Below are 144,179 nucleotides of genomic sequence, written 5' to 3' on the forward strand. Positions count from 1 at the left end.
GGACCCATCACCAGGGTCCAGGGGAGGGATGGAGGGCGAACCAGTTTGGTGATAAAGCTCATCTTTATCACCAAACTGGTTCGCCTTCAGATCCCCTCTGCCATGCCTTCAAACGTTTGAAATGTTGCTACTCTTATGAGTTAGACATCAATGTCTTCATCCAGGATGTGTTGGTCCTCACTTGTTTGTTAGCAATGCCCAGGTGTCTGGTCTGAATAGAATAGAATTCAACTTTATTGTCATTGCACACGTCACAAGTACAAGGCAACGAAGTTCAATGAAATCTGCAGTCACATCTGCTTTAGTTGCAGTTGTTGCAGTTGTTGGGTTCCCTCGCTCAAAACAAGCATAAAAGTTGTAGTGGTGTTTTGCGTTTTTTAAGCTCCTCTTTAGCTTAGCCCTGGCTGTATGGTAGGCCTGTGCATCCCTGACCTGAAGGCGTTATTGCGGGTCCAGTTCATCCAAAGCTTCTGGTTGGGGTACATGGTGATCTGTTTCTGGGTGGTGACACTGTCTGTAGTCGTGGAGATGTAGTCCAGTACAGATGAGGTGTACTGGTCCAAGTCTGTGTGGATGAACGTATTCCAGTCTGTGGTTTTGAATTGGAGCACGGCATCTGTCCCCTCTGGCCACACTTTAATTGTCTTCACAGCAGGTTTCACGCATCGGATGAGTGGTGAGTACTGAGGTGTGAGGAACAGGGAGAGATGGTCTGTTGTTTGGACCTGAGCCATCCACCAGAGCTCAAACACATGTTTGAAGTCTTGCAGAGGATATTTTGGAATCTTGATGTCATCCAAGATACATCCTCTCAAAGGCTCTTTCTCACCTGTTTATTAAACAGAATTTTACCCCCTCATTTTCATGTTTTTCTCCACAAATGTCTCTTGTAACCAAAACTACAATCTCAATTCAGGTTAATGTGTTAAACCCACTTGATTAACTTGTTTATTTTTATGTATACAAATACAAAATATTTACCTTACACATGGCAGCTTTACCAAGTCTGAAAGCCAAAAGGAAAACTTTGTACCTAATTGTCGGTAGCAGTAGTGAAGTTGTGGAGGTGTTCTGAAAGTCTCAATTCAGTTCAGTTCAGTTTTATTTACACAGCGCCAAATCACAACAACAGTCGCCTCAAGGAGCTTTTTATTGTAAGGCAGACCCTACGGTAATACATACAGAGAAAACCTTACAGTCGTATGACACCAAGCATTGCTAACACCAAAATCATGTATGTATTATTTAAGAATGTCGTAGTGTCTGCCAGGTCCTTTGACTCATTGCTCTACTGTGCCTGTCAATTTCTGGATTAAGTAACAGGTTGAAATCTCTTCCAGTTCAAATAAGTGTGGTGTCAGACTGATCCAAAAATAAAGTGAAAAGGGCATTAACAAAAGGAGGGATCACCAAAATTTATATTAAGTATATGAACTACACATTTTGTAGTGTTGAGTGTGTGTGTAAAGGTGTGTGTGTGTGTGCCTGTGCTTTAATTGTGCAATAACTCACACAGTCCAGCCACCCAAGAATACGTCTGAAATGATCTCAAATCAACAGCAATAACAACAGGAAAAGGCAGATATGTCTATAATAGACACGAAGAGAGAATTAGAAAAAGGCGTTCGACACAGGATCAGCACAGCCATGGAGCGGTGTTCTGGTCACGATAAAGTTGACTTTAACATATAGCGTATCAACTGCAATGACATCATGAGAGCCTCCTTGGACAACTTATTTCAAATCAGGACCGTGCGTTGCTCCAGGATCCCCTTAGGAAACTGGTCGTTGAAGTCCCTTCCTCTCAGTTCCTGGCTGTGGTCTGGGTTTGTGTCAAAGCTGAACAGGTTTTTATCTATAGATTCCAAAATATTGACCATGTCACTGTCTGTGGAGAGAGACCAGTTCCAGGGAGTCTTCCTGGCGGCTTTTCTTTGTGGATGGAGTACCTGTTCTTTTGGAGGGAGTCTCTGTCTTGTTTGGTTTCCCCATGATGACGCACTCAAAACACTCATCAGTATAAAGCTGTAGACTGTCCAGATCATATGTTGTTATGTTTAAAGCTGCCTGGCAGAAGACTGTTGGGGAAAATTAGTGACAGAAATGTTTTTTGGTGAGTATGTTCAGTATGGCCAAGATTCCCAGTGGGTCTCACATTACTACAGTACAGCATCCTGTGCAATTCAACTTTGACAGTTCTGCCTCAGCACAATTTAAAAGACGAGTAAAGGCTGTGTAATTGTGTTGGTGGAAGCACGCCATTTTGACAGGAGGGATAATTTGCTTTTGAGAAGAATTTCCTCTTTAGTGGCGAAGTGTTCTCGGGTATGAATGCAGTGTAGGAATAAGAAAAACACAGATCCATTAACAGTCAGAAGAATTTGTTTTTATTACAATAATTTTTCAATTAACACTTCAAGCTGGTTCAAATCTCAACAATATTTACAGACTTTCACAGTTTACTGCAGCTCCGAGTTCAAAGCAATAGATAGTAAAAGGAGAGAGAAACACGACACAGTGGGTGCCTGCTTAGAGCTGGGTTTCCAGCAGATTGATATGGTTTGCATTGAGGATCTAAAACACAACCATTTATTTAGAAGTATTTAAGAATGGGGAAACTGATGTCCTGATCACTGACAAAAGTAAAGCCAGTTAGCCAGAGGGGTCTGTTGAGTAAACACCTATACAGAACATGAATACTGGATATGTTCATTTTGTGTCTCTAAGTAAAAATAAATAGTTTTTTCTTTTCATATTTTACTGAAAGTGTCAATGAAACTGTAAAAGTTGCTATCATGGCGCGCAGTATGGACATGCTTTCAGCACATATTGTGCAGTAATATATTATCTGTCTGCCCGTATGGCTACTTTTACAGGGCGTGGAAAAAGCCATTCAACGGGTGGATAACATTCAAATTAAGTTTATAGTTTCAAACAAATGTGAGGGTATTGCATTGGAATGCATTCATTATTAATCCATTTGTGTAATAAATGACTAATATTTTACATATTTACAATAAATTAAATGAACAGAATGTACAGAATTAAAAAAAGTGTAAAGTCAAAAGTAGACTGATAATTTCATCTGTAGTAACATGTATCTGGCAGAATAGCTTGGGTCTAAGACACTGAGTGGAGATCAGTTGGATAGGAAGTTGGAACAGATTAGCGAATGTATGTGAATTGTTTCAGTTGAAAATCTAGCAGTTCAATAAGTTGAAAAGTTGAAACTCTGGAATGCAATGTTGTAGTCCAATGAGCACCTACACATAAAATGTGTAGGTGCTCATTGGACTACAACATTACAGCTGTTCTGTTCTGTTTACACATTTGGCTTCACTAAAGAAGCTGGTCCAGTTAATTGTCCAGCCCATTTAATCCTCTTAGGTGAGTTCGCTAGCTAGGACACTGATGTAGAAATATTCACTGAACAAATGCCTGCAAAGAAATGAACAAAGCCACAGTTTCTTTTTTATTTAAAGGACATGTGCTTTTGGCTGGTTACAATTCAGAAAAAGAGGAGGAGACTGCAGCAACATTCAAATGTAATTCTCATTCTTCACAAGTAGGCTAAACGTTATCAATACATTCACATTGGCTGTACAGTCATACTGTACATAGTCATACATCTACTTTGGAGTATAACTGTACTTAGGCTAAAGGACATACATATTTCTATTTAGAAAAATGTGTAGCATAAATGTCATTACTCAAAATGCTTGTTTTTATTGATAAAGATAAATTCTCACAACTAGATAATTAATCAAAAAATAACTTTGAACAAAATAAAGTACAGTAATCATATGAAAAATAAAAAATATATACCCTATCATAAGTTGCTATATGTTGGCTAAAATTACAACAGTTTTGTTATCATGTGCTGTAGTTGTTTAAGATGGACAATTACATCAACTACCTTCCATCTAGCATTACAATGAACTAGAATTGTTAAAATAGATAGATAGATAGTAGGGGTGCAACGATACACAAAATTCATGGTTCGGTTCAATACTTTGGTGTCACGGTTCGAAATTTTTTCGATACAAGAAAATGTTCATGCTTTTTTAATTTGTCATTTATTAAAATTATAAATATATATTTTAACTCAAATGTACAGTTTTTAAATTTAATGTTGCTGAAACAACAACAACAACAAAAAAATCTATCTGATTGAGGAATCACTCATCTTTGGAAAAGAGAGTTTATTACAGAGAAATGGCTCTTTCCAAAATAAAAGCTCTACTATACGCTTCTTCTGGGCTATATTCTCAGCAGCATATTAAACATATCAGGTCCCCATAAGGAGAATCCTGTGCTAACGGCTGTCTAAGTGACTCGGGTAAAGTTTGTAGCATGCGTGCTTGTTGTTTTTGTCTGCTTCCACTTGTCTTTGCACTAGGATGCTGTCGGAGTAAATGTGCAGTCATATTCGTTGTGTTCCCACTAGTGCTGTCAGCGTTAATCTCGTTGAAATGACCTTAACGCCACAACACGGCAAATCTCTGTTAACGAGCTACCGCGGATCGCCCCGTGCGTGGGGCTGGATGGCGTCAACACGTGAACAAGCTAACTGCGCTAACGCACTAGCTCCCACCCATGTAATTGAGCATTGCATGGCACATCCAACATACTGTTTTACTTTAGTCCATGACGCGCTTATCTTCAGGGTCATACGTCACATGAAAACCAAAATAGTTCCAAACACCAGATCTGAATGAGGGTGGGGGAGGTTCAATTTGCCATGTTGCAACGAGCTTAGCTTCTGTCTTGCTAGCTTGTGCTGTGCTCAGTGGATCTGCGCTCGACAGTCTAGGCAGAGTAGTCGAACGCAGATCCACTGAGCGCTGAACACAGACAGCATCGTCCGAAGAAAAGTTGATAAAATAAATTAAAAATGTTGTATTGTTCGATACATATGCGTACTGAACCGAAAGCACTGTATCGAACGGTTCAATATCAATACGAGTATCGTTGCACCCCTAATAGATAGACAGATAGATATTATGCACTTGCTGATTTTATAACCTTAATATTTCTACATTGGCAATATTCCCAGATGTAAACACCATAAAAACAAAAAAAACAATGTAAAGTCGTACATTCTCATGCTGTCACTCAGTTTGCTTTGCACTTACTGGTCCACAAAAAGAAAACACCTACAGGTAGAAGTATAACATCCATTGTGCATGGCTACCACCTTTCTCATTTATTCATGATTTCATGGTGCAAATTGGAACAACAATAACCAGGATCACAGTGCAAGTAGCAGCTGCAATCAGTGCTCCAATCTTACACGCCTTGGCCCTCCTAAATTCTGCCTCTTTCCTCTTGAGCAACGAGTCATAGCCTGGGGTGTAGATGTCCTCCATCCAGTACTCCAGATTATTGGGGTTTAACGACTCCTGGGTCTGATGAAAGACACAAAGACTATAAATAACAATTAGGGATGTTTTCCATTTGGCTTTAAAAAAAAAACATTTTTTAATTAAATGCTGTGTTGAGGCTGTTATTTTTAGCATCTGCATGGATGTTAAAATCACCCACAATAATTGTTTTATTGTGAGTGAGAAGTCAGACAGAAACTCTGTGTGAGGTCCAGGTGTACCATCGGTGGTAGCAAAGCTGGGGCGGAGGAGGCTGAGCATCAGGCTTTCAGATGAGTCTCTAATTCAATGATCCTGGTATCCAGAGCTTCCAATAGGCTTATTACTATAAACGTCTGAATGAATAGTGAAAAGCTCATATTCTTTAAATTACTTACAGAGTGAAATTATGTATTTTAAATGTCTAAACTCAAGAATTTCAAATGAATAACCAGAATATCTGTTGTGTGTGTATGCGTGTGTTTGTGTGTGCGCATGCATGTGTGTCTGTGCATGCGTGTGTGTCTGTTAGTGTAAGTGAGTGAAAGTGGGGAATTGTTATCAAATGAGCAGGAAAAAAAGTTTTATTTTAAAACTGTGTGTTTGTGGGGAGATAAACTATGTCTGATATCAAAATTATCTGTCATTACCATACATTTAAATTCACCACCCATTGCTAATTAAATAGGTCAATCAGGAGCTGGAATTCCAACCGGACCATGCAGCTTGCCTGGTTGGAATACACCCAAAACTGCATGACCTGCTGGTCAACTGGTCTGCTACCTTTTGAGGCCTCCATATGTTACCAACATCCACTCTGGAAGACCACCCAAGCAGCCTTCCTTTGGACGAAGGAGCAAAATAAATGGCTGCCTGACTGGAACAGGACTACTGCACTTCCCTGTACTCGTCCACCTCGGCCTTACACAGAGTTTGTCTGATTTCTCAGACTTTTTATCTGATTTAGTTCTCAGCTCAGTTAAAACAATTATTGTGGGTGATTTTAACATCCACGTAGATGCTAAAAATGACAGTCACTCTCCCCCTTTCTGGTAATCGCACGGAACAAATCAATTTTTGCCTGTTCAAAGCACAGCACACACCTCTTTTTCTGGGTCACCCCTGGGTACGATAAAAAAACACTGTATTAACTATGACAAGGATTGTATCTCGGGTTGGAGTAATAGCTGCCTTAAATGTGCCCCTCTATACGTCCAAAGTTGCAAGACCTCCTCGTGTATGGTCTTAATTTATTTATTTGTCAAAGTACTGTCCTTGGTGCTGAAGACTGAAGAAGTCAGTTGATGAGTGACCAAATGTTTCTGGAAACGCTACATCCAGATGAACACAATCAACTTTTTGGGACTTGGTGCTGAATATAAATGGCCAGGATGGATTCTTGGCTCCTTTTGGACAATATCATTGTGTGATTGTATTACGAAACAAAACAACAATTAGATACTCCAACAGATTTCATTACCCACTACTTCTTGTTGCTTTTGGTGGGATTGAAGTGAAATGGTTTCAATAATACATGCATATTTTTGTGAAGATTTTAAGTGATAAGTATGTAAAACACAAACTATATGAGATAGAAGACAGAATTTAATGAGTGACAAGAGGTGAGTGGAGAAAAAAATGCTCAGTGGATCATAGAAGGACCCCCAGAAGCCTGAATCTACAGCAGCATGACTAGGGTATGGTTCAGAAATTAAGTTGCTCGACATTTCATAATATGCAATATGTATGCAGAGCCCAGAACTGTACCTGCAGGTCAAGAGCAGTGAGCTGCTTTTCCTTCTTTCCTGAATTGCGTTTGTATTCCTCAATGGTCCAGGATGGCTGGCCACGTATCCCAGCTGATGGACTGGTGAGCCTTACATCAGCGTACAGAGAGCTGTCTTTCATATGGGCCTTGACAGAAGGGTTGAAGTGATGCGGTGAAAAAACCTGCTCAGTCAGGTAGGAATCCTTTGATTGTTTTTGGAGTCGTTGCACTTGGGGGAGCTCATATTGACGCTTTCGATCTGTCTAAGAAAACAGCGAAGGATAAACACAGCAGATTTTAATCACCGCAGAGAAATATTTACAACCATCTCACAGATATATCATTACGTCCAGATACTTTCAGCACTACTTATGTTCTTTTAAACTTGTTCCTGAGTTAACTTCAATATTCACTCCCTCCAAATGATCGATTTTTAGACACCATTGCTACAAGAATGCTCAGAAAAGTCCTATTCACTTTTCAATTAAATTCAATTTTATTTATAAAGCACCAAATCACCTCATGGTGCTTTATACTGCACGGTCATGACCCCACGATAATACAAAGACAACAGAAAACCCCAACAATCACTTGATCCCCCTTTGAGCAAGTGCTTAGTAACAGTGGAAAGGAAAAACCCAGCTACACACACACACACACACACACACACACACACACACACACACACACACACACACACACACACACACACACACACACACACACACACACCCAAGAAACACCTGATTCCAGGTCTCTCTTGGAAATTAGATCTCAATGAGATTTTTACCTGGCTGAATAAAGGACTAATAATACCCACGAACCCACTATTGACACACAAAGACACACACGCACACACTGACAATCCCCCCGGCGGTGCGGTAAGGAGACGTCCCTCTGAAACAGCAAGCCAGGACGCAGCCACAGCGCCCCACAAACGACCTGTAGACCCCCGCACCTGGCAGAGTGTGACACAGTGTGCTGTGGAGTGTGAGTGTATATACGGGATGACTATTACTGTATGAAAACTAGAGTGCTGTTGGGTGGGGGACGTGACACAAACACCCCACTGCTGAACAGCAGTACTTACACACATCCCCCAGCCGATGAGAAGAACTTTAAATTGTATTCTGGATTTAACAGGAAGCCAATGAAGGGAAGCCAACACAGGAGGAATCTGCTCTCTCTTTCTAGTCCCTGTCAGGACTCTTGCTGCAGCATTTTGGATCAGCTGAAGGCTTTTCAGGGAGTTTTTTGGACGTCCTCATAATAACAAATTACAGTAGTCTAGCCTAGAAGTAATGCAATAATATGAATCCTACAAAAATGAATACTTCAGTTTTGAATATGATTAGTCTATCTCTATTACCCCCACAACCTCACCTGCAGTCAGCCTGGAATCCAGAGCCACACCACTGTGCCAGCCTCTCTCTTCACATGTTGCCTCCTGTGAGAGTCCTGACACCCCTCCCCCACCCATCACCTTCACTCAATACCAGGTTGAGATGCAAATGAGGAGACTTCACTCAGGCAAGTCTGCTGGACCAGACGGAGTGAGTCCCCTTGTCCTCAAGGCCTGTGCCCCCCAGCTGTGTGGAGTCTTTCATAAACTGTTTATGCTGAGTCTGAGTCTGCAGAGGGTCCCGGTGATGTGGAAGACATCATGCCTCGTCCCTGTACCAAAGACGCCTCGTCCCAGTGGCCCCCAGGATTACAGGCCCGTGGCACTGACCTCCCACATCATGAAGACCCTGGAAAGGCTCATCCTGGACCAGCTGCGACCCATAGTAAGACCACATCTGGATCCCCTTCAGTTCGCTTATCAGCCTCGTCTCGGAACAGAGGACGCCATCATCTACCTGCTCAATCGTGTCTACACCCATCTGGACCAGCCGGCGAGCACTGTGAGGGTCATGTTTTTTGACTTTTCCAGTGCTTTCAACACCATCAGGCCGACCCTCCTGGGTGATAAGTTAGCAGCGATGCAGGTGGATGCTTCTCTGGTGTCCTGGATTGTTGATTACCTGACAGGAAGACCACAATATGTACGTCTCCCACAGTGTGTGTCTGACAAGGTGATCAGCAACACAGGGGCACCACAGGGGACTGTCCTCTCCCCCTTCCTCTTCACCCTCTACACCACAGACTTCAGCCACTGCACAGAGACCTCCATCTTCAGAAGTTTTCTGATGACTCTGCGGTGGTTGGATGCATCAGCAGGGATGATGAGACAGAGTACCGGGCTGTGGTCGACTCCTTTGTCACGTGGTGTGAGCAGAATCATCTGCAGCTCAACGTGGCAAAGACCAAGGAACTGATCGTGGACTTCAGGAAGACCAGGAAACACTTGACCCCTGTTTCAATCCAGGGGGTCAGTGTTGACATTGTGGAGGACTATAAATACCTTGGAGTACACATTGACAATAAACTGGACTGGGCTAAAAACACCACAGCACTTTACAGGAAGGGCCAGAGTCGTCTCTATTTCTTGAGGCGACTGAGGTCCTTCAACATCTGCCAGAAAATGCTGAGGATTTTCTATGAGTCTGTGGTGGCCAGTGCGATCCTCTATGCTGTTGCATGCTGGGGGAGCAGGCTGAGGGTCGCAGATGCCAACAGACTTAATAAACTGATCCGTAAGGCCAGCAATGTTGTGGGGATGGAGCTGGACTCCCTCAAGGTGGTGTCGGAGAGGCGGATGCTGTCCAAGATAAAGACAATGTTGGATAACACCTCCCACCCACTCCATGACATGCTGGTCAGTCACAGGAGCTCGTTCAGTGAGAGACTGAGATTACCGAAAAGCACCACTGAACGACACAGGAAATCATTCCTGCCTGTGGCCATCTCCCTGTACAACGCATCCACTTAACACACTGTTTGCTGCTACAGCTACACATGTTTCTTTTCCAAATATTTATTTATGAGTGACTTATGTATGTATGTATGTATATATATGTATATATTGTACTATTCTTAGTTAGTGTATTGTCTGTCTTGTCTTAATGTTGGTTTAAAATGGAGCACTGTAACAAAAAATAATTTCCCCCAGGGATCAATAAAGTATTCTGATTCTGATTCTGATTAACAGGCTGCATACTACAGGCTTTTAAGCTGGCAGTAAACCATTGCATAAAAAGTGTCTGTGAAGGTTCTCAGTCATCCAGGTCATCGTAGTCAAAGGAGCTTGCAAAGAAAAGCGTCTGGACTTCTTTAAGTTGCTTGAAGACGTTTCACCTCTCATCCTTGCATAAAAAGCCATCACTTGACCCAGTGTCTTAGCTGATTATAGACCAATCTCTAACCTTCCTTTCTCAAAAAATCTCAAAGATTCTTGAAAGAGTACTTGTAAATCAGCCAAACTGATAATCAGAAGAAATAGTATATCAGAAAAGTTTCCCAATTCTTAGTTTCCAAATTATAGAACAGAAACAGTAAAGCATACACGTTCTAACGAGCTACGGTGGCATTACCTTACTCTGCAGCAGCACTGTGAGGAATCTTGGAGTCATTTTTTAACCAGGATATGTCCTTCAATGTGCACATTAAACGAATATGTGGGGTTGCTTTCTTGTATTTGTGCAATATCTCTAAAATTAAAAAAACATCCTAACTCAGAGTGAAGCTGAAAAACCTTCATGGGAGAATTCGAGGCTATATGAAAACCTTTCAGGTGATTTGAAATGCTGCAGGCAAAGTACTGACAGTGACAGGAAAGAGAGCAAATGTCTCTAATGCTGGCTTCTCTTTATTGGCTACCTGTTAAATCCAAAATCGAATTTAAAATGTTTCTCCTCATACAAATTCTTGAATAATGAGGCCACATCTAATGTTAAAGACTTCATAGTAACATATCACATCACCATATCATAGTACCTACACCCTGCCAGTGATCAGATAATCAGCTGGCCAAAGGTGGAGACAGAAGACACTGACATCAAGTGGCTGGACGAGGATGGACTGAAAGACAGCTAAGAGACACTGATCATGGCAGCACAGGAACAGGCTCTAAACACAAGATCCACAGAGGCTGGGGTCTACCACACCAGGCAAGACCCCAAAGATGTGCAACATAACTGGGTGGCCAAAATAATATACAGGAACATCTGTGGTGTTTCCTGGAAGTCAAGGTCAAAATGGGACACGTCCTCTAGTGTGGTTGAGAATGACAGAGCTAAGATCAGGTGAGACTACAGATACAGACACACAAACTGGTGATGGCTAACCAACTGGACATTGTAATGGTGAACAAGCTGAGGAAGACAGTGATCGATGTAGCTATCCTGAGTGATAGCAACATCAGGAAAAAGGAACATGAGAAGCTCAAGAGGTACCCAGAGCTGAGAGATGCCAGCTTCTTCCTCTGCAGCTCTGCCATACGTTCTGTATTCTGTTTCCAGTCCACTTACTATTAAGTCATTCATACTGCAATAGCAACTTCTGTTGTTTGGAGATATTAGAAAACTCTCCTGACATACAACATAGAGATTTCTTAATCCCCTCAATCTCATCCTCAGAGACTGTACCCATCTTTGCTCAATTAAGATATAAACAAACACAGTTAACCTGTTTAGTTGTTGCTTAGCAGGAAGTTGACAGTTGGCTTCCACAATTCACAGTTGTTAAGGAATGCTAGATGTGTCAGCACTAGAGGGAAGCAATAGAAACCTTTCCCCTTTTGATTGTTACGCTAGTCGGACACCACAAAAGTGTGTTACTTGAGAATGTCAAGCAGATTGTTGATATTAGCCGACCTTGTTGGTTTGTGACGCCAATCAGTTGATAATGTGCAAATGACAAGGCACAGGAGCAAAACATAAGGTGCTTTGTGAAGGGAAAAGTAGGAGCATTCACTGTCCACAACCCTAGTCAGTCTGTCTTCTGCAAAAATGGCTGGAGGCTAATAAGGAAGCCTGGTCCTGGGCTATTGAAGCCTGGTTGTGGCCTGGTGGCTGAGCTTGGTGACTGCTGGAGGATCCTGGGCCTGATGTTGGATAAGAAGGCCTGACTCACGGTCTCTGCTCTGACTCATGCCAAAGGTGTTCCATCAGTTAGAGGTCTGTCCAGGCCAATCAGATGTTTCTACACCAGGGTCACCAGTAAGACACAACACACAAGCTTGTTAAGGTGACCAAAATGCAGCCAAGACTAAAACAATGACTGGTTTCTTATACTAACTCCAGTTCAGCATAATGCATGATCTAACATCACCTTCACAAGAAGAATGACAGATACAAATAAGAATGTGCATTTAGTTAAGTAGACGAATATCAGCAGTTATACTTATAAACCTACTGCCCCGATATCTCGTCTGATCATACAAGTGATAACTCCAGGACACAATATACATTCCAGATTGTTTCCCTTTAAAAACTCTCTCATGCTTTGTGAATACAATGTAAAATGATTCCATAAAATCTACAAGTGCCATGCAAAATTCTTGTTACTGAATTTGTGTTTCTTTATACAAACACACACACACACACACATACCTCTTTAACCTTCCGATGCCTATCCTTGTCTCTGTCCTCAGGGTGACAGGAGTAGGACACAGTCCCCCGGTCCTGTAGAGAGTTGGTTATGCTAGCAACCTTCGACTCGGTAGCCATGGGCTCCTCGTTGAGTGAACAGGAAGACCTTCTGAATAGCATGCCTTTCTTCACAGCCTTAATCCCAAGAGTGTTGCTATTACTCCCATCTGAGCAACACCACTCTCCGACATATCCATTGTCTGTTTTCACATTGTGACCAGTGGTGTTGCACTGGTAAACATGGGGTGAAAGAGCAGTACTGTTGAAATGTGGATGTGGGTAGGGTTGAGCCTTTGTCGGTGTGGCATTGGACCTGGATGATGATGATGATGCTTTCTCCCCGTGCCTCCCATTGGCCTCAGGCTCCTGGATCTTTTCATCCAGTTTGTTGAGCTTGGAAAGTACCTGGGATATTTCACTGCGAACCCCCGACAAAGACTCCAACTTCTTCTCAATCTCACCAATTCTCCTCACAAGCTTACACACACTTGTTTTGAGCTCATCATCAGTGTTTTCAAGTGAATGGAACAGGCGGTCTACCTTAGACTTGGCTAATTTGACTGTGTTGCATTCAGGGGAGCTGTCACCTTCTGACTTTACCTGAGACAGAGACCCATTACTATTGTAACATGATGACTGAACAACACCCAGAGAGTCACAAACACTCATATCATCCAGAAAACGAAAAATATCACTTATGTCATCACTAATGACCTCACACTCCTCAACTGAGCGTTTCAAACCGTGCCTTTCGTTGTCGTTATACTTAGATTGGTATTCTTTCAGCTTCTTCTGTTCAATCCGCTCAGTTTGTGTTCCAACACTAGAGGCGCTTTCCCCTTCTTGAAAGGATGCATTCTTCGTATTTTTGTCCCCAAACCTTTTGGCTACGTCTCCATTGTCCAGACCTCCGGGTCCCCTACCCATCAGTGATATATCCTTGGGTTTTATTTCAGTACTTTTCTTTGCAAAGCCAGGTGACGCTGATACCTTTTGCATCGGGGTGTGAAAATATTGCTCACTCTCAGTGGTAATAATGTTACACTGATGGTTTTCTTTGAGTGGTCTGCTGCTTTGAAAAATCCTTTCTGAAACAGGAGGGCCCTCTTCTGCGTTGAGACTGAGGCTCTTCATGGGCCATACTGGCTGTTTCCCTGCTTTGTTAATGTGCTTCTTGCTACTAACACACTCAGAGACGGTGGTTGGACCAAAATAAGTTGACACCTGTAAGTCATCCAGGCTCTCGTGCTTCACCCTCCGTCTGTCCTGTAGGGGGGAGTTAAGTGGCGGTTCAAAGTAGGGGTTACTGTAGGGCAGTTCGAAGCTACGGTTGAAGAAGGTAGCAGGCTTACGTAACTCCCTATAACCTTCAGCAGCCTTACTGCCCTGTTTGCACTCACTGGTGATGACCTGCAACAATAACCAAGACAAAGATGGAGTTGGCTTAAAGGCACAAAAATGCAGCAATTATCAATCATAACTCGGGGATTAAGAAAGTTTAGAATTATGAAATAACACAATACTACAGAGAAATCTGGGCAATAACTGATTTATAAAATACAAATGGACTAATTTGATCTTCGGTGTAGAGAATCTAGTCACATCATCCATTATGTTACTATTTTTTAGCACATCAATCAACTTTAATTACAAGACAATAGAGGTGTCAGGAACATCTGTATCAATAAACTGTACAAAACCGTATACAAAACATTTTTATTATACTATGTGTGTGTGTTATTGACAGGACATCGAATCTTTCATGTTTAGTTCGTTTAGAATATTTGGGATGTGAGATTATTAAGATAACACTATTATTCACTAAATCAAAGCAGGTATTGATAATAGTGGGAGAAAATAAGTAAATATTAAAACACTCTCGTGTGTGTTGTACACAAGGTGCCACTTTAGCTCAGTGGGTGAGCAGGAAACCACATGACCGGCGGGCAGCAGCCCAGGTGTATGACCTGTGGCCTTGTGCTGCATGTCCACCCACTCTCCCACTTTCTGTCTGTCTTTACTGGTTCACAATTCTAAAAGAAGCAAAACATTTTCGACACGGTCAGTTCAGGGAGCCAGCATATGATTAAGGGTCGCAAAGGGGAAAATGCACCCACTCAGTACTTGCATATTCTTTATAATTTGTCTGTTCAGAAAATGGAGGCTTAGGTTAGCACTTGTTGTTTTTGTGACAATGAATATTTCATTGGGTGGCTGTTACATTTCCTGACACCAGCTGTATTTGTCAGTGTGAGGAATGTTTACTTTGCTAAAGCAGAAGAGTCAAAGTTGAGGAGAAATACTTGTGGTGTCATATCATAGTATTGTGTTGTTTGGCCATCAAACTAGTGAGCAGCAAAACATATGATCAAGGCCACCGGCCTGTGGGTCACACTTTAACAACCTTGTATTATTGTTTTTTTTTCATCACTGCATTTCAGAGGACGTAAATAAAATGCCCATAACATTGCCTTCAAATTTTTAAAAATGTTTTACATATATGTTTACGTGTTTGTGTGCATTTTTGTGTGTCTACAAACACGGGTTAGGGTATAATTTAGTATATTTAAATTATGAATCTCCAATAGACTATTCAACTCAAATGAAACTCAAATTTCCATTTCGTTTACTAAACTTGTGTACCATCTCATATGTCACCTGGCCGTCTCCCTATAGACATCTGTCTCAGTAATTCCTTTCAACAGCACCCTAAAAACACAAACCTGTGGTGAAAAAGCCACAAAATTGTGAAAATCCTTCTTAAAATCGTTTCTCTTCTGGATGCAAGTGTGAAGAGAGAAGGGCTCTGGATGTCCCATGTTCTGCAGGGACTCCTGGTCAGTGGTGGACTCGGTGTCTATGTCCATAGGAAAGTAGGTGCTCTGCATTTCACAAGGTGGTGATGGTGGACTGCTGCTAGAGTACTGAGGCAGATGATGCAGCTTGTCCAGAGAGCCTGCTCTACATTTCATGTCTTTCCTCATGCCCAGGAGGAAGTTTGGTCCTGAGGAGACAAGAAAGCGCTGCCGGCTGTTGCAATCAGAGGAATTAGCACAGGGAGGGGTGTTCTGAGCCACAGGATGCTGCTGAGAGTGGTGGTGATGGCGCCCTTCCCTGGGGTGATCCATGTGCTCATAACCAATCCCCCTGTCACAGTCCTGATACTTAAGGTGATCACTGTCAGACCTGCAGAACTCCACTGACTGACTCTTGTGAAACGTGGCTCTTTGAACTATAGGAAGCTTATCTTTGGCTATTCCTCCATTCATGTGGATCAAATTGAACATGGTGACAATGTCCGCTGCAACCATGAGCTTTTTGGACAGCGGGTCCTCAGTGGAACAGCGCATCTTGTCCTTGAAGAGGGTGGCTGGGAAGGCAGGGTCCAGGCAGGCTGTGTGGAAGAGCAGGCTGCGGAGCTTGGCCAAGTGCACCAAGTCAAAGCGAGCACACAGAGACTTGCACAGGTCCTGGTAGGACATGGTGGTGTGCTTGGTGTCCAACTCTTCCAGGATCCGAACCAGGAACAGAGAATACTCTGGGAGGGAGTCCATGGCTGCTGGATGGCAGGAAGAAAGAATCGGTTCTTCCTCAGGAGAGGCTTGACACCTGGAAACAACACAGTCAAATGTTCATTCTGTGCTAATCTGGTTTTCTGTGAAATAAGACACATAACAGAATCAAACAGACACAATGCAGACAGGCCACAGTCACAACAACGAATATAATGGACGAAAAAGTTAACACAATTCCTTCCCATCCAATCGATAACCTACATTCTGACAATAACAGCAATAGTGACATGTCTGTCAAAATCAATAAATACAAATCAACATTTCACGTTTTTAGTTGTATTCAGGGGCGGATCTACTGCGGTGGCAACTAATCTCTTGTCATCCTTGTGCCATTGTAGTTTTGCATATGACAGTGTTGTCTATTGCAGTGAGATTTTAGATTTCAACACTGTAGAAATGGAATGAAGGTGTGCGGTATTAACCCTCTGGGGTCTACGGACACGTCATCGCCTCCAAATCACATGACATAGCAACAAGATGCAGACTGACTGAGTCGTCATTTCAATTTCAATTTCCTTTGACAGTTCAGACTTCAAACTATATAGTAGTTTTTAAATTGTGTTAATACGCCATGTGAAAACAGAGTTATATATATATAGACAATGCTTTTTTCTGAATACTATCGTCACGTTTTGTGCAAGAAGAAATTGTAAAAACTGCATTTTCTAAGGACAGCACAAAACAACAACATGAACAACAACAACAAAACGTCACTACTTTCCTATTGGTGGGAAAATGTACCATGTGGACCTTAGGAAGGTGAGAGAGCTTTGGGAGTGACGATGGTGAGAGCAAGTGAGCGAGAAAGAGGAGACATCAACAGTGTGGTTTGAGAGATTTGTGACATTTAGCGTGTTTGGAGTGTACAGTTAGTGTATAGTGTAGTCATTGTTTTGTTTTGTGTGACACTGAGGGCACTGCTGGATGTCACAGTCGCTGCCAAAAAGTCATCAAAGGCAGATTGCAGTGTAAACGCTGTCTCCAGGTGGGAAACAGGAGTGATACACTTCCTGTTGTCATACCTGCAGGTTTCAGGAGTGTGATGTGCTCCTCTGTCTTGTGGTGGACAGAAACTATTTTTTGGAGTGGCACAAATAATTTGTGTGGCATCTTATTGTGACACAAAACAGTGAAGAAGGCGCAGCAGCGCCTCTTCTTTCTCAGGAGACTGAAAAGATTCGGCATGAGCCCCTGCATCCTCAGGACCTTCTATCACTGTGCCATTGAGAGCATCCTCACTGGATACATCACCACCTGGTATGGCAACAGCACCGCCTACAACTGCAAAGCTCTCCAGCGAGTAGTGCGGTGCTCTGAACGGATAATTGGAGGTGAGCTTCCCTCCCTCCAAGACATCTACAGGAAGCGCTGCCTGAGGAAAGCGGGGAGGATCATCAAGGACTCCAGTCACCCCAGCCATAAACTGTTCAGACTGCTTCCATCAGGAAGGAGGTTCTGCAGCATCCGGTCCCGTACCAGCAGACTGAGAGACAGCTTCTTCCACCAGGCCATCAGACTGCTGAACACGTCATAGACACCTCAGCTTCACTACTGGAACTTCAACATTATGCACTCCATACTGTACAGTAATGCCACTGTTTTGCACATATTCAACTCTGTATATTTTATATATTTTATTATTATTATTATTATTATTATTATTATTTATTTTTTTATTTTTTTTACTATTTAATTTTTAAAAATGTTTACACACACACACACACACACACACACACACACACACACACACACGTAGGAAAATATTTAGTATACACATCCAGAAATGCATACACTATTATATATTGTACATATATTTATTAGTTTCAGATGTAGCCATTCTTGTAATTTGCTTGTTTACATTATTGTATTTTGCACAACTCTGTTGCTTGTGAAGCTCGCACACAAGAATTTCACTCGCATGTGCTGTGCCAGTGTGCCTGCACATGTGATGTGACAATAAAAGTGATTTGATTTGATTTGATTTGTATAATTTTAGTTTTAGTAGTAGGCTCAAATAGTTGTACAGAAAACACAGAGGCCTTGGCTGCATCTTTAGAAAAATAGTTGTTTATAATTTTATTGTATGCAAAAATTGTGCATAAGTTTTTAAAATTCACAGTTTTCGCTAAACATGTTTGTGGCTTTTACAGTAACAAAATACAACTTTCTTCTACTCAGATTTTGTGTTTTTTGTGTGATTTTAGATTATTGTGCCCATATTATACTATGACAGTATGCCAGTGAAAACATAACTGTAAATTCAGATTGTGCTGAAATAAAAGATACCACACAAGACAAGGTAAATAATTTTTAAAAGTGAAATACAAAGGTAAAATGAAAAGCAGTCAAAAATGGCCAGTTATACCCTGGCCCTCAATAAATTATGACAAATTAGGTTTAAATTTCAGGTGAAAAATCTTTTCATGACAGTGCAGATTTTGTGTAAATGTAACCTTGTAACCACGTGGTTATTTCTAATTTAACTAAACCACCTCATGTTGTGTAGATTTCTGAATTTTGTACTTATTGGGCTATGTTTATTTATTACACAGGCTATACAGTACATGAAATCTACATTCACTTGTTTTATGTAACAGATATTTTCCATTTGTTTGGGCTAAAGAAAATAAGAACCTACGAAACGTGTACATTTACTGCGTTTGACGTATTTTAACCATATATAATGCATATTACAGAATGTATGTAAAGAAATTGCTTTGATTTTGCCACCCCATTTGATTCCTATGCCACCCTAAGAAAATTTCTTTAGATCCGCCCCTGGTTGTATTTGTACAAAAATCACTTACACGGACTCACTGTGAACAGAGCTGAGAATCATCTGATCAGCTGGGTGCGGGATCGAAACGGCACGGCGCTCGTTAGAGCCAAAAAACGGGAAAATGAATGGAGGATCATCTGGATGTGAATCCGCAGCGCGCACCCCGCAGCATCCAAAAACGCCTTCAGCCCGTTACATTATCCGCCAGCCTACAGAGGAGCAAACCAAACCCACACGCATGACCACAGCGAACTGTGAACACAATGACATTTAGTGTCCCGGTTGGTTTAAACGTTAAACACGGATCCACGCTCCTGCCCACGCAGAGCGGGCTGTAGTGAATCCATTGACCTACGTTTTCCCTCCTGGTTTACTGCTGACTACAGCTGTGGGTCTGTCGCGAAGGGCCTGGGTGGAAATTCAAACTGCCTGCTGTGCGAAGCCTGAGTACTATCAAATTAACTGGACACCAACAGCACTGATTTCCGCTTTCAGAGGAAAAGCTTGAGAAGTAACACAAACACAAAAACACGTTTTCACTTAGAAGCAACAATTCTGATCAGCAGCAAGAATTGCATCAGCAGTTTGATTTATCTTATTGCTTTCCAGCAACGTCATCAGTGTTTTTAATGCATTCATCTATTTGTTTGTTTGCATTTCAGTTGAACTTTGCTTAATTATAGCAGATTTTATCTGCCAGACACCCATCGTTACAGTATTTAATCGCTTCCTTCATGTTGTTTTGCAGTAACAACATCGCTTTGACATGTAATGTAGCACCCGAAGAACCGCGTTGAAAAGATGCGGGCATTTATTTTGAAGGCGGAGAGTCGTATTTCCGTTCACAGACTGGGTGATGCTGCGGGGTCGCTGCGGTTCTTTGTTTCTACTCAGAATGATGTAACTACACTTAGCATCCGACACAATATGCCGTCTGCGATCTCACACGCGCTATTATTTCACAGGATGCTACACTTGACATCTGTGACTGCTGACCAGTAATCAGTGTAGAAAAATTAATCATTATACAAACAAAAGTGTCATACGTATCTCATTATTATTGAGAAATAGTGCGTTTAGGTTGTTTGTTGCTGTTTTGATTTTTTGTTTTGATTTTAAATCAGTGTGTCACTAACTTTTGTTCCTTAACCATATGCAGTGTACATTTGATCTGCAGTGGGCTGGTCCAGTAAAACCATTGTACATAACCAATAAACATGAAGCATGCTTGAACAGGAAAATAAATAATATGTATTTTGTGCCGTGCAGTGATCGACATTAGGGTTTGATTAGCACGTAATGTTAAAAACTAAAGTTCTTGTTACATTTAGTGAGCTATTTTAACTCTATATTTGAAGTATTTATAAATGTACAAATATTTTTACTTTCTCTGAATTCTCTTTATTTAAATTAGTTTGTACCTTTTAAGATGTCAGTAAGCATAAAATCATCTATTTATTTAAGCTTTTTGCTATTTATGGAGGACAACATGACTGCGGTATGACACAAATGTGGGTGTGTCCTCATCTCCCAGAGGAGTCCAAATTGTCATCAAACAGACCAACAGACAGAAAAAAACATTTGAAAATAAACAACCAAACTATGAGCTGTGATTTAATTACTTAATTACTACTTGATTTAATTACTTTATGATCTCTGTGAAAATTTCTTCCACATCATTTACTGTATATTTCACAGCACTGTAGGTGCAGTGAATGCTTAAACTGTACTGACTGGAATATACCTGACATTCAGTGACATTTAGTATACTTTGTTGGGATTTGGCTGGGTTTTGATGAATTCATCATCCAACTTTTGAGTATTACTTTTCAAACTGAAGAAATAAAGACAAGCATCATGTAAAAACATAAAATAAAACCACACATTGTCTTTGATCATCATTTATGAATCTATGCACTCACATATTAAAATAAATTAACTTAAATCAGTAGTGCCATCTCCGGTCTTGGCAGAGGGCAGTGATATAAAGAATAGGAGAACTGACAGCTATTCTTAAAAAAATAAAAATAAAAAATCCATTTACCTATTTTGAAAAAACGATTTTGGAAATCGGAAAATGGTTTTTGAAACGAGGTTTTCATTGAGAGTTTAATTCTTTTTTGTGAAATTAATTAATTAATGGATCAATAATTCATCCTTGTGTACAGGAGGTAAACAACACAGACTCAAACACAGGCTGAGATAACACAACTAAGATCACTGAGAACTAAAGAAACCCAAAAACATGAACAACAATAATTAAAGAATTACAAAGACTGAAACACAAATACTGGATCGCAGTTTCAGTACCGTGAGAGTAACAGTGTGTTTTAAACAAGACTTAAAAACAGCCTGGCACTTTTCTGTCACCAAGTGGGTCACAAATCTGGGACACTGTTAACATAAAAATCACACAGCTGCTCAGAGTGATGTCAGGATGCAGGATGGTTGTTTCTCTTTTCTGCTCTCAAATCGTGTACACGTGATGGTGTAACTGTATCTTAAACATTTCTCCCTATATACTCATTGTGTTGACCGACAGCGGTGTCAAGAAGTGTTTGAACCTTTCCTGATTTCCTATTTTTTATATGTTTATCACACATAAATTGATGATCAGCAAAAAATGTAATTGTTAGACACAAGTCAACACAAAATGCAGTTTCTACCACCAGCATATCTCACTGTTTATAAGTGAATTCTAAATTTACGTGGCGAATTCTAAAATATGAAAAAATGTCAAATTTCAAGATTTACATTCAGTCTTAAAAAAAGACCACTTTCTAGGCTTTTCCAGAATTTTCAGCTGCACGTCACAACCTTTTAATCAAGTTTCAGGCAAAAATGTTCATAAATATAAGAGATACTTAAATCACAGCATAAAATATTTTTAATACTTACATACAGTATTCTTCATAGAAAGTATAATTTTCATTTTATTAAATTAACCATCTATGACACGTCTTTATGCATGAATATACAAACAAATGCATGCATACACAAATACCCAGCTCTCAATCAGCACGGTGAAAAACACTTACTATTGAAATTTTATTAATGAAACATGGTGTATGTGCAACTAACAAAGAACAGTACAAGAATAATAAAGAATATTTATACCATAAGAAAAAAAGTATTGTCAAAACAATGGTATCAATCCACCAACAAATAAAAGCAGACAGCCATTAATTGTAAGGATCATACACGGACATAATCTGAATTCCACAAATGTGAAACAAGTTATAAGATAGCACCATTCAACCAACTGTAAAACACGTTTATCATATGATGATATACACACCAACACGCATGTGTTCTCCCTGACTGTATAAGGGAAATGAACTGGCATTCATACAGCACCTTCTAGTCTTACAGCTAAAAGCATTAAAGACCCCATAAAATTCATCAAGTATTACATTTTTTGGCCATTTGAGAAAAAATATTATATCTGGCTATTTTATCTGGATAGTAATCACACTAGTAACTGATGTTCTTTTGAGCACCTCATACTGAGGAAAATAAGTGCTTATAACTTTTGATTGGCAGTTTTAAAAGAGGAAGAAGCAGCACCAGTGAGGTTTGAACAGGCTGAACAGAATTGTCAGCTGTGTCTACAACAAATACTGGTTCTGACTTGTGTTTAGCTGTATATGCAACTATACAGGTTAACTAGCTTCAGGTCTTGGTGCATCTAATCAGATACTGCTAGCGAAATAGTTATATTCTTGCTCCTGATCACTACAGGCAGTTTAAATGATTGAACTGTAAAATCTTACTATCAAACTAAAAAAGATTAGCTGACCTAATTCCTTTGCACAACTTTATAAAAACAAAAACTACCAGGATCAAAATTGACAGCAACTGCTATCACAACTAGAGATCAATGAGGTACATGAACGCTACGGCAAGGGGAAGCCAGGACTTTAGGTCAGGACGAGATATTGTGATCCCCACCCTCTGAGATGGATACCAAGCCCCCCCCAAAAAACTGATGCGTTCAAGGTGTTCAGTATGGCAGCTGGAAAACTGGACCCTTTTGGTCGATTACCAAGAATACGTGAAGTACGCTCCCAAGGTGTGACCATCACCGAAACCAACCAGCTCTGAATATCTCAGGCGGCAGTAACTTGAGAAAGAAGAAGAGCAAGTAGAGGAACCATTTTGGAAGGCACAGAGGCACTAATCATGTTTGCACAGGAACAAGCAAGATTGATAGAGGCTGGGATCTACCACACCAGGCAAGACCTCAGGTGCAGGCTGTGCAAAGAGGTCCCAAGATGCTAGCAGACAGGGCATGGCTGGCATAGTATACAGGGATATCTGTGCCAAATATAGCCTAAAGTCCCAAGGTCAAAATGGAATACCCCCCTTAGGGTGGTGGAGAATGACTGAGTGCAAACCAAACACTACCAGAGCCCCAGAATTTGTTTTCATCGTTATCTGCTACATGAGCTTTCCACACCCGAGTAAGATCAGTGTGTCTTCTATTATAAGCTGGAGTGATTCAGTAGAGTTCTACAGTATTTTACAATGGCTCCTGATCATAGGCACATATTACAGTAATTTATTAATACTTACATAATGTTACTTAAACATTAAAAAAGTGACCAATGATTTGAAATTTGCTATATAACAGAAACAATACAAAAGAAGGAGAGGGGAAAGTTCATGCTTACTCTGAATCACATGTTATTTAGTGGACCTGCCAGGTTATTATATAACACACATTTGTCAGTTGCTGTGTACAATAAAGTTTGTTCTTTGTTTTTGTCTACAGCAAGTAAAATATCAGATATTTTCTAATGTGCATTAAAATTACAAGCTAAATATTCTTGTTTCCAGTATACATTTATGTATACTTACCTTTTTTGTTTTAAATTAAAAAAAACCCAAAGAATTTCTGTAGATTATTTATCAGTATTATATAACATTTAAAAGGGAGTATGTGCTTTTGGTTATTAGCGCTTGTGCAGTATTTTGTTAGCATAAAAGACCCGACAGGTTTCACAGCATCGTTGGTACCACCTCATGTCCTGACAAAGGTCTTTATCCCGGATCACATGACAGTACACTGTCCACCTGTCCCCCAAGCACTTGTAGGTCAGAGCAGCTGTTGGGGTGGAAGAGAAGAAAGCAGCAATTCAGTATATTTAGCAGATGTGAGAGTCTTGTTAAATGTTAATAAAAGTGTACTTCATTAGCAATGCCTTCCCAGCAATCAATCGTATCTTTTTACCAGTGTGACAAATTGAGTGGGATCATTCCATTTTTGTTCTAACAATGTCCTCCTAAGCATTTCTTTTAATTCCCCATTATACTACTTTTTCTTTTAATTAAATTATATTGCCAAAAATGTTAACCCACCTAAATAATTGATGTTCTAATCACTTCCACATAACCACAAGCGTGTAAAGTTAAGCAGCTAGGCATGTAAAATGCTTCTACAAACAGGAGTTCATTGAATTCCAGCATGGTGCTGTGATGCGATGTCACCTGTGCATCCCATCGCAGGTGGCATCCCATCACAGCACCATGCTACTAAATATTCCACAGTTAGTGGCAAAGCAGAAGTGACTGTGAATGATAGCAACTCAGCCATGAAGCGGTAGGCCAGCATCCAAGGTCAGTGGATACTGAGGCACATAATGTGCAGGGGTAGCCAATTTTCTGCAAAGTTGCTACAGACCCCTAAACTTCATGGGGTCTTCAGATTAGCTCAATAACAGTTTGGGTTTCTATGGTCGAGCCTTACACCACCAAGTGTAGAGCAGTAGAGGCGTGTTCTCTGGAGTGTTGAATCACGCTTCTCCATTTCAGGTTACCAGCTTTGTTGGAACAGTTTGGGAATGCCTCCGTCCTGCTCCAACATGACTGTGCACCAGTGCAAAAAGCAAGGTCTATAGAAACATTCGCAGAGCCAGTTTGGTGTGGAAGAACTTAACTGAGTCCTGACATCAACCAGACAGAACACTTTTAGGAACTAGAGCATATACTGAGAGCCATGCCTTCTGTTTGATCTGAAAAATGAGCTTCTGAAAGAATAGTTTAAAAATTCCCATAAGCATACTCCTATACCTTGTGGAAAGCCTTCACAGAGGAGTTGAAGCTATTATAGCTGCATAGGGTGGGTCAACATCGTGTTAAATAAAGAATGGACTGTCACTCAAGTACATATGCATGTAGAGATGGAATTGAGAACCGGTTCCCAGTCGTCCAACTCCTTGGAACTGCTATCAATCTTATTTACCGGTTCAATTTGCATATGCACTACAATCAGCTGATTTCAATTCTCACTGGCTCAGGCTACAGTATGGATGGGGACATAACTTTCATTTTTATTGCACAAATGGATAAGAGCATGGTAGGTGGAAATTGCATCCAGGACAGAAACAACTCCATTATGCTGCAAACACACATTTGGCTCGTTGCAAGCATCTGGACAGGCAGCATGCTAATGCTAAGTTAGCCAGCTAGCATGCTAACGCTTAGCTAGCCAAGAACCCAGAGTGACGCTAGAGCCGAGTGTTTGCTGACACTAGCCCAACAGCCAGACGCTGAACTTCACCAGGTAACACAAATAAAAGAGCAGACTCTTTATGCTTAGAACTTTCCTTTTTGCTAAAGCAAATAATTAGGGCTGGATCAGGTAACTCTGAATCCTCCCTTAGTTATGCTGCAACAGGTGTAGGCTGCGGGGGGATTCCCATGAGTATTTCTTCGTCAGTCACCTTTCTCACTCAAAATGCGTTAATACAGTGGTTCCCAAACCTTTTTTGCTAGGCCCCCCTTTGTTTTACAAGAAAAATGTTCGCGCCCCCCACCACCTGGGAACATATTTGGCGATGCTTCATCTCCTGCTTTGCTTTTGTGTGGGAGCCCCGTCAAAAAACCTGTCAATTATGGTGACAGTGTCCTCATTTTTTTTTCTTTTCATACCGCGCCCCCCCTGCAATGGCTCTGCGGGCCCCACACTTTGGGAACCTCTGCATTGAATCGTACTTATTATTAATCTCTGTCTCTCTTCCACAGCATTACTTTTGTCCTGTCTTCCTTCTCTCACCTCAACCAGTCATGGCAGATAGCCCCGCCCCTCCCTGAGCCTGGTTCTGCCGGAGGTTTCTTCCTGTTAAAAGGGAGTTTTTCCTTCCCACTGTCGCCAAAGTGCTTGCTCATAGGGGGTCATATGATTGGTGGGTTTTTCTCTGTGTGTATTATTGTACGGTCTACCTTAGTGCCCTGAGGTTGTTGTGATTTAGTGCTGTATGAATGAATTGAATTGAACTGAACCACACAGGGGGTGGGTAGAATGGGGCTGTCATGGTGGGAGAATGAATACACACACTGGAATATATTTTGGTTTTTTTTGTGAGGACCTTCACTGAGATTCCTCTTACCCCTAGGTTTCACTAAGAACAAACAAATACTCTAACATAAACAACCCTAGCATAAATCTCATTCTAAATGTTATCTTAACACCAGGCTTTAATCGTCATACATGAGTAAAACCTGGTGAGAGCCAGTCATAAAGTTCTTTTTGCATCTTGCATTTTTAGCATCTCTACAATAACTGATGTTTTGTTCAAATCAATTTTATTTAAACAGCACCAAATCACAACATCAGTTGCCTGAAGGCAAGGATGGTATTATAACCAGTTATTATAAATAAATAAATGTTGCAGTGAACACAAACACAAATTTCTGTTTATTTTTCCAAAAGCTATCATAATTAATCTATGAAACACATTTACATGCAAGTTTAATTCTGACTTTTCTGTATATTTATTAATCAAGCAAATTACTCAACAGACCTTAATCATTTGTAAATTGAGCTTGTGCCTCGGAGAAAGTGTTCCAGTTCTTTAAATTACAAAGCAGCTGTTTTCTTAGTGTTCTACAACTTGAGGAAGCTTTAGCTGTTCAGTAGGTATAGGTGAATCTGTACTGTGTGCAAGATTTCTTTATCCTTTAAAAATGCAAACTGCAATTGCGATCAGTGTCTCACCTAGCCTAGGGGAGGTGATGGTATTCGCATTAATTTTCTCATCACAGTTCCCACTGTGACAGGATCGATATGTTGGTGGTCTCAGCATCACAGAGCAGTTGTTACCATGTCGACCGGTCACCTTGTGCATACACTGAACCACCCGTGACTGCAGTCCCTTTCCACAGGATGATGAGCACTGAAACAGCAAATGAAAAGTGCCAGTTTGCAGAGGTTTTACTAAACTTGGTTGATTTTTAAATGGAACAGTAAAATTATCATTTTACAGGTGAGAACTCTTAAGAGCAAGGAAATACTACAGTAGGAATTAATTTATTCATCTTTTAACAGCATTGTTTTAAACAGAGGTAGATTATTTCAAACACTTATTCCCGAAGCTATAACACAGGGTGAATAGTCTACACACATTCTACCATGGGAGAGATTCATTTGGCAATGATTTATGTACTTCACTGCAGAAGTATATCTGTTGTTGTCATTTTCATATATACACATATTAACCTTGAGCATGATGACGAGGAATGAGGAATAATTTCCTTAGGGATTAATAAAGTATTCTGATTCTGATTAAAAATGTAAAGTGCATTAAAATTATAAATGAAAATCAGGATAGAGTCAAGAATCAAGATTTAGCCAACTTCAACGTTATACAATAATAAGAATATTAAGATTAAGAACCGGTTCACAGCAGTTGTAAGTCTGCTTGCCTATGGATCCTACTTATAGGTTCCACTTGTGCTAAAATCAGCTGATTTCAGTTTGTGAGCCAGAAGTGAAAACTAGTGGTGCAGTCTACAGCGTGGATATAGACATCACTTTACAAAAGGATGAGAGTACAATGGTAAATTGCAAACTGTCCCCAGAACAGAAACAACCACATTATACTGCTATAACTTTAGCTCTTTACTCCAAAAGTTGATTCTGTTCATCTGGACATATATATATATATATATATATATATATATATATATATATATATTAGGGGTGCAACGATACACAAAATTCACGGTTCGGTTCGGTTCGATACTTTGGTGTCACGGTTCGATATTTTTTCGATACAAAAAAATGTTCATGCCTTTTTAATTTGTCATTTATTAAAATTATAAATATATATTTTAACTCAAAAGTACAGTTTTTTAATTTAACCCTAACCCTTGTGCATGTTTTTTATTTTGACAGCGAATGCGCACCTGCGGACCACTTATGTGCACCCCTGGTTATTTAGCTCGTCATATTGCAGCCACAGAAATTCTTTTGTCCATGAAACCATAAAGCTGCACTTTCTTTTTGCCTTATAGTCTGATTTGTCATAACTTCTCCGTTTTGTGGTAAGCTTTTCTTTGGCTGTCACTTCTTCACCCTGACCTGTCTTATTTGGCTCAGCAGAACTAAAATATATATCCTGCTGCTTTTACACACGGACTCACATAAGCTCAGCGATTCTCTGCGCGATCAACCTCTCACATGTTTAAGCTGCGGGAGATTTCACTTGTCATGTTTGCATAGTAAGCTAACGATTAATAAGACGATGTCAGAGGAATTGGTGCGCAAATTATCATCACTCACAGATCAGTGCTGTCGCTCTCTATACACAGTTCGCACGATTGCAAAGTGAAAGCAAAAAAACAAGCGCAAATTCAAACGCGACTTCAATATGTCACATATTGACAGTGGCTCACCGATGCCAATGACATAATTACCCAGCTACATTTCTGAAAGAATGCAAAAGCATTGACATATATTTTTCCTACAATAGCCCGACGGGCAGGGCAGAGATAGATTTTGGTAGCCCGACTGAAAAAATCGCTAGCCCCAGGACGTCGGGCTAGCGATATTGCGAGCCCTGTATCTGATTGAGGAATCACTCATCTTTGGAAAAGAGAGTTTATTACAGAGAAATGGCTCTTTCCAAAATAAAAGCTATACTATCCGCTTCTTCTGGGCTATATTCTCAGCAGCATAAGGAGAATCATGTGCTAACAGCTGTCTAAATGACTCGGCTAAAGTTAGTAGCATGCTTGTTGTTTTTGTCTTTGCACTAGGATGATGTCGGCGTAAATGTGCAGTCATATTCGTTGTGTTCCCACTAGTGCTTTCAGGTTGATCTCGTTGAAATGACCTTAACGCCACAACACGGCAAATCTCCGTTAACGAGCTACCGCCGATTGCCCCGTGCATGGGGCTAGACGGCCAACACGTTAACGAGCTAACTGCGCTAGCACACTAGTTCCCACCCATGTAATTGAGCATTGCGTGGCACATCCAACATACTGTTTTACTTTAGTCCATGACTCGCTTACCTTCAGGGTCATACGTCACATGAAAACCAAAATAATTCCAAACGCCAGATCTGAATGAGGGTGGGGAGGTCCATGTTGTAAGGGGAGCTTAACTTCTGTCTCGCTAGCTTGCCCTGCGCTCTTCCTTCTGACGATGCTGTCTGTGTTGAGCGCTCAGTGAATCTGCGTTCGACTACTCCGCCTAGGCTGCACTGTCGACCCTAGGCGGAGTAGTCGAACGCAGATTCACTGAGCGCTCAACACAGACAGCATCGTCAGAAGGAAAGTTGATAAAATAAATTACAAATTTTGTATTGTTCGATACATATGCGTACCGAACCGAAAGCACTGTATCGAACGGTTCAATATCGATACGAATATCGTTGCACCCCTAATATATATATATATATATATATATATATATATGAATTTGCTTTTGTCATACCTTGGACCAGTCTCCGGTTTTCCATTCGTAACATTTGGAGAAGTCCTCACAATATTCTTCTTGAGTTGGCTGGGATAATGGATCACACAGACCCTGAGGGTTTGTACACAACACTGTACGTCTGCGGACACCTTGACCACAATTTGATGAACACTGGAGAAAAGAATAAGAAAGAAATGTCTTGATGCAGTCTCAATCATCCAGGTAAGTAAATCTCCAAAAGTTGATTCTGTTAGATTAAAATCCAAGGGTTTTTTGATCCTACGCTACTTAAAGGAGCTGACATGAACATTTGCATTCTTGACACTGCAGCAAAATTACATCTGAAGGAATCTGGCAGATGCTTACAGAAAAAGGGCGCATCATACACCAAATGACGTGACTTCCAAATATTCTGGGTGAGGAATTTGATTCAGTTTTCAAATCAGTACACCTCTTACAGGATGCCCTTAATCTTACAGATTAAATACATCCGGTATACTCTTAAGGGCTCTTCTTACAGTTTCATGTTTTCTTAAAATTAAAGTACAGAAAGTGTGCATGTGCCATACCTTGGACCATTCTGAAGCCTCCCACGCTGTGAGGCAAAGGCGGCCCTCGCAGCCCTGTAAAACAGGAGGTTTTCCTCCTTGGCAGTACAGGTCCCTGGTGTGGATGACTGAACCATTCTGTAGGTGGTAAAGACACAACACCTCCCTCTGCTGATGACCTTTACCGCAAGTGACAGAGCAAGGCCCCCACTCACCTGTCATCCACCTGTGAAAAATATCAGTTGTTTACATTTTGAGTTCAATCATACCAATGAATGGTAGAACAAACAAGGATGTAACTTCTGTGATGTTATCCACTGGTTAGAGCAGTGTTTCCCAACCTTTTGGAGCCACAGCACATATTTCACATTATAAAAGTCACAGGGCACAGCATCAAACAAAGATGTCACAGAAAGCATATTGATCATTTTTCCCTGTGCACCAGGCGTAGTGGATTTGGTTCGGTTTGTCCCCAGTATACCTTTTTTGCTTTCTTCTGACCACTGCTCATACTAGGGTCTTCATCTGAGTCAGTTTTCTCCAGGACTCAGGTCAGACTGAACACTTTTTCTTTTCAAATACAGTGGAACCCCAACTTACGAAATGAATTTGTTCCAGAGGGTCTTTCGTAAGTCACAATTTTCGTAAGTCGAAGCACCTTTTTCCGTCGCCTTTTGAGTGAGGCGATGCTGGCTGAAGACGAAGTTCTTGGTGGAGGAGGAGGTGGCAGAGGTTGAAGAAAGCATACGTATACATGCATACATACGTACGTGTACATGTACATAACATTATTGAATTTAATTTATTTATTTTTTTATTTTCTATTTTATCTATTTCATTACACGGGCATATTGCCGTTCAGTGCCTTCGTAACTTGAATTTTTCGTTAAATGGGGTCTTCGTAAGCCGGGGTTCCGCTGTATTTATCTATTGCTATTTATCTATCTACTGCGTCGTCTTACGGCGTGACTCATTTAATTAGAACAGGTAGTTGTACTGCCCTCTAGTGGAAGAGAATGTAAGTGTTTTGCCCATCACGCTGATTGCTTACAGTAGTAATCAGGTGGAACCAGATGATCTTCCATGGCACACCTGATCATGTTTCACGGCACACCTACGGGCTCTAATACTGGGTTATAGAATATCCATTGTGAAACCTTGAACTGATCATTTCTGTCATCACTCGGGTGAAGTTATTTTCCTAAATTACAAAACTACCAGCAGCATCTAGTGCTCTGAAAATGCAATTACAATGACACCTCGGTGGAGAAAAAAAGTAGATTGTGTTATCTCACCAGGATTGGGGCTATTGGGCCCCACCGTGAATAAGGGTCAGACTCAGGGTAGGGACTCCATTGTCCCCAGTTGGGTCACTTTCCTACTGTGGGATTTCCATGCGAATGTGGGAAATAGCCCCATGGTTAGTGAGGGCACACCGTGAAAGTCTGGAAGAGACCCTGGTCTGTGAGAATTCCCACTTCTAGCAAAGCTTCAACAGCATGCAAGTTGGGAGACTGGGGCCATTGAGTCTGAGTGGACCATGATCCATACCTGCACTGTCAGAGCTCTGTCCCCAAGCTCTATAGAGCTATAACGGTTAGTGATGGTGATGGAATCGAGAACCGACTTGCCAGCCTATATCTATCCTGCTTATCGGTTCGTGCACTCTCGCTACGATAAGCTGATTTCAGTTCGCGTGTCGGAGGAGTACAATAACTGCGCGGTTTCCAGCATGGATATGGACATTACTTATTTTTATTGCACAAATAACAAACAAAAAAACAAAGTGGTAAAGTGGAGACTGCTTCAGGACAGAAACAACTGCATTATACTGTTAACAAAATTTCGGCTCTTCGTGAGCACCTGCACAGACAGCATGCTAATGCTAACCTAGCCAAGAACCCAGAGTGATGTTAAAACTGAGTAAATGCTGAGCCCTGCCCACTACTGTGATAAAGTGAGCCATCCATCTAAAGTTGAATCACCATGGTGATCGCTGTGAAGTCTCTTTGTCATCTTTGAAAACAAACAGGACACAAAAAGAAATTACTTCATCTTATTGTGCTTCATAGTGCAATGAATGCTCCTAAAACCCCCAAAACATTGACCTATTGATAACAAACTCTGTATAGCACTTTGGTCATCCTGTGTTGGTTTTTAAATCTGCTTATAAATAAATTGTTTGATTGACTGAACGAACTACAGTCTGAATATGGCCTAAAAATGATTGAGAAAATGAAGTATGACCCGAGATTTCGTGTGTGTACTGAGTTTTGTAGGGAAGTATACGTATTTTGTTATTTGTATCTTCTGTTATGTTATTATTACAACTACATCATCACTGCTGTAGCAAAAGAATTTCTAAAAATGGGCTAAATAATGTATATGTATTATGTCATACTGTATCTATTCCAATGGCTATTTGTTTGTGTGTGTGTGTGTGTGTGTGTGTGTGTGTGTGTGTGTGTGTGTGTGTGTGTGTGTGTGTGTCTCACCGGTACTGGCAGGGGTGAGTGTTGCAGAGACGTACTTGCGGTTGCGGTCGGTTTTCAGGTTGACAGTAACTATTGTTGACAACCTCCATAGTTTTGTTGACTATCCTCATACATGAAACCACTGTCCTCCTCTCTCCTGTACAAAACACACACAGACACACATACAAACACACATATGTGTAAGTGCTATACCTTATCCCACCCGTTATAAAATACCAGAAAAGAGCAGGGAACAAGAATTTCTTTATCCCATTTCTGCTGAGGTACCCATAAAAATCAGCGTGGCTGAGAGAATTGAGTGAGGGACTTAAGGGGGAAAATGCAACACCTTTTTAATAACACCATATTAACTACTTTATATTATAAAGTAGTGTCTGAGTTTTAACTAGTTGGACTTAGTGCTTACTGCTTTTCTAGTCTATTGGAGCACTCATAGTGCTTTATGCAAGATGCCACATTCCCCCATTCACCTACAGTGATACTAGAATTTTACTCTACAGCAGGGTCGGCAACCTTTCTGATGGCGAGTGCCATCTAACATTTCCTCAGAGGTCAGTGTGCCATATGACTGCATTAGCAATAAATTTAATAACGCTCTATATTAACAGTTACACACTATATAGAACCACTTTATAGAATTATATTTGTTGGCAGATGTTGGCAGCTGTCAGCGAATAGTTATCAGCTATTTTGAAACAAAAAAAGACTTTTTATCCATAACAGCAAATGAACTGTACAACAGAAAATGCAAATGCTATTTATGGTCTCCTCACAACAATGATAAGAAAAATAAACTGAGCCAATATAGCATGTCTGAGGAAATTTTAGATGCACTCATCAACAGAAAGGTTGCCTACCCCTGGTCTAAGAGAAACGTCACTCATCCGAGTGACTTCTTCAGTGTCAGCTAACTGCAGGTTTCAATGCAGGAGAGAAGAAAGACAACTGCCATCACAGTGAAAACCCTTAGTGATCCCGTATGTGTCAGGAGTATGGGAACAGTTGAGTTCATTTTGTCTAAACACCGGGTCTCTGTGGCTTTCAAACCCCTAAACATGCTGCGCCAAAAATTGGTCCACCACAAGGATCGGGTCCCCCGACACAAACAGAGTAACATAGTGTACGCTGTTAAGTGCAGGAGGATTGCCAGGATTTAAACATCGGGGAAACCAAACAACCTCTGGCGAAGCGAATAGCACAACACAGAAGAGCTACCTCGTCAGGCCAGGACTCTGCAGTCTATTTACACCTACAGGCCAGTGGACACTCTTTCAATGATGAGGATGTAACATCCTGGACAGGGAGGAACGCTGGTTTGAGGGCGGAGTCAAGGAGGCCATTTATGGTAAAATGACCTTCTCTTTAGAGTAATTAAGTAACATATTGCATTGCTTTTAAGGAAAGTGTAATATCTGTACTACGTACATTTTTGAGCAGTGACCCTAACACAGATCACAACAACATGGGGAAATACCTCCAACATGCACAAACCAAATAAGCCAGTAAGAACCAAATGAGAATCAAAGGAATCAAATCGAGAGGTGATTTCAATAATTGAATCGTTATTGCTAAATTCTTATCAATTTCCATCCCTACCTGCTCATCTGTTTCCTATTTCCAAATTCATCTCACAACATTTCTAACATTGGCTACAAGTTCCACTTATTTCTCTTCTGGCCTGCTTCTAATTAATGACCTGCCTTTTTGGATTCATCCCTCTGGTTATTTTTGTCTGCATCCCCGTTGACAAAACTCGAGCCAGTTTTTTATCCTTCCAATGTGTCCTGCCTAATTTGGGTCTATCAAGTCTACAGTACACACATATGTTGTCATGGTTGTGAAGGTTTACGCACTGTCTGGTTTTGTTTTATTTTGAATTAATTTGGAAATGTATTTGTTAATTGAATCGTGTTTTTGTTTTCCTTAGTTCCTGGTTATAGTTTTGTTTATATAGTTCTTTGAGCATTTTCCTGATTAGTTATATTCCCAGTTCCTGGTACTTTGGAGTTTAGCTTCATCCTTTTGTGTCAGTTCCCCTGTATTACTTCATTTTTGTTTGTTTCCACAAAGCAAACCAAATAAAGCAGAGAGCTTACCTCCTCCACAATGGACATTACAGTCTTGCCAGCTGCTATGTGTCCAGATGTAGAGATACTCTGGTTCCCTTTGTTCCTCACTGCTCCTGTTCTGAGCTGTGTTTAAAGACACTGTGTACTCATAGTGGATCCCATAGCTCTGGTCATGAAACAGCAGTACCTGTTAATATGACATAGAAGGGTTGAAAGACAAGGGAAGTTGTACCTATAGCTTACCAAATTTCTCTACATTTGCTTTTCTAGCTGTAAAATATTGTTGATAAACCCAGTCAAGTGTATAGCTGTTCTTTAAACGTTTCTTTTCTGTTCTTTAAACTTTAATAATAAAGCGCGTCAGAGATTTATAGCTGCACCAGAAGGAAGGTGGCTATTTAAAAAGGTAAAACTCTAATCCATTTCAATAGAGACATAACTTATATCTTTAAAAAGACTGACAAAATCTGAGGGATGCAGATTGACCGGCTGATGGACTGAGATAGGACCACCATAGTCAAAAGAAGACTGCTGTTTCCGTTTGAATTGTTTAAATACAGTAACAACATGGCTGTGTTCTGGGTAGCTGCCCTTCTATAAAGTGGCTAAAATGGTATTTATAATTGTTTATTTGCCAAGTTGTCTGTTAGGGTTATAAAACTGGTCCAACCCTGGAGTTGGGTGCCTTTTTAATGCTTGAATGAATCACAGGTGAGCATTAAGTGGCTTAATAAAAAAAAAAGTCCTCTGATTCAGTGGTAGATACACTGAAATATATATATATATATATACATATATTGTGGAGGTAAGCATCAACGACACAGCTCTCAGTTCTCACTCCTTCTTTATTCGTCTCCAACATCAACTGCGCATATCGCGCCACAAAACACAGGAAGACACTTCCTCTACACTGGGTGTGAGTGGAGCCCTCTATTGGTCCACCACACATGCCCCCCCCCCCGAACACCCAGCAGAACTAGTCCAGGACCCGGGGCTTAAGCAAACGGCCGGAGCGGCTGAACTGGGGGGATGGGGAACTGACAGAGGGCAACCCAGCCCGGGAGCGAGGCTGGCACTGGCGGTCAGAAAAAGCTGAAGACGACTCGGACTCCGTTGATTTCGGGTCGCTCCTGGGGGAAAAAACAGAATCCATCAGCCCGGTGGCAGGTGGGCGGCCGCGGCGAGGGGCCTGGGCCGGGACCACCTGATCCTCTTGCATAACATGTGCAGGCTTAAGTCTGTCAACAGAGACAACTTCCTGCCGACCGCCAAAGTCCAAAACGAAATGTTTGTTGCCTGGTTTAAGAACCCTGTATGGCCCGTCATATGGTGGACGCAGCGGAGTCCTATGGGCATCGTGCCTGACGAAAACGAAACGAGCAGAGTCCAATGAACTCGGAACAAAGATGTCAGGCAGGCAGTGGTGCACAGGACCAGGAACAGGAAATGAGTTTCTTGGGGGGCGAAAAGGCAACAAAGAGGTATCGAAACATGGGGGAGGGCTCTCAGGTAAGAATTCCCCGGGGACCCGGAGAGGCTGGCCGAGGACCAGTTCAGCCGGGGAAACCCCGAGGTCTTCTTTAACCGCGCTACGCAAACCCAGCAAAACCCACGGAAGACGTTCGACCCAGTCGCCACTTGTCAAGGAAGCACGGAGCGCGGCCTTAAGTGACCGGTGAAACCGTTCGCACATCCCATTAGCTTGCGGGTGGTATGCTGTGGTGCGGTGGACCTTGACTCCCAGGCCGTCAGCCATAGCAGACCAAAGCTCGGAAACAAACTGGGGGCCCCTGTCCGAGGTAATGTCAGCAGGGGGGCCGAAACGTGAAACCCACGTTGACAAAAATGCCCTGGCCACCGTCGCCGCTGTCGTGGACGCCAGGGGTACCGCCTCCGGCCACCTGGTTGTGCGGTCCACCACAGTCAAAAGGTGCATGAAACCCTGTGACTGCGGCAAGGGACCAACCAGGTCCACATGAACGTGATCGAAACGCCTACCCGGGACACGGAAAGGCTCGAGGGGTGCCTGTGTGTGCCGGTGGATTTTCGAGCGTTGGCATGGTATACAAACCGCCGCCCATTCTTTCACCGTCTTGCGAAGGCCCGGCCAAACAAACCTGGCGCTGACCAGCTTGACCGAGGCCCGGACGCCGGGATGAGAGAGGGCATGCACCGAGTCAAAAACACGACGACGCCATGAAAGGGGAACCACCGGGCGGGGGCGGCCGGTGGAAACGTCGCAAAGAAGGCGCGGACCGCCGTCCCACACCGGGGTGTCCTCCAGCACGAGGCCCGTTTTTGTTGACTGAAGGGCAAGGACGTCCGGGTCAGCACGTTGCTCGGCGGCCATGGCAGCGTAGTCGATGCCGACATACACCGGAGAAACCAACACACGCGAGAGACAGTCAGCGACGTGATTGGACTTACCAGCCACATGCTGAATGTCTGTGGTAAACTCAGAAATGGCCGCCAACTGGCGCTGCTGGCGTGCGCTCCATGGGTCAGAGACCTTGGACATCGCAAACGTCAAAGGTTTGTGGTCAACGTACGCAGCAAAGTTGCGACCCTCGAGGAAAAAACGAAAATGCCGTGTTGCGAGGTGCAGGGCCAGCAACTCCCTGTCAAAAACACTGTACTTGCGTTCAGCATCCCGGAGCGTACGACTGAAAAAGGCGAGCGGTTGCCAGAGACCTGAAACCCGCTGTTCCAACACTCCGCCCACTGCCACGTCCGAGGCGTCGGTGGTCAACGCGATCTCCGCCGACGGAAGCGGGTGGGCCAGCAGGGCGGCGTCAGCCAGCGCAGACTTGGCTGCGGAAAACGCACGGACGCGTTCAGGCAGCCAGTCAACCGGATCTTTGGCTGTTTTACCTTTTAAGGCAGCATAGAGTGGCTGTAGCAGGTGGGCAGCTCTGGGGAGAAAGCGGTTGTAAAAATTTATCATCCCCAAGAACTCCTGCAACGCTTTAACCGACGTGGGACGCGGGAAAGCCGAAACGGCCTGGACTCTGTCGGGCAACGGAACCACACCTTCAGCGGAAATGCGGTGCCCGAGGAAATCCAGAACAGGCAACCCAAACTGGCACTTGGAAGGGTTGATGATCAGGCTGTGCGCTTCCAAACGCTGGAAAACCTGGCGCAGATGGGACTCGTGCTGGCTCGCTGAGCAGCTGGCCACCAATATATCGTCCAGATAAACAAAAACGAACGGCAGCCCACGCAAAACGGAGTCCATCAGCCGCTGAAAGGTCTGGGCGGCACCTTTCAGGCCAAACGGCATGCGCAAAAACTCGAACAAGCCGAGGGGGTAATGACAGCGGTTTTAGGAACGTCTTCGGGGCGCACAGGAACCTGGTGATACCCCCGCACCAAGTCAATTTTAGAAAAAATCGACGTTCCGGCGAGATTGGCAGAAAAATCCTGAATGTGGGGGATGGGGTAACGGTCATTCTCCGTGGCATTATTTAAACGGCGGAAATCTCCGCATGGCCGCCACCGACCGTCCGATTTGGGCACCATGTGAAGTGGAGAGGCCCATGCACTGTTCGAACGCTGTACAATGCCAAGGCGCTCCATGGCTGCAAACTCTTCCCGAGCGACGGACAGTTTCGCGGGGTCGAGGCGGCGCGCGCGCGCGAACACCGGGGGCCCGACCGTGGGAATATAATGCTCAACCCCATGCTTCGTTACCGTGCTAGAGAAATTAGGGACAGACAGCGATGGAAACTCTAAAAGCAAACGCTGAAAAGCATCCCCGGAGGTCACTACATTAGCCCGAATCAGGGGCTCGGCGGCCCGAGTAAAACAGGGTAGCGAAGAAAACGAGAGAGCATTGATTAAACGTCTGTTAGCGACATCGACAAGTAGTCCATGAGCACACAGGAAATCAGCACCCAAAATAGGTGCAGAGCTAGCAGCAACAACAAAGTTCCACTGGAAATCCCGGCCATGAAAACAAACAGTCACCAACCTTTCCCCAAACGTTTTGATGGGAGAGCCGTTAGCTGCAATGAGCTGCGGCCCACAGTTCGCTGCTAGTCCGTCGGCAGCGGTAGGGGGAAGGAGGCTCTTCTGGGAGCCGGAGTCCACGAGAAAACGTCTCCCGGAGCGCGAGTCCTCTATGAAGAGCAGCCTTTCTGTATTGCCAGCGGTCGCGGCTGCTACGGCGCGCTGGCGGGTCCGTTTCCCTGGGCCGTGAAAGCGCAAGGCGGCAGGCAGCGACGCGCTCTGTCGCCAAAACGCTGATGGTAGAAACAGATGCTCTTTCCGCGGTGCCGGCGTGTAGCAATCCCTGCCGTCAGCAAGGGGGCGGATGCTCCGGGGGAGGCAGGTGGAGGCGTGGAAGGTGCCGCCGGCGTGTCCGTAGCCAGGGCGTGAACGTCGAAAGTGCGGCTAGCCAGGAGAATGCGATCCGCTTCTTCAGCCAGGGAGCGATAATCCTTCGCAGGCAGAAGCGGAGAGTTCGCGAGGACAGCTCTCACGGCGGCCGGTAGTTGGCGAAGGAAGAGGTGCACGAAGAGGAAACCACCGTCATCCGGCCCGAGCAACGATAGCATGTTCTCCATGAGCTCGAGCGCGGTACCGCCACCCAAGCCTGACAGGTTGAGGAGCTTTTCGGCTCGTTCGGCGTCGGAGAGGGCATAGCGCCGAAGAAGCAGCTCTTTGAGGGCGGCGTATTTCCCTTGGGCGGGTGGGTCCCGGAGGAGCGCCATCGCGCGACGGGTGGCCAGCGGGTCGAGCGAGGCCACCACATGGTGATACTTCGTGTCGTCAGCCGAGATGCCGCGAAGGGCGAACTGAGCCTCCACGTGTACGAACCATGACGGGGGGTCATGGAGCCAAAAGTCCGGCAGTTTCAGCGCCACAGCGAACGTAGCTGCAACAGGAGGCGGAGGTCCGGCGGCCGCTGATGCATCCATAGCGGAGTGTGCGTTATCTACGGCCCGTTGCATGCTCGAGTCAGGGGTCACCAATGTGGAGGTAAGCATCAACGACACAGCTCTCAGTTCTCACTCCTTCTTTATTCGTCTCCAACATCAACTGCGCATATCGCGCCACAAAACACAGGAACACACTTCCTCTACACTGGGTGTGAGTGGAGCCCTCTAGTGGTCCACCACAATATAAGTAAAATATGTGAATTCAAGATATATGAAATTATGAAGCAAAGAATAAATGAATAAATAATTCTGAATATTCCTGAAAGTAGCCACCCTTTGCTTTGTTGACAGTGCTGCAAACCCTTGGCCTTCTCTCAGTAAGCGTCATGATGTAGTCACCTGAATTGGTTTTCCCTTCACAGGTGAGCCTGTCAGGGTTCATTTGTGGAAGTTCTTGCCTTCCTAATGCAGTTGGGAACAGAAGTCAGGTCGGTACACAGCTGACAGCCCTATTTGATAACTGTTAGAATTCATATTATGGCAAGAACCAATCAGCGAAGTAAAGAGAAACGACAGTCCATCATTACTTTAAGAATTAAAGGTCAGTTAGTCCAGAAAATTGGTAAAACTTAGAGGTTTTTTGTGTCCCCAAGTGCAGTTGCAAAAACTATCAAGCCCTACACTAAAACTGGTTCACATGAGCGCCGCCCCAGGAAATGAAGACCACGAGTCCCCTCTGCTCCTGAGGATAAATTCATTTGAATTACCAGCCTCAGAAATTACAACAGCACCTCAGATTAGAGCCCAGATAAATGCCACACAGTAGCAGACACATCTCTACATCAACTGTTCAGAGGATCCTGTGTGAATCAGGCCTTTAAGAAATGTCGACTAAGGAAAAGCAACAAGCAGAAGAAATTTCTTTGGGCCAAGAAACACAAGGAATGGACATTAGACCAGTGGAAATCTATGCTTTGGTCTGAGGTGAGGATGGTCTCTCTACATGCATGGTTCCCACCGTGAAGAGCGGAGGAGGAGGTGTGATGGTGCGGGGGTGCTTTGCTGGTTGGGGATTTATTCAAAACTGAAGGTACACTGAACCAGCATGGCTACCACAGTATCCTGCAGCAACATGCCATCATTGGTTCCGGTTTGCTTTTAATTGGACCATCATTTATTTTTCGCTGTGGACAATCACCCCAAACACACCTCCAGGCTGTTGAAGGGCTATTTGACCAAGAAGAAGAGTGATGTGAAGTGTTGCACCAGATGGCCCGGCCTCCACAGTCACCTAAGCTAAACCCGTTCAAGATGTTTTGGAATGAGATGGACCGCAGAGTGAAGGCGAAAGGACCAACAAGTGCACAGCATCTCTGGGAATTCCTTCAAAGCTGTTGGAAAACCATTTCAGGTGATGACCTCATGAAGCTCATTAAGAGAATGCCAAGAGTGTGCAAAGCAGTAATCAAAGCAAAGAGTGGCTATTTTAAAGAATCTAAAATCTAAAACATGTTTTGAGTTATTTCAGACATTTTTATTTATTACATAATTCTTCTATATGTATTCATTAACAGTTTTGATGCCTTCAGTGAGAATCTAAAATTAAGAAAAAACATTAAATCAGTATATGCGTCTACCTTTTCAACTACCAGTCAACTTTTTACTGGTAGTGTATCTGTGTGTGGGTGTGGGTGTTTGTTTCCATGAGTAGCAATACAAATCAATTTACCATTAGATATAAAGGAGTCTTAGTGGGTCCCTTGGCAGACATCTTCTCCCATATTCCTCTTCTAACATAGCGCACAGTGGTTCCAGCCAGCTCAAATTCTCCTGGAAGTTCAATTTTCCAGTCATTGTTGATGGACCTCTTACTTGAGTCTTTGAGAGCTATAAGTAAGATACAAGAAGTTACACACACACATCTATCTATCTATCTATCTATCTATCTATCTATCTATCTATATATATATATATATATATATATCTATATATATATAGATATATATATATATCTATATATATATTAGGGGTGCAACGATACACAAAATTCACGGTTCGGTTCGGTTCGATACTTTGGTGTCACGGTTCGATATTTTTTCAATACAAAAAAATGTTCATGCCTTTTTAATTTGTCATTTATTAAAATTATAAATATATATTTTAACTCAAAAGTACAGTTTTTAAATTTAACCCTAACCCTTGTGCGTGTTTTTTATTTTGACAGTGAATGCGCACCTGCGGACCACTTATGTGCAGCCCTGGTTATTTAGCTCGTCATATTGCAGCCACAGAAATTCTTTTGTCCATGAAACCATAAAGCTGCACTTTCTTTTTGCCTTATAGTCTGATTTGTCATAACTTCTCCGTTTTGTGGTAAGCTTTTCTTTGGCTGTCACTTCTTCACCCTGACCTGTCTTATTTGGCTCAGCAGAACTGAAATGCTTTTACACACGCACTCACATAAGCTCAGCGATTCTCTGCGCGATCAACCTCTCACATGTTTAAGCTGCGGGAGATTTCACTTGTCATGTTTGCATAGTAAGCTAACGATTAATAAGACGATGTCAGAGGAATTGGTGCACAAATTATCATCACTCACAGATCAGTGCTGTCGCTCTCTATACAGTTCACGCGATTGCAAAGTGAAAGCAAAAAACAAGCGCAAATTCAAACGCGACTTCAATATGTCACATATTGACAGTGGCTCATCGATGCCAATGACATAATTACCCAGCTACATTTCTGAAAGAATGCAAAAACATTGACATATATTTTTCCTTCCTATGATAGCCTGACGGGCAGGGCAGAGATAGATTTTGGTAGCCCGACTGGAAAAATCGCTAGCCCCGGGACGTCGGGCTAGCGATATTGCAAGCCCTGTATCTGATTGAGGAATCACTCATCTTTGGAAAAGAGAGTTTATTACAGAGAAATGTCTCTTTCCAAAATAAAAGCTGTACTATACGCTTCTTCTGGGCTATATTCTCAGCAGCATATTAAACATATCAGGTCCCCATAAGGAGAATCCTGTGCTAACGGCTGTCTAAATGACTCGGGTAAAGTTTGTAGCATGCATGCTTGTTGTTTTTGTCTGCTTCCACTTGTCTTTGCATCTGAATGAGGGTGGGGGAGGTTCAATTTGCCATGTTGCAAGGAGAGCTTAACTTCTGTCTCGCTAGCTTGCCCTGCGCTCTTCCTTCTGATGATGCTGTCTGTGTTGAGCGCTCAGCGGATCTGCACTCGTTGCACCCCTAATATATATATTAGGGGTGCAACAATACTCGTATCGGTATTGAACCGTTCGATACAGTGCTTTCGGTTCGGTACGCATGTGTATCGAACAATACAAAATTTGTAATTTATTTTATCAACTTTCCTTCTGACGATGCTGTCTGTGTTGAGCGCTCAGTGAATCTGCGTTCGACTACTCCGCCTAGGCTGCACTGTCGAGCGCAGATCCGCTGAGCGTAGCGCAAGCTAGCAAGACAGAAGCTAAGCTTGTTGCAACATGGCAACTGCCTCAATGCTAGCCAAAATTGAACCTCCCCCACCCTCATTCAGATCTGGTGTTTGGAACTTTTTTGTTTTTCCTGTGAAGCATGACCCTGAAGGTAAGCGCGTCATGGACAAAAGTAAAACAATGTGTCGGATGTGCCACGCAATGCTCAATTACATTGGTGGGAACTAGTGCATTAGCACAGTGAGCTCGTTAACGTGTTGACGCTGTCCAGCGCCGCGCACGGGGCGATCCCCGGTAACTCGCTAACGGAGATTTGCGTCGTTATGGCGTTAATGTAATTTTAATGAGATTAACGCTGACAGCACTAGTGGGAACACAACGAATATGACTGCACATTTACACGACATCATCCTAGTGCATAGACAAGTGGAAGCAGACAAAAACAACAAGCAGCATGCTACAAACTTTACCCGAGTCATTTAGACAGCCGTTAGCACATGATTCTCCTTATGGGGACCTGGTATGTTTAATATGCTGCTGAGAATATAGCCCAGAAGAAGCGTATAGTACAGCTTTTATTTTGGAAAGAGACATTTCTGGTATCTAATGTCTCAGCGTGTCTAAAAGTGAGCGGCATTGTTGAGAAGAACCACAAAGTCATCTGGAAAACACAAGCATCATTACCCAAAAAACTATGTGAAGGTTTGTCCTCCACTACTCTGATCCTTCTAGCTCCTGCAGGGATCACCACAGCTTCGATATAGCCTGATAGAGACACAGAAGCAGGACAGAAAAACTATCAGAAGCATAAATGGTGGGCAAAAAGGGATGGGCTGGTTATTTCTGTCTACATCGGAGTTGTCTATTTAAAGATAAATTTAGTTGTTCAAAATCCCACAAGGCTGGCCGACATGACAGACGGTTGGCAGGGCTGTGAGTACTCAGACTGTGTTTTGAACGCAATATGGATAACATCTTGGAGAAGAACAACGGGAATTGAGAGAATTGGTGACCAGTGATAGACATTAGACCAATTGTAAAAATTGGATGCAGTTGTTTGCACTAAACCCAAATCATTCATCTTCACTCATGCAGCTATCCCACTGGCGCCAGCTGAAGGCCTGCCAAGGTCTAAGCTGACTGGAACAACAAAAATCTCCATGATAACAGGATTGTTGTCAGAACTCTTTGTTCCTCCTTCAAGGCCGTCCGCGTTGATTGAAGATTGTTGACTTTTGCTTAACCGGGTGAAGGGACACTTTCTCTCAGTTGACACGGAACACACAGACACACACACGCATGTACACTGACACAGACCTACACTCACCCCCCCAAACGCCTTCGAAGCTTATGTCATCTATGTTGTGAGATGTGATGATTCATGTGCTGAGGTGTTTTTTTTTCTGTTCTCAAACTGATCTCCCTGTTGGAGCTCAGTCTAGGGCAGACCTTCCCAAAGTGTGGGGCCCGCCCCCTATGGGGGGTGCAGAGCCATTGCGCGGTATGAAAAGGGGAAAAAAAAAACAACAAAAAAAACAAAACAATGCTTGGACACTGCTAGCACGGGGCGCCCACACAAACGCAAAGCAGGAGATGAAGCGTCGCTGAATATGTTTCCAAACCAACTTCATTCTAAGCCAAAGACTAGAAAATATGGTGAAGCAAATCTGCCCTTTGGCTTCACCTGCACAGGTGCTGAGGTAGGTCTCCCTGCAGGGTTGGTTTTCCCTTCGTCGGGAGCAGCGCTGGGCTCTTCAAATCAAACAGTATCCCATATTCTTGATTTTTACTTTACAAACACTTCTTGTAATGACTAACTACTCCTGACATTTTGGAGATGTTTGCTCTTTATACAGTAAAGTTACAGCTGGATACAAATAACATCAGGCTGATCCTGCCACGATTTGTTCCCCCGGTTCAAGTCACGGACAAACAGGATCCAACAGCTGTTTATGTTTTTAAACCCATTTTGCACAGAGAGGCATTTTTTGAAAAATGTATTGATGCAATGTTGAACATTATTACAGAGGGGAAAAAAACTACATGTAAAATAATCACACCGTGACGCCTCTGCCTTTGTAAATAGAGGGACAGTAACTGTGTGTTTATGTAAGCTTGTAAAACCTGAAGATGGAGACAAAATACTGTTAATCTGAATATCTGCCATTTTGCAATTCATCTCCTGTAAACAATAACGTGGCGCACAGCTGTTGCGTGACCAACTCTGTATTCCTCGTCCACACGTAAACGCAAAAAAGGAGTTTAAAATTTTTTCGTTTTCAGTGATTCGAAACGCCGTTTACGTGGACGAAACAGCTGCGTTTTCAAAAATACCCGTGTAGGTGTAGACGCAGCGTAAAAGGGTTAGTAGTTTATTTTATTACTACCTGTCATTTATTGCTGATTACTTGTATTTGCTTAATTGTTTACTAAATGTTTGAGGTGTGAAATAAACAGCAATGGAGCAAAATATGGGCGCGTGTGGTTGGAGGATGTGTTTGTGCGTGTGCTTGCGGGGGGGCTTAGTTTCTTGGAAAACTAAGGGGGGGCCCAGCAAAAAAAGTTTGGGAACCACTGGTCTAGGGGGAGTTCTTTCTTCTTCTCGTCTTTCCTCATGTTGTGCATTTTCCATTGTTATACCTCTCTGACCTGTATTCCCCATGTGATTTTTGTGTAATGTATGTATGGTCGGAAGGGTAAGATGGCGCTGGCACAGCTGGCAGCCTTAACCCAACTTCCCTCGGGATGAATAAAGTATTATCAATCTATCAATCAATTATTCAATTCAACTTTACTTATACAGCACCAAATCACAACAACAGTCACCTCAAGGCGCTTTATATTGTAATGTAGACCCTACAATAAATATTATGTGACTGAAATACTGTAACTGCAATAGGTTTGTGCATGATGCAGTGTATGCCTCTGCATTTAAAAAAGTGCATAAAGCACTTTGGTGAGAAGCAGTATGGCTTAATACTGAAAAAGGGAACGACACATGGGATTCTGACAGTGTTGATGGAGAAGTATAGATGAACTGGGAAGAAGCCACACAGTGTTTTTGTGTATCAAGAGAAAGCATATGATCGAGTGCCAAGAGAATAGAATAGAATAGAATAGAATTCAACTTTATTGTCATTGCACATGCACAGGTACAGGGCAACGAAATGCAGTTTGCATCCATCCAGAAGTGCTTTAGTGATATAGATATATTACAATATATATTAGCAATAATATAGATATGTGAGTATATTACAGAAATGGGTCTATTATGGTATGTTATAATGTACACGGTATGAAGTATGTTGTGAATATTCTATAACTATAAGTATGTACAGGCTGTAGTGAGTACAAGCTATGTACAGGCTATGAACAGGATATAAATATGAAAAACTATACAGAATATGAAATAAATAACTTTACAGAATCTGGGATATACAGCTATACAGAAATGGGAACTATGCAAGTTGTAAACAGTTGTAGGATTACAACTTGCATAGTTGCATAGAACTGTGGTGCTGTATGAGGAAGTCAAGAGTGGCAGAGAAGACAAGTCAGACTCGTGCTGGAATAAGCCAATTGGATTGCCTCAACAATCCAGTGGGAAATGCGTTTTTTTCTAACGGGCTTGCCAAGATGTGGTTTAGCCCAGGAAACAAACAGCTGATCCGACCTCCTGGAAGCCTTCGTTCTCTCTATATAGGTACATAAAGCCCTAACTGGACAGAGAGCATGTAGGCGCTCCTGTTCAGGGGAGGAGAAAGGAGGAGGGCAAAAAGCTTCCAGCTCCAATGGGGTGCATTGGAGATAAGGATTTTTGGGCACAAAGGCCGGATTTGGCCTGAGTGTGCCTCTAGAGTTATCCCGCGTGAATCGGGTGCACTCTTTGTGTACTGACAGCGCATGAATATCACTGACACGCTTCGCAGATGCGAGAGCCAGGAGCAATGCAATCTTCAAAGACAGGATTTTTATTTCCACCTGGTTTAGTGGTTCAAATGGTGGCTGTGAAACTGCCCCCAGCACCAGGGATAAATCCCACGTGGGAACGAGAGGTTTAGACACCGGGTGGAGCCATCGTGCCCCTTTCATGAAACGGCAGACTAGCGGATGATGGCTCACTGGGCCATCCATGAAGCCCACATGGCAGGCTGAAATGGCTGCTAGATATACTTTAATCGTGGAAAAGGCCTTTCCTTTATCTAACAGTTCTTGGAGAAAGGAGAGAATTGTTGTCACGGAGCACTGAAAGGAGAGAGTGTGAGACTTTCCACACCATTCCTCAAATACCCTCCACTTGTTCTCATACAATGATCTTGTGGAGGGGGCTCTAGCACTCTGAATAATAATAATAATGATGGATTGGATTTATATAGCGCTTTTCAAGGCACCCAAAGCGCTTTACAATGCCACTATTCATTCACTCTCACATTCACACACTGGTGGTGGCAGCTACGGTTGTAGCCACAGCTGCCCTGGGGCAGACTGACAGAAGCGAGGCTGTCATATCGCGCCATCGGCCCCTCTGGCCAACACCAGTAGGCAAGTAGGGTAAAGTGTCTTGCCCAAGGACACAACGACCAGGACAGAGAGCCCGGGGATCGAACCGGCGACCTTCCGGTTACAGATACGCTTCCCAACCCCCTGAGCCATGGTCGCCCCTTAGTGGCTATAACAACCTCTCACGGGCCAAGCCCACAGGGCAAGGCGCTCAGGGTGAGGGTGAAAAATCTCGCCCCTGGCTTGGGAGACTAGGTCTTGTCGGAGAGGGAGAGGCCAAGGTTCGCACCACAAGAGGAGCATAATCTCCGCTAACCAATGGGACCTCGTCCACCTTGCGGCGATCAATATCCTTGTTAGCCCTCTCTCTCTCTCTCACTCTGGTTAGAGTGGGAGAAATTAAGGCCAGTGGAGGGAACGCATAAAGCAGAGCTTGTGGCCAGTTGTGAGCTAATGCATCTATCCCTAGCAGAGCCTCCTGGTCCCTCAGGGAAAAATACAGTGGACACTGAGCGTTCTCCCTCAAGCCAAACAGATCGACCTGTGGCTGGCCAAAGCGGGTCCAGATTTGGGTCACCACATGTGGGTGCAGGGTCCAGTCCCCGTACTGCGGGTTTCCCCTGGACATTAAGTCTGCTCCCAAGTTCAGAGCTCCTGGAATGTGAGCAGCTCTCAGTGACAACAGATTGATGCTGCTCCACATGATCAGTCTGCGAGCCAGCATGTGCAAAGGACGGGACCGTAACCCGCCCTGTCTGTTGGTGTTGTCTGTTCTGATCAGAACATGGTGGTTTCTCAACAGGGGAAGGACGTGTCTCAGTGCTAGAAATGCTGCTAGCAATTCTAGCCAGTTTATGTGAGCACCCCTCTGTCGTGAGTCCCAGCTGCCACTCACTGCTCTGCCCTCGTGAGTGGCACCCCAGCCCGTGAGACTCGCATCCGTGGTCACCACCTTCCTGGTGGTGACAGCCCCCAGTGACACCCCCTGAGTGAGAAATGTGGAATTTCTCCAACAGTGGAATGCTGCAGTGCAGTCTGCTGTCACTCTGATATGGTGGTGGGTATGGCGCTTTTGATTGAGTCTCAGTGATGCAAGCCATCGCTGAAATTCCCTCATATGCAGTCTGCCTAGTGGAAGTCAGTGAAGACGCCATTAATCCCAGCATCTGCAGGCATCTTCTGAATGGGAGATATCTTCCCTCCTGAAAAATGCCGGCATGTGATAGCATTTTTTTACTCTGTCCACAGAGAGACACGCTCGGTATGAGGTGGAGTTTAGAGCTATTCCTATGAAAGAGATGGCCTGAGCTGGCTGCAGGACACTCTTTTGGTAGTTTATGGTGAAACCCAGAGCCATCAGATGATCCACTGTCAACCTGGTGTGCTGTCTGACTCTGATATCAGCAGCCAATTGTCTATGTATGTTGCTATGCAGATGCCCCGCCTCTTCAGTGGGGCTATGGCTGCCTCTGTGCATTTCACAAATACCCGAGGGCTCAGTGAGAGACCCAACGGCAGGACCTGGTACTCGTACATTCTGCCCTGAAACGCAAAGCGCAGGAATTTTCTGTCAGGCGGTTAAATAGGGACGTGAAAATATGCGTCCTTCAGGTCTCTTGATGTAAACCAATCGCCTGGGCGCACTACATGCAGCAGAGTGGTGGTCGTCAACATCCTGAATTTGTATGACCTCAGATACTGATTCAGAGCCCGTAGGTCCAGTATCGGACACAGTCCCCCTCCCTTCTTTGGCACGAGAAAATACTTTGAGTAAAAGCCGCATTGGCTGTGCTCCTGGGGTATTTCTCGTACTACTCCCTTTGATAGCAAGGCAGTTATTTCTTCTTGCAGGATCCTGGTTGATTCGCCTTTTGCAAGAGAGAAAATCACTCTGTGAAATCTGGGAGGGGTGGTTGCGAATTGTAAACGATAGTCTCGCTCTAATGTCCTCACAACCCATTCTGGCGCAGCGAGAGCTCGCCATCTCTCTATTCTTGCTGACAGCGGCCCCAAAGACAGGCACTCCACAGTAGACGGGGCTCTGGCTCCCTCTTGTGGCGGAAACTGGTCCTGCGGGCCAGATCCGACTGCGCGGGCGGCCCATGCTTGACCAGTGCTCATGGGGCCGGACACCACTGAGGGAATCGACCCCAGTGGTGTCTGGGTGCGTGGGGGCATTATGTTTTTCAACATACTCTGTGTTTTTCACACATTTTTCCCGTGCCCTTGGCAACATGCCTGGATGCAACGGGTGAATTTTTAATAAACAGTGTGTTTTTGTGAGACTGTGACATGCTTGATTCAGTTGAACAGTGTCTCGTCATCTCTTTGTTGAAATGCGCTCTGTGGGATCCAACTCGAGTCCCAGGCGCTGAAAGGTGGAGGCAGAACAAATTTCTCCGAACGGGCTCCGGAACTGAGCCCTGGAGTGAACTTGGAGCCCGGGCTGGTCCGGCTCCGATCTCCCCGTGGGGGATGTTAGGCAGTCCGCTTCTTCTTGCAGTCCGACTTCTTGGCTGGTGGTGGGGCACCCTGAGTGGCAGCAGGCGGGACATGTTGTGGTAGATGCTGCCTTTTTTAGTGCTAAAGTCCATGATCCATAAGTTCCTTCGCGTAAATGGGATCGCTGGCTAGACCCTCTGTTATTTCCAGCGCAGGAGGTGCCCCAGGGCTCCACAGGATTTTCTCCCTTTGAGTTACTGTTTGGCAGGAAGCCGCGGGGGGTGTTGGACCTGATTAAAGAAAACTGGGAGGAAAGTCAGAGGCTGGCTGAAAAGGAGAATCAGCACGACCTGGACCTGCAAGCAAAGCTGCTCACTTTGGGGAGGTTGTCACAAGAAAATTTGCTCCAGGCCCAGGAACATCAGCAGCGCTTGTACAACAGAGGGGCTAGGTTCAGGCAATTTTTTCCAGGAGATAAAGGGTTGTATTCCTCCCTTCTAAAACTTCAAAGTTACTCACCAAGTGGGGAGGACCTTTCATGGTCACACGGCGAATGTGGGACGTAGACTATGAGGTGGTATGGTCAGACAGAGGTGGAACCACACAGATATTTCATGTTAACCTCCTTAAAGCATGGAGAGAGGCTGAAACCACTTCTCTGGTTAGCCTGGTTAAGGAAAGAGAACAGTTGTGGTCAGTGGTGCTGAATTCCTCTATTCCTGCCTCCCTCCATTGAGATGACCATCTCACACAGGCCCAGAGAGCGGATGTTGCTGCATTGCAACAGCGGCTTGCAGAGCGGTTTGTTCTTCTCCAAGCACAACAGACAGACTGTGAAAAAGGAATTGGCACAAATGCTAAAGCTGGCAGTAATAGAAGAGTTGCACAGCGCTTGCTGTAGCCCCATAGTTCTTGTAGTGAAGAAGTATGGGTCTATACGGTTCTGTGCTGCAAGGTGAACTTGGTCTCATGGTTTGATGCTTATCCCATGCCCTAGATGGATGAGCTCCTTGACCGGTTAGGCACTACTTACTTTTTACGACGCTGGATTTAACCAAGGGCTACTGGCAGATTCCTTTGTCTATGGAAAAAACGGCCACCCAATACGGTTTGTACGATTTTGTCACACTTCCGTTTGGCTGGTTTGGAGCCCCTGCCACTTTCCAGTGCCTCATGGACCGGGTGCTGCATCTGCATATGCTGCCGCCTACCTGGAGGATGTTATCATCCATGACAACACCAGAGCGGAGCATGTGTAGCAGGTGGCCGCAATCCTGGAGTCCCTGAGGCAGGAGGCACTCACGGCCAACCTAAAGAAGTGTGCAGTTGGACTGAGGGAGTTACAATATTTAGGGTACCACTTGGGAAGCGGGCAGGTACGTTCACAGATGGATAAAACAGCAGCCATTGCATCTTGCTCGTGTCCTAAGACAAAAAAGGAGGTGAGGCGGTTTTTGGGGCTGGCCGGTTACTACCGCCAGTTCGTGCCCATTTTGCAGAGGTGACCAGCCCCCTTGACAGACCTCAGCCGAAAGGGTGCCCTAGATCTGGTCCGGTGTAGGAAGCAGTGCAAGGCTCCATTTGTGCAGTGGAAGAAAGCTTAACGTCAGAGGGCTGGGGGCTATTTTGTCACAGGAGGTAACAGCTGGAAACTGTCAGAGTGGGATGCCGGGTACAGGACCATGGAAAAGGAGTGCTTGGCCATCCGGTGGGTGGTCGACTGCCTATGTTATTACCTCCTGAGCCACCGTTTCACCCTCTGATCACGCGCCACTGCAATGGCTCCACCGCATCAAGGATGCCAACACCCGGATCACACGGCGGTATCTGGCCCTCAAGCCTTTAAAGTTCAAAGTGACTTTACTGGAAGCAGGGGTGCAGATGATCCTGGCAGATTTCCCCTCCCACTCTAGGGGGAGGTGGGCGCGGATGGGTCCCTGCCCTAAGTTGGGTGGTGGGGGTGTGTAGCGGAGTGTGGTTGGTGGCTTCTATGCAGGGGAGGAGTGGAGCAGTGGGTTCAGGGTGTGGTGTCAAGGAAGGCTCCAAGCCCTCCTGGGTTTTAAATGCACCTTAGAACACACATGCATCAACACTACAATGAGCGGGTGGAGGGAGGTTTGGAGTCTTCTCTCACCCCCATTCTCTGCGACCTGCTGGAGCAGGGGGGCTAGGACTAGGAGGAGGAGTTGGCCGTCCGACTGCGGTCTGGAGTGTGGAGCCTTCCTGCTGCTGCGGAGTCGGGGCGGTCTGCCTCCCCCCACCGCAGGGAAAAGGGTAACACCACCTGGGTCTGGGTGCAGTTCCCCCCTCCAGGGGCGGGGGCACCTAGACCCGGTTTGTAGAGTACGCTTGGGGAGTGTGATCGTGTGTACAGCGTCTCTTTATGTCTGTCTCCACGTTGGTTGAGTGTGGAGTAAGTGCATATGAGAGCATGAGGGTGGGAATTCAAATTAGAATTTCAACTTCAAATTCAAATTTTATTTGTCACGTACACAGTCATACACAGTACGATATGTAGTGAAATGCTTGGACAACTGCTCGTGACCTAAAGAGAACAAAAAAGGAAAAGGCTATGAATAAGATAGGAAATAAATATGAAAAATTAAAAAGGGTAAATTTAACTAGGAAGGAATAAAATATAAATTAAGGTTAAAAATGAAATAACTGTACAACACAAATTAGAATGAAGGGTAAATTTAACTGGGAAGAATAAGATAAAATATATAAATTAAAGTTGAAAATAAAATAACTGTACAACAAAATACACAATATAGAACTATATAAGAATGTATGAAGAAATCTAAATATAAATAAATATATACACAATAACAGCAGCTGTACAAGTATTAACCGGAAATGAAGAATATAGTGACCAGTGTTGTGCAAAACCAAAGTCCAGAAAGTCCAGTGTGTGTGTGTAAGAACCATATGTGTGGGTCAGTACTGTGTGGTGGTGTGATTGAGAGACCGTATCGCCTGCGGGAAGAAGCTCCTCCTCAGTCTCTCTGTGTTGGTCTTCAGGGAGCGGAATCGCTTTCCTGACCTCAACAGAGAGAACAGTCTGTTGTTGGGATGGCTGAGGTCCTTCACCATCTTCCTGGCCTTGGTCCAGCACCGCCTGCTGTAGATTGAGTGCAGGTCAGGGAGCTCGGAGCGGATGGTGCGCTCAGCTGACCGCACAACCCTCTGTAGAGCTCGTCTGTCCTGCATGGTGCTGTTCCCGAACCAGGTTAAGATGTTTCCCGCCAGGATGCTCTCTATGGTGCACGAGTAAAAGTTCCTGAGCACCTTGGAGGGCAGTTGGAAGTCTCTCAAGCGTCTGAGGTGGTAGAGACGCTGTCGGGCCTTTTTCACCACGGTGTTGATGTGACAGGACCATGACAGGTCCTGCGTGATGTGAACTCCGAGGTATTTGAAGCTGTCCACTCTCTCCACTGGGCACTCGTTGATGACGGGGGTCTGGTAGTTCCTCTCCTGCTTAGTGCTGAAGTCCACTATCAGCTCCTTTGTCTTACTGACGTTTAGAAGGAGGTTGTTCCTGTGGCACCAGTTCTCCAGATTCCTAATCTCCTTCAGGTAGGCCGTCTCGTTGTTATCAGAGATCAGGCCCACCACGACGGTGTCGTCAGCAAACGTGATGATGGTGGTGGAGCTGGTAGTGGCCACACAGTCATATGTGTACAAAGAGTACAGCAGGGGGCTCAGAACACACCCCTGGGGGGCTCCAGTGCTGAGAGTGGTGGAGGCTGAGACATGTCCGCCCATCCTTACTGCCTGTGGTCTGCCAGTTAGGAAGTTGGAGATCCACTGACACATAGATGAGCTGAGTCCCAGATGCTCCAGCTTGGTGGTGAGTGTGGAGGGAATTATGGTGTTAAATGCAGAGCTGTAGTCTATGAAGAGCATTTTAACATAATTCCCCCTTCTAGTGTCCAAGTGAGTGAGTGATGTGTGGAGGAGATGAGAGATGGCATCGTCTGTGGAACGATTTGGACGGTAAGCAAACTGTAGTGGGTCCAGTGTGTCTGGTAGTGAAGAAATGATGAAGTCTCTGACCAGGCGTTCAAAGCACTTCATCACTACTGAGGTGAGGGCTACAGGGCGATAGTCATTGAGAGAAGCAGGGTGGGGTTTCTTCGGGACAGGAACAATGATGGACTCTTTGAAGCATGTGGGGATCACCGACTGAGATAAAGAGATGTTGAATATCTCAGTGAACACAGGAGCTAGCTGGTATGTGCAGTCTCTTAGGATACGACCTGGGATGCCGTCTGGTCCTGCTGCTTTCCTGGTGTTCACTCTCTTGAAGGCTCTCCTTACTTCATGCTCGGAGATGACGAGCACGTTTCCGGTGCTGGCAGTATCTTCCTGTCTGCAGCCGTTAGCGCCGCTAACACTAGCATTGTTGGAGACCTTAGCTGCAGCCTCGAAGCGAGCATAGAAAGTGTTCAGCTCGTCTGCCAGAGTCACGGCCGCGTTCGTCATACCGGTTGTTGGTGCTTTATAGTCCGTTATTGTCCTTAGTCCCCGCCACAGGCTCCTAGAGTCACTCTGTTGGAGTTGTGACTCTAGTTTCCTCCCGTAGCGCTGCTTCGCCTCTTTCACCGCCCTCCGCACGTTATATGACGCGGCTTTGTACGGGTCCATGTCCCCCGTCGTGAGTCCCGTGTTGTAGGCAGCGGTGCGGGATCTCAGAGCGTCGCGGATGGTTTTATCCACCCACGGCTTCTGGTTGGGAAACGTTGTGATAGTCTTTGTCTCCACGGTATCATCCGCTAGTTTCCCGATGAATCCCACAACCGCTTCCGTAAACACGTTGACGTCATCGTCGGAGCTGTTTCTGAACATGCCCCAGTCTGCGTCATCGAGTGCGTCCTCTAACGCGGCCACCGATTGATCCGTCCAGCGCGCGACCTTCCTCTGAACCGGAACTTCCTGTTTCAGCCTTTGTTTGTATTTTGGCATGAGGAAGATGGCGGCGTGATCAGATTTGCCAAACGGGGGGCGGGATTGTGCCTTGGATGGATGTTTGTATCTGTGTGTGCCTGTATGTCTGTGTCTATATGTCAGGTTGGGTGTCAAGCGCCACCTCTCTGGGGACATCTCAGGCCCTCCAAGGTTTGGAGGCCTATCTCCGCCCACCACCACTTCCCCTGCCAGTGGCGGACCCCCTCAGACATCGGTGCGTTGGTGGTTCTTTGTGTCCGGGGATGGGCGTCCAGGTACACACCGGCTCACTCCTTGGCGGCTGCTTATCGGGGCCTGGAGCCTGGGGCTCGCTCGGGCCACTTCGGAGGTGGGGTGCCCCCGGCCTCTCGGCCTGGGGCTCGGTCACTCAGGCGCAGCTGGCTGCCGGCGGAGCTCACGGGCGCGTCACTGCAACTCCCCCTGGCTTCTGCTCCGCGGCTGCTGAGTGAGCCCTCATCTGGGACTCTCCTCAGCTCTTTCCGGGACAGTGGCACAGCTGCCCCTCTGTTGGTCTTCCTTGGTCTCTTGTGTTCTGGGGGCCTCTGGATGTCTGGAGTTTTGATCTCCTCCACACCTGCTTCATGCCCTGGAGGACGGGGCTGTGGCCCCCCCCACACCCTCTAGCAGATCATTACATGAAGGAACCTTTTAAAAACAAGCGCGTCCATGCTCACAGGTGTACACACGGGTGATCACACCCACAAACTACACCCTTTTTGGCTCCTACCTCAAAGCACACTGTGTTCTGTTGATCTTATGTGCTGCACAATAATGTTTAATATTTAGTATTTGCTGTCATATTCCCATATATCATTGTGATGTTGTTTATTCTATTACTCTTGTTCTCTTCTGCTTGCTTTCTTTTTTCTTTGTCAGCAGGTGACCCAGATGATTGATATATGCATTTTTTTTCTCTGCCCGTTCTGTTGGTTTTTGTCTTTTGCCCTTCTCCCCCGTCCCTCTTCTCAGCTGTTTCTCTTTCCCTCTTTCTTTCTCCCCTTCTTTCCCCCAGTCAAGTCTGTCCCGTATTCAGCAAGTGAAAATAAAATAAACAATAAAAGGTGAATCAAATGGACCATTACGGCAAGGCTGGGATGGTCAGTTTGGTAAAGTAAATCCGTTGGGCATCTTTCTTTGCCTTTAGACAATAATTCTGATGCAAAAGAGCCAAACGGGACAGGCAAAAAAAAAAAAAAAAAAAAAAAAAGGAAGGCTGGTTTTCGCAGCCGGTGAGCATCATCTAATCATGCATTCTGTATTTCAGAAGCAGCTGGACTGGAGAGGAGAGAGAGCTGCTGGAGCAGAGAGCCAGCTGCAGTGCTGCTGAGCATTGTGCACTGCAAAGTGCTGAAGCGCAGAGACCGCAGGTCATTTGGGTTACAGTTAGGTTTAGGATAAGGGCTAGGGTTAGGCATTCACTTTTGATGGTTAGGTTTAGGGTAAGCGGCTAAGGAAATCATTATGTCAATTAGATGTCCTCACTAAAATATAAAAAACAAGTGTATGTGTGTGGTTGTGTAGGTGTGTACGCAGATGCTTGAGGGGAGTGTTTAAATGTGTGGGGGTAAAAACACCAGGGGTGGGTTTTGATTATCGATTTATGGATATTGATCTCGATGTCCTGGACTGGAGATCCAGGACAGTAGATATAAAAATATAGATATGTACTGATAAGTGATCAGAATTATAATATTTCTGACTGTCTGAGGCAAAATTTACCTGATTCAAATCGAATCGTGGATCGAATCAATTCAGGACCTTGTGAATCGGAATTGAATCGATTCTAGAAATCAGTGATGATACCCAGCCCTAGTAAACACATGCGCATGCTTAGAATTTTACATCTAATAATCTCTCAACTATTAAAGTAACTGGTGAGCAGTAAATAAAAACCAGGGACAATTTTACTAACTAAAGAAAGGCACATTGGTCCATTAATGTAACCAAATAAACAATACATATTGAATACCAAAATGACTAAACTGACTAAAATTAACTTGCATCTCATTGTGTTGGAAAAGAAGCAAATGCAAAGACAGAAACATCCATCATGTCACGTTTATAAATGGGTGTGACTTTAAGTTGAAGGCCAATATAATATACCATTGTAAAATTTTAATAAAACAGAAAACATTAGAATATGTTGGTTTCACCTGAAATATTTATTTAGGATCGCTTTTGGAAGAATCAATTTAAACAACCCATCAAACCACATCAAACCAGGAGTCAATGGCAAAGACTGGGTACTTGTTAAAAAAAAGAACTACAAAAAAACATCTGAGCAGCATACTAGCTAGACATGAAAAAATATATACCCACCCATTCCCCTAGTGTGGTTGAAGTCCCCTGTCACTATTTTACAGGACCGTCCATCTCCATTACAAACACCGCAGCGGTCCTCTTTAGCAGATGAGCCAATGATGCTGTCACAGCCGATTTTCTGTCCATAACAAAACAAAACCCAACTGTAAAATGGAGGAAGTACATTACAATTTACATCTTTGTATGCATATGTAAAATTATATCCTTAGGTCAACACACAGCAGTCGCCAAAAGGATTGTATATTACCTTGAGCATGGAATGAGTTTACCACAATATTAACAGATGAAATAAATGATATAATTAACCATAATTTAACAGTAAATAATTGAGGTCTTTTTATTGTTTTTATTGTTAGGACTGAAAAAGAACAGGAATTTCTTAGGTAAACAGAAACTGCAGCCCATTAAAAAAAAGATCAATATTAATTAGTCTATTTCTTTGCCTCTCTCCTAGCATGCCATTACTCACATGCCAGGATTTAAAAAAAACAAGCCTCCCACTATGGCGTCATTTTTGTGCCACTATTCTGAGCGCACGTAAAAACTATTTGCAGGTGCAAGTGTTGCATTTTGAGGAGAAATTTATTTTGAGAGAAGAAAAGCTAAATTTGAGTGAACAAACTTCATTGCTGCCTGCAAAAAATGTATTTCAGTGTTTGCTATTATCCACACAGACACAGCAGCCCCTCTCGCTCAGTTTTTGCATTTGCGCTCGCTCGCAACGTGTTGCTCACGCTCTCAACATTTCTGCCCGTGGACGTTCAACTCTTTCTCTACACCGTTATGTTTGTGCCACAAAACCAGCCAATCACAGACTTGGATGCAAAAAAATCTGATTGGTTGTTTTGGTCTCCAATCAGCTCGAAATGACGAAATGCAGCATCCCAGAATGCATTTCGTCCAACACTCAAACGAGGCAGTGGCGGAGGGACGCACAATGGCGGAGTTTGAAATATTACTCTTTCTGGATCACAAAATAAACTTTTAAAATATTTTCAGTCGAGAATGGTGCTGCGTAAACTTCAAATATCTGCTCGATTCATCAAGACATATTTGCAAAAGTGCTCTAACGTTTTCGGAGATGCCTGTTACCCACCAGACATCTCCGAAAGTGGTCAAGGCGCGGCTCCCGGCACATCGTTTTCACATATTTCACACATATTTTCACGGACCGGCCTTAACGTTTCGTGAATAAATACAACAAAATAAAATGATACGACCAAAACAAAAACTGTGGTATTTTGAAAATATAATAATCAACGCAAATTCACGGCGTAATTGTGTAACTTTATTAGAAGTGTCCTCCTGAAATGCGCCAACAACATTGAGAGTAACATCCTCCTCTCTCCCCCTTTGGTCGATATGGTAACGCCTAAATATTTATTTCAAAATAAGACACACAACTACAAAACAAATGTAAAGTACGTGAAAATTAGAGATGGACCGATCCGATATTACGTATCGGTGCGATACTGACCTAAATTACTGGATTGGATATCGGAGAGAAATAAAAAACGTTATCCGATCCGAAGTATCACAAAATCACCTCACAAAAGGCGCTACTTGGCCTAACCCAGCTCAGCGCATCAGAGCAGTATGTGATAGAGCTGCTGTTGTCTGCAAGAAATGTCAGTGGTCTGGTGGAGCATTTGGAGCCTTGCTACCTGCTTCCAAACCGCAGCATTTCATCTCAGAGAAAACTATCCCAGAGAAGTAAAACAAGTGTGTAAGTGCATCTCTGAATGTTTGCATAGTATTTCAATGTTTACCTTAACAACTGATATATGGAGCCACAACTGGACTGGCCATCGGAGTTTCATATTGAGGCGAAAAGGAAGCGATTTTTCCCGTACATCAGCTAGAATGAAAAAAGGCACAAAGCTGGAGTTATTCTGTCTTTGCTGCACAGCTGCCTCTTCTTCTCTCATTCTCTCCCCTCCCTCCTTGTTGCTACTTCAATTAAGAAACTGATCAATGATCAGCTGATTGGCTTTTCTGTCGCAAGTCCCGTCTTACTTATTTGTTTATCGCCCACTTCACGCCAGAAAGAGGAGACCAGCGGATAAACAGCAGCAGCACGTTTGATCAGCTGTTGTTAGAATTGATTTAATATTAATTTCTAGTATCAGCTGATGTTTGCTGGAGCCACAGCTGTAAAGCTGCTGGTCATGATGTCGGTTTGGATATGTGGTGAGAGGGAAACATGAAGATGAAACCAGGAGACGTCCTTACTGAATCATCAGAGCTGAACAGTGATGGAGAAACAGGTTTACCTTTTAGGTGACAGGAATGAGTTGAAGTTATGAACTGTTTCTGAGAGACAAATAACACCAGGATCCTTTTTTATGTAGCTGACAGCTGGTAACTGTGCAGGGGCGGGTCTAGCAAAGTGTTGCCAGGGGCCCAGGTAGGGCATTAACAGGGAGAGGGGGGCACAAGGAAATAATTTTCTTTGTTATTTCATTAAAAATGACTAACTTTTAATAAATAATAATTCTCTTAATCTTAACCAAAATGGTCATCTGATTACATGTATAGAAGTCCATTACTGTATATAGTAACTGTTAAGTCTAATATACACTAAGCTATAGTACTTGTACCATCTGTGCAGTCTGCAGTTCTGTTGAAGAAAGATGTTGAGTCCATTTAAATATTGTAGAAAAATAATTGATTTCTGTGTATTTGTTTTACACATGCATTAAATTAAAGTTGATTATGTTGATTAAGCATTGTGAGGTAGAGGGTGGGGGGGTGGTTCCCTAATATTGCTGATGGGAAGTGGTAATCCTATTAGTTAGGCTGTTTAATATTTCTGCTAAGTGCTCTTTAAGAGACCAGAGTAGGGAGGATGGTGACAGGTAAGACTTAAAACGGTCCAGTTATGAAGCTGAACTTTAATCTCAGCCAAACCGATTTACTCATGAACAAATCAAACACTGAAATAAACCAAACATTAACATTTAGCAGTTATCTAAGTGACTTATATATCGTGTTTAACCCAAGTAGCGAAAGACCGCAGGGGGTTTGAAAATGATGTGCTGGGAGTCTGCGCCTTGACCACCCAAATAGCCAGGGCTGGACTGGGACAAAAAATCGTCCGACTACACCACCAGGTGTTACAGGAAAAACCATAAAGCCTTTGAACTAAAACAAACGCTGTTGTGACAGTGATGTACACTGTCTTGTTGGTATATATGTAGGATTTGTATACAGTGGATCACCTTCATGTTTCCAAACCAATATCATGACCAGCAGCTTTACAGCTGTGGCTCCAGCAAACATCAGCTGATACTAGAAAGTGATATTAAATAAATTCTAACAGCTGATCAAGCTTAAACGTGCTTCTGTTGTTTAGCGCGACATCTGCTGGTTTCCTCTTTTTGGCGCAAAGTGGGCGATAAATAAACAAGAGAGAAAAGCCGATCAGCTGATAGGAGAGGGAGAGAATGGGAGAAGAGGCAGCTGTGCAGCAAAGACAGAATAACTCCAGCTTTGTGTCTTTTTTTTCCATTCTAGCTGAAGTACGGGACGGATCACGTTCCTTTTCACCTCAATACGGATGTGTTGTAATTTCTCCAGCCCACAGTTGATCATGACCAATTGGCTAATCCACCACCTTTCATTCTTTATACCGTTACAAAAACAAACAAACAGAAATGAAAAATCACCATCGGCCCACCGGTATGCCCAATGGCCAGTCCAGCTATGCGCTCAGCTGGTGTAGTATGTCACAGTGACATCCCAAAGCTTTTTTTTTTGCTCGGGAATTACTGAATCTATCTAGAGCTGGGAGGTCCCCAGAAGACAGAAGTCACGAATGGAAAGAAGTCAAACTGTATGTGGTCTATTTCATCACATATGTGCAATATTGGATACATATGTACCTGACATCTTCCATTAACACACAGGTCCACCTCATACGGTCCACAGGGAGTCCCATCCATTACTCTGTCAGCCATCAGAACTGGGATGTCTCGGCCCACTGGGCTGCAGAACAACATGCATGGCTTATCTGCTCATAAACACACACAAAATCCAGTTGTAAGATGTATGCATGTATGACAGTCAAGTCTGATTTTGAGCTGGTGTTAATTCAAAATAATAGAAATATTAATGGCATGGTGAACTGGGTTCACAAACAATGACTTCTAAAAGTATTCAGTGACAGAGTCGTGTCAGCTTTTAATGTATTGCTGCCTGACAGGCTGAAGATCACAGGCATCCAGTACTGATTTCTGTTGATTACATTATGTACTATAGATGATGAATTACTCACAGAAATCTTTCTAGAATTTGTAGCTGCAGTTTTTAAACTGATTGGTGAAACTCAGCCTGGTACCATCCAACCTAATTAGTTTCAATTGTTCTTTGTACGGTTTCTTTTTAGTACCACTTCATTTTCCAGCCATTTGTTTTCCCGATAAGTGTTGCTGCCATCAAATTAAAAGTAAGCTAATATTTTTCATGAAATAGTAAAATGTCTCACATATTTCCTGTGTTCTCTTAGGAATAAATTACATGTTTGCTCAGTTTTATTGGCATTTTACACAGCCTCCTTTTTTTCTTTTGTGGAATTGGGGATGTACATTTCTACATTCAGTATAATTAAAAAAATACAGGCAGCTGCCAGTTCTATCCCTTAGCTGTCCAGTAGATACACTTATGGTATCAATTTAAAATTCCCTTCGCTTTGTTCTCAAGTTATCACATTCACAAGATTTTCAGCTAAGGGGTAAAAACTGTATTCAGTGTTATTCTGGAAAAACGAGTAATGTAGTTATTCAGAAAAAACATGACTGGAGGACTTTACCTAACAGTTCTGTGCATACAGTGTGAGCTTTTACTTTTTACACTCCAACTGGAGTGATTTAAGTGGTTTTTCTTACCTGTTCTGTACCTCTGGGATCCAATCACCCAGGGGTCTAGAGCAGGGGTCCCCGAGGGCCGGTGTCCTGCAGGTTTTAGATCTCATCCTGGGTCTACACACCTGAATCAAATGATTAGCTCATTACCAGGCCTCTGGAGAACTTCAGGACATGTTGAGGAGGTCATTTAGCCATTTGAATCAGCTGTGATGGATCAAGGACACATCTAAAACCTGCAGGACACCGGCCCTCAAGGCCTGGAGTTGGGGACCCCTGCTCCAGAGGATGCTCTCACATTTAACTTATTTAATATATTTGTGCTGGCATCCAAATCAGTTGAGTTGATTGGTTTGCCCCAATTCAAAACTACAATATTTTTAAACGAATGCCTCGTACACAGCAGTGTACCCATCCCAGACTCAGTACTGGCTTGTTAATGGCTAAAACTGTGGGAGCAGATATTGGGATAAACAAAGCATAATCCAATATGATCCATTAACCTAACCACTCATGTTACTGACATTATGGATTAAGAGTTACATATGATATATGTCACGGTGCTCTGTGACCCACAGTTCTCTTTATGGTCTTGTGCTTATGTTATAGTTTCAGTCTTTAGGTTTCTGTCTCGGTGTTTTGCTGGGTCTCACTTGTTTCGTGGTCTCCGTGCTCCACGCTCTCCTCTGTCAGTCTCCATGTCACAGTGTCAAGTCCACGTCTTTGTGAATGTGTCATGATTCCTGTTTGATTTTGACACTTCCTGTGTTCAGTGTTTTCACTTTTGCTTCCTTGTCTTATTATATGTAATTAGTCCCAGCTGTTTTTCCCTCATTATCCTCTGTGTATTTATATAGCGCCAAATGACAACAACAATCACCTAAAGGACAACCTTTATAGTACTCTGACTGTTTGTCAGCCTGGCTACAGAGCTGAAGAGAAACCTGGGGTTGTTCTTATTTTCTTCAATCAGTGATGAATAGTAAGATGTTCTGGCTTTGCGGAGGGCTTTCTTATAAAGCAGCAAACTATTTCTCCAGGCTAAATGATGATCCTCTAAATTTGTGACACGCCATTTCCTCTCCAGCTTACGAGTCATCTGCTTTAGGCTACGTGTTTGAGAATTATACCACGGAGTCAGGTACTTCTGATTAGAGACCTTAGTTTTCACAGGAGCTACAGTATCCAGAGTCGTACGTAGTGAGGAGGTGAAATTATTAACAAGATAATCGACCTCTGTTGGAGCAGCGTTCAGATAGCTGCTCTGCTCTGTGTTGGTACAGGGCATTGGAGATGATAACAGTGGGTGGATTATATTCTTAAACTTAGTTACAGCGCTTTCAGAAAGATCTGCTGTGATGAAGCCTACTCCTCCTGATGAATGTTATCAGGAAATGATCAGACAGGAGAGGGTTTTCGGGAAACACTGTTAAGTGTGTGATTAAATTGGTGGGTGGGTTCTTTTACATTTTGAGAGAAACCAAATGAGTCTATTAACGAATGCCGTGCTGAGGCTGTCATTTTTAGCATTATTTCAGCGAGAACTAAATCAGATAAAAAGTCTGAGAAATCAGACAGAAACTCTGTGTAAGGCCCAGGTGGACGATAGATGACCACAAATAAGATTGGTTTTTGAGTTTTCCAGCTGTGGTGGACGAGGCCAAGCATTAGCCGCAGGGGTCCAGAGAGGCGTCAGCCACGTCTGGACCCCAGAGTTCTTGAATCCATTCAGCCTGTTCAGTCGTCTGTCTACGCTTGAAGCTCAGCCGGGCAGTCTTAGCCTCCTGTCTCCACTGAGAGCTCAGGCAAGCCAACCCAGCCTCCTCTGTTGTCTGCTGGGGAATTGGGCGAGCTTATCCAGCCAGCTACTTACTCGGCATTGCTGTCCGAGCCTGAGAAGTGTCCTGAGTGGACTGTGTGCACTACGCAGCTCCAACCAGCTCTGTCTCTGCCAGAGGCCTCCACACCGTCTGGTTCTGATTCAGCTCCGCTCGCACCACACATGACAATATATGATTTGAAAAGCATTGCCATAGTTTTGAAACTGACATCTGATGCCCAGACATGCTTCCAGACAAATTTATAAACTGCCGATGTGCTTCAGAGTTTTACAAACACACTATTGAAAGGCACTGATTGTAATGATTGTAACTGTGCAGTACGACGTTCTATGGAACTCACCGTCATTAACAATAGCAGTCAGCATGCCGCCCTTCTTGTTGGCTTGTTGGTTATAGGATAGACACTGCAAATCTCTGAAGCTGGGTGACCCCTTGGGACAGGGAGGGGCTTCACAGGCCTTGTGTTCCACACTGGCCTGTGGGCAGTGTCGCCCACCTGGACCAGGTCTGTGCCCACACACACGCACACAAACACATACAGTGTGAACACTTAGTTTAGAAAACAAGAAGACTGGAGCGTTAGTATTAAAGTAACACATGTAAGCATTACATACATTTCATAATGCCTGTAAGGACCTTTTTAGTACTAAAAGCAGTATTTATTTAAACCTTATTCAGTAGATTAATACCTGCAAAGTGCCTTAAACCTCATACTTCTTTTTAATAGCCAGCAAGGGGACACCTCTTCTGATTGCAAAAAGACCCTTGCTATGTGACCACACTTTATATTAGCTTGTGGTCTTAATCAGCAGCTGCAGTGTTTCTGTTTCACAGTCAGCATATGTAATATATAAATGAATACATTTTTCAGAAATTGGACATTTCGGTGCTATAAATCCTTTGTAGACTGATCTCATGAAATATTCTAATCATCTGGCATACTTACCTTTGAATTGTTGTGGGATAAAAGCCACCATCAAAATTAAAATGAAACAAAAAAATCTCGAGATATGTTAAAGTTTACCTTTGAGATTCATTCACAAAAGAAAAGTTTTTGCAATATTTTAATTTTTCAGTTATATTAACTTCAAATACTTGTGATGGTAATGAGACCAAATTTGAAATCATAACAAAATGCCCCCTCTTTGCTTTCTGGTCTCAGGTAGGCGAACGTGTAACATTAGTAAGCAAATACACAGACAAACTGGTGACGTACGGAGGGTTGTCACATTTCCTCTGTCTGAACTGGACTCCAGTACCACAGGTCCTGCTGCACAAGCTCCACTGGCTCCATGGACTCCAGTCACCATCCACATGCTGAGGGATGGGAGTCTTACTGACACATTCGCCTGCCCTGCACCACTGACAAAAACATATTGAGATGTTTTCACAAATACTTTATTCGTAATTTTTTCAAGCTAACACGCAATATAAGCTACTGGCCTGAACGACCTGTAGCTCTGAGGATTGGTGAATGGATGCAGATTGTTTTTGAGCAAAACAGTCCTACCTTGTCTGCCCCACACTCCGTTCCGTCCAGGGGAGGATCCAGTTTAGTCTTGCAGGATGTCTCTCCCTCTATTAAGCACCACAGCCCAGCACACATGAGGTGCTGAGACATAAAGATGATAACATGAATTCCCACATAAATGCGGGTGTTAACATAATATGTTCAATGTTTCGATTAATTTACCACCAAACTCTTTCAAAACATATTGTTTCTTTTCTCTTGTCTTTTTAGTCAGTAAAGTAAACACAAAACTTCTTGTTAACATCCCACAATAAAAACAAAGCATATGAGCATCTACTGCCGATGACAAGATAATAAATATATTAGACAGAAAAACGAAAAGGAAAAAGGGACCTGTCTCCCCCACAACTCGAGCTTGAACACATGCACGTCATCCCCAGCGGGTGAGAGGAAGATTTTTATACATACAGTATTTTTAAACCATTAATTTTGTTAATTTCTTCCAATGAAAACAAATGGTTTTGTGGAATTGTTAGACCCTTACTTTTCATACTAAAAATGCTATCAGCTGGTCACAGGCAAAAATATTTGAAGGACATTATTGAAAAAGTTTGAGAAACAATATCCTAGTGGTCGGTGTGCATATCTCTAACCACCAAATCATGTAAATATACTACACTGTCCATCAACCCACCAATATGGTGCTGAAAGATGGCTTTTGCATTCCTCAAGCCAAATGCCATCACATTCTAGGAATACAACCAAGATCAAGTAATAAAAGCTGTCACTTCATGTGCTCTTTTTGACAATGCACCTGTCAGTAACATTTTCTGATCAAACCACAATAAAACTTTTCCTCTTTCACTCTTTTGCACCAACAACCATGGAGCATGTACTCTACCTCAGCTTCTAGACATTTATGGTTCCAAAGACAAACTAAAAATGCTGGAAAATAGGCTGTGCATCCCCTACATCAAGGTCATGCTCCACTCAATCTGTGCAAGAAAGCACATCACCTAGCAAACACAGATACAGTATTTCAAAATGAGTTTACAAGCCTGAGCTTCAGGCAAATGGTCCGGATTCCACTAGCTACCAAAAGGGGACTGACAACTGTATCTCCTCCTTGACAAATAGGAGAAGACATGACAAGGTTTTAACAAATTAACATGAAATAACTTCACCGACTTCTGATGACCAGGAGCTGAAATCACATAGTTCTTGGCCTATAATGGTGAACTCACCAGTGGAGAAAGAGCCAAGGACTAAACTCACACAACTTAGCGCAGCGATCATATCTCTCTTTTATTTTAGCCGGTGATGCAACCAATGTCTCCCTTGCCAGCTCACCTGCAACAAATAAATTGTTGCCTGAACCCATTCACATAGTCATTTGGGCTGGACTGCTGCCTGATGGAGAGGAGGACACCGCCACGGCCCTTCTGAGGGTGTTCGACTCCGACACTGACAACGAGGATTTCTTTGGTTTTGAAAGTGACAACGAAGGAGAGAAGCGGAGAGCCTGTTCGTTTCCGACACTGGAGGAGAGGACTTTGGTGGTTTCAGTGCGCAGGAAGAAGAGGAAGATGGTGAATGACTGACTTTTCTTCTTGTTAAAGCCGTGTCACTGCACCTGAGCCTAAAAGGTAGTCCGAATCTATTTTTCTGGTGTGCTGTAGGTTACTGTTATGTACTACATGTGCAAATATGTACCCATAACTTGTTTTTCAAAATATTAATAAAAGGGGTGTGTCTCCAAACAGCCATCTCTTTCCTGACAATTCCCTTTGTGCATATTCTCTTACATATGATAAGTCAACATTGAAACACCTGCGGCTTTTAGTCAGGTGCTGCTAATGTATGTACAAAACAGGATTTTCCCCTGATTTTAGCTTGTGCGGCTAATATTCAGGTGCGCTTTGTAGTCCGGGAAATACGGTAATTTAAAAGGATGGTGTCTTGTTATTGCTTCATCCAAAAGCACAAAGCGGGAAGCATGGGACAAGGTGTCTTATTTTTATTATGAGAATAGTCAGAATAGTACTTTCTGAAGAGTTTTAAAAAAAAAAGCAACCATTAAACTATTTTGCTATTTATGGGAAGATTTCTGAAATTTTAAAATCCCACCTCCTTTAGTAAAAGCTGCCTAATATATCAAATATTATACACAGGTGCAATGGGATTGTACCTCCATTTCACTGCAGAAGGTTGCATTGGTTCCAAAAAGGATCTGGCACTGTTCAACCACACTGTAGTGCATGCCGGGCAGCTTGGGGGGCAGCTGGACCTGGTAACGCCTCCTGAGGTCTGTGTGAAGTAGGCAGGTGCTGGTTTTTGATCTGTTTGAAATACCAAAAAGAGACATTGATCAGGTTTGCTAACAATAATCAATTTTACTTCAAAAAAATTCTCTTTTCATTTTCTTTTTATTGTCCCATTCACAAGAGACTTGGCATTTACAGCAGGGATATTTAAACAGTATTAGTTTTTTCTTTTGAAAAGAGATATAGGTGGTAATTGATGATATCAACATCCACAATGCATGTTTTTTATATTTTCATTGTAACTTGACTTTTTAGACAAGACACTATTCCTTGGCAAAGACTTTAGCTAGCTATGTAAACAATGTAAAACAACAATAACTCGAGAAGAGAGACTTTCCAACTTGTGTTTTGTACCTGAGGAAATTCTCCAGGTCATTGCGACTGCAGGACGACCAGGAAAGATCACTGGGATTTCTTCCTTTCACCCACTCACCAGACATTATATGGGAATAGCCAATGCAGGTGGCGTGGTCATCATCATGGCTCATTCCCATGCTGAAAAGACAGGATAGTATACATAGAGTAGATTGAAGATGATCCCGGACTTCCCAAACTCCCAATTTTTGTACTTGATCACATCGATCGAATCTGAAGCATTTTCTGCACCACAGTCAGCATGTTAAGAATTGCATTCAATCCTCAGGTCTCCAAACATGAACGCTACCATCATTAGTCAGGCAAAGATCCTACACTCCCATAGGTAGACCTTAAAATAGTCCTTGGCAGAAGAAACCCCACTCCATTCATAGTACATTGTGACCAAATGGGCTTTGTCTAGGCCAGACAGTAAGCCAATGATACACTTGCACTAATAAATAGAATAAATTATTGCTCCATCAAAGTCCAGATCAAAATGTCTGGACACAAATATGCTGAAACACTTTAAAAATGACTAAAAGCCACCAACTTACAACATATATAATACAAAATTCTCCACAGAACACACTATACAGGACAAAGGTTGTTCCAAATGGGTGTTACACAATAAAACATATGCACAGATTGCAAAGACAACTCTCCTGAGAGCTACTGTATATGTCATTAAAATAGTCATTTTAAAGTGATTTTCAGTCCTGTTAATTTTTTTACTACATCTTTTTTTACATTATAATCATCACTTAAAGAACTCTTGAGAATATCGCAGTATAGGTTTCAAAGGTCAGTATAGTTCCGGTGAAGTTTTTGGCTTTGTTTTGGTTTGTGTTTTTGACATGAAATAACTATTGCGATCTATTTTATTTGGGTCTTTCTATTGGATGTGATCAGTAATAAGCATGGTGCATTAAAACACTCATACAGTACTGTCTGTTCTAAGTTTATACTAACAGCATAGTGCTTTGACACCTTTGTGACACACACACACACACACACACACACACACACACACACACACACACACACACACACACACACACACACAAGAGAATTCTCTTTAGTGTGTCTGGATGAATCATGAATCTGTGCGTGCACTTATGTAACACCATTGCCCTGTTGTGCATGTTCATAGACTGCACTGAGGTACAGTGTGTGCCAGCTCATTATTTTTCCCCAAAAATGGAAGAGAGCTGCTGACTGAAAACAGTAATGACTTCTGTGGTACTTAGAACAGCCACAAAGCTTCTTTAAGCTTTTATACATGATTCCCAGGTGAATGTGGTGTCAGCTTTCTGTCACTGTGCTGTCAGTCAGTTCATGTGCACGTGTATAGTTACAGCAGGATGCTTATTTTAGTTTCAATGAACCAATACCCGAGCAGAATTGTCAGAATCCTTGAATCACAGCCTGACGAGCTGGTGTGGCAATAATCTTCCGCTCCAGCTAATTAATCAACCAACAACACAGACAGAGTTTTAATTCATTTGGAAACCTAAAAATGACAGCCTCAACACAGAAGTTTATCTATATTAGACTCAAATGGCTTCTCTCAAAATGTAAAAGAACCCATAACTTTAATCTCACTGTAGATCTTGTTCTGACATATGACACAGAAACTGAACATTTAACAGCATTTCCTGAAAAGCATCTTTTGTCTGATCATTTCCTAATTTCCTTTAAATTTACAATAATGCATTACACAGCAGCAGTTTTCATCACAGTAGATAGCAGTCTTTCAGAAAGTGCTGTAATTACATCTCAGGATAAAATTCATCCACTCTTATCTTCTTTAATGGCTTGTGTCTACACCGTATAGAGCAGCAGTATGAGCTCTACTCCCACATAGGCTAATCATCTTGTTGACAATTTTACATCTTCACTGTGTTGACTGTAGATTCTGTAACTCCTCCAGAAAAGAAAGCCTCAAATCAGAAGTAGTTAATTTCCTTGCGTAGCATTCAAACGTACACCTTAAAGCAGAAAGCTGTAGCCATGCTGATGGAAAGAAGAAATGGCACTTCAGTCATTTAGAGGATCATCATTTAGCCTGGAAAGTCAGTTTGCTGCTTTATAAAAAAAAGCCCTCCTAAAACATTATTATTCATCACTGATTAAAGAAAATAAGACCCCTAGATTTGTCTTCAGCACTGTAGCCACGCTGACAAAAAGTCAGAGCTCTGTTGAGCCAACCATCCCTTTAAAGTCAACTCATGGTAGCTTCATTAATTTCTTCAGAAATAAAATTTTAACCATTAGGGGGAAAATTACTCATAACAATCCCATAGATGTAATGTTACAACTACTTTAAATTGATATTCATTTAGAGTCTTTTTCTCCAATAGATCTTTCTGAGTTAACTTCAGTAATTACTTCCTCCAAACTATCAGCGTGTTTTTTTAGATCCCATTCCTACAAGACTGCTGAAATACATCCCACGCTGATACCATCCATCCATCTATCCATTTTCTTCCACTTCTCCAGGGTCCACCCTTCTCCCCAGCTACCTCCTGTAGCTTATTTGTCCCGCCGAGGAGTTCCCGGGCCAACCAAGAAATATCTCTTCAGCATTCTGGGTCTTCCCCAGAGTCTATTCACTTTGGGACATACTTGGAACACCTCACCCAGTTGGCACACAGGAAGCATTCTTTTAGATGCCTCCAGCACCTCGGGTCGCTCCTTTTGATGTGGAGGAGTAGAGGCTCTACTCTGCAATCCTCCCAGATGGCTGATGTACTCACCCTATCTCTAAGGGAGAGGCCCTTCAGAGAAAGCTCCTTTCCACCATTTGTACACACATTCTCTTTCGATCCCTACCCAAAGCTTGTGACCATAAGTGAGAGTAGGGACGTAGATCGACCAGTAAATTGAAAGCTTCGCTTTTACAATGAGCTCTTGTTTCACGACAACACACGGTTACAGCATTCGCATCATTGCAGCCACCACACTAATTCGTCTGTCGATCTCTCGCTACCCTCTCCCCTCACTTGTGAACAAGACCCCGAGATTCTTTAACTCCTTCACTTGGGGCAGCAACTTGTCCCTGTGCTGGAGTGGGCACTCCACCCTTTTACAGCTGTGGAGCTTTGCTTCAGACGTGGAGCTGCTGATTCTCATTTCTGCTGCAAACCACTCCAGTGGGCCACCACCTGATGAAGCCAACAGAACTACACTGTTTGTGAAAGGCAGAGACGAGACTAAAAGTTACGAACAGAGTCAGTGACCCACTGTAGCATTGGCGGAGTCCAAAACCCACCGGAAAGAAGTCCAACTTGCAGCTCTTGCAATGGTTGTATATGAACCAAATAGCGTGCTCTGGCCACCTTGCTGTCTAGGGTGAGTCAGCCCACATTGGGATGTCTAGTCTGGGCTCATGGGTGCACGTAGGCCAATTGGACGGGGTGGGGCACCCAGTTGAGGACGTGACCATTGCTGGGTGTGGGAGAAATTGAAGAACGCTATACTTCCCACATACTGTAGCTTGAAAATATGCATTGTGCATGATTTTAATTGTTATGCATACATTTAACAGTTGTGGCTGAAATGGTAGAGTTGGTTTATTTAGTGAAAAGCTGGTGGACCAATTCCCAGCTCTTACAGTCCCTGTGTATCTTATGTGCATCTTGGCCAAGATATCAAACCTAGACTTTCCCCCAATGCATCCACTGGAGCGTGAGTATGTAGGAGAGTGTTAGATAAAAGACCTTAGGTATGAGATAGAGATAGAGAAAGAGATGAGGGGCGTCAAACTTGATACTTGTATAGAAAAGTGTCATAGAAGTGCAATAGAAGTATTAATCCATTTATGATTTACAGCATTTTTAAAAGATAATGCAGGATAATAACAGGATATATTGATTACAATACAATTGTTTAAAACTTGAACCTACTTGTGTCCCAGCTCATGAGCAATAGTGAAAGCCAAATTGAGACCATTGTCCTCAGCTAACACACACTTCTTCTTCGCACTGCAGACACCACCCAGATAAGCAATACCTGTAATACAGTTGGGTAAAATGACAATGAGTTTTATGAGTTACACTTATGATTGTGTTTTAATGTTTGACAGTGTTTGAGCAGTTAGTATAGTTAATATAATAGTTAGTATAATGAAGTTTAAAAGGTGTTTTACCTAAAACAGCTTACTGTGGATCAGTTTTTCTGTCTCGTCAGTTCAGTAGCTTAGTAAAAGGTAAATTTGTACCCATTTATTTAATGCAACACAGCAATCTGTGTTAGACGTGTCTGTCACAGGTCCCTGTTTAATTGATGCCATAGCACGATCATATTCATTCACCGTGACACATTCAGAATTCAAAGAATGCACTACAAATCTAAGACTACAAGATGTGAAAAGATCTGTCATATCCCCTGACTGCCGAAATTGGTTACATGGATATGGAATAATAGGGCGTTACTCATTTCACAGCATTGCCATAAGATAAGATAAGATAAGATAAGATAAGATAAGATAAACCTTTATTAGTCCCACATGTGGGAAATTTGTCTTGGTCACGACAGAGAGTGGACAGTACCAAGTTAAGAGCACCAAAAATTAAGAAAAAAACAATAGAATAGAATGAGATAAAATAGAATAACATACTATACAGACTAGAATAAAATACTATGTTGCCTCAGAAAAATTGCACATCAGGGAGACAGACCTAGGCTACCGTGGTGTACTGGATGTGTGTGTGTCTGTCTGCATGTGTGTGGTCATCTTTGTCTTTGTTGTGGAGTCTCACAGCAGTGGGGAGGAAAGACCTGTGGAATCTCTCCGTCTCACACCGTGGGTGCAGCTGCCACTGAAGGAGCTGCTCAGTGCTGTCAGTCTCCTGCAGATGTTGTCCATCAGAGATGACAGCTTAGCCACCGTTCTCCTGTCACTCACCACCTCCACTGGGTCCAGAGGGCATCCTAGAACAGAGCTGGGCCTGCGGATCAGCCTGTTCAGTGTCTTCCTGTCCCCAGCAGAGATGCTGCCGCCCCAGCAGACCACACCGTAAAAGATGGCAGAAGCCACCACAGAGTCATAGAAGGTCTTCAGGAGTGGGCCCTCCACTCCAAAAGAGCAAAACAGCCTGCTCTGTCCTTTTCTGTAAAGAGCATCTGAATTGTGACTCCAGTTTATTGTTCAGATGAACACCATGGTACCTGTAGCTGTCCACAGCTTCATGTCCATGCCTTGGATGTTCAGTGGTTTCAGTGGAGGATGTTTGTTCCTGCGAAAGTCTACAACCAGCTCCTTGGTTTTTCTAGTGTTGAACATGATGCTCACAGTGCTCCCAGCGGTCTCCAGGTGAGAGAACAATGTAGGAGGTGAATGATGGCATCATCCACTCCAGTGCCAGGCTGGTAGGCAAGCTGAAGTGGGTCCAGTGATGAGCTCACCAGGGGCTGAAGCTGAACCAGGACAAGCAACTCCAGGGTCTTCATCAGGTGGGATGTCAGAGCCTCTGGCCTGTAGCTGCAGAGGTCCTACAACTACAGGCCGGAGTCCAAGCCTGCAGAGGTCCTTGGGACGTGGGGTCTTTGGCACTGGTACCACACAAGAGGTTTTTCAGAGCTGTGGAACTCTCCATAAGCTTCAGACTGAAGCTTACCACACAGTTGATTTGCGCAGGACCTGACAACCCTTGAGCTGATGGTATCTGGTGCCTTATTGGCTCCTTAGTTCCCTCCTAACCTGGATGGCTGACAGAGACAGGCTGGAGCCGTGTGTTGGATGTGTACTGGATGCTGTGGTTGGGGGTGGGGAGGAGTGAGCAGGTTGAGTGGAGGAGATGTGAAGTGTCTGAGGTGTAACAGCAGGAGTTTGAGTTGGTGTGTCTGCAGCCGATGTTGAAGACTGCATCAAACCTGTTGGTTTGATTCAAAGCTGGTTTTCCTTCTTCTGCCTTTAGCTCTCCTTCCCATTCCCGATCAGTCCTTTCAGCTCTCTCTGCACCCTTTTCACCCCCTTTCTTGTCTCCAGATTTGAAGGCCCTCCACTTCTGCTTGAAGACAGCTTTTATTTCTGGGGTAATCCAAGGTTTGTTGTTGGACAAGCACCGCACAGTCCTGGAGGGCACGGGGTTATCCACACAGACGTTAACGTAGCCCGTAACGCATGTCACATTTTGTTGGCGCTCCAGAAGACCCTGGTGGTATGTGTCCTCTATTGATGGGAAGCCTGCTCCTGTGATGTACTGATTAAATGATTAAATCACTGTATACACATTCCTTCTGTCAGTAAAGTCTTCCAGCAACCTAATAGTAATGCACATAAGGCCAAAAAATGAAGAACCCAAACATTGTGAAGCCCACAGACAAAGACGTGTGATCCACAGTGCTGTTAAATAAATATATCAGTGATATATTTTGACTGGGGTCTGATCAAACAGTGATGTGATGGCTCCCAGAGCTGGCAGCACAGTGAGCCAAACAGACTCATCAGGCTTCTGGGCTGACCACACTGTACTTCCCACCAGCAGCTTATCGTGGTTGATAGGAGTCAGCGTGGGCACTCTGACTGTTCTGCAGCTATGCAGACACATATGCAACAAACAAAGTGTTGCAAATACTTTGTATTCTGACATCTTTCTATCAGAACCAGCATCAATTTTGGGGAATCTGAGCTGTAATAGCTTGCCTGTTTGATTGGACCACACAGACCAGCTTTCACTGCATGCATACATCAGTGAACCTGGGCTGGCCGTGACCCTGTCACTGGTTCACCATTGTTCCTTCCTCAGACCGTTTGACAGATATATCTATTAACACCCATAAGAGCTGCAGTTTTGAAAACCTTGACCTACTCATCTAGCTATTACAATTTGACTATCGTCAGACTTGCTTAAATCCTTGCTTGATTCATGTGTGCTCATTTTTCGTGCTTCTGTTAGCTGGGTCCCTCATAGATCCCACCCACCAACAGGTGCTATGTCCATCAGATATTCTTTTTTTTTTCAATTCACCTGTCAGTGGTCTTAATGTTATGCCTTATATCAATATATAATCTATAATCATTTTAATTAATTAATTTTTTTTATTTTTAAAATATTACAGAATGGAATAGGACTGGGGGGGAGGAGAGGGAAACACATAGACAAGAGAAGTTGGGAAGAACCTCAAGAGAAGCAGAAGGAAAGAAAAACAGAGGGGAAGAGGGTCGGGGAGAAAAGACACTAAAAATCTTCTAGATCACCTGTTGGAAAGAACAAGCAAAAAGAGAACAACACAGTAGGGAACCCACAGCAATAACCTAGATAAGCACAAGTAACAATAAATAATAAATACTGAATGCTACTGAGCGCAGATTAGACCGAAAATGCATGATATGCTTAGAGGCAGCAGCCAAGGAAGGCACACCTGTATGCACACAGGTAGATATATATTCTATTTTGTAACTTTGTAATATATTCTGTTATTTAATTTATTTCTGTTACTGTTCTTATTATTGGATCAATTAATTTCTTAATTAATAAAGTATTCTGATTCTGAAAAAGAGTTTTGACAGTGTTTTGTATGCTTAGTTTTTGAGATCCAGTATCAGAGAAATATTAATACTCAACTCAAAATGTTTTGTCTTGCCATGAAGACAACTGTCAGAATTGTTGTCATGTCTTCTTATTGAAGAAGACATGACGATCACATTTTACAGTATACTCATTCTGGTCAGACTTTTCAGTCACTCAAAAGTCTGTAAGCCTGATCTTTGCTTGCCAGTCATACTAGCAATAATGATGACATAAACTGTGCAACTGAAATTGTAAAATGAGAGCTTTTGCATACGGGACACTTGTCCTTGTATGAAGAGACAAAAGCAGGGAGGCTTGTTTTTTCTGGTAAAGTGAAATTAATGATTATAAAGAACTCAGTGTGAGGTTTGGGGTCCTACAGTTTACTATTATCTATCATTACATGTTCCTTCAACAGAAATAATCAACGTGACAGAAGCACAAAGAAATCTTCCACATTCATCACGACGTATTACAGAGATTTTTATAGTTGAGGAAATCATGAAAATAAATGGTTCAATTTGATCAAATGTTTAATGATCTCATTTTTTTTGCATTCAATGGACTTTTGAAGTTTAAAGCATGAGGGAAAAGGAAATGCAGGTGGCAGGGTTTCTTGCAGCTGAACCTTTGAGTTCTGTGATTATAGTGAGGGTTCAAGTATGTCTTATGTCAGCTGAGTGAGTGAGTGAGTGAGTGGTACTCACCCACAGTATCACATGGCTCATCTTTGTGAACACAGAAATCTGTTCTGAAAGAAGAAAAGAAAGAATTTGCAACACTGATTTACTGAGATTAGTTAAAACATTAAAGTAGAGTACATTTACACTTAATATGGATTGTGCTAGAAAAATGATGTCACGGTCCAGCGGCAGACCGTATGGAGCGTGAGTGGAGGACCCAAATGCTTGAACAAAAGGCGAGCCTTTATTGGGCTAATACAAGAGAAACATAAATACAAGGCAAGATCCATGTGGGGTGAAACTAAAACTAAACATAAACTGGAAAAAAATAAATAACTGACAAGCTGTGATGAGACTGTGAAACTGGGAAACAACTATGAACCTATAAAACTATGACAATAACTATGACAACTATGACAAGAGGTACATGACTAGACGAGAAGAACAGACATCCTTACAAAGACTGAATGACCACACAGAGACTAAAGACACACAGGAGGTATTTAGGGGAAGTGGAAACACACGAACGTCATGACACCCACAGGGAAAGTGAAACTAAAACAATGAACATATCATCACAAGACCTCTACAAAACAACACAGGAAACGCTGAGAGACGTAGACATGGCACCGGCTTGACAACATGAAACCACAGACACAGAAGACATGAACAGACTTATACCAGGGGATATGAAGAGACTCATAACTAAGGAGACATGACAGGACCTAAATAAGACATAAATAATCCCAAAATACAAAATAACTCAACTAAACCCTTAACTTAAAACTCGCACATGAATTAAACACAATATAAACATAAGAAAATAATACAAAATAACACAAAACAATATATCCGATTGGGTTTAAATGAATCTAAATGATTGAAGCCACCTCATAAGATGTGTGTTGTTAAAAAAATTTGCAGCAAATGCAAGTTGCTCTTCTGGACTTCACGATAAAGGGAAAACAATAAAGCAGTGAAAGCTAACCAACTTTGGTGCTAGCAGTATAGACCAGTAAGCTCACAAATTATACTGAGGAAGACAAAGACAGAAGCCAAATAGGTAGATTAGGACAAGATAAGGAAATGGGCCCATCACACTCTGGACACAACCTGTTACAACTCCTCCCCTATGGTAGGCACAGAGTACACCAAAACAACCAGACACCTGTACAGCTCCTTGCTACAGACCATCACTCTGGTGATGACTCCACCACACCTGCTAGTGAATTACAGTGTGCCATATGTACTCCTAAACACCTGATTCTGTTCACCTGGACGTAGCATATTCAGTGGGAGAAACATTTCATCAAACACTTCTTCAGTCTCGGCTAAATGCAGGTTTCCCCAACATTATAAACAGTACATTTGCGTAATAACTAAGAGGGCTATGAGGTCGTTTTCTTGATCATTAATTGTCATCACCATTGATCAATAGCCACTGATCAAAGATCACTGATCAATGGCCATGAGTGACTTGACTCCCTGCTCAAACCAGCATTCCTCCCTTTCAAGTATGTGCACATCATAATGGAAAGAGTGGCCACTGGCCTGTAAGTGTAAATAGACTGAATATATATGTTTTTAAATTCCCCTCTTGCCCCTGTGGGCAGTCGATCCCTCGAGCTCGGGTTCTACACCAGAGGCCTGGGAGCTCGAGGCTCCTGCACAGCATCTTTGCTGTTCCTAGGATAGCTTGGGGGTTGTTGAGTGCTCTTATTACCACTGGGACCACTGTTACCCTCACCCTTCACATCTTCTCGAGTTCTTGGTACTTCCTCAGCTTCTTCCTGATGTTACTGTCATTCAGTATAGCCACATCTTTCACTATGGCTGTCTTCTTCTGCTTGCCCACCAATACTAGGTCTGGTTGGTTAGCCATCACCAGTTTGTCTATCTCTATCTGAAAGCCCCACACCATCTTAGCGCCGTCATTCTTGACCACCCAGGAATCCCATTTTGACCTCGGGACTTCAGGGCAATACTCGGCACAGATGTTCCTGTACACTATGCCGGCCACTTGGTTATGGCGTTCCATGTATGCCTTGCCTGCTAGCATCTTGCACCCTGCTGTTATGTGCTGGATTGTCTCTGGGGCATCTTTACACAGCCTGCACCTGGGGTCTTGCCTGGTGTGATAGACCCCAGCCTCTATGGGTCTTGTACTCAGAGCTTGTTCTTGTGCTGCCATGATTAGTGCCTCTGTGCTGTCTTTCAGTCCAGCTTTGTCCAGTCACTTTTAGGATTTCTGGATGTGAGTCATTTTTTTTCTGTCTGCCAGTGGTCTCTCCTTCCATGATGGTTCTTCTCCTCGCTTCACTTTTTCTTGGGTTTCTGCTGTCTCTGTCTCTCTGATTCTGATTCTGACAGAGCTGAATTTTAAGTATAATGGCAAAGGCTGTTAAAACTTTATATTATAATTTATAACTAATATAAATTAGCAAAGAAATTCATGCAAATTGATAGGTTTGTAGCTTAAACCTATTCACTGGAACGCTCAAGACAATTCAACTGCACAGCAAAAAGCATTGAACACCAAGCAGAGCTCTTTATGATTCTTGTACACGAGGGAGACCAAGTGGACAAGCGCCGTTCCTTCGCTTGACCCCAGTCGCTCTTGTCTGCTACCCTGTAACACTGCTCTTTTATATAGACATAGGTTCATTAACATATGACGTCTACATACACACAAAGAGTACCTTGCCTGTGCATTGTCTAAGTGTGTGTGTGTGTGTGTGTGTGTGCGTGCGTGCGTGCGTGCGTGCGTGTGTGTGTGTGTGTGTGTGTGTGTGTGTGTGTGTGTGTGTGTGACCCCATAACCAACTTCCCTAAACCTGCTGGTCTAGAAGTCCGGACGTTTATCCTACCATGAAACAATAAGAGCAGGTAGACCTCTCCCATGCTCCCAGGATGTGGGTGTGAATGCCAGAACCCTCTGGAATGCACACAAAGTCTTTGCAGACTGCTAAGGATCAGACCCCAATCAATATGACATCGACTATAAACTCTAAGCATATATGAGTAAATATTTCTAAGCATAAATGACAATCAACAATACAAATCTAACATTTATTGCACATACAAACATCAGGAGATAACCTCAAGGATGAGAACTTTTCTGTAAGTGTGATTGTCTTCATAAGAAGTTTGTGAGTTCCCAAGGAAAGGTAATACATCATGAGCATAAAGGCTTACTTTATGGTCTGTATTTTCAGTTTTAACTTGACATTTTGTCGAATTGGTGCTGCTAGTGGCTCAATGAAAATGACAAAAGTGAGGGGGAAACTGGACAGGCCTCGTCTGGCGCCTCTTTGTAGCTGGAAGCTTTGGGAAGTAGGATGGTTAGTTATAGCACAAGCATTTGTGAAGCCTTATAGTGTTTTGATCCAATCGATGAAGAATGAACCAAATAGGTTATAAGTAAGGTTCCCAGTCGAATCCTTAATAGAGTAAATCTTTTTTTTCTTTATTTAGCTTTGACTGGTTAACAAACATTTTCCAGATTTATTACCATGTCCAAAGTTCTCCAAATGCAACCTGGTGTATTAAGTCTTCCGTAGGGCTGGGCGATATATCGAGTTTTTTAAAAATATCGATATATTTTCATACGAGATATAAGATGTGACAATATCGTTTATATCGATATAGTCTATGTTACGTTGTGGAGCCGCAGGTTTGCCTCTCTTTCGTCCACTTTTGTCTCTATGCAACGTTACTCGGCCTCGCCTCTCCTTCACTGAATACAACTCCCCCTCCCCCATAGCTTCACCTGCAGGCAATGACAAGATGAAAGCGGAAAATCTCCGTTAGCGAGTTACCGCGGATCGCCCCGTGCGTGGGGCTGGACGGCGTCAACGTGTTAGCGAGCTAACCGCGCTAACGAGCTAACCGCGCTAACGACTGTACGGCCTAAAATCCTTTCATTTTCTCAAAACTCGACAGTGCGCCTTATGTATGTGCTTACTGACCGCGAACCGATTTTATGTGGTACACAGCGCTCAGCAATCTGTCAAAAAATGTTTTAATATGACTTTGCTAAGCTACGGAGCTGCACCGCTTGATGGATTGTCGGAGGATTACGGCTACCGAGGAGGAGCCTCGCGGAGTGATACGTACTGTGCTTCAACGTAATATTACCGTACTGTGTGTATAAGGACCACAAATGGCACCTGTAAGAGACGTGGTGCAGCTGTGAAATCTGTCTCTTTGTTATTACGCTCAGCGTCTATTAGTTTACATTTTGACTGCACAATTGTGAGCTTTTTGTTATGCACAAAAACAACATTGTTTTCTTTTATTTATGGACCATGATTATTTAATAAATGCTGATAATTTGGAGTTTTCTCTATTTCGGGCTAGGCAGAAATACTTCGAAGATGGAGATAAACCTGGCAAACTGCTTGCAAGATATATTAAACAAAAAGAAGCTCAGACTATCATAGCAGCAATTAGAGCACAGGATGGCACTATGGTGTCAAAACCCTCTGAAGTGAATGAAGCCTTCAGAGATTTCTATATGCAACTCTACTCCTCAGAAATACAAGCAAACTCTCAGGAAATTAACAGTTTTCTCTCCCCCCCTCAACCTCCCAACTCTCTCTAGGACACAGGTGGACTCCCTGGACGCCCCAATTTCAAAGGAAGAGATCTTAAGGGTAATCAAAAATCTCCCAATTGACAAGGCCCCTGGGTTGGATGGGTTTACAGCAGAGTTTTACAGGAACTTTGCAGAGGAGCTCTCCCCTTTACTCCTGCAAATGTTTGAGGAAGCCCTGGATAAGGGCAGCCTGCCACCAACACTGTCAGAGGCACTTATTTCCCTTGTCTTAAAGAAAAACAAAGACCCGCTTGACTGTAAGAGTTACAGGCCAATAAGCTTGATCAATTGTGATTGCAAAATTTTAGCCAAGTTACTAGCAACCAGATTAGATAAGGTCATGACTTACTTAATACACCCCGACCAAGTTGGCTTTATTCGGACCACAGCTCTGCCGATAATATTAGACGCCTAATTGATATTATGTGGGCAACCCAGAATAAATCCCCTACGGGGGACTTTTCTCCAGCTATAGCCCTCTCCCTAGATGCAGAGAAAGCATTTGACAGGGTGGAGTGGCGTTTTCTATTTTGTGTAATGGAAGCATTTGGCTTTGGCCCAAAATTCATAAGGTGGGTCAAACTTCTCTACAACAATCCGAGAGCATCAATACTAACGAACCGTATTATATCACAGTCCTTCGACCTCCACAGGGGTACAAGACAGGGCTGCCCACTGAGTCCTCTGCTTTTTGCTTTAGCTTTAGAGCCTCTGGCAGCGACAATACGTAGAGACCCTGATTTTCCAGGTATCCAGGTCCACAATAATAACCACAAATTGATGCTCTATGCTGATGACGCCCTGGTCCTAATATCACAGCCAGAACGATCTCTACCTGCTCTCTTGAGAATTATTAACCAGTTCTCTAATATATCAGGATATAGAGTAAATTGGTCAAAGTCTGAAGCGCTCCCTCTGACAGCCTTCTGCCCCAAAACCCTGTTCCAGCCAGGGGATTTCAGCTGGCCTCAGACTGGTATTAAATACTTAGGCATTACATTCCCCCGTTTGTTACACAACATAGTCCAGGCTAATTTTGAACCTCTATTGGACAAGTTCAGAACCGACATAATTAGATGGTCCCCTTTGTTCCTCACCCTTTGGGGTAAAGTTAACATCATCAAAATGAATTGTGCTCCAAAATTTAATTACCTACTACAAACACTCCCGCTAAAAATCCCATCAAAATATTTCCATCAATTTGACAGATTATGCAACCAATTCATATGGAATAACAGACGCCCTAGAATAAAGCTTAAAAAGCTACAGCAACCAGTGGAGTCGGGTGGCCTGGGGGTCCCAAATCTACTATTTTACCATTATGCTTTCAGTCTGAGACACATGGTTCACTGGGCTCTCCCTCCAGAACGAGCCCCCCCATGGCTTAGTCTGGAGAGTACTTTGTGCTCACCACTCCCTCCGATGCACATTTTAACCACCAAGCTCCCACCAGATATACAAACCCACCCCATTCTTTCTTTCCTGCAGACGGTCTGGAAGAAGGTGGCCTTGCTACTAAATTTTAACTCCCACCTTCACACTGAGGCTTCCATATGGCTCAATCCCAAACTCTGCATTAATAAATCGCCGTTTTTCTGGAGACTGTGGGTCCAGAGAGGGATACTTGTTCTCGGAGACCTGTATCAGGGGAGGATTCTCAAGTCCTTCAACGACCTTAAAGCACAGTTTCAGTTGCCACAAAGTCAGTTTTGGAGGTACTTGCAGCTCCGGCACTTATTGCTCAAAACCTTTGGTTCCTCCTCCACACCACCTCCAAATATTGAATATCTCAGCTACATCAAAAAAATCTTTGGGGGGGGTCGTGAAGTCTCTAAATATTACTCAATGCTTGTTACGGGCACGAGTAAAGGACTACCTGCCCTCCGGTTAGCTTGGGAATCTGACCTTGGTGTGGCTTTTACAGATCAGGAATGGACTGCAATGTTGCAGAATAGTAAAAAGGTGTCCAGGGAACTTAGAACGAGACTAATCCAATTCAAATTACTACACCGAATTTACTGGTCGCCACACAGACTGTATAGGGCGAACCTCATTCAGTCCCCTGAATGCTGGAGATGTCAGACTGGGGTAGGCACATTGACCCATATGATTTGGAGCTGTCCTAAAACCCAAATCTTTTGGACTGAGATACATGACTTTATCAAATCAACCATACGATGGGATATTCCTTTTTCACCAAGACTATTTGTGTTGGGAGACCCATCACTCCTTAACTATGCTCCACCTAAGGCTGCTGAGTGGGTACAGACTGCATTGATGCTGGGGCGTAAACTCATTATCTCCCAGTGGAAGGCCCCCTCCACCCCACCTGTCTCTGTATGGCATATTCAACTAGGGAGACTCGCTGCACTAGAACAACTCTCATACAGGCTCCTGAATAAAGTGGAGAGTTTCCATCTGAAGTGGGATCCATATCTGTCCAGAATAAAACGAACAGACTAGAACTTAGAGTGGGATAGTCATTGGAATTCTGATGAAGCACTCTCAGGGATGTCAGAGTGTGGCATGCAGTAAGACCCACATAGTCAAAGGCTGGCTGTTTTTGTTTCTTTTTTTTCTTTTTTCCTTTTTTGTTTGTTGTTGTTTTTGTTTTTCTTTCCATGCTTTTGTTTATCTCTTGCTTTGTTTGCCCCCCCCCCTCATTTTGGTTTGGTATTCTCTACTGTTCTGCTGCTATGCTGATGTTTTTTTTATGCGATGTAATCTGTCTCCGCAGTGGACTGTAGTGTTCTAAAAAGTACAATAAAATATTAATCATAAAAAAAAATAAATGCTGATAATTTATTTTTGAGTAATTTCTTCATGTACATCTACGCTGTATGTAAAGAAAATGCCCGTGTGACATCTGGGACACAGTGTGACTAAGAACTCTCTTTTTGTTCTTAACTTATGGCTTTTAAAAAAAAATATCAAGATATATATCTTATATCGCCATCCAGCTAAAAAATATCGAGATATGAATTTTGGGTCATATCGCCCAGCCCTAGTCTTCCATTTTTAATGGGTGGTGTGACTGTTTCTTGTGTTAGAGAGGCAGACGCTGGCACCACTGATGTTGATCAAATGAATATGAGTGTCTGTGATATCCTTCATAATGGAGCTGCTAACTTAAAAACGGTCTAAGCGAGAATGTGCATGGTTTACTGGTGAAAGGAAGGTGTAATCAGACATGAGTGTGTCTACGTTGTATGGTTGTATGTGTCTGTGCTGTATATTTATGTAGTTAACTGCAGCACTGTGGACAAAGCAAACATGACGGCTGTGTAAATGAACTGCTTATTCATCAATGTTACGACTCTAGAAGATTATTTTGTTGCTTGTATACTAAGATGCAGCTTTCTTTCTCCTGTGCCAACATTATGCTTGACCCTGTCGATCGGAGAAGTGCAAGTATATGGGATCTCTTTTAATGAAGCGATATCCTGCTTCCTGCCTCTGGGCAGTTACGTTCTGACAGGCACTAGGGTAATAAAGATTTAGGGGGGACCCTATATAAGTAGAGCCCGGTTCCTTTGTTCAGTTGAATTCTTCACTACAACGCCAAAGTGCCTTGTGCTGACTGAACTCCTTCTTGCAAGAATAAAACCTCCTCTTTAATGCACTCAATTTCCACAACAACTTGGTATCAGAAGTGACACCTACACTGATACAGACAACAATTAAACATTTAGAGCAGAAGGATTCTGCTCTAAATGTAAAATACTCACACGAAGCTTTTCTCACTTATACTTTGATTATTACCGGCAAAGATATTGAATGTAGGATAGATTCTGGTGCCACGCACTCATCATCAGAGCAGCTGACATTCCTGAGCAACCTGCTCTGAAAGGCCATTTCATGTGTTCTGTGCAGAGATTGATGTCTTATTTTACACCTCATGGCATTAAGGGTTATAAAAACAGAAAACATTGTCACATCTCAAACTTCGACATGATTGAGGACCAGTATATATATGAATGGCTGCCGGTAATCACACTCTTTGTGCAGCTGTTCTTCAGAAGGCTCATAAGCATGTCTCAGCATCTCTCACAGAAGTTGATTTTATGCTACCAACAAACTTGAATTGTATTGCATCTCTGCAGGTCCTGACATAAGATTTGAAACCCAGTGGTTAAAAGTGTTTAATTATGTCATCACTGCTGACTGCATGTACTGGCAAGACAGCACGTGCTTCTTCACTGTCTGTCTCACCCCACCTCAGTGGGAGTTATTCAGTATTTATCATTCTGCACCTCACACATCTCTGAGCAAACAAACATAAATGCTGCCAAGACATTGGTGTATTTGCCTATAAGTATCAGGCAGCACATGATTGGACCCTAATAGAACAAGACAGAGTTTTCTATTCACCATCTTCTATGGCACTGGTCTGGCCTGGGGAGTGGGGGAACTGCGGAGTCACATTTATATAATGCTCAGGTTTTTGCTCTGACGGGGAACAACAGTCAGACTCAATAACATGGCAGCTCTCTTCCTCACAGTGAAGTTCTAAGAAGCTTTAAAACAGTTCATAGCTGCATACCTGGTGACCAATACAGCACTGTCCACTGGAGGGATATCATCTCTTCCACCGGGAACATGGTTGGTACCAAGGTACCAAGGCCCACCAAATTCTTGATGCTGCCAGTGACAGAAGCTCTCCAGAGATCTTTCTCCATGATGGCCCACCTTTAGCTTTTCCTGGAGAACAAAGACACTAAATTAATTTAATTCTGATAATAATGAAAAAAAAAATTGGGACTTATGCACAATGAACATTATGTCATTAGGCTAGTTGGTTTGACACAACAAAATGGCTGAAGGCGAAGCCAATAGGTGCTTTGATAACCTACTCAAAAACCCAATGGCCAGTGAGGAGGATAAAACAGCATGTGAGTCCGTCTGGTGTAAGGAAGCTTCCTTGGATCACTTGTTTGGGGATCTTCCCTGCATAACCATGATGTTTTAGAAGGGACACACATCTTCCAAAAAGTTAAATTTTTATCTTATCAGTCCACAGAGTATTTCCAAAAAAGTTTAGGGGATCGTCAAGATGTTTTCCGGCAAAATTGAGACAAGCCTTTATGTTCCTTTTTCATTTTAGACCTCCATTGTTGCTCAGTCTCTTTCTTATGATGGAGTCATAAACACTAACCTTAACTGAGGCAAGTGAGGGCTGCAGTTCTTTGGATATTGTTCTGGGGTCTTTTGTAGCCTCTTGGATAAGTCACCGCTGCACTACTCTGGTAATTTTGCTCTGCCAGCCACTCCTGAGAAGGTTCATTACTGTTCTATGTTTTGACTTTATAGCCTTTCCCAGACTAAGAGATCTTAATTACTTTGTTTCTCATTCGCTGCTGAATTTCATTGGATCTGCAGATGGTCTAATGATGCTTTGTTTAGGCAGGTGAATGATGAATGGTAAATGGTAAATGGCCTGTATTTGTATAGCGCTTTACAGTACAGTAATCCAATCTTGAAGAAACAAAAGCATGAATAACAGTTTCCAAGTCTGTTTGCGGGATAATATTACTTAGCTTAACAATATTTTGTAACTAATATAAACATGAATTAACCAGAGTATGAACATGAACATCTGAGGGAAAACCAGACTCAAAATTTGCCCCGATGTTTCTGATGGAAGACTTGGCATAAGAGGCTAACGGACCAAGAGTTTCCATTATTGAAATTTACGCTCTTCTGGAGCACAATCAGGAATTTCAGCTTTTCCTGATTAAGTTGAAGAAAAGTTCTAGCCATCCAGACTTTTACAAACCCTAAGCACTTGTGTAAGACATGCAGATTCAATACCTCATTAGGCTTAAAATGGATGTATAAATGAATATCATCTGTGTAGCAGGTATATGAGACCTCTACTCAAAATGTGTTGAAGAGGGATCATGTAAACCAGAAATAGTAAGGTCCCCAAAAAAGAACCCTGAGGTACACCAAAATTAAGATGGCTTAAGGAAGATCTATAATTGGAAGCAGCCACACAAAGAGAACAATCAGAAAGATATGAAGTAAACAGTTGTAAGGCAGATCCTGATACACTGGCCCAATACCTCAACCTGTCAAGATCTGGTGATCACTGTATCACCAGATCTCGCTTGGTTGATACAGTGGTTGAGAACAGAACAATTTCCTGTGTCACTAGACACTCTGACAAGAGCTCTCTCCTTTGAATGTCCTTTACAGAACTCAGATTGAAATTTATCAAGAATGCTGTATTTATCTAAAGCAGCAGTTAGCTTAGCTTATCAATAATCTTGGTAAGAAATGGTAATTTAGAGATTGGTCTATAGCTGACCAATAGAAGGGTCAAGTTTGGGCTTTTTTTTAGTATAGGGTGAATAACAGCATTCTTGAAGTAAACCGGACTTAACCAGAGGCCAGAGAGGGATTAGCCATGTGCGTACAAGAACAGATGGACCGAAAAACATCTTTAAACAGGGATCCAGGTAAAATGTCTAAACAACAAGAAGAGGCTCCACAGCATATGGTCATAGTGAATTCTGTCTCTAGCTTACTAACATAAACCAATGTAAAACAGCAAACCAACCAACCTCATGACATAACATTCTGTAATGACAGAAGACGGCGCTAAACATGTTTTTTAAACTTAAATTTTAAGCACTTATTTCTTACATTCAGCTTCACAGACAGTATTTAACAATGCTCGAGCATGGTTTAAACTGGCTTTTATAAATGTATGTCTGTGAAGGTTCTCAGTCATCCAGGTCATCGTAGTCAAAGGAGCTTGCAAAGAAAAGCGTCTGGACTTCTTTAAGTTGCTTGAAGACGTTTCACCTCTCATCCGAGAAGCTTCTTCAGTTCTAAGGTCAAATGGTGGAGAGTCCCAGATATAAACCTAGTGGGAGTTTCCCCCCACAGAGGGACAAAAGGACCCCTGATGATCCTCTAATCGCCTGAGCCAAGGTGGGAAACTGGCCGTGGGTCCCAATCAGCCAGAGTTTCGGGTGTGTTCATTGTGAAACCTGGCCCCACCTTATCATGCGAATTCCTGAGGTCAGATGGCCCAGGATGTGAGTGGGCGTTAAGGCGTCTGGGGAGGATCTCAAAACTGGATTATAGATGGCAGAGAGTTGGTGTCGTAAACCCCCGCCTCTGTTCAAAGATGGTCGCTCACAGTGCACATAGATGGCTTCTTTCACTCCTCTTTCAAACCATCTGTCCTCTCTGTCCAAAATGTGAACATTGGCATCCTCAAAGAGTGACCTTTGACCTTTAGATGCAGATGGACTGCTGAGTCTTGTCCTGTGGAGGTGGCTCTTCTGTGTTGTGCCATGTGCTTGTGAAGTGGCTGTTTGGTCTCTCCAATGTAGAGGTCTGAGCATTCCTCGCTGCACTGTACAGCAAACACCACATTGTTAAGTTTGTGTTTTGGCGTTTTGTCTTTCGGGTGAACCAGTTTCTGTCTGAGCGTGTTGCTGGGTCTGAAATACACCGGGATGTCATGCTTGGAGAAAACTCTCCTGAGTTTCTCTGATACACCGGCTACATAGGGGATGACAATGTTGTTGCGTCTGTCCTTCTTATCCTCCCTCGCTGGTGTCTGGTCTTCTTTTCTGTGCCTCTTTGCTGACTTTAAGAACGCCCATTTAGGATAGCCGCACGTTTTGAGTGCTTCCTTTACATGTGTGTGTTCCTTCTTTTTCCCTTCAGGCTTAGAGGGAACATGTTGTGCCCGGTGGTGTAGGGTCCTGATTACTCCAAGTTTGTGTTCCAGAGGGTGATGGGAGTCAAAGAGGAGGTACTGGTCCGTGTGTGGGGGCTTCCGGTAAACTTCGATGTTGAGGTTGCCGTTCTCTTCAATGTGCACAGCGCAGTCCAGGAAAGGCAGACAGTCGTCCTTTGTGTCTTCCCTGGTGAACTTGATGTTCTTATCCACAGCGTTAATGTGCGCAGTGAAGGATTCCACTTCTTGTGTCTTGATTTTGACCCAGGTGTCGTCCACATATCTGTACCAGTGGCTGGGTACTCTTCCTTTGAAAGAGCCAAGAGCCTTTCTCTCCACTTCCTCCATGTAAAGGTTGGCTACAATAGGTGACACGGGGGAGTCCATGGCACAGCCATGTTTTTGTCTGTAAAAGCCTTCGTTGTATTTGAAATATGTAGTGGTGAGGCAGAGGTCTAACAGTGTGCAGGTCTGATCGGGTGTGAAGTTGGTCCTGTCCTCCAAGGAGCTGTCTTCTTGTAGTCGTTTTCTGACAGTCTCCACGGCCTCCGTGGTGGGTATGCAAGTGACAACATTGTCAACATTGCCCCTATGTAGCCGGTGTATCAGAGAAACTCAGGAGAGTTTTCTCCAAGCATGACATCCCGGTGCATTTCAGAACCAGCAACACGCTCAGACACAAACTGGTTCACCCAAAAGACAAAACGCCAAAACACAAACTTAACAATGTGGTGTATGCTGTACAGTGCAGCGAGGAATGCTCAGACCTCTACATTGGAGAGACCAAACAGCCACTTCACAAGCGCATGGCACAACACAGAAGAGCCACCTCCACAGGACAAGACTCAGCAGTCCATCTGCATCTAAAGGTCAAAGGTCACTCTTTGAGGATGCCAACGTTCACATTTTGGACAGAGAGGACAGATGCTTTGAAAGAGGAGTGAAAGAAGCATCTATGTCCACTGTGAGCGACCATCTTTGAACAGAGGCGGGGCTTACGACACCAACTCTCTGCCATCTATAATCCAGTTTTGAGATCCTTCCCAGACGCCTTAGCGCCCACTCACATCCTGGGCCATCTGACCTCAGGAATTCACATGATAAGGTGGGGCCAGGTTTCACAATGAACACACCCGAAACTCTGGCTGATTGGGACCCACGGCCAGTTTCCCACCTTGGCTCAGGCGATTAGAGGATCATCAGGGGTCCTTTTGTCCCTCTGTGGGGGGTCACTCCCACTAGGTTTATATCTGGGACTCTCCACCATTTGACCTTAGAACTGAAGAAGCTTCTCGGATGAGAGGTGAAACGTCTTCAAGCAACTTAAAGAAGTCCAGACGCTTTTCTTTGCAAGCTCCTTAGACTTTTATAAATGTAGTGTTTCATTTTCACTTTAACTTTAAGTACTTACTTTTTAAGGTTTTTAAGAACATGCTTAGCACTATCTTATGCCAGTACACGATGTGATGTCACTGGGTTGGGTGGTTGATTGATTGGGTTCAACTGACAAACATTAGTTCATATTAGTTAACTAACAAAAGCACCAACAACTCAGGGGAAAAATAAGGACACTAAAACTAAAAAAGCAGTCTAAGGAGGTCACGTTTCCACTGCTCCTGGCTGCAACAATGAGTTTTATGTTAAGAAACCAATGATTTCAGTCTGTCTCTTTAGCAGTAAGTGCTTCTTTGATGTTTGACTACCTACACAGACACAGGGAAATCCACCTGTTAGCTGTAATATTTAGGTTTGTAAAGCACTTTATAAATGAGCACTGTGTGGACGAGAGCCTGTTTGAATCAGGTGGTTCGTGGGACCGACAAGCTGGAGACTCTGGTCTGGTCGCGTGTACTGAGCTGATGCCATAAGCAGTATTTTATGCAATACAATAATCTTAAACACAACAACATAACAGCTTACTACATGCAAATCACACCACAAACATAACTATGTTTCTTACTGAAGCAGGATTGGGAAAGAAAAGACGTTGATGTATGCGATGAAAAAAGCAAAACAAAAAACAGACTCAGAGGAAAAGATGCCACGACTTTTTTAAAGACCTTTTTTATCCCTCAAGTCATGTCCCTGAATGGATTACTTCATATTAGAAGTGAAGAAAAGCAAAGCCCAAATGTGAGCGAGTGACCCCTTTTTACTAAATTTAGAGTGTCAGACACCAGGTTGTTGGTCTGGGGACTCAAAAAGATTCTGCTCAACGCTATACTTATTTACACTGTGGAGGAGAGTGCTTTACAAACCTGAGCATTACAGCTAACAGGTAGATTTTTCCATTTCAATGCCACTAGTGTTAAAACTATGCTTCAATAACAGCAATCCTGCCTACCTTTTCATTAGGCCCATTTTCTTTCACGAGCAACCAGCTAGGCTCGGTTCAGAATATCTGGTGAGGCTCAAATCAACATCGCTCCGATTCTGCTCGCCAATGGTGATCTTCTCCTCAACTCAATCAAGCCCCATGTTGGGTGCAGAATTGTCTGTTTTTTTATGAGAGAGAAAACAAATATGCTCAAATTACAAGTTTTCCCAATTTATTATCAAACGGATTTCAGATTACTTTTACATGCCGCCATGGACCTCCATCTCTCTGGCTCAGAGACAAAAGGCTGGTACACCTAGGCAGACAAAATAATTTCCCTCAGGATAAATAAAGTTCTTATCTTATCTTATCTGTATGTATGTTAAGATGATTGGTCAAAAGTTGGAGGAAAGCCTTTAGACCTCATGTACGGCTCACGTTTCAACTTCTACACATTTCTGAACATCTCCTTTTATAGAGATGAAACTTTTGCATGCAACAATGCCATCACCATGGCAACTGCCTCTTGTCCTCTGGTCAGGCCTGTAGAAGGTGGGAGGAATGCATTCCCAAACACCAGAATTTATGGCCCTGTTTTCTTGTATGTATCACAACCCTCACCCACATACCTGACAGGGGGTCATAGTGTAACAGTCTGCATTCAAAACTACCTGATATTACATACATTTGTGCAGTAAAGGATAAACCATATGTGTGATGCAAATTATGAGGTATATAGCCTTAAAGATAAAAATAAATTCTAACACTAGCCAAACAACGGAAGACCCACTTGGACAGAACTGAAAGTGGACGGCATATTCTTCATTTGTTAACATGAAACTTGTTGTTGCAGCCAGGGGGAATACCAAAGTGACCCCCGAAACCGAATTATAGTTTTATTCTCTTTATATTCCATTTAGTTTTGGCTTTGGTTATTAATTAGCTTACATAAACTAATGTACGTCTATTAGCAGCAAACAACCAACCAACACACCCGCTGGACTACAGTATGTGTGCTTTTTTATTAGTCCTTTATTTATCCAGGTAAAAATCTCATTGAGATTAAAAATCTCATTTCCAAGAGAGACCTGGCATCATGGCAACAAAAGCTACATACCACATAAGTACATAACATTTAAAACAAATACAACATCCCAACATGTGTAAAATAAATAATTTTGCTGACATTTGTTGTCTTTGTGCGAACTGGAATCAAAGATAGTGAGTTACACTATATGTAATCATTGAATTGTATACATAGTACACCACATTTTAAGAAAACAAGGTTATAAAAGTGAAAGAAATGTCATCATAAAGCAATTTTAACACACTGAAAGGATGCACACAAGGCACACCTTGAGAATAAATCTTTGCATAGATGAAATTTAGAAAAAAGCCTGTAAAGTTTGGCAGATTGTTTTGAAAGAGAAAAAGGGGATTTTTTAATTTCTTTTCTCACACACACACACACACACACACACACACACACGCACGCACGCACGCACGCACGCGCGCACACACACGCACGCACGCACACACATACACGCACGCACGCGCGCACACACACACGCACGCACGCACGCACGCACACACACACACACACACACACGCACGCACGCACGCACGCGCGCACACACACACACACGCACGCACGCACGCACACACACACACACACACACACGCACGCACGCACGCACGCACACACACACACGCACGCACGCACGCGCGCACACACACACACACACACACGCACGCACGCACGCGCGCACACACACACACACACACACACACACAGGCACGCACGCACGCGCGCACACACACGCACGCACGCGCGCACGCGCGCACACACACACACACACACACACCTCAGAGAGAGGTAATCTCACAAACCTATGAAACTCAGGTTGTTAGGGTTGAAAGCAATTTTAATGTGGGTCAAAGAAGGCGAAATGTCAGACTTACTGGGCGGTTGTAAAGCAGCATCAGCTTGGTGACTCGAATGTCTAGTCTAACTCTGAGACTTGGGTGATGAAACATATTGTAGACCTGAAAGAAAGAATTAGTACAACTGAACCATGTGAAAGGTCATATAAAGGAAAAAAATCATCAACATACTTGAGTGAATGTCAAAATTTATGGGACAATTTTCTGATAACATCCATTAGAAATAATGCATGAATGGATGGATAACCTGCTAATGCAAATAAACAAACTGACTATTGCAAATGAATATTTTAATCCACTTGGATTAGATAGTTGACATCAACATCACACTTTTCTATAGACATAAATTAAACAACTCTACCTAACATAGCCTAAACAGATATTAACTGGTTATGTATTTTAAAAGGTTTGGGGTTTGTTAATTTGGTTATGAGCAGCATTATTGTGCAGTGGTGCAAACACACAACTAGCTTGTCATGTTAACTGGTGATTCTAAATTGGCTCTAAGTGTAAGAGAGTGTAGTTGCCTGCATTAATGTTGTGAGTATAAGGGTAACACACTCGAGTGTGTAAAGTCGCCTGATGATAATGTGATAGGCTTCAGTCCCTCTGCAACAAAATTGTATAAGAATTTAGGAAAATCGATCTGTATTTAAAGTGCACTGGGTTTCCGAGGTAGTATTGTAAGTATGAGACCAAACAGTACACAAGAAGGCTGAAATTGCAAATTTCAGTATAACTTTAAGACAGTTATACTGGCAAACACTAAAAAAGTTATTCCTACTGCTACCATGTGATGGTTTTTTAATGAAGTTGACTTAAATGCTCACATATTAAATACAGAGTAACTTCTTTCAACATTTTTACTGGTTTAGAAATGCATCAGTCTCTGTATTTAAATAAACACTTATATGTATTTGAATAAACAGTTTCGGTTTGACTTAAACTCAAGTGAGGGAAGTCAAAAACAGCGTTTGATTCTAAAAATCTTACCATATTCATAACAGTCAATAGGAACCTCTGTGCTGCCTCACCACCATGGTACTGGACCATGTCCGAATCTGCTACCACCACTGTCTCCAGAGTGTAGACTTCGTGCAGGCGTATGGCATCTCTCTTCCCACGACCCTCCTCATTCTCTTGAACTCTTGAACTGCTTTCTTTCTTCCTTCCTACCACAAAAGGAAGACTAAATTTAAAAACAGTACGCCAGAAGTATGTACAAACCATTTAAAAAATAACTACATCCTATGAAAAAACTTCCAAATAAACATTTTAAAACTTAATTATCTTAGATTCAGTGTCTTTGATTTGAAAAGATGCCGTACTTAAACACGAACACTTTGATCATTTATAATAATAATAATAATAATAATAATAATAACAATAATAATAAAGAGATGTAGTGTTTTGTAGAAAAAGAGCCTGATATTGCCTGGACCAAACTTCTAGAATTGGGAGAACTGTTCAACAGATTTGTACGCCTGCTAAAATGTTCAATATCTGCAAAATTCCTCTAATTGTGAATAGTTTAATGATAACTTTTTAAAATATAAGGTAAATAAAACACTAGCATAACATATTACAATAATCAATATCACTTACACTCGATGGCTGTTACCTAACGACAAATGCAATATCCTTTTTAGCACAACTGTATTTAGACTTTTATATTTGCTGTTTCATTTTATTCTGCGGATGAATGATGAGGGAACGCATGTAAGAATGTATGTATCAGTGTTGGGCAAAATACTATGAAAAGGTAATTAGTTTTGGTTAATAGTTACTTTTTCAAAAAAGTAACTGGGTTAGTAACTCAGTTACAATATTATAAAAGTAACTAATTACTAGGAAAAGTAACTATTGGTGTACGTAAAATGACCAAAAACATAAAATCAGAGTAGAAAAAGGTTATATTTTTACTGTAAGAACCACAAACATGTTTAATGAATCATTAACTTGAAATGCAAAGATAAATTATAAACTTTAAGAAGTTATGAACAAGTTTTGTAAACAACAAAGTTTTTTGCAGCTATTCACCTAAAAATGCACCCAAGGATTTTTAAAATAACTATTTCAAACTATTTACAGAACAATCAGCTGTTCTACATCAAATAAGATGCCACAAAATGATTTGTGCCACTCCAAAAAATAATTTCTGTCCACTATGAGATAGTGGACCTCATCACAAGCGTGGTACCTGCAGGCCTGACAGCAGGAGGTGTATCACTCCTGTTTTCCACCTGGAGACACCGTTTACACTGTAATCTGACTTTGGTGGCTTTTTGGCAGCAACTGTGACAATCAGCAGTCGCCTCATTGTTCTGACACACACACAAAAAAATATCGACTACACTACACACTAACTACACAATCCAAACACGCTAAAGGTCACAAATATCTCACATCTCAAAACTCTCTCTCTCTTTCTTTTGCTCTCTCTCTCGCTGCCATTGCTCCTAGAACTTTCCCCTCTTCCTGCCATGTTGCCAAATCATTTTTGATTGGTCAGTATGGTACTTCTTTTTTTTGGTCACAAGCGCTATCCTTACACAGTAAACACATCAATAGTATTCAGGAAAAAACATTGTATATATCAGCGGTCCCCAACCTTTTTTGCGCCACGGACCGATTTATGCCCGACAATATTTTCACGGACTTTAAGGTGTCGCGGATAAATACAACAAAATAAAACTAGTACCGGTACCGAAAAAAAGAAAATTTATTCATAACACACATGAAAAGACCCAGGAAAACCGAGTTAATGATAAAAACGATAACAAAATAACGCTGGAAACCGATAAAAACCCTGAAAACCACACATTTCACACCTGAACCTCAACTCTCGCGGCCCGGCACCAAACGACTCATGGACCGGTACCGGTCCGAGGCCCGGGGGTTGGGACCGCTGGTATATATTTTTTATCATGACTGGTTTTACGTGGCCTATCAACACAATTTAAAAAACAGGTATATAGTTTGAAGTCCACACTTTTAACACAAAAATAGAGACTCGGGCTTGTCTTGGGCTGACATAGCATCTTGTTACTATGTCACCTTAAAGAAGTCATGTGATTTGTTTAACATGATTACTTTTCTTTCTCAGCCAATCAGCAGCACACGTGCGATTGTTTCAACCCCTAACTCTGAATAAGCTGAAGACAGCTTCAACAGTGTATTGAAAAAGTAAAAAAAACAGTAGTAACGCATCTGCACCTTGTTAATAAGAGTAACAGCGTTGTAATGATAGAAATAGTAATTAATTAGATTACTAGTTACTGAAAGCTGAAACATTTACAGCATTAGTAACGGCGTTACTAATAATGCCGTTATTCTCATCACTATGTCACTATGTATGTATGGCATTCTGCTAAAATGTTAGCTCTGCTCCAGTACAGCACAAATAAAGGAATCACTTTTCACGTTGGTTTAAATAGGTTCCACTTGGATACATGGAATTGTTATTATTAAGCACTTATTGTGATGGAGGGGTTTGTGTGTCCCAGGGATCCCAGGGGCTAGGTTGTTGGGGGGCCTTTGCCCACCTGGTAGGGTGTCCCATTGCAATTTTGTCCTTTGTGAGGGATAAGACAAAGACCGAAAAGACTCCTACGAGTATACAACCAAGGGAACAATTCACCCTGCCCAGGATAGGGTTACTGAGTTAGTGCGTGAGGTTGAGAGGTACCGGCTAGATATAGTCTGGCTCACCTCAACGCATGACTTAGGCTGTGGAACCAGTCTCCGAGAGAGCGGCTGGACTCTGTCTCAGTCTACAGTTGCCCTAGGTGAGAGGCAGCAGGCTGGGGTAGGTATCCTAGTATCCCCTCTGCTGCCTGTACATTGGGGTTTCTCCCTGTGGATGAGAAGGTTTGTTCCCAGCGCCTTTGGGTCGGGGGAACCGGTCTTGAGTACCCAGCCTTCTTGGAGAATAATGTAAGCGTTTAGAAAAATGTACTTTTTATTGCACCATGTTCATTCACTCATGAGCAGCTGTAACATGAATTCAGTGGTTGAATTGCCACCTCAGCACCCTGATCTACAGTGTTCTATAGAGTCTTGCAAATGACCTACTAATATTATTGAGGTGTGTGGTAGCAGGGACACTTGTAAGTTTCAGGACACTGGCCCTAAAGGACTGGAGTTTGACACCAATGCTGTAGATGGTCATTATTTGGTTCCTGGCTCTACAGATTGTTGTCATAGTCAATGCTCCTCACATGGTTTTTAATAACTGCTTTGCGCAGTTATTAAAACCCAAGGTCCTCCCTCTATAAGACAGCTGTATGTCATATAGAGGCACCCACGAGACAAGCAGTGGGCTTGGGTCCAGCAGATCTCACCAGTTTTTAGTAAACCCTTCCAATTTTTTTCATCTGGAAGTCATCCCTTCCCAGAAACACACTTAAACATTTCATCCCCTCCCTGTCCCACTGTAGCAGAGCTGGCATTTTTGGTTTCACTTTATTAATCCACTCTTCTGGCAAAGGCCAACACATTTTGACCAGCTGACCTAAACAACAGAAGCTGGTTCATATAATGCTAATTTCTGAGTGCTGATTTTATTGTGCCCGGTCATAAAGACTTTTACATCATCAGCATATGGTGACAAACTCACTGTGGCCTTTTTCTCCCACAAAAGGTCAACCCCGTGAGGCTCTGTCTGGGTTGGTTTAGATGGGACTCAATGGCCAGAGCATATAATATCCGGCTCAATCTGACTGGTTCAATCTGAGAGACATAAAAATAGTTTTGAATTCTCATATTCTGAGGTATTTTGAGGCAGTCTGAGACCAATTAAACTGGGTGACACTTTTTTACATTCAGTACACGGTGGAATGGTTTTAGTGGATAACCACACTTTGTGACCTGGAGAGTGCTTTGAACCAGGAAGGTACTGATTGTTAGAATGTTTTTTCTTTGGGGTGTTTATGAATAAAAACTGTATGTCCCTAATTTCTGCCTTTACATGTATGTAAACTACAGACATCAGACTGTTCATCTCCACTATCCCCACTTTAATTTTATATGTATTTTGTATGCTTTGTACTCGACTTTGTCTACTCTGTGGTCAAAATGGCTTGGTCCCATTAAAACTTTTAAAATCCTTTTGCTTTAAAAAGCCAAGAAATTCGATGCAGTGCTGAGGAACTTGGATTTAGCCCAAGCAGAAGACAAGGCCAGTTATGTACTGTCGTCACTGGCTGCGACCGAGGAAGAGAAGAAACAGGTTGAGGAAGCAACAGTTGGACAAACAAAGAATGCATTGTGGTAATAAATTAATTCTGTTAGGTGTTAAGCAAGAAATTTTAGTGAACTGTGTCTCCTAATTTGTGTTTCTTTATAAAAGGCTGGTATATTGCAAGAAGACTATCACAGCTAGCAACTTTGGTTTGGTCGTGGGTGCACTCCAGGGGAGCTCATACCCTCCTTCATTATTTAAGACTCTGCTTGGCCGGTAGAACCTGACAAAAGGATGTAAAGTAAGTTGTTAGTAAAAAGGGGTCTGTGCTTCTAAGAAGCATTTATGACTAAGAGATATTTTCATCCCCAAAGGCATGTGATTGGGGGATCCTTTATGAACCGAAGGCCAAGCAGCTGTATACTGACTCTACTGGAGCAGTTATCAAGGAGGAGACTGTTTTTATCCAACAATGGGCTGCTTGGTGGTTCTCCAGATGGAATAGTCAAGTTAAGTCAAGTCAGCTTTATTTGTGTAGCACATTTAAAAGACATCAAGTCTCAGCCACAGTGCTGAACAGGGGTATAATGTAAACAGATAAAAGAAAGAATTAAAATAAATGAGGTTAATTGTATACACACACACACACACACACACACACACACACACACACACACACACACACACACACACACACACACACACACACACACGTGGAGATTCCCCCCCCCAAAAAAAAGATTGACACACAGGAAAACCACGTTAACAATAAAAATGATAAATAAAAAAACAATAAAAACAGATGAAAAGCCTGAAAACCACAAATTTCACCCCCGAGCCTCAACTCTCGCGGCCCGGTACCAACGACTCATGGACCGGCCCGGGGGTTGGGGACCACTGCTCTGCATGATTACAGTAAGTAACTAAAGTTTATTTATTAAGCACTTTTCATAGACAGGCAGTTGCAAAGCACAGCACACAAAGGTTAAAATAAACAGAGAAGTAATAAAATAGACAATACAAAGGGATAAATGTAAAAACAAACAAACAAATAAATAAATAAACAGCATTGATCAACAGAAGGCTTGTTTAAACAGAAACTTTTAACTGCTTTTTAAAGGATTCCACAGAGTCAACCAAACGCAGCTGTGGTAGGCTGAAAGGCTCTCTGCCCTTTAAAATACATAAAAACTGATGCCATTAAATAATAATATACTCACAATGTTGTTTTCCATGTTGTTAGTGAAAATATTGTCAATTAAGGTGGCACAGTGAGGTGTAATTCTGCTTGGCCTGGTTGTTTTAGGATGTAACCTCAGACTGTATATAGTGTTTAAAATTCATTGGTAATTTTATGCTTATTCGCATTCAGCAGATCATTGTTAAAATCACCATGATAAACATAACTTTTGATTTGTTTTTGAGAACATTTCTTCTATGAAGTCATTAAATACATGTATGCTTGAGCCTGGTGCTCGATATAAACAGCTAATTATTACATTTTTCACTTTTTCCTCATAAACTTCAGTTGTTATATACATTCTAATAAGTTATCAATTGTAGTTGTCATACTTTTCACCACCTTATAATTAACTTCAACCCCTCCAGTTCAAAATCCAGTCGTTTCTCTGCATTGATCATGTTTTAGATATGGCAATAATTCCAAATGGTTTTGTGAATTGATTAAAATATTGCTTTATATTATTGAAACTGCCACATAGACTTCTGCTATTAAATGGATTATTGATCATTTGTTTTCCGTGTTGATGGTGTGACTACACTGTTCATCAGTGAAGTAGCAGCGGTTGTTGCTGATGTTGTAGAAGAAATTATTTTCTGGGTCTACATCGATTTCCAAGTCCACAACATTATGGTCTGTGTATTGAAATGTTCTCAGTTTCAGTTGATCATAAAGCGAATTCCATTGAATTAAATTGTTATTGTTGTCAGATTCAGATGAAATTCTTTCAGATTGTGCCATGTGGTGTGTTGTGTCACATCACATGTTTATTCATATCGCCAGTGTAAGAGTAACATCAGTATTTGCCCAGTTCAATGTTTCTAATGACCAACACTTTGGCTTGTTCTGGTGTTCCCCTGAGCATATCATTAAACTCAAGGACCAGCCAATATTATCTAAGTGCTCCTCAGCCATTGTGTTTTCAGCTGTCCATCTCTATGTTGGCGACAGAGTCTGATCAAGGTTTTATTTACAAAGTGAACAGTTAAGAAACACTCGTCGGGTGCAAGTCAAGATGATCAAAGAAAAGTGCGCCTTCAGTCAACAGGATGTGTTATGGAGAATTATTTGGAGATAAAAAAGAGAAATACTTGATTCATTATGAGACCAGAGAATAAAGAATACTGACTTCTTGCAAAACTTAAAGAAGAAGAACCACAATCTCCCAGCAATATGAGACAGCTGAAGGGCTTTGTAAAGAACAAGAAACAGACAAAATTAGAAAGACCCCAAGATGAAGTATGGAAAACAAATGGGGAAAAGGAGGATTGATTTTCACCGATCCAGAAACACAAGTCCCAACTAATGATGCAACAAAAGCCCTACATCAAAAAGCAAGAGAGGAACACGTGAAAACCTGGGGCTCAAGGAAAGTTGACGTGAATAAAACAAGAGCTCTTCCGATGACAATACCAATACTGTGTCGAACAGTTGTTAAAGGGAAGAGGCAGAATCAACACAAACACAAAGCCAGTGTCTCAAAGCAACTGAGGTCAGACCAGCAGCTACAGAGCCCGAACATAAGGCTCCACTTTTATTTCCATCTTTGTCAGCAAGTTCACTTCCACAAAATAAAGTGTAACTCCTGAGCACCACCCATGCAAGCCCCACTCATCATGGTGACAGGTGGAGTTTTAGAAGACAAGGGAGGCCTACCACAAAAATATTTCACAAGATCTATCTTTATCTGCATTAAAGTTATATTAAATCGTAACAGTGCAAATTCCTCGCTGACAGTTTAACCAAAAGGCATTTCCAGTGGAAACTGGCCGACATATCCTCAGCATAACCATGTATAATATCCACAAAACGTAAAAAGAGGTTACACACACACAATACGGTAATATCATGTTGAAGCACAGTACGTATCACTCCGCGAGGCTCCGCCTACAATAGCCGTAACGCTCCGACAATCCATCAAGCGGTGCGGCTTCGTAGCTTAGCAAAGTCGTACTGAAACATTTGACAGATTTTCGAGCGCCGTGTACATAAAATCATTTCGATGAAACTATGAAAAAGACTTTTTTTAATACTTGTGTTAAGTTTTGTATGGTAATTACACAAAATTCAGGTTGTCAGGTTAAATCTGACAGAAATAGTTTACACTGACATCCATTAAAGCATGAGTGTCGCGAGAAGCTGTGTTTGCATTTATTTGCACTGCCTTCCTCTCTTGATGTCTATTTATTTTAAGCTTTAAGTATAAAAGGGTCCATTCTACAAGATACGAACCCCAAACTGCTCTCCGATGCATCCATCGGAGTATGAATGTGTATGAATGTCAGCTAGAAAGCACTTAGAAAAACGTGCTTGTGTGAATGGGTGAATGCAAAAGTTGTATAAAGCGCTTTGAGTGCTCAGAAGAGTAGAAAAGCGCTGCATAAGAACCAGTCCATTTACACGTGAATTAAAATGACGTATTTTAATCATACTAAAATTAAAAAAAACCCAGCAACAGTGCATTACCTTTTTGTCATGGTCCCCGTGACTGCCTAGCTGGCCCTGCAGGGCTACATGTGTTTTGTATTCTCTCTCTCTCCTTCACTGCTCTGCCTGGGCGGAGCTCACTGTGGGCTCCGCCCTTGGCCCACACACCTGTTCGCTATTAGCTGTCGTTACCTGTCCACTATTTGAGGCTGGGACGCAGATCTTCTCGTGGCTGGATGGTTGAGACACGTTAGTGATCCTCTCAGCTCCCGTGAATCTATGCTTAAGTACTTTGTGACCTTTGAGTAATTTCCCTCTGTTGTGTGATAGTTTTCCTCCCCGGACCTGTGGCCTTCCTGCTGCGTGGACGTGTGTGAGTTTGGACGTGGAGGCGAGAGCGAGTGTGAGAGAGCTTCCCTTTGGACCTTTGGAACCCTGGATTTTCCCCTCATTGTACATATTCTGCACCGGTGTTGTAAATAAACTGTGTTTGGAACATCAACCTGCCCTGCGCTTGAGTCCCTGCTGTCGACTGTGACACTTTCATTATTCTAAGAAGAGTCAATATACAAAATACGACTGAACAGAGAAGCAGTTTGAGATCTTCTTTTTCAGTTTTTTAATTGGAATAATTGCAGTTTTTGTTTTTTCTGTTTTTTGTTTTTTTTGCTGTTTTGCAGCATTGGCATTTGAACAGCATACACATGTTAGAGGGTCAAATTCATAGCTCTGGTTTTGCACATTATAGAACACGACTGTCTCCTTGATACTTCAAGACTGTTACTGAACATCACCAGAAATTGCTATTGCAGTTTTACTCAGAGAAAACTGAGTCAAATGTTTAAAGATTCAAAGATTTTATACTATGACTGTTTGCATGTGAACCATACCTGTGCTGACCTAATTTGGTTTTGTGGAGGAAAAGACTTCCTGCCTCAGACGGGGTCAGGAACCTGGTAAGATTAAAGTTACCAGTGACTGTAATAGGACACTGGCTGAACCTAACTCAGGTACTTGTGTGGTTAAGATGATTTCTGAATTTTGATCTTGATTCAATAAAGATTTTGATATAAATTGGTGTTATTCTTAATTAAGTTGCAAATGGATTTAAATTCATACTGTTGGGTAAGTTTCCATAAAAACTGTACCGCATTAATAAAGTCTACTATTTAATTGGCTAATTTACTCTCAAAATACCGTTGCAGGTTTGTTTGAACAACTTGTTTCCACATGACTGAGGGTGGTACAGAACAGGGAGGTGTTAGGTATGCACACCTCCCCTGTACGTAGAAAGTGTGGTATCCTGTATCCTGCACTTTCATTTTTAAATAAACAGGTTAAGATTCTTGGAGTATGCTGGAGGACCTGGAAAGTGAGGATGAGATCAAGGATACTGAAATAGGACACTTCCTCTCATGTGTTAAAGGTTTCTTGTTGTCTTTCACTATGTAACAATAGTGTGATCAGACATTTCCAGTTGACCTCATGTTGCACTCTTTTGATAAGCTAGGCTTATAGCCTGCAAGTCCAGTAACTATTATTAAAAGAATGACAGATTATTCTTTTAATCAATTTACACCTTGAAAGGTATAAAAGGAGGGATTTATTTTTATTTTTAGAGCTAATGCCTCATCATTGGCGTAACATTTTTGTGTTTTGTCTATTGTAGAATAGTTTTGGATTCACTCTGATACTAACAGACTACGACCCCTTCACAAAAATGTGGAGGTTGTGGTACGTACAAGACAACAAGGCCTTAGATTAGGTGCTGTTATGAAATGCACCCCAGCTCCGTGTTTATGCAGGTCTGACTGGAGGGCAAGAGGTGGTTGTCAGGGTAACGGAAATGTAGCTGGCAGAAGCATGAAGTGCGTTTCCAAATAATGAGATGCCCAGAAAGTTGCAGAAGAAGAAACGTGAGCTGACATCAGACCCAAGGCCACCCCGAACTCTTTCCACCAATCATGTTATCGTTATGTTTTTGTGACGTGCAATAGAAACGTGTTTAGTGCCCGGGCGCGGCAGCCTTTTGTCTCTGAGCCAGAGAGAGAAGGTCCATGGCAACATGAAAAACTAAAGTGAAATTCTAACCGTTTTGATAATAAATTGTGAAAACTTATAATTGGAGCACATTTGTGTTCTCTCTCATGAAAAACCTACAGTGACTGTAGCTCAGGAGGCAGAGCAGGTCATCCACTAATTACAAAATTGGTGGATTGATTCCCTGGCAGCCAGTCAGCAGTGCTGCCTTGGGCAAGATACTGTGAATGTGTGTGGATGTTTACATAGAAAGCATTTAGGCAACGTGCTTATAGGAATTCACTAATTTGAGTAAATGGGGCACGTTGTCTAAAGTGGTTTGAGTGCTATTACACATATTTCTCTAAAATGGTCTTCTCGTTGCTGTAATTTCATCACTTGCAATTTCTTGGTCTTTTCTGGTGAATCAATTTTTTTTCCCCCAATTGCAAATTACTACGGAGCCCCGCAGGGGACATGGGAGAAAAAAAAATTAAGATGGACTTTTGCGAGATCTCGCAAAACTAACTCGGGATCTCGCAAAAGTTGAATTCCAACAATGGCAGCAGCTACTTAGTTGTAATATTACTCTTTCTGGGTCACAAAATACACTTTTAAGATAGTTTGAGGCATGAATGTAGTTGTGTAAACGTCAGATACCTGCTCGGTTTACAAGACATCACATATTTGCAAAAGTGCTCCGACGTTTTCGGAGATCTGACACCCACTAGCTCGAAGCTAACGGGAGGTCGAGACCTACTACAGCCGGGAGGAACACCGCTTTCCCGGCACATCGTGCCTCGACCTCCCAGTCGGCTTCGAGCTGGCGGCCTCCAAAGAATGCGGCTAAAACTTTTGCGAGATCCCGAGTCCGTCTTAATTTTTTTTTTCTCCCATGTCCCCTGCGGGGACTTTTCAAAGTCGAAAAGTTGGCTTTTGTCATTGCTTTAGAGTGTTCTAACAGAATGTACATTTAAACAGTGCTGTACCTGTGGAAAAACACACATACACATGAATGCATTTGTACAAATAATTTTAACCGTGACCAATCATCTTGTCAACCTCATCCAAGTTCCTGAACTATCATTCTAAACCACTTCTGCTGTCAGTGTCACTATAACCATATGACCTCCGCTATTCAGTCTCGATGTGTCACTCACCTTGTACAGCCCCACAGTAGTTGGACTGCTTAAAATCTAGACCAGATTTGGTCTTGGCTGAACGTGATTGCCGCAGAAGCTGGTGTTTAAGACCGGAGAATGACAGGGATGGGTCATGTACAACAGCAGGCTGGATAAACAGGCTCTCCTCTCCCATCTGGATAAAACCCATCTGTCAAGACATATACAACCTGAAATTATTATGACTGTGTTGGGAAATCTGGTCCTGGAGCAAGAAAAGCATGATTTTAAAAGTTATATTTATTGTAAATTTACATTGTTTATTATTACAACCAATAATTCCAACATAGTGAAGATATAACAAAGTACTACATTTGAAAGAGCTCCATTATTTCTACATTTTTAAAATAAATACAGAATTAAAATAATGTAAAATTTTGGAAAGTTAAAATAATTGCAGGTATTTGTTTGTACTTTTTAAGTAATTTCTGAGAAGAGTTCACATTTTGCTGTAATGTTAATTCTGTTTACCTAGTGTATTGCTACAACAATTTTTTCCCACATTCAAAAAGTTTGTTAACACCTTGGATTGGGGCCAGATTAAGTGTGATTCAAAAAAGTCCAATGATGATAAACGCAAAAAGACACCTGGCAGATGTGGCTGTTTCTCTGGAGAACAAGTGTGACAATTTAGAGGCCAGATCAAGAAGGAAAAACATCAGGATAATGAGGGTTCCCGGGACACGCCTGCTCTGCATCCCGTTTCGGCACTGCTGAAGGAAGCATTGGGCTTGAAAGGAGCGCCGCTGCTGGACAGGGCACACAGATCACTTCTACAGGCTCCCAAACAGGGGGCTCCACCACGGATCATCATTGCCCATCTCCACTACCTGTAAGAATGTGCAAATATCCTGCCGCTTGCTTGGGAAAAACAACAGATCACTGTGAATGGCCTGTCTATTTCCGTTCTCCCGGACTATACCACACTCATGACTGTTTAGTTCATGCTTTTCTATTCCATCTACAGTACTGTGCAACAGTTTTAGGCAGGTGCTGTAAGCAAAGAATGTTTTCAGAAATATAAATGATTATTTATTGGCCCCAAATGTATTCTGCAGCAGGACAGCAAACCCAAACGTACAGCCAAAGTCATTAAGAACTATCTTCAGCATAAAGAAGAAGAAGTAGTACTGGGAAGGATGCTCTGGCCCCCACAGAGCCCTGATCTCCACATCATCGAGTGTGTCTGGGATTACATGAAGAGACAGAAGGATGCGGGGAAGCCTACATCCACAAATGATCTTCCCATCCCAGACGTTAATTCTGAAAACTGATTTTTCTCTTTTGAATATTTATTATTTCATAGTTCATAATTTTTATGGACAGGATTTCTAGGCGCAGCCAAGTGGCGGAGGGCTTTCGCTTTGGTGGCCTCAGAATCTCATCTCTGATTTTTGCAGACGATGTGGTTCTGTTGGCTTCATCGGGTGAGGGCCTCCAGCTCGCACTGGAACGGTTCGCAGCCGAGTGTGAAGCAGCGGGAATGAGGATCAGCACCTCCAAATCTGAGGCCATGGTTCTCAGCCGGAAAAGGGTGGAGTGCCCACTCCGGGTCGGGGATGAGTTCCTGCCCCAAGTGGAGGAGTTCAAGTAACTCGGGGTCTTGTTCGCGAGTGATGGGAGAAGGGAGCCGGAGATCGACAGACGGATTGGGGCTGCAGCTGCAGTAATGCGGACGCTGCACCGATCCGTCGTGGTGAAGAGGGAGCTGAGTGCAAAAGCGAAGCTCTCAATTTACCGGTCGATCTACGTCCCTACCCTCACCTATGGCCACGAGCTGTGGGTAGTGACCGAAAGAACGAGATCGCGGATACAAGCGGCAGAAATGAGCTTCCTCCGAAGGGTGGCTGGCCTCTCCCTTAGAGATAGGGTGAGAAGTTCGGCCATCCGGGAGGGGCTCAGAGTAGAGCAGCTGCTGCTCCACATCGAAAGGAGCCAGCTGAGGTGGTTCGGGCATCTGACAAGGATGCCTCCTGGGCGCCTCCTGGGTGAGGTGTTCCAGGCATGTCCCACCGGGAGGAGGCCCCGGGGCAGACCCAGGACACGCTGGAGAGATTATATCTCTCGGCTGGCCTGGGAACGCCCTGGTGTTCCCCCGGATAAGCTGGAGGAGGTGGCTGGGGAGAGGGAGGTCTGGGCCTCTTTGCTTAGGCTGCTGCCCCCGCGACCCGGCCGCGGATGAAGATGGATGGATGGATGGAATATTTATTATTGCTCATTAATAAGACAAAATGATTTCTTATTAGAGGTCTTGAAGGTAATTAAGTCTTTAAGAAATTCCTGTGGTTTAACTAATTGGCTTTTTAATCACCTTTTCATCACGACTTCTGAGCCACATGGACACCAGAACAAGGGTTGTTCGTGTTTACCAACAGCAAACACCCATCATACAAAAATCGACCAGGACCAGAAGCGCTGTGTGGAGTTAGGTTGCTACGGAAACCAGGCATCCAGTCCTCGGCATCACCTGATGCCAGTGGCCGAGGGATGGGTCGCCAAAAGCGATGTGTGAGGAAACGGAGGCGCGGCAAATGCGCTGGGGTCTGTGCTTGGCTAAGAGCAAATCCAAGCTGGTTGGCTCTCCCATCCATCCTGCTCTCAAACGCTCGCTCACTAGACAAAATTAACTGGACTACATCCAACTCCAGCAGACTACACAGTGGGAATTTAGGGACTGTAGCATTTTTGTTTTCACAGAAACATGGCTCAGTTCCGGACACCACCATTCAGCTACACAGGCTCACCTCATTTCGTGCCAACCGAAATGTAGCTCTGTGCGGTAAGACTCGCGGTGGTGGCTTGTGTATCTACATGAACATGGAATGGTTATGGACAATCAGACCACTTGTGTGTTGTGCTAATTCCGGCATACAGACCGCTCATCAGATGCTGCAGACTGGCTCTGAGACAGCTGAGACCCTGGCCTGCAGGAGCTCATCATCGGTGACCAGCCACATCAACAAGGGCATTGATGATGTCACTGTCTTCCAGGCTATCACAATACACTCCAACCAGAAACTGTGGATGGCTGCAGAGGTGGGTGAGCTGCTAAAGACTCGAGACCACGCGTACAGAGCAGTTGACAAGGCGGCTCTGTGAACAGCAAGGGCCAAACTGTCGAACCACGGACACTTCCAGACCAGCGGCGACACGCGGCACATACGGCAGGGCACAGAGGCCAACACCTCCCTGTGATGGTGCCTACCAGATGCGCTGAACAACTTCTATGCCCTATTTGACGCTCAGAACAACATAATGGTGAGGAAGACTACCCCTCCTCACAATGACCAGGTTATGTGACTGACCTCGGCTGATGTGAGAAAAACACTTCGCAGACTTAACCAACGGAAGGCTGCTGATCCAGATTGATCACTCTTCCACGGATGTAGAGCAGCTGCAGATTTCCTCACTGACATCTTCAACCAAGGCCACCATGATCGTCTCTGGAAGTCTCTGGTGTCCTGCTTCAACGACTACCGTCCCATTACACTCACACCCATTATGATGAAGTGCTTCGAGAGGCTTGTCATGAGGCACATTAAGACCATTATTGGCTAGCTTAGCGTTAGCATGCTGCCTGTGCAGGTGCTTGCAAAAAGCTGAAGTGTTAGCAGCATAATGCAGCCGTTTCTGACCTGGAGCAGTCTCCACTTTACCATCTCTCATGGTCTCATGCTTTTATCCAATAAAAATAAAAGTAATGTCTATATCCACGCTGTAAACACCATTTTCCTCCTTCAACACACAAACTGCAATCAGCTAATCATAGCGAGAGTGCAAGAACCGATAAGCGGGATCGATAGGCAGGCAGACTAACGATTCCAATGAATTGGACTATTCCCATCCCTAATTAATAGTAACCCTGAATTCTTGATCACCTGATTTGGTGCTACTTGTATACAATAGCAATTCAAATTTAATAGCCGAGCTAACTACATTTGATAGCCTCCTACACAGGGCAATCCTGTTTAATTTGAAGTCTTACAGATTTTTTCAAGAAGCATTTGACAGTTTTATTTTCTATTTTGAATGGCTTCAAATCAGTAAAACAGAATAAGGTTTAGTATAGTATAAACACAATGGACAATTATACTCTGCATTTACTATAAACAGGCCTCCTCTGACTATAATGGTGTGGTATGCCATAAAATACAGCTCAGCCTGTTCCAGCATTTGTGCAGACATTCCACTTCCAGCTGAACCTCAGGACTAACAAATGATGTTAGCCAGCAGAATGTGGTCTGGAGGATGGATTAAAGGATTTCTACAGCTCCATCAACATATGAATATGATACCAGTCAGTTACTGGAGAGTAAATATATCAAAACTATGCAAAGTATGTAAAGATAGCTGTATTTGGAGGGATGTGTGGTAACTTTAAAACTTTCTCTATTCTCAGAGTTTCAAAACTTTTAAAGAGATTAAATTGATTCATGAAAGTTTGATTTAACCTATCAAGTGCTGCACAGCGAAAGCAAGTGAGAAATGGGTTTGGTTAAATGATATAGTGTAACTGTGAGAATATCAAATTTTAGAACTACTGCTCTTTCCCATGCTTTTTATACATTATTACACTGAAATACAGTTTATTTATATGGTAAAATCCAGTTTTTAAGTATGAGAGATTTGAATCACCTATGTTTAATTCTTATCACAGTCTCATCAGTCACTACTGGGGATGGAAATTAGATAAGAATTTAGCAACTATCGATTTCACTTATCAAGTCGATTGTGTATCGAGTCTCTTATCAGTTGTCGTTGGGTTCTCTTTGGTTCTGTTTGGACAGTCGCCTGAAGTAGCAATAAAGAAAGTCCTCTCTTGCAAATGAATTCATGCTGTGGGTTAAATGTTTGTGCATGTTTTTTGTGTTGGAGTCGTTACTCAAAAAGGTCATGATTGCAAATATTACATCCTCCTCCGACCACAGGTACAACATGCCCAGGACCCACTACAGTTCGCAAACAAGGCGGATGTCGGAGTGGAGGATGCCATCCTGTACCTCCTGCATAGAGCCCACTCACACCTGAACAAGTGAAAAGGCATGGTCAGGATCCTGTTTCTTGACTTTTCAAGTGCCTTCAATACTATCCGGCCCTGTCTGCTTCAGGAGAAACTGAACAGGATGCAGGTGGACCCCTGCCTGGTCGCTTGGATCTCAAACTACCTCACCGACAGACCACAGTACGTCAGGCTGTGACACTGTGGTCAGCAGCACCACGGGGAGCTGTGCTGTCCCCTCTTCTCTTCACCCTGTACACCTCTGACTTCTGCTACAACTCTGAATTATGCCACATTCAGAAGTTTGCAGACGACACAGCCATCATGGGGTGTATCTGGGATGATCAGGAAGAGGAGTACAGAAGTCTGGTGAGGAACTTTGTCGCATGGAGTCACACAAACCACCTGCAACACCTCAAAGACTAAGGAACTGGTTGTGGACTTCGGGAGGTCCAGAGAAGGTCCACTGCCAGTTCAGATAGAGGGGGAGGAGGTGGAGGTGGTCAACAAGTACAAGTACCTCGGGCTGTGGGTGGACAATAAACTGGACTGGTCATGCAACACAGAGCACCTGTATAAAAAAGCCCAAAGCCGACTGTACTTCCTCAGGAGGCTGAGGTCTTTTAACATCTGCAGGAAGCTCCTGAGGATGTTTTACCAGTCGGTGGTTGCTGGAGTACTTTTCTATGCTGTGGTGTGCTGGGGGAGCAGCACAGCAAAGAAGGACTCATCCAGGCTGGAGAAACTGATCAGGAGGGCTGGCTCTGTGGTCGGCATGAAGCTGGACACTCTGGTGACAGTGGCAGAGTAAAGGACACTAAAAAAACTGATGGACATTATGAACAATGCTGGGCATCCTCTGCACACGGCCATTAACAACCAGAAGAGTCTGTTCAGTGACAGGTTGCTTCTCCCCAAGACAAGAACCAACAGACTTAAAAACTCCTTTGTCCCACACGCCATCAGACTGTTTAACTCCTCTCTGGAGGGGAGTTTCATCTAATCTAATCTAATCTTTCACGTTACTCTGTAAAACAGCTAAAACACACTGTATCAGGATCAGCCTTTAACAATATAAACCTGAGGCTCCAACCCCACACACCAACACAAATTCCTAATGAGGACATCCATCTCTAAGATCTTTCTCTTAGTAGAATACAAAGCTGACCACACAAAGCAAAGATGAAAACCAGCACATGCGATCAGAAACATGAGGTAGAAAGAGAGGCTGCAGCCTGACTGCTCATCTGCTTGTTACTTGCTGAACTTAAGGATCTGGCTTTTGGCTTGCACTCAGCTTTTGCTCTGGGTTCATGGCTAGCTTACCATTAGCATGCTGTCTTGGCAGATGCTTCCAAAAAAAAAAAAATTAAAAAATGAACTTGTGTTAGCAGCATAATGAGGCCGTTTCTGTCCTGGATGCAGTTTTCCACTTTGCCATTTATCTCGTCCTTTTGTGTTTCCATGCTCTCGACTGCGTTGCTATTTTTCTCCTCTGACACGCGAACTGAAATCAGCTGATTGCTGTGGAAGTGCAAGAACTGATAAGTGGGATCGACAAGCAGGCAGACTAACAATACCAAAGAATTGGACTACTGGGAATCGGTTTTCTACAAGAACCAGTTCTCAGTTCCCATTCTTTGTCACTACATGTCATTTTTCGATTTGTAGCACTTTAATAACCTACCTTCTGCCTCACGTTTATATTACCAGTATGTAAGTGAGTGGCTATGCCATACATGAAAGGTTGGATGTTTCTGATTAGCTAGCAAATGACCAAACCGAGCATATTAAACTAAACTAGACAAAATTAAAGTTTTTGGCATTGGAGTCAAGATCTCTGGCTTTGATAGAGCAATATCAAACAATATAAACTAAAACCTGATCAATCCAAAACCAGTTTGAATAAATACCCAAATAAGTCTGATTATATGATCTTCAATTAGAATCACATATCAGTATTTAGATCTTTTAAAATAAAATAACTGATGATAGAGAGAGCTAAAGTGGTGCTATTAGCAAGTACCACTGTCTACAACGTGAACACATTGATTTTCTAATCATAAAAAATAATCACCAAATCCAGTTTTAATGAAAATGTCAAGCTGCATCTCAATAAGCAAAACCAACATTTTCTTTGCCATTTCTGTACTGAAGAACATGCCAGAACAAAGCTGAAAGGGTAGACATAATGTCATGGTTCTGGGTATTTTACACAGTGTTTGTGAGTTGTTCGTGCACGTTTCACTTTTAGTTAGTTCATGGCTCGTTTTTTTAAGAAAGGATTTATGCTTATAGCTTTAGTCTTCAGGTAATAATCTGACCATTACCTTGCACAAGCTGTCAGACTGATAAATGGACTGTGCCTCCTCCCCCTCCGCATCCCCATCCGCACAGCTACACTGTGAGCTGTAGTCCATGAATAGCATTCTCACGTAGCTCTTCCTTTTCTCCGGATGGTGATGGTGATGCCATCCTCCGTGGACCAATTTGCTCTGTAAGCAAATTTGTGGGTGTCAAGAGAGGGTGGTAGGCAGTCTCTGATGTGCTGACGCATATCTGCTCGAAACACTTCATGAGTACAGACATGAGGGCTGTAGTAGTCTGTAATCATGGAAGCTGTCTGTTGCAGTCTTCAGACGGGTGGGAACAGTGGCATGAGTCAGACAGGTTGAACAGGCTGGTGAGGATCACTGCCAGTTGGTGCACGCAGGCTTCAACCACAACTACTGGGATGCTGCTGGGGCTGGCAGCTCTCCTGGGCTTCACCGCTCTCAGTCTTCTCCTCACCTCATGTTCCTGGAGGGAGAGGAGAAGTGTACCAGGTAGGGCGGAGGTGGGGGGCAGGAGGTGCCAGGGAGGGGCGGTCTCAAACAGCTGTTGAGCTCCTCTGCTACTGTTAGGCTGCTGTTGGGGGGCTCTGTCTGAAGGTTGGAGGCTGAGGGACAGAGTTTTGACGCTCCTTTTGATCCCCAAGGCCACCTCTGCCAAACAATTGAGAGCAAGCTGTGACTTGTCTTTCTTGTCTTAGATACACCCTAGAGCACAACCCAAGCAACAAAGAGCAGTTTGTTGCTTTGATGCAGTATTTGACAACCATGCAGAGCTTCCACCTCCACAGAGTGCTGGCATTTACCAACACTTGGTCTATGAACCGAGAAAGCCAGACCAGACCAGAGTAGTTTTTGACTCGCACAAAACAACGGCATCTCTCTGAACAATGTTCTACTCACTGGACCAGAGTTGTACCTTCTCAGATGCTTCAACCAAGGCCATCAGTGCTGTAGCATACCTCAAAACAACCAAGACCACCATACCCAGATTAGACCTCAGCAATTTCCACAGCCAGCACTGCTGGGAAGAGCTTATTGTCGAGGAGACAGCCTTGGAGTTATGGATGGAAAACAATAAGAAATTAGCGATTTCGATTCCATTGCCGATATAACTTTTCGAGCCGATTCTTTCTCAGTTCTCACTGGCTTTGAGCTTGATGCAGTCTATATATGCACTGGACCAGCATTCTTGTATAAATCACACAAAAGCTCTGTTGAGCAGCAAGATACCTTCAGTCTTGTTGACCCAGACTTTAGCCATTACTAAAAGGTTTTCCTCTTTATTAGTGGCACATCAAGTCAAATGTGTATATGATCCAACTTAAGCTTTATCAAACAGATATACATGAAGTTGTATTAAATCATTACATTAATCACCTTGCTATTGTATTTTTTTTTTTTTTTTTTTGCTTGATCATTGGCTAGCAGCAGATTCCCTTGACTCCAACGTCTACGAAAAAAATTGCTTTCTCCATCCCTTGTTTTTACCAATTCTGTCTAGTGTCTGATGGAGAGCTGCATCAACATGCTGCCGTGTACCTGGATGATGTCATGATCCACAGTGACACCTGGGCGAAGCATATGCAGCGAGATGCCGCAGTGCTGCAGGGGTTCATCACCAACCCAAAGAAGTGTGCAGATGCAGATGGAGAAGACTCCAGCTGTTGCATCCTGTTCTCATCCCAAGACCAAAAAAAAAAAAAGAGATGCAGCAGTTCTTGGGGTTGGCTGATTACTTCTGTAGGTTCATCCCAAATTTCGTGGAGCTGACCAGCCCTCTGACCAACCTCACACAAAAGAGTGCCTCTGAAAGCTATCAGAGCATGATTTAACTAGATTTACCCTCTGGGATCAATGGACACACCCAAATCATATGACCCATTCAAGATGACATAGCAACAAGATGCACCCACACTGAGTTTCCATTTCAACTTGTGCTGAAAGTGCAGAGTTGAAACTATGTACACAACAGTTTTGAAATTGTGTTGATAGCACATGTAAAACAAGACAAATAAATATCAGGTTTAGTGTGGCAAGATACAGTAAAAATTGCATTTTCTAAGGACCGTGAAAAAAAAAAAATCCATGACATTTCTTTCCTATTGGTGTAAAAAAATAAAAAAAATAAATAAAAATTACAAATTTCAACCAATCAAAAATATTCTATGCCAACATGTGGCGTTTAGTTGTTTAGGAAGAGAGAAACGTTTTGGGAGAGACGGCAGCGAGAGAGTTTTGAGATGTGAGAGATTTGTGACATTTAGCGTGTTTGGAGTATATAGGGGGTGTCCAAATTCATGGGCTGCATCCTCCTGAGGCCGCATTTGTAGACCAATTGCGTCACAGCGACGCGCCGAAGGCTGTCCAAATTCGTAGACTCCTCCGAATGCAGCCGACAAATGCGTCCTCCTTTTCCCCGAATTTGAAGGATGGGTCGGGTGTGTCCTTCGTGGCCCACCATATCCCAGAATTCATAGCGCGGCCCAGCCAAACTCCAGTTTCCGGCAATGGCGGCCGCTACTAAGTTTTAAAATTACTCTTATTAATCTTCCTGGGTCGATAGCTAGCCGGGAGCTCGAGGGTCATTAGAGCCGCAGAGAACGGCAAACTCCCGGCACATCATGTTCAGATCACCGCGGACTTTTGCTACTCAGGTTAAATGTAATATATAAGTCACTTAGACAACCTAAAAATGTTATGGTTTGGCTTATTTCAGTGTTTTGTTTGTTCGTGAGTAAATCGGTTTGGCTGAGATTAAAGTTATTAGATAAGATTAGATAAAATAAAACTTTATTAATCCCCCGGGTGGGTTCCTCCTTGGTTTTCACACAGCTGAATAAACGTCAGACAGAAAACTGATTAAACAGACGTGTGAGATGGTGGAGAGTTTACTCCAGTGTCTGGTTATATTTTAGACAGCAGGGAGCAGACGGCTGAGTTTATTAAACTCCACCGAGACAGCGGTGACGCTAATCTGAAGGCTGGACCGTCCAATTTCACAGCCGCTTACTTCCAGCCTACCCGACCTTCTGAGGACCCGGCCCACGTAGACCGCAAAGGCCGGGTCCTCAGGAGGATGCAGCCCATGAATTTGGACATGACTATAGTGTCTTGTCTTATGTTAATTAGTGTGAAGTCAGAACAAAAAGGGCACTAGTGAATGTCACAGTTGCTAGCCAAAAAGTGACCAATGGCAGATTGCAATGCAAACCCTGTTTTGTGATGCAGAGAAACTATTTTTTGGATCTTATTGTGACGCCTAATTGTTCTGTCATTTTAAAATTGACAATTTATATTTGCATTTCAAGTTGTGAAAATGTAAACAGAAACATGTTTGTGGTTTTCACAGAAAAAAAAACTTCATAAGTAATTTAAATTTGATATTTTTCGTGCACTTTTAGATCAATTGTGTTAACACAGAATGTCAAAATGAAAATGTAACTGTAATTTCAGACAAAGGTAAAATCAAAAGTAGTCACAAATGTGTAATTATACACTAGACCCTAGGGGATTAAGAAATTCAAGCACAAAGCGACTGCACTTCCTGAGACGACTGAAGAAGGTGCACCTCCCCAAACCCATCCTTATCCTTAGCACCTTCTACACAGGCACCATAGAGAGCATCTTAACCAGCTTTATCACAGTCTGGTACGGAAACTGAAACGCGTCCAACCACAGAGCCCTCCAGAGGATTGTGTGGACTGCTGAGCGCATTATTGGCAGCTCTCTACCCAGTCTACAGGGTATTTACACCTGACACTGAATTTGTAAAGCCATTAGCATCATGGCTGACCCGCATCACCTCTCCCACCAACTGTTTACTCCTCTTCCATCCGGAAGATGACTCTGCAGCATCAGGACCAGGTAGTTTTTTCCCACTAAGCAGTCCGGCTCCTGAACACCATGCTGCCCTCCATCACACATATAACACTCTCCTCTCACTTCCAATACTTGATCTATTCCATATTACACTGTTCCACTCTTGTATTTATTTATTCTCATTTTTCTATTTTTTATTCTATTTCTATTCAATTACAGTACTGCTGTACTTATTCTTAGTTTATCTTAGTTCTGTATTGTTGTATTTGAAATTTTTAGTGCTGTCAAAATTAACGCATTAACACAAATTAATCCACTACATTTTTTTAATGCAATTAACGCATCTGGAGTGCAGAATGACTCAAAATCCCTGAAATGTTTCTGTCAGCGCATTTTGGGCAGTTTGTCCAAATAGAGTTACCCTCGCACATGTGCAAATGGGCAGTTGATCTGGTAGTGACGGGCAGCTGAACCAATCAACTCAATATGGAAGATGATAAACACACATTGGCCCTCTCGATGGGAAATTTCAGTATTAAAAAAAATAACAAGATGGAACAGTCGACCGACATAAAGTATTTTGCACATTGTGCAAGAAGGAATTTTCTTTTCACCGAAGCACTTCCATCTTAAAATATCACATTGAAGCGAAGCCTACGTTAGTCAGGGATGCTGCTAGCACTTTGGCTAACGTGTCACCCAGCTTGCACCAAACCAATCACGGAGCATCGGGGGCTCGGTAAGTCGACCTCGGACATATTAACTGACACAATTGCAACAAACTGCAGACCTGTTAATATCGTTGAGAAGAGAGAGGATAAATGTTCACAGAGTTTTGTTTACATGAAGGTTTAAGATGTTCAATAAACATGTTAAGTGCCTATATTTTCCCTTTTTTCTGTTTGCTCATGCAAACTGAAATGCGATTAATATAGAATAAAAATGAATGATATTTAATTGTGATTAATCAAAATTAATCCACAGTAACCCTGTGATGAATCTGATTAAATATTTTCATTGTTTGACAGCACTAATATATATTATATATGAGTGTAAACTTACTTCTTAGTATATAGGTTTTTTAAAAAGTTGTATTTCACAGGAGAGAAGCTGTGTTAAAAGACTGAAACTATTCATATTCTCTTTGAATTTAAGCATTTAACATTTTTTGTGTTTATTCTGCTTCATTATGTTGCATAAATGTCAGTTACAAGCTTAAATATAAAGTTGAAAAAGTGTAATTGCAGCCAGGCTATTGATCAAGTAATTGCGATTAATTACAGAAAAATTGTGCGATTAATTAGATTGTTTTTTGTTTTTTTTAAATCTATTGACTAGAAATTTTATTTTTATTTCTACACTTTGTAACTTCGACCCAGGAGGATGACATTTCATCCAACTGTACACTTTGAGTGTATAATGTTGGGTTGACAATAAAACTCTGTTTGACTTGAAATTCTTTGGCCAAGGGTCTGGATTCACAACAGTTACGAATCACCAACAACCTGGAACTTTTTTGTAATTCAATGTCTAGGCCTGTTTTTGGAGAGGGAGAGGAGTCTTCATCAGCCAGTGAGGAAGTTCTGGATGAACAAGAAGGACTGGATGGGTCCACAAAAGCCCCAGTAGTCAGTGAGTCAGAAGAAATCCAACTGAAAGCAGGCAGGGACCAGACCTGCAGGCAAACTTCAAGTAAACCTTAATTCTCATCAAAACACCTTCCCACTTCTTCCTTGTCCTGGAATATTTGAAGGAGATTTGATCACCCAAGTAATGCTTTATCCAAGTTATGTGGGATGATCTGATTTCAACAAGTGTTCGGCGATCACACACCAAAGGAACAAACTCATCTTTACTGCAAATACAGAATAAACATACTGCAAACAGGAAACAGTTTAGGTCACTGGTCAAACGTGTGCCCATATGCCTTATTGCTAGAAAGCAACAGCCGGGGTTTGAGTGCGACCTGTGGCCTTTTGCTCTGTCTTCCCTTGCCCTCCTATCCTGTCTACTCTGCAATGATGAATTTTGAATACGGGTTAAAAAAAATAGAAGAAAGAAATGCAGCAAACCATAATCCAAGCAGACCTGACAGATGGCCATGCAGATATCAGTCTCATTTATGCTTCTTGGTCGCACAAGGGCAAAGTGGGCTTGCACTCTTATGAAATTTATCCAACCACAAACAGTTCAACTACCAGATCAACTGAGCAACATGGTTAAATCAACTCTGTGCACGTGTGTGTAGGCCAGGCTATCTCACACATATACACAGTAAAGTGCGACTGACAGGTGTCCCAGAGCTTGACATGGTTACCATCCATTGCCATGGGTCCCAATTTAGAAATAAATACATTTTTAAAAAGGAAACGTTTCTCTTTCTCTCAGCACAGTGGGCAGCGGTTAGCACTCTCACCTAACAGCACAAAAGGGTCGTTGGTTGTAATTTACCAGCTGGCTTCTTCTATTTGTTAGCCACACCATAAACTGGGAACCTGGCAGGGGTGTATTACACAGCCAGAGCAGGTCAGCCACTAATCAGAAGGTCGGTGGTTCGATCCCAGGCTGCCTCCAGGCTGCATGCCAAATATCCTTGGGCAAGATACTAACCCCATGTTTGCCTACTGGTGGCGCCAGTGTCCGGCAGCCTCGCCTCTGTCAGTGCGCCCCAGGGCAGCTGTAGCTACGATGTAGCTGCCATCACCAGTGTGTGTGTGTGAATGGGTGAATGACTGAATGTAGTGTAAAGCGCTTTGGGGTCCTTAGGGACTGAGTAAAGCGCTATACAAATGCAAACCATTTACAGTCCCACTGTGGAGTCAGCCAGTAGTTTTTATCCAATTTCCACAAAACACTAATCATGGATAAAGTTTGCAATACATTTATAAACACTGGATAAGCAACTGAAACATTTTCATGCAGATTGCATTTCTGCTTTGTTGCTTACAACTTTTGTGTTATTACTTTGGAACATAATTTCTTCCAGTAGTAAAAGCAGCACTAACTGAACTGTGGCATCTTTAACAGGAGTTTTTATTCCCCTTGCTGCCTCAGTGTTCTTTCTCAGTAACCTGCTCTCCAACCTTCGTCCAGCTGCTTGTCCTGGAAAAATTAAACTTTGAAGTGATATTGTGTTATCATCCCCTCAGTAACCCATTTAGGGTTGGTTTACTTGTAAGTCAGATGTAATGTAATGTGAATGTGAGTTTACAGAATTACTTACTGTAAGCACACATTTACAGTGAGTAACGTGTTTCTGGTCTTTGACCACTTAGCCAATTTAGAATCGCAGAATAAGCTACCATGCAGGAGGATATGAGGCTGTAAGTTCATGGATTGCAGCTGCCAAAGTTTTTGTTTTTCCATATGAACACACTATGTGTCTGTTCACTGCTGGACAATGATCTTCTCATTCAGTGTAGGTGGGTTTAATGCTCAAATGTGGCTACTAAGACTATACAGAGAAAATAAAGAAGCACAGCTTTGAGAACTGACCTCAGGCCTGTTGAATCCAGGAGTCCAGGACTGAACCCGGACCCCTACCTGCACAGTCCCATTACATAAGAGTATTATCAAAATACCAAACACTAACCACACCCCATTCCTCCACGAGTGCCTCAGAGATCAGTGACTGCTATAGCTAGTAAAAGTACGTGACTCAAAACATTTTAAAGTGATAGTTTCCGATGGATGTTGGCAAACTAACAGATTTGACTATTTAACATCCAGTATTTTGTAGTTAGGCAGTATTTTCCTTGCAATACTTTAAGACTGAAGCAATCGCCTTATTCCTCTGTCACTAATCAAGATGTGGACAAAGTGATTACGTAGCACCACTCAACACACACAGAGCATGAAAGAAACACAAATTGTTAACTCCTGGCCTGCTCGCTCAGCTTACAGGTATGTTTCACAGTGGAAGTTGCTAATCTTTGACTCACTGAGGAGATTGTAAGAAGCAGTTGAGAACTGCTGAGTGGAACTTGAATTACAGTGTTTTGCCAAGCCCTTAATATACAGTTAGTATCGAGCTGCATTGTGCGACTTTGAACTGACTGACCCACCATCAGGTCAGTGGGGTTTAAGAGATTAGCAGTTGTTACAAAATCATGCTTCAGAGGTGCTTCACTAGGTGACTGAAGTCTCACTAGCCAGTTTGCTGTAACGTAGTCTTTAGTTTTATGAAAATGAATAATATGACCCCAACTGCTTGAATCGAATCATATGACACCTATTAACAAGTCCAAACACACACACACACACACACACACACACACACACACACACACACACACACACACACACACACACACACACGCACAAAGAGAAACTGCAGACACATTTACCAGACCACCGCAGGTGCTAACTGATGCCAGAGAGTCTGTATGGTTAATGATGGCTCCAGAATAAAAGCATAGCTGGTTCTTGGATAAGCTGTTTACCACAGCGCTTTCCCCCTTGTACCTCTCCTCTACTACAAAGTCCTTGGACAGAAACGTGCTATCCCGCGTTAGATTTAAATGCAGGTTGCTTCCGAAAGCGGGCAGTAAGACGATGATGTTTTCTGGTTCCGAGCGTCCTTCTCTCGCGGCGTCCAGGGAGCGCTGACCGCGGCGCAGGGTGCGGGTAGTGTGGTCGGATAGGTGCGCCTCCTGGCCATACAGCAGCCTGGGAATTACTTCATCTGTCTCCAGCTCAGACTGGGCTGTGGATAGAGACAGCCTCCATCAAACAGCGACCACATTGGACAAAAATAGTCTATCCTAGTCTGCGTGAGGAGACAGTCTGCTCCGGTGCTCCCTGACTCTTAGCACACACGTTCAACATCCGAGCTCAGTTTGTGGATCTCAAAAATCTAAAGCCTTCGACTATTCGTAACAGAATACAAGTAACTGGTGAGAAACATTTGGATTTTTAACTGCAGAAAGACATTTCTTCAGCTGCCCTGTGTCAGCCGTCGTACAAGGCAATGAGTTCATGCGTAAGAGCTGTTATACTTACCAGTGAATGCGATGCAGAGGAGAAAGAGCAGAGGGACAACATGGCTGTTAACCATGATAAAAACAAAGCAGCGCAGAAAGAAAAACTAAAAGTGCTTTATTTTGAGGAAACCGAAGCGCTTAGCGAAGCATAGGTCGGAAACTCTACTTTTCCAAAGTAGGAGAAGCTTCAGTAACTCAGGCTGGAATTACTTTGCAGCGCAGGACACGCCCACACAGCTGGAGTCCGCCTCTACTCGCGTGAGATTGGGTCCGTTAAACCTTAAGGCGACCGAGGCCGAGAAATCTCTCTATTCTCATTGGCCGGCAAAGCTGTTGGAAAGTGTCGTGGGTTGAAACCCTACACGTGGTTTCAAGTGGGGAGAATTGCTGATAATTGTCAAAGGTTTTTTTTGTACTCTGCTTTTCATTTTTAAGAGAAAACTTTACATAGACGGGAGGGGATGAACAAACGAAAGAAGATGTGATTGTTGGACAGTAAAAATACAAATAAAAAAGGAGATCATTTTTAAGACTACATAAACCAGAGTTTTTAGGAGTAACTGCATAAATTGTACTTAAATAGTTTTTTATATTCTAATTGTGCTCTCAAGAAACTTTTTATTTCAAGCCTCATCTGACAGTCACACATGACACAAATTCCATAATATACTTTGAATTGCAGTCTGGAGGAGCCAAGGATTGAGGCACCACTCTCTGGATTAGATGACCTGCTCTATCTCCTAAGTCACAGCTGCCCCATAAGGAGGCAACCTATATAATCAACACACAAAATTAAATGATTCAACAGATGCACTCCAGCTCTAAACCTTTGTAGAAGTTACCCATCAAGAATTGAACACTAAACAGTCTTTAGCCTGCTGGCCTCCTAACACAGCATCTGTGCGATGTCCTATATGTGTGAGAACAGTGCAGGTAGTTGCCCGCTTCATTTGTTGCATTTGCTGTATATAAAATATGCCCTTGAGTCTGAAAAATTAAGTTCATATGTAAATTCCTTTAACCTGCATTCTTTTGAATGATTAGTTGTTACTAACTATGATTACTGAAAGAAGTCCAGCTATATAGAAATCAGTGGAGAAATAGAACTTAGCTCCCTTGATTCATTCATTCATACAGTTGGGGTGACCGTGGCTCAGGGGGTTGGGAAGCGTATCTGTAACCGGAAGGTTGCCGGTTCGATCCCTGGGCTCTCTGTCCTGGTCGTTGTGTCCTTGGGCAAGACGCTTCACCTACCGCCTACTGGTGTTGGTCAGAGTGGCGCGATATGACAGCCTCGCTTCTGTCAGTCTGCCCCAGGGCAGCTGTGGCTACAACCGTAGCTTGCCTCCACCAGTGTGTGAATGTGAGAGTGAATGAATAGTGGCATTGTAAAGCGCTTTGGGTGCCTTGAAAAGCGCTATATAAATCCAATCCATTATTATTATTCCCTTATTAATCAGTGATGAGTATAACATCTCAGTTTTTAGTTTTAAGGTTTTTAAACACAGCATGGTATTCATTATGTAAATAATGGTCCAGTCCACATTAGATTCCAGATGCACAATAAGTACTTTAATCATTTAGACCTCTTTTCAAAATACATTGAGACAGAAATGGCTTTACATTAATATTGGTCACAGGTTTTGAATATGTGAAATTCTGAAACATTTATTTGATACAAAGTAAATGGATCCCTGACCCTGCATACTATCATCTATGGCTACACTCAGTGGCCGAGATGGCCTGTAGGTGGGAGTGGACCCAAGAGCAGACTCAACGGACAGTTAGGTTGTGATTTAAACAAAGCCTTATTCAAATTAGTGACGTGAACTGTAGGTGTGGTGGTGAGAGTCCCTATCGAGGAAGCAACTGGAACAGAGGGAGCGAATAGTTCATTTTAGTGAACGGGTGAGGATGACTGAAGGCAAGTAAGAGTTGGGATGATGAAGCCTTACTTGTAGGTGGATGAGAGTTTGCTCTAGGGTAGAGTATGACCGAGTGAGCGTCTGGCTGACGATGTACGCGAGCTTGCAGTTACAACCTTTTGTTTCCAGAGGTCCAGCGATGGTGCAGCAAGCAGGAGGGCAGGCAGGTGGGAGCAGCTGAGTTTCCAAAGAATGATTTTGCAAGCTTACTTGGAAGGTTTAGCATGAGGAATGTGTCTAATCTTTCCAGCCAATTGCTTTGCCAAAAGGCAGATCCCACGAAGCCCTTTTTAACAGCTCGTTTGAAAGTACTGACATCTGTTGGTTATTCAACGTACAGCAGCCCTGCTGTGGCATTAAATGTGTGCTTCATACCAGTAGTAGGTATGTAAATGTAATGATGTACGAATTATAGAATACCCATATGAGGCTACACATATTGGTGTACACACACACACACACACACACACACACACACACACACACACACACACACACACACACACACACACACACACACACCATGACTAGTGACCAGCATCCAGAGGACTGAGTTACCGGTAAGTTGAGACTGAAAGGATCTAGAGGCATAAAGACACAGGAGTGGGTACAAGGCAACACTTGTTTAACAACAAGCACCATGAAGGTCTAGTTACAACCGTGATGACAAACGCTGATTGTTGCTGACGGACGACGGGTAGCGATGCAGGTGTGGAACCAGGGGTCTGCTCCAATGGGTGGACACAAGAAAAGCAGAGCCAAAACAGAAAAACGCTGGACACTCACTCGGGTCATGACAACTAGCCTGTATAGACAATTGCAATCTCTAGTACCTTGCCACATTCCAGAATACTAATACGGGAAAAATCTTTTTAGCTCAGACTTACAATGCTGCTTTAGATCAAGTTGTTTTGTGGAAGAATATACAAATAAACTTAAAAAAGACTGTTGCAGAAATAGTGGTGGCAGACCTGCAAATAAGCACACGGAGCAGTTGGATGAATTGTTGACAGGAATAATGGAGAACCAACAACCTTTGGAGAACATATCAGATCTAGAGAGTTCAGACGAGGGATCACGCACACCTGAACTGAGTATATTAATGCACCGATTTAGCCTTTCTCTCATTTCACACCATTGTTGGTCATCAACAACTGTCTCATTTAATTTGTTCATTTGATCATATGAACTGTTCTTGTGTGTAGGTGGAAGTCAAATGGACAGAACCACAGTGTTGCAAGGCAGTTTACCCTTTATGAAGGACCGCAGTAATACCAGCAGTGAATAAAGAAATGTTCATTACATCATATTGTTTTCCTTGTTAATATACCAGACAAATACACTTCAGCGTGTGAAAATGAGTATTTCAGCATAACAATGAAAAGCTAAATGTCTAACGCTGCTACTTAAAGTGGCACAATGCAAACGCACCTCTATAAGAAATTGTTTCTGTGGTTTGTTAGAACTGAAGGTTGATCAGTCCTGCCTGAGCTGTGTTCATTGTTTTTGTTTGTTTGTTTTGTTTACCTTGTTTTACATTTTATTCTTTTAATCATTTCTTGTAATGCTGTTAACTTTTCAGTACTTATCTTTGCCAATAAAAAGTTAAATTGAACATTTTCAAAACAAGCTTTTGTTTAACATGTCCACCTAATAAATTATATGTATCTAGTTCTTTCATGGACAAGTTGTGACTGACAAAATCTCTACATTTTGTTTCACCTTATAATATTTTTAAGCAAATTATATTTGACCTTAAAGTATTAAAGTTGCTTTCCAGGGCTTGTATAAGATGATAGTTTTCATCACATCATTCTGTATCATGTGGTTGCCACAGTAGCTTGACTTACGACTGTTACTGCTGTGTGAACAGGATGTCGGTGTAATAATGTATCAAAATAGAATTCCAGTGATGACTGTTAAGTCTCTCCAGGCAGGCGTTGCCGATTTGCAACAGTTAAAAACTAACAACCTGATTACCCCACATACATATTTTATGAGTTTTTTAACTCAGAAGCACCACTGCAGGACTTGGTTGTGCATTAGCAACAAAAAGTTTAATTTGAGCCTGAGAGGGTTAAACACTTGGTCTCCATGTGTTTTTGTTTCCAGATATATACCATGCACCCAGCTCTTCTAATAAGCAAATCTTCCACTTCCAGGTCTTACTGGCTTCTGATACAATTTATCATCAGTAGCATACAAGACATTTCTTCAAAAATTTAGTTGAGTGTCTCAATGCAATAACTCAACTAGAAAATGTCTGTATATAATTTATCCAAATTATTATTTTGATAATTATGTGTGCCAATGTAATACAATTACTAATAATTTTTTTGTTTCAAGCCCAAACCTTTTGATCTCCATGCATAACACACGCATCAAAATGTAACCAGTGTTGTCCTCTTTCAGCCAGTGTCATAGGATTTATGGTTCCCTCATGAATTCCACCAAAACACAGACTCCTGCAATCACCTTGATCATAGAGAATAATTATAAAACAGCTGCCAAATTTTGTAAACTCCACACGTCCATCTAATCCACAAACATGAAAACAGAGAATTTTGTTTGTGGAGCAATCTCTGCAATAACTTAGAGTTTGCTCTAAGTTATTGCAGGGACATCCCTGCCTCTCCCTGATGAGTGCATATGTAGATGATACCCAGCTTTATCTATCCATGAAGCCAGGAATGGGATGATAATGTGGCATTTGCCTGGTGGGTCAACGCACTAGTGGGCCAATGAGTCAACAACATTTTTTGTTGTTGTTGTTGTTTTTTCATACACATACATAGGTAGAGGACATGCCCCTTAGAGACCTGGCAGCGATGGCGGGGCTATGACAGAAAGAGGAGGGAACCCATAGGGTTAGGTGACACATGCCCTATGGGCTCAGAAGTGGATTAAGCAGGCAGGATGAAAAACTCTAGGAACGCAGGACGGATACGATTTTCTGGAGACATCAGAGACTGGGGCTGCTTGCTGGAACACCCAGCTGGCGCTTGAGGCTATGGCTGCTCGGTAGGGCATGCAACCAACGTTACAGGTGACAACGACTGTGGCTTTTCTGGCATGGGATCCACCGAGGCTCCAGATTTAACTGGGAATCCCAGCTGGGGAATAGACTCTGCACATGCCAAAGTCCCTGATGGGGTAAGCTCAGAAACAGAATATGCAGTCTTGGGGCAAGGTATCAGAGTGAGCCAGCCGGGGAAGACGAAACACAATTCTTTCCACATTGAACAACAGGGAAATGAAACAATCAGAGGCCAATTCAGACACAGAAAAGTCTAAATACTTTCTTACCGGTCGACACAGGAACACCAGGTAGTGTTCTATTTGTGACAACAGTAGCACAAACATCTGTACCTTTATTATTCGGCCAGCTCAAACACATCTTTCTCAGTTCTCAAGTGAACTGACTCATGAACAGAGAAGACACCAACTAACCCATTAACACTGACTGGCTTGGAAACTAAAAACTCAGAAGCAAGCACAATATTGTTGGTTTCAAAAATAGAAATCATAGTCATTACCTCAACTGGGATAGCACCACACAGAACAGTTTTGTTACTGAACTAGAATTAAAAGCCCATCTTTATTCTGTCAGGCTCAGAGTGACCATGGAGGCACACGTCTTTTTCATTCACCCTTCTATTGGGTCACGGAGGCCTGACATTGGCTGATGCAATTGGAGGCGGGCACAGGCTGGAAAGCAGTTGAGAGTGGTGACTAACACCTGCTGTCATAATCTGATGTGTTTTGGTTTTCCTGGAGTAGTTTTCCCATTTCTCTCACTTCAGCTCCAACTTCAGACTCCAGGTCCACCTCACCTGCAGTTCACTGGCAGCAATCAGCACGGCAGTATTGAAAACCAGCTCAGAGCTTCACTCCCTGCCAGATCGTTAGTGTTACATTTACGCTCCAACCATTCACTCAGCTCAGCCAAGAACCTGATTCCCTCTTATGCTGATCCCCTCACGCTTGCTGCCTGCCTGTAGCGCACCTGCTCTTTGCTTACCTCTGAGCCGCTCAGAAATCTTGCGTACCTGCCTTCCTGCACACCTTAGTTCACCTCCGCTCTAGAAAGGAAAGATCAGAAATCAGACAAATTGCTTCCCTCATGCACCTCGAGAATCACCCACCCCATCCTGTCCACGTCGCTCTAACAACAAGTGAGAAAACCTCGCCTTATTTCCTTGAACAACATCACTCCTCACATCAAAAACTCTGTAATTAACTCACCTCTCCCTTGCAGTGCTCCCCCGTCCAGTGAGACTAGATCTCTACTTTGCTTTAGAAATTCCTGTGTTAAATAAAAGACTTAATTCAAATTTTACAGTGTTTTGAGTGTGCTTTTGGGTCCAATCTTGTACGCCGGGGGGAAGAACATTGCTTCTGTTGGGAAGATGGAGCCAATGAAACTGGTGCAGCAGAAACAGAGGAAGCAGGCTCCTCTTCTTCAACCTATAATTTCGCCAGAAAGGAGGCAGGAGGACACTTGCTGCTACAGTGAGATAGACTTGTGTCCTCTACCTAGTTCCTCACTGTACTCTAGCAAACCTGAGTCTGCTGGGTCCTTTGGTATCCTTCTGTCAAGACTGTGCAGGCAGGTGTTGGACCCAAATGCAGGACTCAAATTAAGGGGGGGTAAGCTAAAACAGTTTTATTTAACTTGAACTGAGTAAAAAATAATCAACGCAGGTCAAAACACAAAAAGAAAAACAAAGAGGAGGAGGACATGAAGAAGAACAGAAAAAAAACAGGATTTAAATACACAACAGAAAATGACTACAAAGTAGAGACACCTGCGGAAACACAATTGAACTAAATCTATCTAATGCGACAAAGGGAAGAGAAACTGAACGCAATGCACAGGAGACGAGGTCGCTATTGTAGTGACTGTTGAGAAAACATGACGGGGAAAAAAGGATGCTAGAAATCAGCAGTGGTCCGTGTGAATGCAGCAGCTCAGTAGTCAAGTTGTTGTTTTGTTTGTATTCCCTTTAATGCAGTAGTGTTATTATTTTTATTGTTATGAGATTCATATGAAATATTATCTCATTAAACGTTCACATCAGCATCTCTGCAAACAACACATGCTGTTTGTGTGCAAGGAGCTGCTGTTCTGATCGTTATTTCACAAAGAGAGAAATCAGGAAGGTATTTCTGCCTGTCAGACCGAAAGTTAGATCAGAGACTAATGGAACTATGTGTTTGCAGAGACAACAACTTATAGTTGTGATCAAAAGTTTAAATACACTCATCATGAGCATGAATGTCAGAGTGGTGAAAAAAGGACCAAGTGAAGGCACTGACTTTACTCTGAGTGAGCTTTATTTACAGTGGATGAGACACAAACAGAAGCAGAATGTCCCAAAACTAAGTTACAGAAAGTAATACAGCCAAAAACCTGAGCGGAGACATATAACATGGATAAAACACAGACAAACAAGCAACAAACAGCAGAAGACGCAGAGCTTAAATACACCAGGGAGTAACAAGGGAATGGAAAACAGGAGGTAAGCACAGCTGGGGCTGATTTGACATGACGAGACAAAGGAAATAAAGCAGAATATATTTGACACAGGATACAGACTGTCAAAGTAAAACAGGAAGCAAAACACAGAGACACAGACTGTCAAAGGGATGCATCTGACAGGGAACACGGTGTAAACAGTGACAAGAGCGACGAACTGCGACGTGGAAACACGACTGACTGGAGAGACACATGAACGTAGACAAGAAAACATAACTGACTAGTCGTGACACATGCAGGCACAGCGCAAAACCTAACCTAGTCTTTTTTTTTTGCCTGTCCCGTTTGCCATCAGAATTATTGTCTAAAGGCGAAGAAAGATGCCCAACGGATTTACTTTACCAAAGGGACCATCCCAGCCTTGCCGTAATGGTCCATTTGATTCACCTTTTATTGTTTATTTTATTTTTTATTTTCACTTGCTAAATACGGGACAGATTTGACTGAGGAAAAGAAAGGGGAGAAAGAAAAACAACGGAGAAGAGGAACGGGGATAAAGGGCAAAAAAACCCAAAAACCAACAAAATAAGCAGACAAAAGATACATCTATCAATCACCTGGATCACCTGTTGAGAAAGAAACGACGAAAAAGAGAGCAATAGAATAAACAACATCACGATAACCTAACCTAGTGTAATAAATGGAAACAGAGAATATAAATACTCAAAAACCATAAACACTGAGTCAGAAGACTCAGGACCATGACATCCACGTTCGTTTGAGGGTTTTAACCTTCCTGCCTTCTTGGGACCTTTTTGTGCCACTGCTATGTGTTAAATGGCTGCCATTTCCACTGTGTTCAGTGGAATATAACCAAACTTGCCACAGGATAGTTTTTACCTGTCAATGTTAATATTCCAGTGTGAATTCCTTAAATCAGCCTAAAATGGCTGAGCAGCAGAAATCCCCACACCCATCACCCTGGGGACCATTTTCTGCCCATTGACTTCCATTATAAACGCTATTTTTCAACCCCAAATTATCATCATATGATTTTATTTTTTCTTCTTTTCTTGGATGTCAATGAAGACTCAGGGCCTTGAAGTTTTAATTTTTAAATTGCAAAAAAAATGCAAAAAAAATAATGGCAGGTCAAAATGTATGTTGGTGCCAATCTTTGGTCCATCTAAAGGCCTACTTATAATGACAATCACATATTACTTCAACTGGTTTTTTGTGGAAATATTTAGTTTCGTTTTTTGGTTTTTGGGGCTTATAACACAGGGCGCTCATGTAATAACACTGGGATTTGAAGGGTTAAAACAACGAAAATATAATTAAAACTTTACATGAATATTTCAGGGAGAAGTAGTTTTACAAGGTTGGCTAATTTAAAGTGGAATAAAATATGGATATATGGTCTTTTTATGGCGTGGCTGAGAATGGTCCCTAGGGTGATGGGTGTGAGTTTTTTAAAGGATGGCAGGAGGGTTAATGATTTCTTTGAATCATTTTCCATGTTGGAATGATTGTACAGCATACATCTTCAAAAGAAAAAAACAAGAATTGGGTACACAAATTAAAATTTATTTGAGATTTTCTCTAAATTATACATGCAGGTTGAATATATATCTACCTCCTCACTAATGTTTGGTTAAATGCCCCTTAGTAAGTGGCACCTCATCCACACACCACCTTCTTTCATGGCTGGATGTTTGAACATTCTTGTAGTAAATTTGTTGAGTTCTTGGCACTTACACAACTTTTAAGCTGGTTTTGAGGCAACTGCTCAGTCTTTTTTCACTGGGATAAATACAGTATCTGCTCTGGGGCAGATATTTGTACCAGAGCAAACACAACACACACATTTATTTAACCTTAGCTGTAAACTCATACCATCTTTTCCAACTAGTTTACCATAAATGCAAAACAGATTTTGTTGAGACAATTGAATGACAAGACAACTGTGGTTAATAGACACAACTGAGTAGTCTGATGGAAAACTGGAAGAGTCAGTCTGCTTGGGAGCAGGTTGCTGAGGGCCAATAAGCAGTCTTGATGTGGAGCTACATGTTTGTTACTATAGTTATAGGCCTGCACAGGACTGGTGATGGGAGAACATGAAGCACATATGTGGGAAACGCTAGATCAGGAGCTGTGCTGCTGTCACGTTACTACCTGTTAGATATTGCTGTCCAGGAAAGGACACTAGTTGACATTGCTACTTATGGGCCCAATCCTGTGAGTAGCCTGAGTTCCAGAGGGGCATTAAATACTGGTTACGGCTGTGCCGGCTTTAGAGCAGCCAGACTCCCTTTGAACCAGAGTTTTTGTCCTTGTCCAAGAGTCGCTGGTGGAGCACACCTGAAGGTGTTAGTCAGCTGTGGGTTTGGTTGTTACAGAGAGAAGAGATTAGGCTTCAAAACAGCCGCTGGACTAAAGATTTTGAGCACTGGAGTGTGCAGTACTTGTTTGCTGGACTGATGTTGCTTTTGTTTTTTTCAACCTCAATCAGGATTTTTATTTGTCTTTATGCATGAAAAGAATAATAAAAATCCTGATTGAGGTTGTCCTAATTCATGCATGAAAGGGTTGAATAACAATCATTACAATCAAACACGTCGCACATCACATGCTTTTGCTTTTAACTGTACACAGCAAAATCTCCAGTGTTAAATTAACACTGGAGATTTTGCTGTGTAGACTCTGGTTGTGCTGCTGTCCTAGTAACCTTAGACCTGACAGCAGCCTCCGACACTGTCGATCACAACATACTGTTGTCCCGCCTAGAACACTGTGTCGGTTTGAAAGGTACTGTTTTAAAGTTTTTCCAGTCCTACCTGGATAACAGGAGTTTTTCTGTTCACCTCGGTGAACTGTCATCTCCCAGAGCTCCTTTAACTTGTGGTGTACCTCAGGGGTCCATTCTAGGCCCCCTGCTGTTTACTCTGTATTTGCTCCCTCTGGGCGATGTGCTGCGCAAACATAATGTGTCCTTCCACACCTTTGCTGATGACATTCAGCAAAGGTGTGGAGTCCTACCTGTGCAGGAACGATCTAGAAAGGGTGGTCCATGCTTTTATTACATCACGGCTGGACTACTGTAACTCCCTTTATGCTGGTTTAGATCGTTCCTGTCTGCATCGCCTCCAACTGGTGCAGCACCCTGCTGCTCGCATGCTGACCGGTTCCAAAAAGAGAGACCACATCACTCCGGTCCTCTGCTCTCTCCACTGGCTCCCAGTTGCTTTTAGGATTGATTTTAAAATTTTACTGCTGGTTTTTAAGGTTCTTAACGGTACTGCACCTCCTTACCTGGCAGAGCTTCTTAGCATTTACCGCCCCAGGAGATCTTTGAGGTCAGCAGACCTGATGCTTTTAGATGTTCCCAGGTACAGATACTTGTACATAAACCACTACATTGGACAATGTGTGTCAGCCCATACCTGCCTCCCACTGGTTGTTTAATGTTACTATAGATGTCAAGTCAAGTCAAGTTTATTTATAAAGCACATTTAAAAACAACCGAGGCTGACCAAAGTGCTGTACAATAAAATACAAATATAAAATACAATAAAACGCAAGTACATAAAACACCTCACTGATAAAACAATAAGTTAAAACAATAAGTTAAACCTTGCTAAAAAGCCAATGAGAAGAGGTGAGTTTTAAGAGCAGTTTTAAAAGTTCCTAGGCTTGTGGAGAATCTGATGTGAGGAGGTAAACTGTTCCACAGTCTGGGTGCAGCCACAGCAAAAGCCCTCTCTCCCCTATCAACACTGACACAAATACAAGAAAACAGCTTTTGAATAGCTGTAACTGTGGTGACCACTATGCATGAAAGAGATACGAAATGGTGTCTCGTCAAAGCCAACCTCAGGCATGCGTTTGTCCACAGCTTATCACAGCAATCAAACCCATGTGTTTTTGTTTGTAGGGAAGTTGAACTGAATTTTTTACTACTCCTCACTTCAGTCTTTCATAAGCAAATGTACTGTATTAGTGTAAACTTCACTTTGTTTCCAATTCATCATTAAGAAAAGGCTCTCTGTTTGAGTGTGTCAATCTGTCAAACCCTTAAAAGGGAAATGTGTGAGAGTGTGTTTGTGAGAGGAAGGGGGAATTGAAAGATTTAAGCACAGAAGTTTTGAGCGCCACTGGCAAAATAATTTTGTGATTAAATTTGAAGCCCAAAATTTTTGCTTTCCTTTGGGCTGAAACTCCTGATAGACAATTCAGCAATAAATACAACAGACGAGTGAAAGTCTGTTCATGGAGAAGAAAAGTCAAAATGCACGTATGATTACACAAAACTTCAGTTTTAATGAGGGTAAGAATGGATTTGGTGTTATCTGTTATATTTTCACTCTATTAGACTATCATTGTGTGTTTCAGTATACTTTTTTTGACCCACTACATCACAGAACTACACACATCAACTTTTGGGACAAATTTTTTAAACACAAAAAGTAACTGCCTCTGTGAAGTGCCACTCGTTCAAACTCATTCATGTATCTTCCTGATGGGAAGCACAGACATCAAAGGCAAATTATGTGTTGAACTTTATTGAACTAAAAACATTTGGTAACACTTTATTTAAACTCTATAAGACTGACAGCACATTTTCTATCAGTAATACTGAAACAATAACGATGGCATCTGTCACGATCATATAAGTGTTACTTACTTACTTGTGGCTTTTTCATTCAAAGTTAACACCTGAGAGATCTTTAACATTTTCTACTAAGGTGCATGAACTTTCCCTCTCTCCATACTCCACCAAGAGATGAGGCTACAGTTTTGCTGAGTCATTTATGTGGCTGTTTTGCATTAACTTCCAGGGACCTTAGCTAGAGGTGGATACTCTAGGCAACATGTGATTGGCTGTCCAGTAGGAGGTGGGGCCTTTCTAAAGTTAAACATCTGGAAGAGCTTACTGCTCAGTCTTTTGGTTAGTCAGTAAGCTTCAGTTGAATCCAGCTGCCAAAGAGAAGATGTCCTTTATAGCAGTAGATCCAACTTCTGACTTCTCCTTCCACAACCTTCCTTATGGAATATTCTCTACACCTGACAGTGTAAGTGTAGTTTGCTTTTTACTACTATTCTAATGAAGGAATATTGCGTAACCTTTCAGTAACAGAGATGACAGCAGAGCCTCTTTTTCTCCAAGTAAAAACCTGACCCATGGGAATGTTCTGCTCACAAACACTAGTTTAGTCACACAGACAAAGAGAGTTGATTAAAATTGAATGAAAAACCTCAACCCTTCCCCCCATACATACATACATACATTCAGTGTCTATGTTTTCTTGCCTGGTATGGGTCCACTTGTCCCTTTACAAGTGGGGTTGGATGACAATGCTTCCATCTACAGGACACAATGAGAATTAAATTAATGTGAAGAGAGAACAGTGGTATTAGTAGGGAACTATTATTTGCATTAAAGGGAGCCTTTTGCCCTGATGTACATAACACTGGTGGTGGAACTGTGGTGTATGTGAAAGCATAGTAGATAATCTTTAGTCACGTGTATTTCTGTGGATGCATGTACTTCCCAAGCCCAGACATCGCATTGGTGTTGCGATTGGGGACCAGATCCTAGACCTCAGTGCAGTGAAGTCTCTGTTTAGAGGACCTGTGCTTTCCAAACATCAAGATGTCTTTGACCAGGTGAGTCTAAACATTAACCAATAACACAGGTTACCTGTTTAATCTGACATTAACTAAACAAAATTTCAGTAAATGAAATACAGTGACTTGCAAAAGTATTCGGCCCCCTTGAACTTTCCCACATTTTGTCACATTACAGCCACAAACATGAATTAATGTTATTGGAATTCCAGGTGAAAGACCAACACAAAGTGGTGCACACGTGAGAAGTGGAACAAAATCATACATGATTCCAAACATTTGTTACAAATAAATAACTACAAAGTGGGGTGTGCAAAGTATTGAATTTCGTTCCACTTCTCACGTGTGCACCACTTTGTGTTGGTCTTTCACGTGCAATTCCAATAACATTGATTCATGTTTGTGGCTGTAATGTGACAAAATGTGGGAAAGTTCAAGGGGGCCGAATACTTTTGCAAGCCACTGTATTACTGCCATACTATGTCTCTTCATCATACAGTAGAATATCAATACAATCCAGCAAGTTAATTTTTTGTGTCAGTTAAAGATCAGATCGTTAATAGACAATCTTATGCCTTAAAAAAGGAAATAAAAATGAAAATAAAGATTCCAGGAATACCGCAGCTTCAGATTTTACAGATTTGGCATTCTCAGTAACATGACAGACTGCAGGTCTCGTCCTAAACATCATTTAGAAAGACAAATATGCATTCTTAAAACATAATAACCTTTCAAATGATGATGGTGTTTTTTTAAATGCTGCCGTTGGTGGCAGTTCTTAAACAAGTTAAATCATCATATTTTGTATTTACAAAGGTTGTCTTTCTATAATATTAAAACGTATTAAAATATTAAAATCTATTTGATCTGAAACATGTAAGTGGGACAAATATGACAAACAGAAAGGGGAGCAAATATTTTCTCAAAGCAATGTAAATATTTTCCTTTGTATAGAGATGAGTCAGGAAGAATCACATTCTGAACTCTGTGGATCATATATTTTAGATATCCTACATTACAGGACAGTAGAAATGTTTGAAAGTATATTCACTAATTAAGCAGCTTTCATTAGAACAAAAGGGTTGTCATTACTAGTTCTACTTTTTGATATGTTCACAGTACAACAGACAAAGCTGGAAGTGATCAAGTGGTTCCTGTGTACATTTAGTCACACAGAACCCCTACACTTGGATTGTGGTCTCGCCCACTAATGTATTGTGCATCAGCCAAAGTTTTATTTGTTTCATGTTCCATTGAAGAAATGTACCAAAAAGGCTACTTGGTGGATCATATACTAACCTTTATCTGTGTCCCTATAAGCCTACACTGAATGCATTCATGGCTCTTGGTTATGAGGCCTGGAGGGAAGCCAGAAGGACAGTGCAAATGCTGCTGTCAGCCAATGAGAGCACACTGAGAGATGATATGAGCCTTCGGAGCAGGTCAGTCTGTTTACAGGAGTGTACAGTACAAAGCATAGTCTACACTGCATCTTCATCCTCAGGCTACTGTGTTGTTTTTCTCTTAGAAAATACATATATTTTTGTGCTTTCTATTACAGCTCTGTAATGAAGTAGTAATAATAGGGTAACAAGGCAGAAACATGAACGTAATAATGTGCTGATTTCTAAGTTATTACCACTTAATTACCAAAGTAATAACCACTTAATATCCAAGTAATACAATGGTAGCAACAGTGGTTACAGTTGAGTAATATTGCATCTACAATATTGTAATCTATGTATAAAGCAATAAATAACCTGCTTCCAACTACAAAATCCAAAACTGCCTGCTTCTATTTAATAACATATTAATACCCATGTTAATAAGCTTTTAAAACAAGCTTAAAGAATAGTGATGACCAGGAAACAACTGGCAGTTTTGGTGTAATAAGCAGCAATTTAATACCATGGCAATGATAACTGAATAAAACACGAATCAGAAAGAATCAGGAAGTCTGGAATAAACTGGAAACACATGCTAAATGCTAATAGTTAGGTTAAAAGAATTATACATGTGAATATATTAGATTTGCTCTTTCACAGCATCTGGATGACAATACATAATATGGTAAAAGTATTTCAGGCAGGAAAGAAGGGGGAACACATGTTTAAAATGTCCAGTAAACAAAAATAAGATACCATCCATGTTTTCCCAGTTGTCCAATTCAGTGTTGTGAGGTGTGCAATCAGGACACAGATTATTTTGGGTTATTAACATTAAGATGAAATTATGTTAATTAGGGCAATAGTCAGTGTGCATCCCTTTAAATTGCCACTTCAACACTAGACACTGTTGCAAAGAGCCAGCTGCCAGTAGGTGGCAGACTGCTGCTTATCGGGAGTCTGCATTTTCTATTATAGCCCAGGATGAAGGAAAAGAATTGAGGCACCAACAGTTAACTTTAGCTGCCATTTTCCTCTGTGGCTTGCCTCACAGAACCATGCTTACATAAACCAATGGGTTTCAACAGCAGCAAACCCCACATTCTAGCTACTGCTCAGGACTGCAAGGTAGCTAAAACCTTTTTTATTTCATACATTATATTTAGGACTGTCTCTTGTAGATATTAACTTATACATCATACTATTAACTATTACTAACTATTAATACCCCTGACAGAGTAGTTAAAGGTAGGTAAGTAGCTAAAGTTAGTATGATCAAGTAAACTACCATGTTATAAAAACTTGAGTTCCTGATGAAGGCTCTTAGGGTCCTGTTGATATTGTACAGTTCGACGTATTCTAGGATCCAGGTGTGGGGCATCGAGTCATTGGCCTTCTTCTAATCAATCGAGGCAGTGCACAGGTTGGTCAGCCTGCTCTTGCAGTCTTGGACGACTGCTCTGTCTACCAGGAGCTGTTGTTTTGTGCCTCTAGTATTCTTGCCCATTCCTTTCTGTGCCCCACTCATGCATCTATCTATCTATCTATCTATCTATCTATCTATCTATCTATCTATCTATCTATCTATCTATCTATCTATCTATCTATCTATCTATCTATCTATCTATCTATCTATCTATTATAATGTGGCTAATGGTATTTAGAATATTCGCCCAAAATTTAAGCACTCCAGTTGTAACAGTTTAGGTGAGGAAGTTGGAGATGTGGTGTACTCAGACTCCACCACCAGTGAAGTTTGTAGTGGTTATTTTCTAATGATAGAGCGAGCTACCATAGAAACTATGCCTGTTGTCAACTAGACTGAAAAATAACTTTGCTGTCTGCACGTGCCTAAATATCTTTAGGTGTCTGCAGCACCAGGAAAACTTGCCATATTCAGTGTGGCTCTAAATTTAGTGTATCCTAGGTTTAATTACTTGCTGTTTTTTATGGCTCATTAACAGCCATTTGAACAAAGCACTTTCGTTTTTTTTACGACAGATTGTTAGAAGTTTTCTGTTGTGGTCTGTTTGTTAACAGAATTAAATGCTGAGGCAAAGCAAGTAAGTGTGTCCTAATTATTGAAGAGATGGCACTGTAAAACAAAATCTCATTGTTCTCTAATTTTTGAAAAAGTTATATAAAATGATAAAATGGTCTCTTTCAATATTCATATTGATCAGTATGTGCATTATAACATCTGTAGTTAACAATATATTATAATTACAATAACAAGGATAATTTTTAAAGGGTAAATCCATTAACTTTATGCTAGAATACACGTAAAAACCTATTACACAGTCCGTATAAAAATAAACAGTAGATTGCTGTATTTTTAAACCACTGTACCCGTTTAATAAAAATATTGTGACTTTTGTTTAATGGGCGGTACAGAATATTATTGCATTAATTATGGATAAAAAGTACAAAAATGTTCACATTAAATTACATAATAAAGCCCAACTAATAAGAGTACTTTTCTGCTGTTAGAGGCCTGATAATTGTATTAGATCAGTGTTTTACCATATTAATAGGTAATGTCATTGTTTTTAATACTACTACTGCATTTATTTTTAATATACAAAGTCTGTGATTCTAGTAAATTTAAAGCTAAAACAGCTGCAGTCTAATTTAGTATCCCACACGTCACACACATTTATTGTATTTAAATTACAGAAAATTTCCACAGTTTTACGTGATGATAGATTTTGTTATTTTCAGATATTTTTCTGGTGCAAAGCTGCCAGAATATTAAGGGGGGGGGTTTTCTGGATTTTTTTGCACTCTACAAGTGTGTCTGTGTTTGTAAATGCAGTTTTGTATTGTTTAATCCCCTTTGAGCCACATATAACAAAACAAAGCAAAACGTATCTTTGCATTATTTAGTCTTCAGGAGATTTTATGTCCATAAGTGTGTGTATCCTCTTTTGAGAAAGCTTATTTTGCTAATATCCACCTCTTTCCTTTGTCTGTGCAGAGCATTTATCCATCAAAGCGCAGTCATCATGCACCTTCCTGCAAACATTGGTAAGTCTCACCTAAACTTCTCTTATCAGAGATTTTGTTGTATGAAAATGGACTTGCTTTTGTATACAGTCACAATTAAAAGTTAAAGACGACTTGAAAAATGGCAAAAAACAAACATATTTTGCATGATTATTGAAGAGATGGCATTGCAAAACAAGTTTCCAAGTAGAGCTTCAACATGCAACAAGCAGAATTGGGAGTGAGACAAAATATTTTTTGGAGCAATTTATTGAAAACAACACTTAAATTGAAACAGGCTGTTTCACAGCTGATCAAAAGTTTAGAACCACAGGCCAAACCTGTGCAAAAATGTGGCTTCATTGTCATTTTCTGTCAGGTAATCACGCTATCATGATGTTCTGATAGCAAAGGCAAAAAACGGTTGTTAAACTGCATACGTAGGGTCTCTGGCAGCGCGCCGTAGCTGCTGAGTCTGGACGCAGTGAGAGAGTCATTAGTCTCTCTTGACTGCAGCACTTTTCTAGTCTTTAAATCTTACTGACTGCCCAAAGAACTTCAGAGTACACTTATACACACTTGTATATACCATTCATTCATGAATACATTTTCTTAACCGCTTATCAAACTTCAGTTAATGTGATTTAATGTCATTGTACTTGACCTGTCTGAGTTTAATGTTGTGGTTGACGAGTTTATATAAACTTCCACTCAAAATTTCAAGGTCATGTAGAAATATCATTATTTCCAAAGAAAATGGCAGGAATGGTGCCTGCAAGCACCTTCTGCATTGTTCTGATGTCATATCTATACACACCTGTGTACAAAGCCTTTTTTGATTAATTTCACACTGTAAACGACCACGGCAGGCCCGGTGGCATAAACATGCTTTTCAACATACTTTATTAACACTCACACGGTTGCTATACATCCACACACAGCTGCAGCTAGCCCGCCACCAGCTCAACACACCAACAACCACATTGTTAACCACATCTCCAAACTTTTAAGCAGGCGAGGCGTCATTGCAGATGCCGCGCAGGTGGATCAAGCGCACCTGCAGCAGCATCGTAAACCACGCCCCACCACACACACATCAAATAATGCTGTTTCTTCTTTTACAAGGACATTGCTGGTTCTATAGCAGTGGCTCAAGACACTTGCAAAATTCAGAACACATTTTTACAGCCTACTACAGCTGTGACAGAGCAAATATAACTGGGTGGAGAACCACATAGTGGACCCAGAATGCAGGCGGCAGAGAGTACAAGCAAAAATAAGCTTTTTTATACTTAATCTCGAAATGGTACACTAAATCAAGTGCCTAGGCATGCAGACCGCTCCTGCAAATGTTTGTTAAAGAAAGCATCCATCCCATTCATGAACTGTCTGTTTTTCATAGGAGACTACACGGACTTCTACTCCTCCAGAGATCATGCCACTAATGTTGGGATCATGTTCCGGGGAAAGGAGAATGCTCTGATGCCAAACTGGTACATGTGAATCCAACCAACAGTAAACACTTGATACAATGAAGAAAATGCTGACTGGGAGGCCTTAATGTGTAGTAATATTAAAAGAGATCATTTCAAATTGTCCACAAACTGTGGCCACTACAAGGTTTGCCTAATTAATTTGTACTTCAGAGCTTTGGAGTGGACTTGTAGGAATCCCCACTGAATCCCTCTGTCACAACGTGCGCTCTCAGGGGACTAATGCTAAGTATAACTGTGTGCCCCTCTGACACACTGTACTGGATAATTTCATCTCAGGCAGTGAAGGTTGCATAAAGTTACCTAACACTTCATTTTAACAGTTCATTTATAAAATGAAGCAATTTAAAAGCTCCAAAGGGCAAATGGTAAACCACAACATGTCATATATTGTATGGGGTCCCTGGTTGCTACCAAAACACCTGCCAAACTAAACGCCCATACAGTCTTTCTGAGGTTACTGCCTGAAAATGACATGGCCAAAATGAGTATTTCTGTAAACCACAGTAATCTGTGTAAATATTACAGCAGATGTGACTGTGTCAAAGTTACTAAAGCGAATTTATTTTTGGATTTTATTGCATATAAACACTTTGAAAATATGATTCAGAAGACAATTAAGTCCAGAAAACCAGCAATCAAACTATGAACGTGACCAACGATCGATGCTGCTGAACTGAAACAGAAATGCTACCGTGGGGTTTATCATCTCAAAGTCAGACATTTTGCCATTTAGCAACATATGTGATTTGAAATTTCTTAGTATTCAACATTATTTACATGCCTAAAAATGCTTGTTTTTGGAATATTTTGTGAAGAATTACCCACACGCTCGCGTACATTGAGCTTTTTTACATAATTAAATGAGTCATTATTTACTATGGTTAATATTTCATCTTCAACTATAAGTACCTTTGTCTCATTTCTGCAGGTTATGCCTTTACCCTTATCTTCTTCTTGTTGTCACTAACTGTACATTTCGAAGATAACTGGAAATGATGCAGCTTATTTGCCAGAAATCAATTTCCTATCCATTTTGCACATTGCAGACTTAAAGCGGCACAGCAGCTTGTTGTAGTGACTTGAGTTCTGTATTATGCAGGTTGAGGCTTCCTGTGGGATACCATGGCCGGGCATCATCAGTGGTTGTTTCTGGGACTCCCATCCGCCGCCCTTCAGGCCAGATGAGGCCTGATCAGAGTAAGATCCTTATAATTCAAGGATTCTTTATTGTATTCGCATCACATGTTTACATGAGGTGGAACGAAATTACGTGCACATGTTCCCTCAGCGAAAGAAACAGAATAACAAAGAAACAGAATAACAAGTACTAAGTAATAAATTAGTCTCAAGTCTTGTGAAATCAAACCATTTACATCTTAAGAGTTCATGTAAACCTTTACTCATCAAACAGGATAAGTAAAGTAAATCAATGCTAATTTAATGAATCAGCAGTGATATCTAATGCTAAGGAATTTACAGCAGCAGCAAATAGTAAAAAAGTTTTGATAAATCACTTTACACTATGTGTTCAGCAAGACGCAAAGTTAGAGACTAGTAAGTGAACTGAATTTGATCGATCTATATTACCCCGATGGACCAAATCAGAGGTAAAGCATCCAAATTACATTCATCATATAAGTGCTAAAAATCCTCAAGGCTTCCCCTGATCTAGTTTCAAGAACTTTATTTTATTTTTGTTTGTATGTTGCTTAACTAATTTGTGTTTTATTAGTAATCAGAATATCAATTAATGCATCTTTAGCGTCTAAATCCAATCATATGCTGTATATAAACCATTTACTTGTCCACAGATATGACTGCGTGATGTGCTTGTGACTTTGAGCAGCTTCGGCACAGTCTCACCTCGTAGCTGACGATAACTGTTGCCTTTGTTCTGCTTTTTAGCAAAACCCCCAGTGTTTGGCCCATCTAAGAAGCTGGACATTGAACTGGAGATGGTGATTAATGTGTTTGTTTAATCTAACAGCCCAGGTGTATTTTATTTGTAATTGTATTAATTTAATTTCAACATCTGAATTAACTGAGAGAAAGATCAGAGTTTCTCTGGTCAGAATATTCAGTATTGTACTTCAGTATTTAGTTGTTTTCATATTCACAACTGCTTCTGTTTGTGATCAGGCATTCTTTGTTGGAGGAGGTAATCCGCTAGGGGAACCCATTCCTATCCAGAAAGCCCATGAACACATCTTTGGAATGGTACTCATGAATGACTGGAGTGGTAAGAGTCTCTAAACAATACACCTCACCAACATTTTCATGTTGTAAATGCTTGAAGATGGTTTTACTATGCAACAGAAATGGGAATGTTTATAGTAGATAATCTGCAGGAGAAGAAGGGGGGACTCCCAAAACGTTACTAGAGAACACATTGGTACGCCACCAACTGCAGTGCCATAGTCAAACTAAGGTTTACACAGAATCTTACATTTCACATGTGGTTGTGACGCTATTCAATAAGAACACCTATGAGACTCAAATAATTATGTTCAAATGACACATTGTATCTGGTTGTAAAAGCTAATTGTCCTTTTATATTCATAGATTGTAATTTTACATGCTATGAATGCTGCAAGCTGTTTTCATATTTTCATAGCTATAGCTACTAAAAGTGTAACTGAAAGTTTATTTCCGGTTAAAGTAAAGTGAAAAAATAAGTCATGAACTTCCACCCTCCACAACAAACCAAGTCTGCTGTTTAGTCTTATATGTATGCACTCTGTAATCCTCTGCACAACACTGGGTGAGTTACTTCTGCCCTGCCCGGCTGTGATTTGGGAGGCTATTCAGGGAGTACAGGTTGTGCCTTTTCAACACAACTACTATTGTAGCTTTGTCTTTTATTGGTACTTGGAGAGAGGCTACATGAATCCCATGTGTCTAAAGTACAGGAGCAGATATTGCTGCTTTGTTATCCCAAGATGTTCATTGAACATAGCAACACAAGACTTTCAAAATAAAACAGGAAACATGGAGAGACATAGACATGACAACACAAGCTTGACACTATGGAACACACAGACCTAAAACACATGACGGACTAGACAAGAAACAAGACACAAAAACCAAGGAGACAGATGATAGTAACGGCTCAACTCAACTCAACTAGACCCTAATAAGAATAACACAAACCTTACACAAGAAACTCAAAAATACAGAACAAACTCAAAACCCCTGACAGGTGGGCCATGTGAAATCACAGGGCAGTGGATGCTGAGATTGACATTGCTGAGGAAGCACTTGACTAGCCTGCACAGAATCCTCCTCTCAGCTTGATAGAACACCTTTATGATGAATCAGAGCGGAGATTGTAAGCCAGGCCTTCTCGTGTCTGAGTGTCAGAGAGATACAAGCCGTAGGAAAAAGAAAAAAAGCTAAATGTACAAAACCTTTGAATTTAACTTTACTCTTAAAATATCCAGTAAGTAGGGAGTTGTCTTTAGGGAACATATTCTCTGGACTTTTGATATTTCAAGCACATCCTGTCTTACTAGTGAACTCTTCACTTTAGTCCCCAGCTTTTCCTCCTAACAGTACAGTGGTAAGAGGTTTTTCAGCCTGTGACATTTCTGCTGAATATGCAGCTTGAAGGTGAACTGATGTCACTTTTACTTTATACACGACTGCTGATGCCCTCAGGACATCAGGCTGCAGACTTCACCACAGACTTTCTATGAATATTTGCCATGTAAACTTTCTCCCATAGAACTGCATAATAAGCTAAATGCAATGCTTTCTTCTTGTTTATAAAGTATTTTTTTCAGTGGAGAAAGCTCAGGCAATGAAATGTATCTGTGTGCAAGAACAGAAAAAGATTCTGAAAGAAGACTGGCATTAAAACTATAGCCAGCACGAAACAAACATTTCAAAATGGACCCATACGTTCTTTGAACATCAAAGAATAAGTAACCCAGAAAGAAAAAGAAAGTGCTTTCATTCACACACATTTTTAATCTGATAGATGCATCAGAGAACAAATTGAGGTTAGTATCTTGCCACAGGATATTTGCTATGCAGACTGGAGCAGCCAGGCATCAAACCACCAACCTTTCAGTTAGCGGAGC

At 42.3% G+C, this 144,179-nt stretch overlaps 4 protein-coding genes across 10 annotated transcripts in view; 1 reads left to right on the top strand and 3 right to left on the bottom strand.

Annotated features, from left to right (window-relative positions):
- Positions 1–4,990: 4,990 nt before the first annotated feature.
- Positions 4,991–19,453, bottom strand: minar1 (membrane integral NOTCH2 associated receptor 1). 7 transcript variants are annotated; one of them, XM_080884865.1, is made up of 6 exons: positions 19,372–19,453; positions 19,045–19,225; positions 15,386–16,271; positions 12,624–14,072; positions 7,131–7,394; positions 4,991–5,408 (listed from the first exon to the last, which is right to left on the bottom strand). In XM_080884865.1, exons 2-6 carry the CDS (start codon positions 19,074–19,076, stop codon positions 5,211–5,213), a joined length of 2,829 nt encoding a protein of 942 aa, XP_080740991.1. In that variant the 5' UTR covers positions 19,077–19,225; positions 19,372–19,453; the 3' UTR covers positions 4,991–5,210. The 7 variants fall into 7 exon arrangements, with proteins under 7 accessions (XP_080740991.1, XP_080740993.1, XP_080740992.1 ...); XM_080884867.1 differs by adding an exon at positions 17,260–17,756 and having other exon boundaries at positions 19,045–19,444; XM_080884866.1 differs by having other exon boundaries at positions 19,055–19,444.
- Positions 19,454–21,204: 1,751 nt separating this feature from the next.
- Positions 21,205–121,419, bottom strand: adamts17 (ADAM metallopeptidase with thrombospondin type 1 motif, 17). The gene is made up of 23 exons (XM_080884375.1): positions 121,216–121,419; positions 120,561–120,919; positions 105,043–105,214; positions 94,008–94,186; positions 93,033–93,116; positions 85,598–85,755; positions 76,482–76,525; positions 72,166–72,271; positions 68,258–68,398; positions 67,768–67,918; positions 65,619–65,720; positions 65,325–65,470; positions 64,449–64,615; positions 61,290–61,417; positions 57,403–57,523; positions 43,858–43,938; positions 41,443–41,600; positions 34,861–35,020; positions 32,765–32,900; positions 30,291–30,495; positions 29,740–29,892; positions 27,016–27,193; positions 21,205–24,123 (listed from the first exon to the last, which is right to left on the bottom strand). The coding sequence occupies exons 1-23, from the start codon at positions 121,268–121,270 to the stop codon at positions 23,972–23,974; spliced, it is 3,336 nt and encodes a 1,111-aa protein (XP_080740501.1). The 5' UTR covers positions 121,271–121,419; the 3' UTR covers positions 21,205–23,971.
- Positions 35,865–41,434, bottom strand: LOC308398012 (uncharacterized protein). The gene is made up of 2 exons (XM_080884376.1): positions 38,804–41,434; positions 35,865–35,963 (listed from the first exon to the last, which is right to left on the bottom strand). Exon 1 carries the CDS (start codon positions 39,819–39,821, stop codon positions 38,994–38,996), a length of 828 nt encoding a protein of 275 aa, XP_080740502.1. The 5' UTR covers positions 39,822–41,434; the 3' UTR covers positions 35,865–35,963; positions 38,804–38,993.
- A 12,100-nt stretch (positions 121,420–133,519) lies between the features above and the next one.
- Positions 133,520–144,179, top strand: part of fah (fumarylacetoacetate hydrolase (fumarylacetoacetase)) — a 20,165-nt gene continuing 9,505 nt past the window's right edge. Inside the window, exons 1-8 of the mRNA XM_080885077.1 lie at positions 133,520–133,675; positions 134,160–134,270; positions 135,552–135,673; positions 138,594–138,643; positions 140,004–140,094; positions 141,197–141,294; positions 142,003–142,055; positions 142,237–142,336. Of these exons, the coding sequence (XP_080741203.1) occupies positions 133,595–133,675; positions 134,160–134,270; positions 135,552–135,673; positions 138,594–138,643; positions 140,004–140,094; positions 141,197–141,294; positions 142,003–142,055; positions 142,237–142,336 (706 nt within the window). The 5' untranslated portion in view covers positions 133,520–133,594. The remainder of the gene's footprint in view (positions 133,676–134,159; positions 134,271–135,551; positions 135,674–138,593; positions 138,644–140,003; positions 140,095–141,196; positions 141,295–142,002; positions 142,056–142,236; positions 142,337–144,179) is intronic.

This window comes from Rhamphochromis sp. 'chilingali' (genome assembly GCF_963969265.1).
Source record: "Rhamphochromis sp. 'chilingali' genome assembly, chromosome: 6".
Lineage (NCBI taxonomy): Eukaryota > Metazoa > Chordata > Actinopteri > Cichliformes > Cichlidae > Rhamphochromis > Rhamphochromis sp. 'chilingali'.

Excerpts from the sequence above, each read along its gene's own strand:
- minar1 (XM_080884865.1), bottom strand. The coding sequence starts at position 19,076 with ATGATTCTCAGCTCTGTTCACAGTGAGTCCGT. Across the intron at positions 16,272-19,044 it reads TCTGTTCACAGTGAGTCCGT|GTGTCAAGCCTCTCCTGAGG; the intron begins GTAAGTGATTTT and ends TGTTGTTTCCAG. Across the intron at positions 14,073-15,385 it reads TTGTGGCTTTTTCACCACAG|GTCATCACCAGTGAGTGCAA; the intron begins GTTTGTGTTTTT and ends TTATTGTTGCAG.
- adamts17 (XM_080884375.1), bottom strand. The coding sequence starts at position 121,270 with ATGGTTAACAGCCATGTTGTCCCTCTGCTCTTTCTCCTCTGCATCGCA. Across the intron at positions 93,117-94,007 it reads TATTGACTGTTATGAATATG|GTCTACAATATGTTTCATCA; the intron begins GTAAGATTTTTA and ends TCTTTCTTTCAG. Across the intron at positions 24,124-27,015 it reads CATCACCTCCCCTAGGCTAG|CTGCTCTGACCTACAAGTGC; the intron begins GTGAGACACTGA and ends CCACCCCAACAG.
- LOC308398012 (XM_080884376.1), bottom strand. The coding sequence starts at position 39,821 with ATGCTTACCTCCACATTGGTGACCCCTGACTCGAGCATGCAACGGGCC.